Source organism: Megalops cyprinoides, chromosome 17, assembly GCF_013368585.1.
Source record: "Megalops cyprinoides isolate fMegCyp1 chromosome 17, fMegCyp1.pri, whole genome shotgun sequence".
In the NCBI taxonomy this organism is placed as follows: Eukaryota; Metazoa; Chordata; class Actinopteri; order Elopiformes; family Megalopidae; genus Megalops; species Megalops cyprinoides.
The window spans coordinates 12,441,906-12,578,884 of NC_050599.1; the positions used below are offsets into that span (position 1 = coordinate 12,441,906).

At 41.8% G+C, this 136,979-nt stretch overlaps 4 protein-coding genes across 5 annotated transcripts; 1 reads left to right on the forward strand and 3 right to left on the reverse strand.

The window, feature by feature from the left end:
- Window positions 1–9,766: 9,766 nt before the first annotated feature.
- foxo3b (forkhead box O3b) lies at window positions 9,767–55,569 on the reverse strand. The gene is made up of 3 exons (XM_036549218.1): window positions 53,957–55,569; window positions 12,846–14,322; window positions 9,767–10,804 (listed from the first exon to the last, which is right to left on the reverse strand). Exons 1-2 carry the CDS (start codon window positions 54,524–54,526, stop codon window positions 12,868–12,870), a joined length of 2,025 nt encoding a protein of 674 aa, XP_036405111.1. The 5' UTR covers window positions 54,527–55,569; the 3' UTR covers window positions 9,767–10,804; window positions 12,846–12,867.
- Window positions 55,570–62,982: 7,413 nt separating this feature from the next.
- On the reverse strand, window positions 62,983–91,801 carry afg1lb (AFG1 like ATPase b). The gene is made up of 13 exons (XM_036549721.1): window positions 91,690–91,801; window positions 90,761–91,059; window positions 86,812–86,863; window positions 85,826–85,927; window positions 84,803–84,933; window positions 81,217–81,316; window positions 78,636–78,694; window positions 69,746–69,828; window positions 68,124–68,194; window positions 67,667–67,767; window positions 64,863–65,003; window positions 64,345–64,458; window positions 62,983–63,362 (listed from the first exon to the last, which is right to left on the reverse strand). Exons 1-13 carry the CDS (start codon window positions 91,799–91,801, stop codon window positions 63,210–63,212), a joined length of 1,518 nt encoding a protein of 505 aa, XP_036405614.1. The 3' UTR covers window positions 62,983–63,209.
- A 709-nt stretch (window positions 91,802–92,510) lies between these two features.
- snx3 (sorting nexin 3) lies at window positions 92,511–109,148 on the forward strand. 2 transcript variants are annotated; one of them, XM_036549877.1, is made up of 4 exons: window positions 92,511–92,728; window positions 104,157–104,252; window positions 105,596–105,720; window positions 108,590–109,148. In XM_036549877.1, the coding sequence occupies exons 1-4, from the start codon at window positions 92,567–92,569 to the stop codon at window positions 108,693–108,695; spliced, it is 489 nt and encodes a 162-aa protein (XP_036405770.1). In that variant the 5' UTR covers window positions 92,511–92,566; the 3' UTR covers window positions 108,696–109,148. The 2 variants fall into 2 exon arrangements, with proteins under 2 accessions (XP_036405770.1, XP_036405771.1); XM_036549878.1 differs by having other exon boundaries at window positions 92,511–92,662.
- Window positions 109,149–111,183: 2,035 nt separating this feature from the next.
- Window positions 111,184–118,201, reverse strand: nr2e1 (nuclear receptor subfamily 2, group E, member 1). Its single transcript, XM_036550352.1, has 9 exons — window positions 118,172–118,201; window positions 114,688–114,833; window positions 114,154–114,241; window positions 113,600–113,835; window positions 113,019–113,165; window positions 112,601–112,697; window positions 112,215–112,364; window positions 111,779–111,884; window positions 111,184–111,509 (listed from the first exon to the last, which is right to left on the reverse strand). The coding sequence occupies exons 1-9, from the start codon at window positions 118,194–118,196 to the stop codon at window positions 111,347–111,349; spliced, it is 1,158 nt and encodes a 385-aa protein (XP_036406245.1). The 5' UTR covers window positions 118,197–118,201; the 3' UTR covers window positions 111,184–111,346.
- Window positions 118,202–136,979: the final 18,778 nt, after the last annotated feature.

A 136,979-nucleotide genomic window follows, 5' to 3' on the forward strand; every position in this document is an offset into this window, starting at 1 on the left:
TTTCCTCACAGCGATGACATCATAGCGCAGCTCCTGTACACAGAGAGATGGTATCGCTTACAGGCACCGCTCCTCAAGTCTGCAAGTGTCACGGATACTGGCGTGCAACGCTAATGGTTCATTTGTGTAAAGCAGTGATAAGCGTGACACCATCTGAGAAAGGCCAAGTTACAGTATGTACTGAATTAGAGAGACTGAAAAAAGTGGAGGAAAAAATGTAAACTAAAAATGCAAATCTATTAAACAGCCAATGCAGAAAGCATTTTTCCCAAAGAATGAGACAAATCAAACATTTCCTAATTCCATACTTGCAGTGTGCATAGAGGAATAAATGGCAACCTGAGATTATCCCTGATGTTAGGATTCCTTGAAAGTGTGTGTATCACATTTTTTGGGAAAAATTGACAGGGCGTCAGACTAGACTCCATTCTTACCTATGCTTGTTACAATACTGGAATAATATGGTTCTGCATAATTATTCATGATGATTTATTTGGGATTAATTTCATAACATACTCCTAAGAAATGAACACTATAGTGTTTAAAAAAAATGTCAATGTCATGGATCCGTGACATTGTGGCAGAATCATTACCCGAAATATACCACAACCTAAATAACTGAATCGGGGTAGAGGTCCATCCAGGCACCATTAACCTTTTAACGAACTAAGGCTGAATCTCTGGCGAGCTCCCTTGGGAGCTCTAAAATGCAACTTTCTCAGCTGACCTCTGGAGACCCCCAGCCTTCTGATACTCACACATTCCATCACCGGGCCCCGGGTCTGGCCGATAAACGCTTTCCAGATTGCGAAGCCTGAATGCTTCCTATATAGCGGAGGCACCGCCTGCCACGCACGGTTTCAGAAAGCAAAACAACACTTCGCATGCCACACAGACTTGTCTCAGCAGGCCTGTGGGGGGGGGGGGGGGGGACTGGACGGAACAGAACCTGTCGGGCCCACTGCGAAAACAACCCGCCAGGAACAAAAGGTAAAGGTTAATTGCACTTTGGTATGTCACACAATGTCCACTCGGTGCAATGTAGGTTAGATAAATACAATCATTATGGGTGACAGAGCTCCGTGTGCATTAGCACACTCAGGTTTCGGGCTCGTTTCCTTATACAGTATGCCTACCACACTGTGCACAGTTTGCCCTGCCCTTGATTGCACAGGCCGGGTTTAAGTTTCTCGGCAAAGAGAGGCAGCAAAGCCTAAACAATCGGCTTCTCAAAATGGCTACAGCCGTGCGCGCATTTGCCTAACCGGGTAAATAAATGGCACAGCCCTCTGGGGAGGGACTCTTGAGCAGGTTAGACGGTTAAATGTCAGAATCGAGCGCCGCGGAATAACACAGCCTCTGCATTTGTGAGCATCCACGTGTGCGGATGTGTGGTGGTGGGGATGGGGGGGGGGGGGGGGGAGCACAAGCACTGTATGTATCTGTGCAGAGACTGTGGTGCAGTCCAGTCAACTGACAACTCAATATGTGTCAGATTAGCTTATCTCCAGGGGCAGGAGGACGCAGGCAGGGTGGGAGGAGGGAGCTGGGGGAGTGACTGGGTCAGAGCGATGACACAGTAGGACGAGTGATTTTCTTTCTTTCTTTTGAAGGCCCACACAATTGTTCTCCATTTCCCCCCACCAACACACACACAGAGACAGGAGCCAGTGCGTAAAGATTGCATGACTGTTTGACACTTTTTTTTTTTTTTTAGATGTGTTTTCTGTTTTAGTGTGGCTGCGCTGGTGATACATTTCCACTCAGCCGAGGCTAAGCTGCACAGTGAAGTGAGAAAACGATGTATATGCATGTCTGGGCACACATGCGCGCACACGCACACGCACACGCACACGCACACGCACACGCATCAAATGTGATGTTCAGTGCCTGCTCATATGTTCAGTCCAAATGCCATACTTGAAGCTGCAGTGGAGAATTGCTTGTGTTATAACAAGGCCCATGACACTTAAAGAATATGAGCTCAGCGATATGGATGGAAGGTGAAAAGTGACATTCCTTCAATTTTTATGAAGTTTAACCTGGAGGACCACCAGGGGGATGGTTTCTTCCTTTATACACTACTTGTGTGTGTATATATATATATTTTTTTAAATGTATTTAGCTAATCTTTTTATTTGTGATGCTTTACATTTGATTTCCTGCTTATTTTACTGTGTGAAATGATTCTTAAGCACAATTCCTGATGTTCTCCAAACTGCCCACTGGGACAATAGAATTTTATTGATTGAATGAAAGGGAGAGAGGGGTGGAGGGAGAGAGTAGACGGAATACTAGTAATCCATAAAGTCTAATTCACAACCCATAAATGTTACCACTGCAGAGCTTACACACTCCTTCATGGAAATCTTAGATTACCCTACTGGCTCCAGTAAATGGACAATGTATATGCAGAATATGAATATATGAGAATAAATACAACACTAACCATTTGAACCTTGAAAAAAGTCTTTTTCCAGTGTCTTTTCCAACATTCTTTAAGCTGCTACCCGGTACATTTTTGTTTTGAATCAATGATGCTTTATTTGTAGACACCTTAGGAGAGAAGAAATTACTCTATTTTCAGGCAACTGTAGGTTTTTTAATGACTGTATAGAAATTGTTCCAGACCCTGTGGGTATACCAGCATAAACCTGACTCCACTGAAGCTGTTCTCATACATAGAGCTTGTTAACAAGCCCAATGTCAAAGGCAGAGGTAGCCTGGGTAGGGGACTCCATTCAAGGATTAATAAGGATTTTGTTATTGTGAATTACATACCGTAGTGTGGCCAAGTAGTCCATCTCTTTTACAAGCAGAGGTGAGCGTTGTCAGGTTATCAGCTAGATCAGTGAGGCGTGTGGGAGCTATACTGAGAAAGGCCTTCAGAGTTATCTGTAAAGAGTTTTTTTTTAAATGGATTATTCTCTTCACTGGCAACTGAAGAAGCTAGAGCCATAGTGAAATGGCTATTTAATGGCTATTTAAACACCCGCAGCAGAGAGCTAGATATATTGCAGCTGGGGATAAATGTTGAGTAACACGTAACTTAAAGCAATAGGGGAGGAAAATTGTGCGCATCTGCCATGCCAGATTGGTAGCTGGGTCACACTGGGATAGAGACCAACAATATCCTAGTAAATGGCCAGAGCCAATTTTGTGTTCTGGAGCAGTGATTCATTAGTAAGTATAAGGTCTTCATTAAAATTCTGTACTCCTCATATCAGGATTTGTCAATACATGCATATCATCATACATTTGTCAATAATATATTATGGACTGCCTGAGCAAATGGATGTGTTTTCGGAGTTTTGGAGAAGAACTGCAAGTCAATCTTTTAAAAAAAAAAAAAAAAAAAAAAAAAATTAAATAAATTTTAAAAAATCGGTTTTGTTCTTCGGCCTCGGAAAACATCTTGGAAAAAAGGTTAAAAAATCTGTGATATTTGTTTTTTTTTGTTTCTACATATTGGCAATTAACAATTTTAAAACAAGAATATTTTACAGTGACCCACTGACGAGTGTTGAGGTAGATTAAACTGCCAGGAGCTAGATATTGTGCTGAGGCAGTATATGAGCAAACTGGATGGAAGCTGAGTTTCACAGTAAAATGCACAGCTTATACAGCACAGACAACACTAAAATTGCACAAGTACTTTTAACCAAATTTAAAACCCAGTGTTCAGTTTTTGGTCATCATATTGCAGAAAAAAGACACAAACTTTAGAAAAGTTGCAGAGATGGGCAACAAGACTTCTGAGCCAACGATGACTTTAGAAGAGAGACTTCGGTCATGTTCACATATGTATGTTCGCTTCAAAGGGACCTTTGCTTGGTCTCTCGTCCTTGATGTGCCGTATGTGAACAGTAACTCCTTTTGCTTCAAAGAGGAAGTAGAGCAATTTGCTTTGATGCAAAAGATGCTGTACAATTTGATCGCAACCTCTGGCTGAGTACGCAAAGCCTGTGGGGCCCATATTCTCGTGATAACTACAGCAAGAACATGATCTCTGCATTTGTTCAGGTTCATGTTGGAAAAGAGGAAGGAATTACTTTGGTTCCGGTTCGCTTGATTGCTTTCCACTGCTGAGAACAATTAAATGCCTAAAAAAATCTACTTCAGCCTGTAGTCATTTATTGTAGTGATTGACTTTCTCCCCCACTCGCCTTCGGCTAGTGTTCTGTTTACTTTCTGGAATCTTCATGGAGGTTTTCTGCTTCACCATGACATTAGAACATGTGTCATGTACATTGAACTTCTCATGATCCCTGTTTAACACAAAGTGAAGTATAGGTACCACCTCTGCATTCAAAGGAAATGTCCAATGCTACCTCCAACTGTATGTGCACACACCCTTAATCTCTCAGTAAGAAGAGCCTTGGGAGGGATTTGACTGGGATATTTTAAATCTTAATTGGGATAAATGCTATGTACTGTGGAGATATTTGAAGGCACGCACTGTTAACAGAAATGGAGGGTATAGGTAGTGTGAAAAGTACTTTTAAATCATTCCTGCACTGACACTACATAGTACGCCTTTATACAGAGGGAGTTATTCATGCGAGGAATGACTTTACGGGACTTGTACCTGAGCCAGAGACCTTGGGATCCTATAAGACCAAACCTGACACAGTGATTGATTCACTCTAGATTATAGGTAAATGATGAGCCAAGAGACTCAACGACCCGTTCTTATCTTTATACTTTATGTTCTTGCGTCTTGTCTGAAATATAAATTCTTGCAGTGTCTGTTTATTTCTGAGAGGTTCATAAAAGCACAGCCAAGTCAGCATGAAGGAGGAAGATCAGGTAGGGTAGCTGGCCAAGTGGCAACGCACGCTCTGAAAAAGAGGTGGGTGAGTGCTTTAGAGTCCTGAAGCACGCCAGTACATCTGGCTCAGCAGTGCTATGAGGAAATGGAGAGGAACTAACGCTGCAATCGCAGTGTTCTTCAACCGTTGCACTCTGGAGATTTGCTCCCAGTGCTAGAGCAGAGGGCAGCCCGTTGCTGTGCCACGCTCATTTTATACTGCAGCAGCAGAGGGGACTGTACACTTGCTTTTAGGCTATAATATTTACTGTACCAAGTAACCATAAATTGTATTTGTCATTTTAAATAATAATGCCAAAGAAGAGAGCCAAAAAGCAACGGTAACATAAAAACAGAATGGCAAAAGTTCAAGTACCATGTAACAAAACAAATGTTGAAAATAACGGACGGATGTTTACAATTCAGTTGAAATTCCTATTCAGAATCCCATGAAAATGTGAGAGGATTTTTGTAACCCAAACGGATTTCAAAGCCAATGTAATGCAGTAAAAGGCAAGTAGTTACAAGTCCTACATTTTCTCTGCTAAACAAGTGAGAGCTGACAGTGGCTGTGAGCTGAAATAAAATAAGCATGACAGTTTTTTAATAGCTGATTGGAAAGTCAGCAAATCCTGAATAGCCCTGTACTGAACTGACTTGTGTGGTTTGAAAATTTAGCCAGGAAATTAATCAATAGCAATAAACTGGCTACTGATACCAACCTCTGGACCACAGATACGTTTGTGAGGTGACTCGTATTGCATTACGCAGACTCTCCTGGCACCATTTAGATTTCAGCTCTGGTCCCATTCTGTTAGTGGTCTCTGTGGTTAGACACAGCTGGAGGTCAGGGTCAGCCGTGTCAATTCTGTTCAGCATGCTAATGACCTCCAATCCTATCTGCATGAGCATGGGTTTATTGAACAGCAAACGGGACACTGAATTATAGATTTAAACTTCTTTCAATTCTGCATGTACATAGAGATTTTTAAGAGCAGTCTTATATAGTCTCAATTTTCTTTTGAGAAAGAAAAATGAAATGGCACAGTAATTAACATGGAAAACGGTGCCCTCCCAATCCTTAACTTCTGAAGTGGGTAAGACTGAAACTCTATGGTAATGGGTTTCAGGCAAACGCTTGCAACTCTACTGCACACACCTCTGTATATTGTACCCACTGTATAGAACATGAGGTGGAATTATTTAAGCATCTGTTTCAGTTACCTAACACACTTGACCTTTGCTTGGAGACTGTCTCTCCTCTGGTGAGCGCCGTGGTAGATGCCAGACGTGACTCAAAGTCCTCGGCATGCTGACAGCTTGGCCCTGCTGTCGCGCCAGATTGGAGGAAAAGTACCAGCCCACAGTGGTAATGCAGATTCTGTCTCTTCCCTGCAAGTCTTCATAACCAACCAAGCAGAGCTTCCAAATGCAGACTTACCAGCACACTGCACTATGGTCCAGAGGACCTTACAGGTCCCTCTCTGGCTATGACTAAGGGAACCATACCATTCTTAAGGGTTACTTAATCTCACTGCCTGTCCGACAGACCTGTCTTAACCTGATATGATGACAAAAGGCACTAATAGGAGATCCACTAGAGTAGTCACAGAACTCTGGCTGATCATCCTCTGTAACAGGATACATTTCAGCAGGGCTCACTTTTCATTCTCACTGGGACCAGGAAGGAGCAGGTATGAACTTTTGGGGAAACGGCAGGGATCCACAACATGGACACGGTAAAGCCGGCAACAGATACAGGAGTTTCAGAGTACTGCCAAAGTCATCCACCTTTTGTTGTTGTTGTTGTTGTTGTTGTTGTTGTTTAATGTCACAATTTCAACACGGCACGTATGCATCCAAGCCACACTCAACCCTTCAATTATGTGAGTTTCTGGCTCCAGCCTGCAGCGTCCTGGCCAGAATTAGAGAAGCCAACTGCAGACTAAGATGGTAACTTTCCAGACGAAGCCACATGGCCACAAAGTCATCCAAAGGTTAATGACCAAAATTCATTTTTAATATTTTTTTTTTTTTTTTAAAAAAAGCATAACCTATGCAGCGGAAAAAATCTGGACATAAAAAACATGTAAAAAAAAAAAGAACATGTTGACTGAGAGTGTCGAGCTTCACTCAGCTTTATTTACATGCGCACCATTTCTTATACAAACTAGATTACAATTCAAAATGGAATACACAGGAAAATACCCACTAACATCGAGTAGAGAAGCAAATACTACAGGAGATTGGGGTGGGTGTATAGGGTTTCAGAAAAAAAGGTCTATCGTCTATCCTTTATTAAGGTAGTAGCATGTTCTTGATTTCCAAGTGGGCGCATAACATGTGTCTTCATAAGGAAGGTAACACTGGGCAATGAATTTCAACCCTACATTTACAGTACCAAAAAAGTGCAACTGTTGAGCACCGGTTCAATGCGGAATTTAATTCAAGCATCCTGTTGAACATATTGTGTATTGCGTTGGTTTTAAATTTGCTGTGAGTGCAGTAAAAATGACTAAAGGGAAGGGGGGTGTATCAATCTAGCCCTTGACTGACAGAAATGAGGCCCTAAGGGAAGCTTTGGATAAACACCCTGGGAGAGTCCTGAGACAAAGTCCACATCACCTCCATAGCATAGGAACCAGCTTTAGAAATCCAGCAGCAACTGTACCAAAGCACACAGACACAAACATGCTCATACGCACAGAGTTAAGGTCTAACATTTCTGTATTCTGATGCCTCCAAGCCTGGCAAACATGACACCCACCTGGCCTCTCACACACCCACTGACACATGCACTCCCAGACACACACACACACACACCCATTTTAGTTTTGTGAGGACCTGACTATTTGCCAACCTGTTCTTGGGACTGGGCTCAATAGAGTTTGAGTGCTCTAGCATTTTCAAATTTCCCCCTACTGTTTTTTTTTTTTAGTTCCAAAAAAAGTTCTGAGGTCACTTTTTCTATGATTTGTGCTTGAATGAACTACAAGAGCTGCTCACCATTGAATCACTGGAATTCTCTACAAATTCAGACACAAAGGCTAAAGTGGCATTTATTTAGGTTTTTTTTTTTTTTTGTTTAAGATGTGCCCTGAAATTATGTTACATAAGTTTGAATGCAAACTACCATCGGCCTCCTCACAAACTGCAGCACAATGTTCTGTAGGAGCGTCATTTCAGTACACTTTTTGTGCTACCAAAAAAAGTGTTCTGTGGCTCTTTGCCTATTGAATGCACCCTTGTTGCATGTTTAACAGGCAAAGTGCCAAGTCTCCTAGTCTCTTAGTGGCTGGATTCGGGGGCGCTGTCCTAGGGGCATTGTATTTCATTCAAGGCTAGGGCAAATCTAATCACCTTCCCCCTCCTGCTTTGAGGCTGCCAGAAAACTTTCATTTGGGACAATAAATAAGAGCTTTTACTTTTCTCATCAGCATTAATTCAGCAAGTAATTTAATGAGACCTACAATCTCAGCACAACATTCCCCTTTATCCAGTTTTTCCTCCTGCTGTAAAAAGACGGATTTGGATATAATACTACCTTAATAAGTGATGCGGACAAAAACAAAAAACAAAAACGCATTGACCATTTAATGCCTTAAACTGTTTGATATGCTATTATTCTACTTGCACGTTTTCACAAAGAGAACATATTCAGTGAATGGCATTGTGAGAACAATGAGAGGCTGTACAGGAGAGAGGTGGAGAAGCTGGGGCTTGTATTTAAAACAGAGCAGGTGGTCAAGGTTAGAACAGTTTTCTATGGAAGATCTGACACACTTGGATGTGCTGCTCCAATGTTGCTGATTCAACGAGGGTGGGCAAGGGTGGACACTGTGTGTGTGAGTGTGTGCGTGCGCGTGTGTGTGCTCCACGGTTCTGATTGGTGCTGGTGTGGGAGTGCAGACAGAGTGGAGAGGGATCATGCTTTCAACTTCAGGTTGTACTGCCAGATGCAATTACCTATCAGCCATGCATAATCATCTGCCTCTGCTTCATGTTTAAATATAGTATGCATTACACTATCTTACAAAACAGGAAACCTCCACTATCTACCCCAGGGGGAAAAGGGAGACTGACTGAAACCGAAGCTGAAAACTGAAACTGAAGCTGAAGCTCGGACGTCAGAGCCGCTTTAGAAATCAAGTTCACTGTATTGTCATGGTATCGTTGGCAGCTGACGTTTGGCTAAACAGAATGTGCAGTCTATCAGCTTTCCCTGTTCCTGTTCTCCGCATTTCCACTTCACAGATATCACAAGATTAAGGGTATTACATGAATATATGTGGAAGGACAATGTATTGTAATGTTATATTTATATGTATGTGTACATATATATATTATATATATATATATATAAAATATAATATAATATAATGCTCACATACAATGTATCAGTTTTTATGTGTAAATACATGTATGCATATCTGCACTACATAGAAGTGTCCTAAAATTAATAACAAAAGTGGAACTAGTGAAACATGGAGTAACAAGCTTAGCACTTCCACACATGCCCAAGTTGTGAAAATGGACAAAGGAAGAATCCCACATCAAATCGCAGAACATATGAGCTGATTATGTTCTCTACTGCTAGACTTCCACCTTCAAATGCCGTATCATTTAAAGGGAGAAAAAAAGCCAAATTTTACGACCATGAAATGAAGTCCATCTCTGATGTTACCTTAGCTCTTCACACCCTGAGCGATGGTTCAATTGCATATATGAAAGTCCCTCATGTCCACCACCGGCAACAGAGTTAAACTCATTTCCCTGTTTTTTTGTGTGTGTGATTTTTGTTTGTTGTTTTTTTTTTTTTGGCTGCCAGCATCTCCTACATGTTCAAGTAATTTGGCAATATACAAGATAGCTTATCGTTTTTTTTTTTTTTCAATAGAACAGCTTCCAGGTGGCTACCCACCAGCAATGCTGTCATATATCTCATAACTATTTCTATTTTTTTTTTTTTTTTTTTTTTAATCATGACTACTTCTCTGTTAACTGGAAAACGCAAAGCCTGTGGGGACAGACTGAACACTGTTTATTTAGCACCCGTTATGGTGTAGAAATGTACACAATGCTAAAACATATTTTGGCTACATATACTGAACTCCCAATAAGCCCTGCAAAGAAGCTGTCCCCTTTCATACCACTTCATATTTACCACACAGAACCTTGAGTTTTTTTGTTTTACATTTACATACACAAACATTACAATCTCTCCTATAATCTTTAGCTTGGATTATGCATTATTTAGGGGATAATATGATGTAAATGGGGGTATTTGGGGGGTGGGGCTAAAAACAAAAATCAGACTAATAAAACAAACTAACAGTAAATTTAAGTGCACCATATTCCAAAATGAAGTTCTCTACTTCTTGATGGTTCTTGCTTCGAAACTGAGGTTTCCATTTGCCATTCCAGATTTGTTTCTTTCTCCATGTTCATTGAACCAATACTTAAAGAAATGGGGGCAGTAAAGCATTGGGGGGGAAAAAAACAGATTAAAATATGAAACAGTGATGACTAACAGAGACATTAAACATTAAAAGAATGGAGAAAAAGAGGAAGATATTCAAATGAAAACATCCCAGAAACCACTGTATTAGATAACACCACATCACTTTTTTCTTTTTTTTTTACAGAAACTACTGTACTGTAAAAGGCTACACAATACTCGCAAGTTCATTTTTTTTCTTCTTAAAAAAAAAAAAAAACTTTCCAATATCTATGCATGGTTTATTACAGGTTATTTTTGAAAACAAGATTGCATAATATTAAAATAAGTTCACTTAATTTCTTTTTTGTTTGTTTGTAGGGAACTTCATGAAAGCTGAAGCAAGCGTCTTCTTGAATTGGTGTCTGTCTGTTTTGTGGGAATGATGGTAGGACTTTTGGGAAGTTGTGTTCTGTAAACGGACTGTTGTCCACATATCGTGCTGACAGCTGGTTTGGCAAAGGATATTGAGGTGGGTCTTGCATCACAGTAAGAATCTGAAAGTGAGAAACAAGACAAAACAAATCAATTTGGGGGTCTTTTTCACTGTACTACCAGACCAGAGTAATGTCACACCATATAGACTGGAGACTGCTGACCACAGAGAGGTGTTTGTGTCCCTTCCTGATCAGGAGTTCCAGGTCACCATTTACAGAACTGGTGAAAGAACTTTAGGTCAAACAATACCGGCACATAAGTTACTAATGTTGGATATGGAGCATCCACCATCTTTGTTAACAGATACATTATCTTTCACAGAATATTAGGTGCTGATTGCCCCACATTGCTCAAACTGGCACAAGGAAGTATAATTACATGCAAGATTACACGTGGTCAGACCTGCCTGCATGCCCTTTTGAAGCACACTTCACACCTCCACCATGATGCTGTAACACAATCTGACAGATGCAGTATTCTCTTTTGGGCATATACTGCATCTGTGGTCTCTGTCCTGAATATGTGTAATACATTGGCATGGAATATGTGTAATACATTGGTATGGAAATTGGCAGAAAGATGACATGAGTAATGGTAATGACATGCAAATGACCATACGGCTGTGTTAACCCAGGGAACACTTAAGACCAGAGGTTACAAAGCGTCGGCTTGGATTTTTAAGAGTACACACACTAAAAGGCATAAATTAGCTAATAGAAAAAAGTGTGGCCATTTTCTGTCAGAACTAACATTAAAATCTATGCTATGTATCTGACATCAAATAACATCTGATACTATCCACTGTATATGTCTACTTAAACCCTTTGTCCATTCCTGTCAGAGGTGACACTGCTACACATTAGAACATCATCACTGTGAGAATGTTTATCCTTCAGCTTGTTGACCTTTGCCCCAGGAAGGACACATGTTTGTTTTGTGGGATGGACAGCCCCCAGCAGTTTTTAACTTTGGCCCGCTCATCTCTGTTACTGCCAGTCCTCCAACTGCCCACTGTTGGTGTGGGTGGTTGTTGTCAAAACTCCACCAAACTCCAAGGCCTATTTTTGCATTGGCATCAGGTCAAGTGAACAGAGCTTTTTTTTTTCTCAATCTCAATTTGAGAGCACTCAGTACAATGTAAATCTGCATGAACAACATCCTTCCATACCTTTAGTGAAATGACATTTGTTACATCAAGATGACCTGCATGTACATTACTGATATCACAGGAATATATAAGCTGACCATAGATTTTCTACCTGTAATGGATTTTACACAGTGCTAATGAGACTGAACTCTAGAGCCCACTTCTATCATACACATTCAGACAATCAGTTGATAGAGCTGTCCTTGCAGCGAGAAAATTGTTTTGTATTTGTGACTGACAATGTAGCTTTGTTCAGAACAATCTTTAAAATTTAAACTGTAGTTGTAAAAAAAAAAATCACAATTTTTTTCAGAAATGTCCTTGATTAGACACTGTTTAAGCTTAATGTTAAATCATTGCACTAAAGACAAGATGCCTTCTGTACAGCTCCTTGTTAAAGCTTTGACATCATCACACTGGCTTGTGGTGTGTGTGGTGAGTTCCAACAGCTGCATAGCCTGACGTGAGATACAGCCTCAAATAGTGGTCTGTGGGTGTGAAGTACACCTGTGAGGTCAACGCGTCTGGAGGCCCATATGGAAGGTAACCTTGCCAAAGGTGTGTCTTTGCTGTGGGCCAAATGGTATTCCCTATTTAACACTTATTTTTATGTGGCTCATTACTGTCAGTTTCTTTCCGTATGTGTGCATCCATTTGTTTTTCCAATGTTCCTTCTGACAAAGTGAACCACACTATAAAACATCACACCTTTCATTTGCCATAGGTTTAATCAATACTTGTAGTTAAAGTATCATAACTGTATCCTCTATGAGGTATACACTGTGCTAAAAAAGTGGAAAACCAACACTTCATGAGAGTCATGAAGCAGTCTTTGCTTGGCTTCAGGTAAAGGGTAATGTTCTGATCCTCTTTCCATGTGTTACATTTCTTGATGGTTTGCCCAGCCCTTGGGTTTTTGCACCTGAGAAAAAACTGGAAGGCTGTGAGCTCACCTGCTTTGCCCATTGGTGGTCCTCAGCCTGGGACCCAGCTCTGGGAGGTCTGTTTAGTGTTAGTGAAGCTCCCCACGTTGAGGTTGACCACATTCTGAGCTGAGATGAGGGAGTCAAAGTTGAAGTCCAAGCCATCGGCGTCCATCAGTTCATTGCGGATGATGGAGTCCATGTCGCACTCCAGGCTGCCGTTGAACATGTCCAGGTCCAGGTCGCTGGGGAACTTGTCCTGGCTCATGGGTGGGAGGCAAATTCCACTCCCGTTGAGGCTCGAGTACAAGGAAGTGTCAGAGGAGCCTACTTGCATAGCTGAGTTTCCGCCGGGAGACTGAAGCTGGTGCTTGACGGAGACCAGGTTGTTGGTCTCGTTGGCCAAGCCTAGGGCTCCATTGATGGAGGCGGAGAGGCCGGACCGGCCCCCTGTCAGCAGGGAGTTCTGGGACTGGGCCTGGTGGTGCAGCAGGCTGCCGTGGCTGACGGGGCTGCCCTGGTTGGACTGGGCGGCGGTGAACGACATCATGGGGTCGTTGCGCAGCATGAGGTTTCGTCGGGAGTTCTGGGAGGAGACGGAGGCGCTGGCCTGCGACATGAGTGGGTCGGACTGCGTCATCATGACGTCGCTGTGGCTGTGTGTCTCTGAGCTCAGCAGGTCCTGCAGGGTCTGGTTGCCGAAGTGGGAGATGCAGGAGAAGGTGGCCTGCTTGTTCTCCTGGATGGTCTGCATGGGCGACTGCCGCAGCCCCGTGAGCGACGGCGGGCCGAAGATGGAGTTGCTGTAGCTGCCGGAGGGGGAGCCCAGCCCGCCGCCCTTGGAGCCAAAGGTAAAGCTGGAGCTCCGCTGCATGATGCCGGCTCCGCCCGCACCGCCGCTGCTTCCCCCGCTCCCCGGGGATGCCTGCTGGGACGGGGTCAGGTTGATGTTGTCCAGGAGGTCGTCCATGAGGTTGTCGGAGAGCCCGTCGTTGAGGTTCATGGTGCCGGCCATGTCGGCCAGGCGGGGCAGCTCCGTGGGGCAGGGCTTGCTGCCCGAGGGGGACAGGCTGTTCGGGCTGGAGTAGAGCATAGGGGAGAGGGGCGACTCGTCGTCGGGCACCTCGTCCAGCTCCGGGTTGGCCAGGATGGGCGAGAGGCGGCCGCTGATGGTGCTGGCGTTGGAGTTAGTGCGCGAGCGGAAGTCCGTCCAGGCATCCAGCTCGTCGCTGCTGCGGGAGGTGGGGCTGCCGGGCCACTTGGAGAGGCCCGAGGGGCTTTCGGACCCGCCCTCCTGGGCGGCCTGCAGGGCGGCCTTCTTCTTGGCGGCCCGGCCCCGGCTCTTGGCGTACTTGTTGCTGTTGTCCATGGAGACAGCCCTCCGGCGGGGGGCCTTGCCGCCCTTCCCTCCCTCAGGGTTGATCATCCACCAGGAGCTCTTTCCCGTTCCCTCGTTCTGCACGCGGATGAAGCGGCTGTGGAGGGAGAGGTTGTGCCGGATGGAGTTCTGCAGAAGGACACAAAAGAAGAAAGAAAAAGGGGGCGTTACATCTTCCACCTCCTTCCACCCACAGAGACAACCAGGCGAGAATGCACTGGGGGCACGGAACCAAACCAGAGGCGTAACGCAATGCAGACTTGCAAATTCACATTTGTAACTGCAAACTTTTTTGGTTTTGTGACCCACTATTGGTCATTACCCCCCTACTTCTGAAATATGAAGTTTTCCTATTTTACCAGCTTCCTATTTTTATAAAGACTTTATGTCCTGTACAAAGTAACTAACTAACCAAAATGACCAGGCTTATGAGGCTTCAGCCTATAAGTGCACAGTTGGAATATGAATCCATCCATTAATGTATAATGTGTGACCATTTCTCTTGTGCAACCAAAACATTTAGCATGAACTCTGAAAACAACACATTTAGATAGGTGTAGCATTTTAAATCTTCTCGCATATTACTCTAGGAGACTTCAGACTGCTGTTGCAGCACAAGCACAAGAATGGAATGTACCGCTTGTACCACTTCTATTAAAGAGCAAACATTCCTTCAACAGATGAATTGAGTCTGGATTAGAAAAGGAAACGCAAAGTTGTTAAAAAAGAGTATTTATGAGCAGCGCGATGTAATCTGCGCACTAACATTTTGGCTGTAACACTCGAGGCCACTGGCAGAGGTTGTCAAGAGCACTTCCAAAGTCTGAATCAGAGAGAGCCGCGTGAAAGCTGAGTACAATTTTGTTGTTGTTGTTGAGGTAGTTCTTGGGAGTTGTTGAGGAAAAAAAGAAGGCCCCTAATTAAATTCTTTCCTTGTGAGGCTTCTGTAAATATATGCCTTTGGCAAAATAGCTGCAACAAGATACTGTACTTCATGTCCACTGAAATTTTGAAGGTTGGTTTATTTTTTACTGAAAAATCACCAGTTCCATTGTTTGTGGGCTACACTGGCACAGACACCCAGTCTAAATTTTTAGGAAAAAAAAGTTCACACATATCAGAGTTTACCAATAGATTTAATGTCTTTGTAACAAGAACAACAGCTAATCAGTTCTAAGTTACATTTATCAACATAGAGAGCTCTACTTCATAAATAGCTGGATTCACTCCATGACCCATCATTATTTCAGTTTTGATTTCTCTCACACACACTGGATTTTTTTTTTTTTTTTAAGTTGAACCAGCTATCTCCCATTGAACTGTTCTAAGATAACAGATTAAGTAAATAGGCACTTAGAGCTGAGACACCAGTTTCATATTTTTGGTTTCCATATGTAGTATAAATCAATCTCTCTGGTAAAATGAACACTGCACTTGAGAATTGAATAGAGCTTTCAATAATTCAGTTCTGCAGAATAAAGACTTGAAGAATCGCCCCTTATTTCTAACAACTATAGCTCTCCATCTCCACAGAAATGACGTTGTGCAAGTGGGTCCATCTGTCTACCAGAACTGTCATCTTCAGATGCCCCAGTTAACTACGTATTGGAATGGAGAGCAGCCTAGCAACTGATGCCATTTAGCTGGATGTGAAGTCACTCGCTTGTGGTCCATTTCGCTCCTACCACTCAGGGCAAGCGTTTAGAGTTGTCTCCCGTTACCTCGACTAATAAAAAAGGGAATCATTTGTTTCTGAGCACAGCTGCATTTTCTCTGATAATTTTATCATCCTCCGCTAGGCATGTAGGCTCGTTTCTGGTGGTTCCGCTGATTGCGGAGCTGTTCTTGACCTGAGCCGTGAGCTGCCCACGGCTTACCGCCCCAGCACAAACCGTGCCGCTCTCTGTACGTTCTGTACCCGGTGTGAGGGGCAGAGCTATGTGTGAACTTCATGTCTTTACAACATGTGGATTATGTCACATGCAACACCCGAACCTGAAACCTAATATTGGGCAGAATTCAATACCACTACAGGAGGAACATGTTACTGATAACTGTGTAAAAAAAAAAAAAAAAAAAAAAAAAAAAAAAACACAAAAGGACTGATCCCAGAACAGTCGCTCTCGTGTAGGTCTCATTTGTTTTGCCATATATACGTGAAGACTGAGGATGGAAGCTGGGCCATGATGTTGAATGGCTCATACTTTCATGTATGTTTATTTTGACTCCTGTGCAGGGAAGGAGGCTGAAATACAGGTATAACCCCTACCCTGGACCCCATTCCATCTCAGGCCCCTCACCCTGACCCATGCACACACCGTTGTCACACAGTGCCAGCCATAGTGGCAGATTTTTGTAGTTAGAGTAGACTGGTGTACAGAAGTGTATGATGGAAATATCTCCTATCTTAAGACTGTCTACTGATGAGAAATCACTGATGGTGTACATACAGCATGAAAACAGATTCAGCTTCAATTTCAGACAAGGAAACGGTGAACAAAGCTCATGACATACATACATACATGCATGCATGCACAAATTTGACCAATGCCACATTTGAAGATTTCGAAGTTGTTTATGATCCTGCACTTCTCTGCCTATCTCATTTTGGCGTTCTGATCAGTCATCACCTCATACTGCGTCATTTTCAAACAAGAGGAAACGACCTGAGAAACACGATACGGTTTCCGAAATAAGTCCAGGCAGAGGAACCTGTGCTGCCAGGCTGCTTGCTGTTAGCTCAGACGCACCCTTCGGAGACTCGGCAAATCCCGTGACCTTGAGTGCATGTGTATGTTATGAGCTATAATGAAGAGAGATGTCAAGGAAACCACTGTTTACATAAGCTTACATCTCACGGGGAATGACGTAAGGTATTTTATGGATGGTTCTGACAAACAGACCTTGAAAACACACTTAAGTGATCCCAGCTGCTGTTGCTTTTAAAAAGGAAAGAAATTCTAATACTAAAAGGACTCAATGGACAGGTGAGACCCATGTATTGCTAAATGTAACTCAGAACAGGGATGCCCACAGCTATGACATGCAATGATTGGGATTACGAAATTAAATGCTAAGAGAATCCCTATAATGATTGACTCATCGCTCATCACAATTTTCCTGTAGAGTGTGGTGTGTGTGCCTGCGCAAGTGATCTGTGTGCATGTGAAAAAGGTCCCAGCATGCATTGCGTGCGGAGCCTATTTACCGCACTTGCTTCTCTTGGGCTATTCCCAAGTCCATTAAGAAAAACAGCTCACTGAGCCAGGAGCTCTGATTCATAAACTCTCTTTTCTCTGTACTGCGGCCCAACCTCTGCAAGGTTTCCAACGTTTGCTTTTTTTTCTCCGGGATGACAAAATTGTTGTTATTCTCTGCCTGGCCTGTAGCTAACGTGTAACTGACAGATCCTTGAGCCTATTTGGTTCTTTTCTTTTTTTTTTTTTTGCTTTTTTTGCTTATTGCTCTCCACCTCGGCTGCGACAGACTCCAAACATGCTTCACCTCGCAAGCTCTCTGTCCATTAACGGAGACACCAGCTGCAAGGAGCTGAGCGGGAAGACAGAGCTCTTTTTGTCTGACAGCAACATGTGGTAACAATTTATCACTGTCAGCAGGGCTACTCGGAATCCACTGACTTTCTTTTGCTTTCCTTTTTTTTTTGTGGGGGGGTGGGGGTGGGGGGGGCTGTTGGTGTCAGGGCGGGGCAAGGGGGGGATTGAGTAACTGGAGGCCTTAGTCTTTGGCCTCTGAGTTTGGCAAGACAAGCAGCAGCTGCCTCTATCAGCCACCATCCTTGTCAGAAAAAAATATCTTTGGGCAGAAGGGCTCGGCTCTCCCTTTTCCAGAGCTGACACCTCCCACCTGGGCCCTGGACCAATCAAGGGAACAGACCTCCCCTATAATCTCCTGGGGATCTTCCCATTTAGAGGGACCCCAGGAAAAAAAAGGAAACTGCTCAATGCCAGCATGGGGTTTCAATTAACAACACCATTGGACTGTAGCAAGATGTGAAACTAGCGGTCCATTGAGAAAAGTTCACTTCAAATGTGAGGTTTTTTTTTTTTATATATACATCAGTGGATGACAGGCTGTGAATTCATGGTTGTTCATTTGGATCAATACTCAGCCATTTCATCAACATGTAGATTCACTCAGAGGTCAAGAGCTCTAGTATTTTCACTGACCCAGTTTAGTTTCACACTGATCAATGGCTATGAGAGGAGCCCTTGACCACAATGGGGAAAAAACCTCTCCTTAGAAAGGAGTTACTGTGGCTAGGAGTGCCCCTGCACCTCCTACCTTGACCTGCACACTGCCCTTTGTGTAACATCTGTGTAAACCAGCCTGATGCCGTGGGGGAATCCTCACACCACAGAGACCTGAAAGAGCCCCCTGGTTACGCAACTGTAAACACACAGAGCCCCTCTCACCCAGGGACAAGTGGCCCATGTGGAGGACGAGGAGACTGCTGACGGGATGCTCATTTTGCCGCTTCAGAGTCAAATGAATTCTGTTCCACCTTCAGGCAAGACTTTTCACATTACATGAACCAGAGAACTGGAGAGAGAAACCACCAGTCTAATTACTCATAGCAATAGGTTCACTGGCCAAGCAAAAAGATGAAAAGAAAAAGTTTGCAGCAACAAAAATTTAGGAAATACTTTTTTATTGCCTTTTTTTTGCAAAGAGCAGAGGGGAAATTTCATAGGGGATTCTCAACTGGTGTTTGACATGCTGCAGCAGACTCTAAACTCGGGTGGTCATGAAAAGCTGTTGGAATTGAGGTTTGTTGCATTCAAGACCAATGAGGTGTGACATCGCACCAACAGATAACGACCTTGGTTAAGTTAACCGCCCGACTTTCTGCGGGACTTTAAGAGACGTGCTGATGAGTGTCAGACCCGCAGCGTTACTTCACCAGCTGAAAAAATTGCCAGCCAGTCTTGATAGAACAAACAGCTGCACTCCCAGTTATCAGTGTTAGATAAGACCCGCCAGAGTGCCTGACTGTTAGACTGACTCACTGCAGCCTATTTCAGATGGAAAAATACAAGTCTCTCAGCAGGGCTGCCAACAGTCCTATGGGAAAAGACACCAGTGATACCTCAGCTTTGGTTGCTCTCAGGAAAACGCGCTTACTTACAACAGGGGCTCAGTGTTCTGCAAGTACTACAGACAAAGAGCAGTAGAAATAACATGGATGATCTCAGCACTTTGAGGCCCTCACACACAAATGCTCCGCTCAGTTTTACATCCACAGTACACCAAAGGCATTGCTGGACCGTCAAGGTATAGTTACTGTTTGCAAATTCTACATGCCTAGAACACGTCAACTGGAGACCCGGGAAGAGGGCTGATGACAAGAAACAGTTGTCAAGTTTTATCAGGCTGAGTTTTACAGTCCAAAAAAAGTTAATGTTTACCCCACAAAGCAGACGTTGGGTGAACGATTACCACAGACAGTATTAAAAAAAAAAAAAAAAATGCTGGACACAGTGCAGACGTGTATGCAGAGAGCGACACTGTCACCACGTTAGCTGGGGGGGTTTATAAATAAACCACGCAGAGGCAGTGATATGGCGGAGGAGAAGTTATTTTTACAATGACCCTACTCACTCGCCTCATTCCCAGCTGTTGTGAGTTTTGGAGTGCGCGAGAGAACATTCCATTCCCTGCAACCGAAAGTGCCTTTCCGGCCCTGCGCTCAGCGTCTCCGTGCCGTCCCCTGCGGGGCCGGAGCAGCCAATGGCCTTTCCCTTTCTCCAGGCCCGCGTCCCCTCAGCCACCACGTCCCACCGCAGGAACACGACTCTTGGCTGCCGCGTTCCAGCGTCACCAGTAGCCAATTGCTCACTGGAAGCCTCAATGCTATGCACGCACACACGCACGCACACGCACGCACCGAGCCAGGAGATGCTGACAGCTGCTGAGAGCAGGTCATTGCCATCTGAAAGGCCTCCTTGTTTACCCTAATGCTCCCAAACGAAGAATGAGCAAGAGCCATTATCCCATCCATCCCATTAAGACCAGAAGCCTTTCGTTCCCGCTGCAGAGGGCCTGCAATGTGGGTCAGAACGCCTTACGCTGGCTCACCTCATCTATTGGATTAGGCCGAATGTCTGGTGACACGCCGAGCGATGGGAAGAATCTGTTTAACGCTACACAACTCGGTAATGGGGTTTACCTCCGGCACTTTCACTGAACTTCAGAGGTGTGCCGCCGCCACTGAAGGTATTCGCGCAACATGTGACACGTTTCCATGTGCACGCTGCGCGCACCCCCCCCCCCAACCCCCTCCCCCCCCGGACGTGCAGCAGCCCATTCAAAAAGCTACGCGGCGTGACTTGAGACTGTGTGCGTTTCCCTCTCCGTGAACAGCACACAGAGTACAGGACATTCAAACCGTTTTATCACGGGACGCTGTACGGAACGTCCAAGCTCCGTGCGCAGCCAGTAAATACAGCTCCTGGAAAGAATCCCGTTCTTCCTCACAAGAGCAGTTGCATATTCCACAGATTCACATTCATTAAACAACATTTTAGTATTTCCAAAGGTTTAACTCTCTGTAGGCTTAAATGCTTAAAGGCTGGAAGCCACCCCCCCCAATGCTGGCCACCACTCATTTCTCACACAATGCTCATGTGGCTCAGGCCTGCATGTGCACACAGTCTCCTAAATCTCTGGGCAAACATTAATTAACAGGACTATGTGGCAGTGAGTTCTGTGGGATCCCAGGATCACCAGCTGGGCACATCCCGAATTATTCAGTCGTCGTTCTGCCGCTCTCATGTGCAATTTGTGTGTTGTGTGGATATGAATTTCTAGACATGAATTTTTCCTCTTATGTGTTCACCTTGTTAGGTTATTTGCGGGCTGAAAGGTGTGCTGAGGAAGAGCGTTCAGAAATGGCGGCATTCCCGCGCCGCGCAGCTCGCTCTACGCGCTGCCGAGTGTAACACAAAAGCAATGGCAGTGACCTACATTCCATCACATCAAATATTAATTTCACACTCAGGGGTGGATTTATCAAAACCTTCGCCCGTGGCTCGCGAGTGGCAGAGAGGGTTCCTCAATCGTCAGGGGGTTCGCTTCTCTGTTGCTCTGTGTCCTGGCTTTGTGCAGCGCTAATGGGCCCTGCTGACTCGGGCTGCAATTCGGCTGAAATCGTCGCCATCATTCACCTAACCTAACCTGACTTCAAGCAGATGCCTCCCCTGTCACTGTGTTTTTCCCCTAAACACGGAGAGCCAGTTTTTAAAATGTGGTCACCAGCGACTACAGAAAAGAGATGCACAAAAAAAGCTTTTATAAGATGTACAGTTCTAATTAAAGACAGAAGAAAGCCTCACCATTATTTACACTGTGCTGTATTCATGAAAAATAGAACAATTAGAAAAGCAGTCACTATAATGCACAATAAGCTTTCTCGTTATTATAAGAGGTAGATCCATGATTTTAAATATATTTACATAATTAAGGGCTTATATATTTTATCCTTGCACACAGCTGTTCAAGAAAGGAACAACTGTCAATTCTATCCAAGCTGGATAACCATAATTCAATATTTTCGGTAATTGTCAGAATTTGTTGCCGTACTGTCATTTGTGGGGAATAAAGGGACTAGATCTTTCTGAGGACACCTACAAGAACAGTAACAGAACAACAGAGCACAAAAACCCAATTTATAAAGGATCACAAAATGATGTCAAATCATTGTCAAAGAAACATGAGTGTGCCGTCAATCAGAGAAGGCTGCTCGCCTAGCCTGACAGAGTAGCTAAAGGCACATTCACTTTTATCCATTTTTTACACCAATGTACTTAAATAATGAAATAATACACACATTATTAATTGTAAATTTATGTTTAGAATAATATAAATATATTTATATCTCCTAATATAAATTAAAAAATCTATATTATTTGCCCTACTCTGCATTTGCCCCAAAGCCCTAAAATTTCAACTGTTTGACATACTAGAAGAACACACACGCACACACGCGCACACACACACACACACACACACACACACACACACACACACACACACACAAAACTTACACAAGGGTGCGTAAAGGACAGGCCTCTGAACAATGGATCTAAACCCGGACAGCACAATGGAGCCAGTGTCTGTAGTGCCCCGTGTAATGAGCTGGCGGGCACTTGGCAGATGTGGGCTGAGGAATCTTGTGTTGTGGCTGTGTCGTTTTTTGGGAGAAATGCGCGCTACGGTCCTGCTGCCATCCCCTCTGCAGTGTAACACTGCTCGAACCCGAGTGTGGGGAGAGCTGGAGACATTGCGCCAGGTCCTGAGGCTATGCATCTTGAGGTCAAACCGAGTTTAACCCAAGATAAAAGCTGTTCACAAATAAAAAGTAATAAACTTCCAAAAGAGCGCAGTGAGAGATGCCGACTCCTCCCAAAAGCAGCTGGAGGATTTGAAGTCAGAATTAATAAAGATTATTTATTTAGAAGAAGCACGAAGTCACTGATTGCTGACCAGGAGTTCACTGCTATTTGGACGTGCGCAGGAGTGCACATACAGTTACAATACATGCTGGCTGTCTGGACAACATCAGCTAATGGGGAAAAAAAACTGCAGGTGACACATAGCATTCCCCTGGTTAAGTAAATGTTTTTGTAGGTGTTATTTTTTAGATTGGATTAGTTCCACTCCATCGGCTAGTGTTGCGTGACTGCTTCAGAGGGACAACATAAGTGACATGGGCAGTTCAACCTCAGAGAAGTCAGAGAGTGGGCACTATGCCACAGTTCAAACAAGCAATGACAAGGCAAACAGATTCTCAGGTATGTGGAATGAGAATCGGTGACAAAAACACATGTAAGTACAACAGAGGGCTAAAATACAGGTGTATTTTACACTTTATAAAATGCACTAATAACTAATAACCAGCTCCAAAGTATGTATGGTTTCACAGAGAGAGAATTAAAAATACACTCTTGAAGTCACAGACCATACCTGCTCTTTTTGGCTCTAAAAATTAGAAATGTTTGGGGATATTCTCACTTTTGCCTAAAAAAAAAAAAGACTGGTAAAGGTACTAAATTACTCTATGGTTTTCACATTATTAATTGTCCACTAATCATTGGTTTTGATCTGACTTAAGAAGAGCCGGGATCCACCATTTCCTATAATTCCTTCTGCAGTACGGCCTCGTGTGTCAGTGTTCTGCTTCAACTGTGATTGATGGCAGCTTGAGATGCCACATCTGGTTTTGAAAACACAAGCCGATAATGCCAAGGTGAATAATACGGGCAGTGCTTTATGAATGAGAAGGTAGTGTTTTTATTACCCAAACCATGGGTGGTGTGTTTAGCCAAAGCAGAGGTTTACTGCCACTGTAAACGCCCGTTACCATGGGCCATGCATGTGTGTGTGCATGTTTGTGCCACATTTATGTATCAGTGTCGGTTCTCTGATCCACTTGGCCAACATCCCCCACCCTCCCCCCTCACTGCCCCCCTCTCCCGCCTCGGTCTGAATATTTACGACCAGTGGGCTGACATTTGTCCCTGGCCTTGTTCGTCACCCACACACCACCATGTGCATACCTACGGTCTGGGGACAAACAAATTGCTTCACCGAGCTGGAGACCCAGCCAATGAGGCACTAGTGTCCACAGCACAAGACAAAAGATGTATTCAGGACACAATGTCCTGGGTGGGCACTCCCAGAGAGTCGGAGAAACAGAGAGAGAAAAACAGGGGCAAAGAAAGGGGACCAGGCTGGGTGAAAAGATAAACAGATCTGTCTTTCCCAGGAAAACCACCAACTTTCTCAATGGCCTTCATTTCTACGCTACCTTAGAGAGCCTGCACAATGCATACATATGCACTGTGAGAAACAGACATGCCACCAGGATTTTTGTACTTTACAACACTGTGAAAGAGAACCTTCATGTTTCCCCCAAAATGGTCAGTTTGTTCAGCTATCACTTTGTTAAATGGAAAGCCAACAATGCTTAAACATTTTCAACCTTGTCAATAACTGAGCTCCTTTCACACCAGCTGCATCTGAACAGGTTAAATATTTAATTGTTAATCGGCTTTGCCTAATTGTGTGTGTGTTTGTGCGCGTGTGTGTTGGGGGGATGTTTAATTGAACAAAACCAGCCATTGGTTAACAAGTCTCACCTGCCTAATTGGGAGCATATTAAATAGAGGTGTGTGGCTGGAGGCTCACTTTTCAGCTGTGTACTCAGGCTGTGTCTTTTGTTTGTTGGATTTTAGAAATAATTGTTTTTGTGAGAAGTGTTGGCCAGCTTCTCCACATGCACATTCCAGATCATTTAGCGCTGATCATTTAGAACTTAAAACTTCAAAAAAATGATACGCTCTCCTGTTTTTCCAATATATCAGAAATGCTTTGAACAAAGGTTACAGAACCTTGGCCATCAGACTCTTGTAAAAGCTTTCAAACACATAATTAATATAATGTAGTAATTATCAATGATTATCCAGCATAAAAAAAAAAATCAAACAACTTTAGAACATCCCCACTGTCTCACCCCCACCTAAAAAAAGAACCTCCAAGTTAAAAGTGAAGGTTGCTTTGTTTTGAAAAGGCCCATTCCCTGACCTTCCTGATCGCTGCTGGAACATGAGAGGATTGCTCATTGTTATGTCATAAACCCTGATTTATTTGTGTCCTGGAGAAACACACTGGGGTGTCAGCAGAGGCTGGTCTCTTTAATCCATTGTTTCCACAACAGTCTCTCTTCACCCTCAGCCTGTTGGCAGGGGGAGCCTCCCTTGCAAAAAAAAAAAGGCAAGCATTCCCACAGCGTTGCTGCCACACTAGCAAACTTACAACTTTGCCACAGTCTCACAAAATTTGCTCCAAGAACGTTTTGTTCTGGCTGGGCAGCACGTCCACCCAGAGTAGCGCTGCCCGACGCCCCTGTGCAACTTCACAACTCACCTACATAGTGCACAATATCACCACGCTGACGCAATATCTCAAACAGAGATTACCCCTTACATAACAAACTTCTTTGATTTCTTTTTTGATGCATTTCCAAGTAAACTTACTTTGCAAGACCGGCATCTTCATGTAACATGGTAGTGGAAGAATCCCCCCCCCCCTCCTTGGAGAGCTGCAATCAATCATCCTGTCAAAAGCAGGAATTTGAGAGTGACCAACTGTATCTGGGTAAAGCCGCATATCTGCAGTACCCATGAGCACTTTCCCTGAAGGGGCCACAACGCAAAGACTACTCTCAGTACCTGCACTGATAAAACCAGCTTTAAGTTTGAAATGTACAGCAGTTTATCTTTCACAGTAACTTAACCAATTCTGGTCACGGCATCCCCTTCCCCCCCCCCCCAACTCCCGACTCCTGTGTTCGTTGAGAGAATCTGCATGGGACAGGTGTGTGCTCTCCTTTATGGGATGGGTAACCAGATTTAGACGTACAGCAAAGTTGCCATAGTTCTGCTTTTAATTTTTGGCTCTTGGACATACTGACGTACTCGCTGCAAACCTATACCCACATATATACATGGTCACTGGGAGTGCAGAAACTGTTACTGTTACTGTTAATACGATTCAAGAAGTAGCAATATGTGAAAACCCATAAATTGACAGTGCAGTAAAAAGGCAGCTGCCCTGGTTGAGTCTTGGTGGTAATCATTAGCTGGATCAGAAGAGGAGGAGAAACAAGATGTCTGAAGCAGGAGTACGTGACCTGCCCAACACCTGAACATCATCACCATCTGAACGCAAAGTACTCTCTCTCTGAACAAAGAACAAAGACAGTGTTTACGCAGGCCCTCTGAACACTACGTCCGTCTCCCCTCACAACGTGCTAGCACACACCCAAAATACAGTGTCGGACTATCAGCTGAACAACACAGTACAAATTTGTCCCGAACACTGTGTCTGCTTCTGCGTAGCCCCCTCACCCCCCAACACACACTTCCCTAGTCAAAACAACAGCTGAACGGACTGGACAAGTGATTATTGTAATCACCTAAATGCTGATTTCACAGAATTCTTACCCTAAGCTTGCTGATACAAGTGCTTTATCTTATTGTGTGAGTATGGAAATAGACCCACAATCTTGGCTGGGGAAAAAAAAATCCATCTGTTCCTTCATGGTTACAGCCTGACTTAACCCTCTTGATGTTCCTAAACACATGATCCTCACCAATCCAATGAATGTAACTGCTCTCTATGAGAAGCAGGAAGCACAGCCCCAGCAAGCTTAGACATTCATCAGGACTGCCTTACTCCCTGAGGGGAGGGGGGGGCAGTGCACTACTGTGTACAGCTCCAACATGGACAAATGTGTTAAGAACTGCTTCAGCAAGCAGCGTTGCGCAATTCAAAGGAGAAATATAGAGCTCTACAGTGTTTTGGCTACAGCTCCAGCCCCCCCAGTCTGCTGCTGTTTATTTACTGCGGGATGAACGCAGTCAAGCTCGTTGCCCAAATCGGACCGCGAGGCGCGGCTATGCTCCTAAGATTCCGCGAGGCGAATGTATTTTCCGGTAGGGTTACTAGTGAGGAGTTCAGAAAAGGGCAGCCGTCTCCAGACTACAGCTGAGAACTACCATGTGCAAATATGACAATCACGTTGTGCGGCTAGCTGTAAATTACCAAAACGGCATTTGAAACAGGCAGAAGACACGGAAGTCAAACGGGGTTTTCTCTCAGACAGTCAGGGCTGTGTAAAAAGAAGACTTTGGACTACTTTATTGTAATATGAATTTAGCCGCCCTGCCCCCTTGTCGCAGGAGGACGATGCATTGGACTGTGCGTTACAGCAAACTGCGGGTCCTGGTGAAGAATATACACGATGGCTGTTTGTACCGTTTCAGTCAGCGTTTACTTCCTTACATTCCTCTTAACCACAGCCAACATCTGGGATGGATTAGAAATGGGGCCCCTTCATTGAATATTTTTTTTTATTTATGACTTTAAAAATAAACTTCCAACAGAGTTCTTTAGTGTGGCAAACCTTATATGTTAATTCGGAACACAAAATTGTGGAAAAAGGGTACTCTGACAGTTAATTCTTAGGAAAGTATGGCTAAAAACTACATGTCTATATGCCACCATACACGCCTGGTGGTTAACATGCATGACTGAGCATTCCAAATGTGTCCTTTTAGCCTCAACCCCAACCTTCCTCTTCCAGCTGATGATGCAAACTGACCTTAATACTAGCCCTGTACTTCAGATTCATTTTTTTTTACATGTCTCTATTAACACTGCCACAACATGAAAAGAAGATGCATATACATTTTGAATAAATTCTGACTTCACTTCAACATGGCTTTTCCAGGTGTAACAAGAGAGGACACGATGAACAGTCATGAACCATCACCTAAAAAATTCTTCTCTTCTACAAAAAAAGGACAGTACCCAGAAAGCAGGGGTGTCTGGGAGCCTGTGTATATCCAGGTCAAAGGCATTCAAGCCACTACCCTCAGGAAGCAGAGCTGACCCCCCCTCCCCCCTCCACTACCACCACTAGCAGCTGTGCACACCTGGGGTGGATATCATAATGTAATCTTTTCTGACAACATAGCAAAACAGCTGTGTGTTCTTATTATTCTCGCTGGTCTTTTGGTGAGACGAGGAAGCGGGCGTCAGCACAAAGTGCTGGCTGTCGCACCGTATTTAAAACGAGTGCCTCTGCCCTCTGGTTAGAGCGCCCAAAGAGGAAACTCCTTGGGAAAAACTGCCAACGCAGCAAGCTTCTGCAAACTCACCTGACATTCATGCGACCCAAAATTAGGCACAGTGTCCTACCCAAACTCAAAGCCAGCGATTCTAAGAAGAGGGAAGATGACATGGAGGTTTCCACTCGTGAGTCATCTCAAACTTGTTCCCCAAGTCATTTCTTACAGTCTATGGTGCAACAGCAATGAACTTTGTGCCAAAAGACTGGAAAAAAAGACTTTGGCCACACTTTATAGGAGAATGCAATGGCCATGGTAACCATAACAGTTACTTTACATCCTTATCCAGGATAGAGAAGTCCTTACCCTAAATATTATGGTCATATTATCCATTTTTGTGAGTTTACTAATTCAGCTAAGGTTAAGTACCCCTGGCATAACAAAAACAACTTCTGTGACCCACCCATGATTTGGCTCTGAGGGAAAAGACAATCCATGCTCAGTCTTTCTTTGATGGTGGCAACAAAACAGGACTGCCATTTCTTATTAAGTGGACGTGACAGCATTCATGTGTGTGTTCGTCTGAGATACTCCTGAGGGGTACTACTGAATAGAAGTGTGAGGAAGGTAGAAATAAACTTTCAAGAAAACATACAAAAAGAAAAAAACACCTCTAACCTAAAATTGACCTAATATTGTAAATTTTATTTAGTGTTCCACCCCAGGTCAGCCTGAAACAAATGTTCATAAAGGGAATTTAAAAAAACCTAAAGAAATATAAATCCCTCCACATTCTGAGAAGAAGCTGTTGAAATGAATAGCTGCAATAACTCATTGAGGACTTCTTTTTTTTTTTCCAACCGACTCCTTTACTCAACAGCTGCCATGCAGAGAGGTGAGAACACACAGTACAGTTTCAGAAATTAAAAAAAAAAAAACACCCAGCCCAAAGAAAACAAAGAAGCAGCTATGCCGGAGAGAGGTTTAAGCGCTTAAAGGCTGCCCCGTACGCATCATGCCCTTGGCTGTGCAGGCGGACCGTCAGCTTTATTTGCTGTTCAGGAAGGACTCCTCTCCCCGAGCCAAGAGTTCCAGCAGAGTGGAGACGCGAGTTCCCCCCTCCCAGCCTGAATTTTGAACACACTGTACCCTGCCCTGTTATGAAGGCAGGGTGTGGCCCCGGCCATGCAGAGGTCAAACGGAGCCGCCAGGGAGCCGGAGGTGACAGGAGCTGTGGATCTTGGCCCGGGGCGCCGGTGTCTGCGTTACCCTTAAACCCCACCACAATTGTGAGTGGCGGTTCCAGGAAAGCTGCTGTCTGGAGCTCCCCGCGTCCCAAACAACAACACATCTCAACAGCAAACTGCAACACAAAAACCAATGCCTGTTTTTTACTTGCTGTGAGTGCACCAGCATCGAACAGCTAACATTACATTACATTACTGGCATTTTAGCAGATGCTCTTAACCCAAAAATGGGTAACATATAAAAAAAATTGTAACTCATGTAAGTTGCTCTGGTTAAGTACCTTGTCCAAGGGTACAGCAGCAGTTACCACTATGCTACACTGCTGCCCATAATGTTAACCACAGCAATCCTCTAACACCCTATTTGGGCAAAAGTAGCCTGTGCAGGTGCGCAGACAGAAAACCCCGCCAAACGCTGCCCTTCGTGCACACGGATGAGCAGGAGTCTGCTCTCACCATCAGCTATGTCTGCCGCGTCTCCGCCGTCTCGGACTCCGCTCTTCATTTTCAAGACACTTCCGTTTCATCTCTCTGGCGTGCCGAGACACTCCACAATCTCATCGCATTAGTTCCAAGCCAGTGCTTTACTCGGCCAGCCCCCGTTTCATCGCAAAACACCTACCGTGCCCGTCTGGCTGGGCAGCGCAGCAGGGGACTCCGCAGCCACTGACAAATGCAATATGACTGACGAAAGGCAAAAGCAACTTGCCTTTGAAGGAGGGTGTGGAGGAGGTTGGGGGGGGATTTGGGGGGTGGGGGGGTGGCGGGAGAAATATTTTTTTCAAATTCCACATACTGGCCTCTTAACTTGTTAACATGAAGATGCTTTATTAAATACTAAACCAAAAAAACCAAAATGGTCATGCCTGTACTCGCTTGACAACGTGGATCAACCCTTGTCGTCTGGATGGCTCCATCTTTGGAAAGCTGTTGTGGGGTTCTGGGATATGACCGAGGTGGCAGTGCACACTCGTCACCATCAAAGGGACTCGTTTTAGAAAGTTGCCATCAGACGGCTGTCACCGGCAGCCGTCTGCACATTTGCAGCCGTCCCTTTCCCTCTGGAAACGCAGTCATGTGATCCACGCTTTTTCCTCGCCGTCCTTTGTTCTGCTCAGTCTCCACCTCTGCCACAGTGAATTCAACCCACGTGTTTCGTAATGCCGCTAACATTAACATTATCACAGTGTCCACAGTGTACACTAAATATTGCCACCCTAATGGCTTTGCTTTACGCATTTCTGTTTATACAGTGGAATAAAAATCCTCCACTAAGACTGCTGAGCACAGCGCTTTGCATCTGGTCTGCTTCCATCCTGCTGCCCTACAGCGGTATCAGACTGTCCCACTGAACAAGGTTTTGGTTCTAAATTTAAACACGTGAGTTGGATGCCTTTTTCCCCCAGTATATAGATACACAATTGAGCCCATTTCAGTACACCACAGTTTGTGAAATGAATTGTGCACAATAGCACGGAAATGGTGAGTATTCTTTGGGCCCAGCCAACTGACAAAAGTTCCTGGCCTCTTTGAGATAACATATATTCTTATTTATATATTCTCCCTCATGTAAGGAGGGGAGATGGTCTCGGAAAGCCTATTTTTTACCGTCTTTATCAGGCAGACGTGCTCACCCAGATAAGAAAAAAAAAAAAAAACATTTCTCCTCTCAAAGGTGCATGGGTCTTTTTCTTCCCCCTGCCGTTTTGTATCATGGCATTCCTCTGCTTCCGTGACCTATTTTTCCACTGTTGTGAGAGGTCTGGAGGATTCCCCGGAGATACCCACAACCATTTACACATTTAAAGAGCCTGTCTGCAGCAAGCCTGCACTAATTCACAGAGCAGCAGGAGACCGCTGTAAACACTTGTGGAAAAGACCATCTCCCATTTTAAGACGAATGACTGATTTTGATCAGACTTCTTCCTTGACATACTTTTTCGTCACACAGACAGAAGAAACAAATGCCTCTTTATAAAGCAAATATGCTTTCATCTACATATGAAGTGGTCTGTATAGGTCTCAGCATTTATGTTAATACTGTCAGTGATGTCTGCTCAGATGTACAAAGGGGCAAAGGTTAACCTCATTTGAAAGCTACATTGCCAAACACCACATCCAAACATTGTCACGTTCAACATTTTGCTGTTGTAAGATACCTGGCTCTTTGGAATGTCGACCACATGCACTTAAACGGTAAATCTTAGTTCGAGTGCTTAATTTCGTGGCAATTCAGGCCAACAAGTAATTGCGGCATTGCAAAAATGTGTGTGATTTACGTGTATAGTCTGTATAGTCTCACTAATTATCTAAATATTCATCAAATACAACTATAAGAAAGATTTGCACACGTACACTTTTTCTCGTAACAATTTCTGATTTAGGCTACTTAAACCATATCTGGTTGATGTTTTGTGGTTATGGTTTACGGTAATGAATGTATGGATTATATATAAAAAAACAAATATTGTTTGGTACACAAGCCCATGTTCAAATATGTATCCAGGAATTTAAGGAAATGTCATTTCTCCATTCAGCGAAAATTATCTGCTTCTTTTGGCAGACATTTATAGACCTGCATCATTAATCAAACTGACAGCGTTCAAAAGAGCAGCAACTTACTTTGCACTCACGAACAATGAAAGGTGAGGATTCACACCTTGGCTTAACCTTCAGAATTCAAAGAAACCTGCAAGTTCAATGTGACACACCCAACAATACCACATTTAGAAGTAGCAGAGAGAAAAGACAACTCCCCTTGTTCTGTGTTCAGCCAGTCAAAAGAGTCACAGAGTCAGAAAATCAGATGGAAATACACTGGATTTGTGTGTGAGGGATCAATTTGAAATTTCTTTTAAGGGTTAATATTCCCCGCGGAGTGTTTAATCTGCAGACAACAACAATAACAACAAATGCTTCTTATTCTCACATGCGCTCAAACAAACGTTCGTAGAAAGGATTTCAGACTACGCCAGCTTCTATTTTAATATTTGCTTTCATTTTGATTGGCCTTTGAAATGTACCTTGAAAGCAGCTTGGGGCTTTACTAAAACCAAATGCCTTAAGACCATTAATCGCGTCCACATGACACCAGATAAGGTGACGTCTTTCCCGCACAAATGCTAAGTCAGCTTAATTCCACCTGCTTTCAGCACGGTGGGGACTACAGCCCCCAGAGAGAGGCTACTCTGATCAACCTGCAAGGAGGTTTAAGTCAAAACAATCCCAGATGGGCTGGTCATCGATACTGCAATCATGCTACTTCCTTAAGTGTTTTTTAATTAGTAGTAAGCAAATTTATTCATGTTCATTAATGCTATAAGCTGTTTAGGTGATGCTAATTAAACAAGCTACACTAATGTTGCTTTTGGAGATCACGTGTGCTTACGTACAATTATGTTTCAGGCTGAGGATCAGTCACAATGTTACTGGCTGTTCTGTGCCTTTATATTGTTGATCTTGTGGCTCCTGTGATATGCATTTAATGTATCTTCACATGAGGCAACAGAATGAATGAATGAATGGTGGACTGATGGATGAATGAATGGATGAATGAATAAATATACACTGTGGCAATAACACTTTAATAAACAGAAACAGAGGCTGGAACATTTGTTTTGGGGGGCAGAGTGGTGTTTCATTTGGCTCCTCTGGGCTGAAATTTAGCACTTCATATATTTTGAATCATGGTTATACATCTGTCATGAGCTAGGCTGCATTTCATTTAGGTACTCTCTGGCCAGCACACAGGGTATTGGGTCTCTCTGAGTCAAACTGTATGCTTCAAGTTCCCCCACGCATGCAGACTCCCCCGCTTGCTTAAAACCCTGCACCCTCAGTGTGAACAAATGGTGTCTGTGGAGGTGTTATCTTTCACATTCCTGAGGCCCACTGCGCCTCCATCAAATGCTAATCTCCACTTGTCACCGAGCTTTCAAAACGCATAGGCCAGTAATCACTCAAGTGGAAATGACTGGGGGAACAAACACATTTAAGCTCAACGGGAGTGCCGTCACGGAGGCTATCTGCTTACAAGTCCAAACCCACAGAACATTCAACGGATCCACCCTCTGGTGTCACCTTGATTATTAAGCGCATTCTCTCAAACTGTGTGGGCTACGTCATCACTCCGGGCTCGGACTGCCCGTGCCAATGCTGAGAACCAGGCAGTACCTGCTAGATTACAGCCGCTCTAAACATAGTGCTGACTAATCCATTCAGGACGTGCGGCCCGACACATTGCACAAGATCGTACCTTGGCAGCATCTCCAGCGGGGGAATCAATTAGGGCCATTGTGACTTCATTACATCACAGGTGGCAATCCAATCACAGCGGTCAAAGCATGGCAGAGTAGCAGAAACAAACAACAACAGCAGCAGCAGCAGCAGCAGCAGCAGCAGCCACAAAAAGACATCCAATTAAATTCAAGAGGGTTTCTGTCTGAATTGCCAAGCCCGCCCACCCGCCCCCCCACCACTCTTACACCCAGTACTGGGAATGTAAGATCCTGACTAAGAATGAGGCCTCTTAGGACAACGGCTCCATTCAAGTCTTGGGGACAAACATATAAAGTCTTCCCACCAGTGATCCCATTTGCCCCTATCATAAAGCCTGCGCTGGGGGGAAAAAAAAATTATATCTGGAGGCGAAAGCTGCATTAACCAGTGTATGGAGAAAAGCAGGGGGTCACCCCTGCATTAAGCTCTCGGTCAGACATTGTCCCTCTACTCTCATGCCATTTTGAAATGCACACTTAGCTTTGTGGCGCTCTGCTTTATTACACTGCTCCAAGGGAAGGGGCTGTCCGCACAAGGTAACAGGAGCCTCTATTGATTTCACAGATAGCTAACCCCCTCGCAGACATTTTTCATACGCAGCAATTTTAGTTATATTTCCGCTCTCTAATAATAGAGATGAATGGATGGCGGCCTGAAGCTACTACGTGACTTTCTCTCTCTGTCTCTCCCCAGTGCGTGGTTGTCACAATATGTTCGAGCCCATTTTAGGAAAAAAAGGCTCACAATAGCAGCGCTTACAGCTAATCTGCTAACTGGACTTACCTGGTCTGAATTACCCCTGTCCTATGAGGTCAGCTCAAGTGACCACTTCACCTCTGATTCTGCTCGAGTCAGTGGACTGGCGTGGTGACATCAGCTGGCTTCGAGTAACCTCTCGGCTCAAGCCAATTACCGGATTAATGGGCTTATTTTTGGGACACTACAGCGAGACTGTCTTGTGATATGGAAATAGCCTCAGCCAATGAAATGGCTTGCTGGTCAGATGAAAACCGGTCATAAATATAATGATACCTCTTACCACTTAAACTATGGATATGAGTATATTTGCTCATTCTTATGTACTGGCAGACATACAGAGGTACTGAGAATATACGGTTTACCTGTGAGTAGCTTCTCAAGTTTGTACGCTCATCACATTTTTGTCAGTGATCTAATTGTCTTTTTCCCCTCTCTTAAACAACTAAACTGTTAATAGATTAACATTCATTTAATACATTTGTCTGCATGCACTGTTGCAGACTCTCTCATGTCTCTTGCGTCGAGTTATAGCGACGGTGGACAGTGAGGGTCAATCAAAGAATTGCGAAACGTAGTCAATCAACTTATGTGTTGTATAGATGAAAGTTTGTAGTGAAGTACGCCTATTTCAGCAACCCGCCAATGGCAACTGGGCGACTAACCTCATTTATTTTATTCGCCAACATAGATTTTTACACGCATTTGACGAGTGGCGGGTGGTTAAATATTACTAAAAGAAACATACATTTACATTTGTTATACCTTAACTGTCATCAGTCTCTCTATGCATTTCCCACTTTGTAACCTTGTAATGCACCAGCATAGCCGCTTCACTGGTGTGACGAGAGCAAGGCAACTACACATGGTTCTTCTGTTTCCAACATGGCCCTAGTGCCCAAAGTCATTGTTACTAGCAGCTTAGCAGTGAACCAATGCAGCAAACAGTTGAAAATTAGAAAGTCCTACAACCTTCAACACCAGGAGCAAGCCTAGCCAGTCAGAAGAGTAAAATGAGAGGATGGAGGGAGGGCACAATGATCCATAATCTTTACGTTCAAGTCACATAACTCAGAAATCAGCCGCTACTGTGCTCTCAAACCCCCTCACCCCCTCCACCCACCTTTTGAAATGGTCTTTTCTCAGTAAGATCATGTAACAAAAGACTCGCAGTACATTGTGCAAGTGGTGCTGGAAGCAGGCCAGGGCCCTGTGCACAGTGGCTGCTGTGACTCCAACAATGTGTGGCCTATCCCGGCACACGGAGTTCATCCTCACTGCAGCCCGAGTGAGCGGCCAGGGGGCATGAACCCCCCTGCACACAATGAACCGAGAAAATCATTTGGAAATCGCCACGGACACCTGCACAACCCCCCCCCCCCACATACACACACATAAAAACGGCCACAGAGACGGGACCATTTGCCTTTCACTCCATCTGGCCCCTCCTTTTCTGTACTGTTACAGAGCCTACACACATACAAACACATGCATGCACTCATATGCACACAGAGACAGACAGTAACACACACATAGGCCTACATACATGCACAGAGACACCCTCTCACTCTCACACACCCTCTCTCTCTTTCTCTCTCACACACACACACACACACACACACACACACACACACACACACACACACAAATGCCAGATATTTTTTCATCAGAAAGCCCACTCCTATCTTGAGAGTATAGTGGCAGGGCCCTCTAGGTGCACTCTGTGCTTCACAACACAGGCAGCACAAGTCAATGCATAAAAAGCGAGCCCATTCTTTGCGGTGAATCCATTTGCCTCCTCCTGGCAAGCCTAAATCCCCCTCTCCTGTTACCGGTTGTATAAGAGCCATGACTATTCAAACTGGCAGAGGGCCCCCTCTCTCTCTGGAACACCGCACCTACTGCGGCTTTTAAAGGATGCTCTAGTGGGCAATTCAGACTGCACCATCTTTTACAGTCCAATGACCCCCCTCCACCCAAAAAACAGCACCCAGGCCCGGCCTGTTAACACACATGAATGCATGAGGGGAAAATGAGCATCTCTGACAGTGTGATTCAGATTCTGATGGAGGTAAAATGTCCCGATGTGTAAAGCTCACACAGAAGACCGAGGCCTGCGGAGGAGCCCCGGTCTGACAGATCTCGACTGTAACCTTCCACCAGGGCCTGGTTCAAAGAGAGGCCAGCTTTGCATTAATGCCAATTCATCTACTCAAATACTCCTCCCCTGCAGGTGAGGAAAACGGTGATTCTCTTGTGGTGCGCACGTGCTTGTGCGTTTGTGCAAAACATCTGCCAGTTAAAAATCCTCTGATGCGATAAACTGCTTTTCAGCAACCTGGGCGTTTCTGTGTTCGCAGGCAGTCTGAAACCGGCCAAACCAGTACTACTGCCTGCTTATTCTAGGAAGTTAACGTGCCTTTCAAAGCATTTCCAAGACTTAGGTTCTGACTTTGAATGCACTGAATTAATGCCCCAGCGCTGACCCCAATCCTCTCTGCAACATCTGGGACCTCCAGCTGGAAACTGGGTCATTTACCTCTATATCCCGATGTCAATGAGAACATTAGCCGGCTAGAGTAATTTAAATCAATTAATACGCAAAGCCTCTATCCCTTTTAATGACAAACCACACCAGAGAATATAGCCTTGTGGAGGGACTGAGAGAGCACGCTGACGTGGTCTCCTAAATCAACACCATTAATGCTGGTTTCTGTGAATCTGAGCCTAATGCATGTTCATTAAGACTGAGTTTTCACAGAATTTCAAAAGCCTCCAAACAGAAAATCCTGTGGTCTTTTAACCATATGCTGGTAAGCAAGTGCACGCACGCTGCACGAACTTGGCTCCTCTGGTGAAGCTCAAACTCAGTTTTCCTTTTATTTTCCCCTCCTTACAGACAGCTAACAGCCATTCACAGGATATGTACCACTGAAACGCAGTGTTGACACAGCCTCTGTGAATTCAAAGTCGTTTGTTTGTTCAGTAATCTGTATTCTTCTGTGTTCTGCACGGTTACAAAATGTCAGAATTCTTAAAGGAACAAGCGTTTCCCTAGTGGTAAGCTGGTCAACTCCTATCGGTGTGTGTCTTTGAAGGCACTAACAATGACCGTACAAGCAGTAACTACTTCTCAAAACACGAATACATTTTTTTAACCATATTTTAAAATGGTGCCCTTATGAATAATTCATAGGCAAGGTGAGCACAATAATACAAGATGATGTTGCTCTCAAAAATCATTCTTAGTCTCCCCGCACATGTCAATATAGGCATGAGGTAGGTGCGTTTCTAAAGAAGCTAATTGTCGGTTCTATGCTTATATTTTTATAACTGTCTTTCAGCTTAGTGCTCATTCACTGTGTCATGGGCAGCTCTTTGTCTCCTGTTGATCTTGCTTTTCCTGTAGTAAGCACTTCATGTGTGACTGCACAATGACTTTAGAAGTTGCTCTGACTTGGTGCACCTGATGGAAAATAATCAAATAATGTCAGTAGTACTGTGTCATGCGTACATTACGATAGTTCATCCTGCCTCATACTTTCACATTCATTTCGGGCATCTGTGTCAAGCACGCTGCATGCACTGCAGCGGTTAAAGACCTGGTCCTCGCAAACAGAGGTTTGTGGGTTCAGCTGTTAGGCTTAATGCTGACTGAGCATTTGCACCACTGCTTTAGTCCGAAATCCCCAACCATACAATGTGGGTCACAGAGAGGGGATGGTGCAAAGGCACTGCAAGTCCTCTGCAAAGCAGGTGAATAGTGGAATTGAACGCGAATGCAAAATTAATGCAAAATGTCTCGCTGCGCGGGGACAGTCGCGGCTGGATCGCGACGCCTTTCTGGGGCAGTGCAATGAAGCTTTAGGGCCCCTGTCTGCTTTACAGGGCTGGATGTCTGGCTGGTTGGAGGCTGTGGGGGAGGGCGGTTGGTTGCCTGGGTGGGTGGGGGCTGCTAGAATCTAAACTGTCTCTCTGCTTGCGGTGAGACGCGCAGAGCTGGGCCGCAGAGGAGTCAGGTGTTTGTGAATAATTTACTGAAGGCACTTACGGCACCAGCCGTGAACAAATCCTCTGTGCAGGCCAGTATTGAAGAAGAGACGTGTCGTGGAGAGGTGTGGAGGGAGCGCAGCGACATTATAGAAGCGCCGACTGTACTAAAAGATGCATTAGGACACTGGGCTCTGGAGACAATATGGTCACCCTGCCACCTTCTAATTTCTGCCCACTCCCCCAAGGAGGAAAAAAAATTAAACCATAGTAGGTGATCAAGAGGCAAAAACGATATACCTTTGAAAAACCTACACACAAGTTGCTACACAATATACTGCTTTTAGATCAAACAACACAGCTGAAATGCAGCACAGGAGGGAAAATCTGTTAGAAAAAGGGGGGAGGGGGGAGGGGGGAGTGACCAGAATGGACAGCCAATTGGGAGCTAGTGTCCACCCCACTACGTACAGTATAAACAAACCTCCAGAGTGGAAAAGGACCGAAGATGTCAACACAGTAAGACAGAATTTTGAACTGTGAGTTGCTATCTGTAATCTGTGAAGAAAGCACCCACCAGGGATCATAACTTAGAGTCAGACAGAGGAACTTTGCCCCCCCCCCCCCCCATCTCTTGCACTGTTCCTGCTGTGTAGAGCAGTTAACCAGGGCCTGGAACACTGCCAATTTACACAACGGCAGTTCACAGAGTAAGAGCTGCAAGCCGCTTTCACATTGCTACACACTGACCTACATACGCTTCCAGTCAGCTGATTGATTCTTCTGCTACAGTCGGCAGCAAATCAGGCGCAGGGGTGGAGTGCACAACAGCCAATGGCAGGAGCCACCACTGGACCGAGGCTCATAGTTTCCATACAGTTTTCAATAATCACTGGGCGCAGCGCAGTCAAATAAGTGCAAAAGCTCTGTAGCTTAGGCAGGGAGGGGAGTAATCTAAATAGATAGCTCCCTTCCTTCATATAACACAGCTGGAAAAAGGTTTGCTAAATACTGTTTGCATTCACAAGGATTAAATAGCTATTTCTGTTTCTGTCATTTCTCTGCCATTGCACTGACTACTCTTTCCAGTAAAAAGCCCACAAATTTCTGGCTTTCCTATGTTGGCATGGATCATGCAAACACTTGTAACTGCCTTGATTCATTTTCTTTTTATGAGTAGTTTAAAACACACATAAAATATACAACAGGAAAATTTACTTATATGAACATGAATTTATGTTTCTTCCCATAATGCAATGAAACGAAAATTAACAAAAAGATCTTTCTTTGCTCTGTTCTCCGTGATCCACCTCTGCCACATCTTGTACTGTATTAACAACTGAGCTGACAGAGACTGGTCCTGACCCCACGGTCTACCTGAAAGTCACAGAAAAGCTAGAAACTACTTTGATGTATACGTGACTTTAGTCTCGAGCAAACCTAGCTTTATGTATGGGAATCTTGAGCCAGTTAGGCGCGTGGTGACGTTTTACGAGGCCTTCAGTTTTCAATTTGATAGAGTCTCGCCTCTTCTGTGAAAAGCATTTCCAGTTCCAGACTGTTTAAGCCGAAGTCACAGCATGCAGTACATCACGTTCCATGTTGCGCCCTCGAGCAACTAAAGGTTCACTCAAGGAAGCAGCGGCTGTCTGGTTATCTTTCGCAGAATCAACAAAGCATCTGGGAAAGAGACAACGAGAAGTGCCACGAGAATATGGTCAAATCCAAGGCTCCAGTAATGACCTCAAAGAGTGAAAGCAGTACTATTGATTGTTATTATCCCCTGGGGGCAACAGGATTACTACTGTCACAAGAAACTGATCAAGTGCCCTCTCCCACAGCAGCCACTGAGCTTCCAGCCCCTTCCAGACAGACTCCCAAACGCCACCGAAACACCACACACTTGGCACCCCCAGGTTATGGAGAGGCGCTGCCATGTTCCCCGCCATTAAACCCAAACCCTTCCTGTCTGTGCATCTGTTTCTTTTCTGTTCTCTTTTTATTTTCACGGTTGCTTGCAACTGGTCAAATCCTGCACTGGTCAAATCCCCCCCCTTTTTGTGTTATCGACACTAGGCGGGCCAGCACACCCTCAAACTGCTGAATTATGCATGGCTCCATTTTGTAAATAAAATATTAACTGCCGTGTGATTAAATTGACTGATGGAGGTGTCATTACTTGTGGCGGTAACCAGAAGGGAATTGGGGAGAGACAAGTGGAGTGATTCCCCATGTTTATGGCTTTTCCGCACAAAAAGCACCCATCTAGTACCACTGATAGAGATAAAAAGCCTGAGCTTTCTCAACCCACCTACTACTTGATTACATCTGAAAACAATAACCCAAATGGAATTATTAACCGTGTTTTACGCCTTCCTGCGCGTTTCCAGGCTATTTACGCAAAGGTTACCTGTGGGTCACCTCGGTACAAACTGGTGGTCCATCAATGGTGCCGCTGACCCACCCAACCCTCTGTTCCTGCCAAGATTTAAAAAAAAAAAAAAAACGAACAAAGAGCCTCCTAATGGCGCTCCCTCCGTGCGGGAGATGTTGCCGCCTTCATTAACCTAAGGACGAGGGCAGTGAGGAAACAGACATTCAAGGAGCCCTTCATCTAAAGCCTTGCAAAGCTGCACAGGAAATAGGATTCCAGACGGGAACATTCAATTACTTGTGTTCTTAATTTCGGAAACAGGATAAAATGTGTCGTAAGGTAATACACCACCACACAGTTAAGGACACAGGTAGACGCGACAGCTAGTAATCTAACAATGTTTGTAGGCACTGCTTTTGTGAGGAACTAATGACATTATCTCACAACAACCTGATCTCTAAGATCCAGTCTCTCCACAATATCCTTTGTCTCCCTTTGCTAACTTACTCTAATGGCAGTGCACATCTGTGTCAAAACCAAGGACCTTACCTGAAAAAAACTATCAGCACTTAGACTGCCTAAGACAACACCCACTGTCAGACTGGAGTACCAGTGCTCACACTAGGGCTGTGATGAGTATTAATTTTAGATTAATCTATTAAATAAGAACATTGATTAGAATTGTACCATCTAATCCATTGAGGAAAATAAAAAAGGGAAGAACATGCTTCTCTCAAAAAGACTGACTATTCATCATCATGCAAAAATATGAAATCTGATTTGTATATGTATTTTATATATATACAAAGTCTATAAACTATACATATATTGTACATATGCCTAAGACAACTACCAGTATACTGGAACATGTCCAAAGAAAGCACTCCTGTATATTCATTGACTGAACACACCTCTGCATGGTCATATTGATCTGCATTGAAATGAAATTGCTATTCGTTTTTCAGCACTGCACAATGTAATTCAACTGACTATGCCTCCTCCTGGTCAGTACATATTTCCCCTCATTCACATCTCATCGAAACAGATCTCTGTGAGTAAGAATACCAACTTCACATGAGAATCTGACAACCGGGATCAGACCAGGCAAAAATGGGAATGGTTTGGAAGATTAGAAATCTATTGGAAAACTTCTGAAAAAAGAAAATGGATTTTTTTCCCCTGCACACATCACTCTACAAGATGTCAATTTTGTATGTATGTGTTCCTCTTTATAAATTTATAACTAGTAGTTTTCAACACAAATATTCTTAGTAAAATTACATATGCTACGATGATGAATGATTAATATAATGTTCTGTACAGTAGTGAGACTTTGAATGTATTGAATCCTGTAGACCTTGTGAACACCTACCCCTTCATATCCATCCCCCAGGTGTACAAAACCTTCTTCAATCATATCCTTCCGCTATATTCAGTATAGCTGTACAGCTGCCTTTTCTTGAGGAAATAATACAAATAATAAAGATAATACAGACAATCCCCAGTAGAAGCACAGGCATAGCTCTCATAAAGAGACTTGCACACAGCGTCTAAATCATTCTTGGCTCTAAGGCAGATACCTGTTCTCAGTCCCTAGACCCTACCATTACTCCGTGTGCTGTCTTACCCCTCAGCAAACTACAACAGCTCACTGGTGTAATGGTGAACAAAGCACTCACCACAACAGGGCTTTACTGGGTCTTGGGAGAGAAAACTGTGAGTTGTTCATACAAACAACACCATGCAGCCAGGAATGCTTGCCAGCTCTCAAATCAACGCTCCAAACCGCTGATTATTTTCAGTGCAGTGGCTGTAAAGAAAATCACCCCCAGATCCTCATCCATGTATGCTGACAATAAAAGAGGCACTTTTGCCTGGAAATGGTAACCTGCCCCCTAGCCACAAAATGATGTTCGCAGCCCGCCTTTGCCCTCTCAAGTCACTTCAGGGCTGATTATGTCGTTCATGTTTTAATAGAAACAGTATGCATTCATACCATTCTAATCATACGTAGCCGATCCATGCAAAAACAACAAATATGCTCTGTCATATCTTAACTAATGACTTGCTGCCAATAATAATAAGAAAAAAAAATTCAATGAAAGTACATACATTCAGACAATCCAGATGCAGTTCTAAATTGGAAACAGGTTCTGAATTCCCCATGCAAATGCTTTTAATCCAGCTGTAGTAAAAAAAAATATGGCAGCCTCGCTTCATTTAAGCAAGGCACACTAACCTATATTCATTTTTACGGGAGATGGGGTGATATACTCGGGGCGATACACAGTGAAGAGCAGCCGGCAGCAGACACAAAGGCCTCCACTGTGCCGGAGCCGAGCTGTGTTTATCTGCAGGGAGTGCAGCTCCCCACTGTAGATTAATCAGGCTAAAAGCCTCTCAGTGTTTCTGTGATGTCACCACAGTACAATAATCAACAACTCGGGCCCCACTGGGACCAATGCTGTGATGGTACTCTGCAAAGGCATATCAATAGACGACTAAAACCTTGGGGGGGGGGGTTGGGGGGTGTCATGAATTATGCATTGTTTTACTAAAAGTGCTTGTGTGAAAATAATTCCTGACCATTACTGACCTGCCTACTTCAGGATATCGCTTATGCTAAGTAGCTGCTTTGCAAAGACTAAAATCATTATATTATGATGAAAAAGGTTAAAGTATAAAGTATACTTTTCCTGTCAAAATCCATGATTAATACATCCTTAATGTAAGAGGCAGAGAGGGCATAAGATTAGCCTGTTTCAGTTGTTGCATAATATAGCAAACTATCATGAACTGATCATGAACCGTCTAATACCTGTTGATTAGAATCAGACATGCCCAGGCACTGAAAAGACTTTTATGAAGCAATAAATTCTGACAACTTAATAAACCTGAAACAGTGAATATTTCCCAGGTTGGTCAACCCCAGGGTTTTATGCTCAAGGACAACGAGGCCACACCCTGACCAAGTTCTGCTGACCACGGGCTTCATCTTCCTCTTGTGTTAATTACTTTGTCCCTGAAGAAAAAGGCCAGTGAAAAAAGCCTCCTCCTGAATCCCTCAACCCACCTCCAGCCCACCCCACCCCCATCCTTTCCCTTCCTGGCTCTCTCACTCGAATAGTTACAGAGGATTAAAAACCTATTTACCCAGTTTCAGGGTTTTTTTTTTTCCCTCCGTGCCTTGTCCTAAGCCCAAGGCTTTCATCATACATGCTTTTACGGTAGAGAATTGGTTTTCCAGACGGCCTGATGCATATATCCACAGGACACTCCCCAGCTCCACAGCATGAGCACACTGGGCTACTGGGCAGGGACTGACTCTGAGACCCAGACCCAGCAGAAGGGAGTCCAAATACACAAGGGCCTGCAGTACCACTCCTCAGACAGGACTTCTGCCCATACCGAGCTGGGATGCACACGACAACCAACGGCATCCCAACGTCAAAATAAACGCTTTAAAGTAACATGAGCAGCCAACCTGTGACACGAACATGGCTGCACAGAGCAAAAAAAAAAAGGAAAAACAAGATGTTCAAAAAGCTGTTTTTCCATTCAGCCTAAGGATGGAACTCCTTCTGCAACCCGAATACACATGCATTTACATTTACATAGTGCTTTGACACACAAAACGTGTCCTGAAAGCCGCCGTGGCTGGTTCACATGAACCTTTACTCTTTCTCCCCTCCCCACCCCACCCCCGCTGCCTTCGGAGTTATTTCCCCTCTCTCTGTACAAGAGGGGCCCCAGTACCGTGTCACCTCATGTCACTGGGAGCTACGCCTTCATACAAAAAAGAAAAAAAAGAGAAAAATAATAAAAGCGGAGGAAATCTCAGGAAGAAAACCGCGCCCGGCCCACACCGCTGGCTACCCACCCAGCTCCCACTCCACACTCGTGGGCCCCCTTTCTGTCTGGAAGAGTGTTTCTGCTCGGCGTCAGGAATGCCTGGCCTAAATGAAAGGCAGCTCCGCCATATGCGAGTCAGATGGATCCACACTCGTCACAAAAACAAAGCTGGGCCCCCGCCGGCAACACTGGAGCAAGCCGGGGAAGAAATATGTCAACTTTCCTGTGCCCTGCGCAAGCGTGAACACAACCATTTATTTCAAATGCAAACCATAGCAAAAGGCTACGCTTGGCACAGAGGTTTTGGGTTAGCATATGATGCCTCTAAAATGTGGTAGATTAGACTTAGTTTTTGAAACGAAGCCATATTAGTGGCATGAGTGCCACAACTGCAATAATGCAGTTGAAAAAATGTATCAGTTCAAAATTAGGGAGAAAACACAGGACTGGCAGGACTGAACAGACCCTCCAGTGCCTGGGCCATTTATAAATCTTATGAAGCTGTGATTCAATTTGAAACACCACTACACTAATGCTCTGCCATCAGGGCGGATTATCTTGCACATACTGGGGCACCTCTAATATTGAGGCAGGGTCACCTTACGCACCCGACTGAGAGCGTGAGAGGTTAACTTGACCTTCTGCGCCGTAGATGTCCTACGTGGCTGCAGCTCTGTCAAAACACATTTAGCGGGAATTAGTCCCAAGCAGACCGCTGACGGCCAAGAGGAGCCTTTTTAAAGGCACGAGTGGAAGACGATGTGCAGTCACGACTCCTCTGAGCATTGCATTACAAAACACACCTCTCAATTTCATCAGCTGAGCTTGCTGCTCATATCATATCAGTACCCCCTCCTCCCCCCCTGCAGAAAGGCTGGTGGTTTGACTGAATGTTTGCAGAGGGGGGAAAAAAAATGCTGCTCAACTACGGGAGTGGCCTGCCATTATGGGCTGCATCAATCGGGGGCCGCTCTGTCCAACCAGGGCCCCAAGGGATGCTGGGATTTGGCACAGAGGCCTCCTGGTGTTTACAGCAAACATCACCATAAAGGGGTTTCCAGAGGATCGCCTCTGAGGAGCTGATCTACCTTCCCAGCATGAAGCGGGAGTGGAATAAAGCCGCCTGTGCGGCTGCTAATTTCACTTTGACATTAACATGTTTAAGGGGCCGCTCTTGATCGCGTTGAACTAGTCACAGCATGAACGGACACTTCAGTCACTGCTGGCGCATGTGCTTTTAATTTGTTGTATTCTGTTGTAGCCTGTTTACAGGAAGCTGGCAGAGGTCAATGTGGACAGGATTCGCAGCGGACGTCTTTCAGGGGTTCTGCGGCCTTCCTGAAATCCATAATGGTACGGTTCCTGGGTCCATGGAAAACAGGAAAACCCCAAAGAGACAGAGCCGGGGGGGGGGGGGGGGGGGGTCACGCCCTTCTCACGGAGAAAGCGAGGGCAGGGAGAACTGCGCAAACAAACGGTGGGCGCGGGGAGGCTGCAGTCCCGTGAAAGAGGACGCCCCTGAGCCTTAGGGCCATTTCACGCTCTCATAAGCACTGAACTGCGCACGTGCGTCTGACGCGAAGGCGGCGCTCAGCTCCAGACACACACAGGACAGCAAACAGCCCGGCACGCAGGGCCGGAACACTGTGGCCAAACACGGCGTGATATTTCTCACGATGCTGTGTCAGTGTCACGTCGTCCCATGCCGTGGGGGTAACGCTACGGCTCTCGGGGAAAGGACAGCATCTAAAATGAAGCTGCCGTAGCTGTCCAGAGGCACTCCGGTTGTCAAAGTGAAAATGGCACAATAAATTCTCTTTTTACAGGTGCAGAGGATATCATGCAAGCAAGACCATTTCCAATATTTTTGTCCAATGTCTGTGACACTGAACTCTAACATTGGGAGTTGTTTATGTTCTCTCGTTCTTCTTTTTTAAAAAACAAAGCAAAACAAAACATTTGTTCTCTTAAAATACATTTTTGACCTACTTCATATGAAAACTGATTTAAAAAATCGGAATGCATTTCAAATAATTTCTCAAAAATGCGTGTAATGAATTCATTATATTAAAACCACACAAAATAAAAAACATGTTACTACTTAGCATTAAGGTCCCAAACACTGGGAAAACATACTTTTTATGAAATCTTGTCCCCGAGTCCACAGTGAGGGAAGAACACATTATCCTTATCAGCCTGTTTCTCTTTTGTTAAGCAAAGCGTAGCAGCACAAAGACCTACTTCAGTTTGCCAGAATTCTTGATGTCCTGGACAGATTTTTCGACTTCATGAAGAGAAAGGATTAGCAATGAAAGCCAAATCCATAGCTCTCTCTCTCTCCCTCTCTCCCGCCTTCTCTCTCACCCTCTTGCCCACCCCGTGACAATGACACTGACAGGACCTCTCCGTGATTCTCTGCCAGGTTCCTGCTCAAGGGAAAGTAGTCCGCACTAATCAAGCAGTTATTAGCTCAAGGAACACCGTGGTCCCAATTGGCTTTCCTAATCCCCAGGGCTGAAAGAGAACCAACAATCCCTCTCACTGTCTCATTCACAGGAGGCAAAAGGGGCATCTCCCTAATGACACCTTCACTTCACCCAACCCTGCCGGCAACTTTCCATAACCTACAGTAGTCCGTCAGACCTGTGAGGATCGGAAAACAAACAGACCCCCCCCCCCCCCCCCCCCCCCCTTTTGAAATGCAATCCGTGCCATGTCTACAGATCAACAATTCCTGCTGATCTTCTTCACTTTCACAACATCTGAACACCACCAATACAATACTTTGTACTGCAGAAGGCTGTGCTGAGATACCTTAGCATATCAAATGCTACCATGCTGTACCCTGTTAATTTCCTGGCAAGAATTTGTACACATAAAAAGCAACCAACCACAATCTATACACTGGTGTAATTAATGTAAACCAAAACAAATAAGATAATTGAAAAAAGAGAGAACTGAATAGCAAATAGCAATTATGTGTGCAGCAAAAATAATAGACACCTTTTCATAAAGGGTGCAATTTTTTCCTTTTGCTATACAGCCACAAAGCCTTGTCTTCTTTAATTATCGATTCATCCTGATCCACTTTTCTGACATAGAAAGTAAGCTTTATGGTAGTCAATTAAATTTTAATCAAGAACAATTTAGCTTCTCTCGCAAGAGAGCAGAACAAGGCAGAAAGGCGTAACTGGAAGAGACAGCCTTGGACAAAAACAAATTAAAGTTTAAAAACCCCAGGTCAAAGAGACAAGACACCTTCAAAAAACTTTCTGTGTGGAGAGGGAAGGCGAGGGGGGGTTCATGACCTGTGCTACAGAGCCCCAGTGTAAGCGCATCAATTAGCCCGGCTTTCATGGACGCAGAGACTTTCAGAGCTCCTTTAATTGACCGAACACGAAAATGTGGGCTTTGAGCATGATGAGGCGGAGGCGAAGTGAAGGCAAGCTCGTCTGCGAGGGAGAGAGCGTTTATCAGGGAGAGCCCGGTCCAGCCTCGTTATCTGAGCTCAGGGACTCCCCGACAGCAGGGGCACCAGTTCACCGGGTCAGCCTTTTATCAGACAGCTTCCACACGCCACTTGCCCTGACTGCTCATCAATTAAAAATCTCCCATGTCCACCAAACCCCCTCACCCCCCCCCCCCCATCAGCCACCCCTCCCTTACCCCAGCCATAGGAACAAGATGATCCAACTTGCCCCCCCCTCCTTGTGGAGGCAAGTACCAGGCAACAGGGAGTATGTCCTACCTCATCGTCGCGTGACACGCGCAGGGCACAGGGAATCATTCCATTACACAATGGGCAAATAAATGACACATTCAGCCCGTTGCCGTGGCGCCACAGACGTTGAGTCATGTGCCGACACAATGCGGGGACAAAAGTTCCAGCTGTGGCGCGGAGGGAAAAGATCACAACTGCAAGGCACGGGATTCTGAGCGCAAGAGGCTGGGAAAAGGTAGCAATTTCAGGGTAATTAGAGGAGTCTGGCCGATCTGGTGCCGCGGAGCGGCCGGTTTCCTGAACGCATGTAAACACACAAACTGCACCCTGTGCCCATGCGAGCGCATTTTCACAAGCCTCAGCAGGAAGAGCTGGTTTCAAAATGTGTACAGTATTTTGGAAAGGAAATTTAAACAGATACCAGCCCGCATTCCTCATGCCTCAACAACTTGGGACAACTGAATTCGTATGTCGCATTTCAAACTAAGGTTCAGCACTTGCAGTGAGTTTACTTTCAGGACGGGGTGTTGCACTGTCCGTTTAGGTAGTTTTTTTCTCTAACATACACAAATTTGCAGTGCTGGAGACACCAGCCTTTCCATTCACACTGGCCTGGTTACAGCAGGTGCAGTCTCTCTCTCTCTCTCTCTCTCTCTCTCTCTCTCTCTCTCTCTCTCTCTCTCTCTCTCTCTCTCTCTCTCTCTCTCTCTCTCTCTCTCTCACACTCAGACACTCACTCGCTCACTCACTCACTCACTCACTCACTCACTCACTCACTCACACACACACACACACACACACACACACACAGGTCTTGAAAACACTCCCTGTTCTCTGTCCATTCCCATGACTTCTCTGAAGAAAATCCACTGCGTGCGACTGTACATTTAAAGGAAAAAAATGGGTGGGGATTTGGATTAGGAGACTGGAGTCCCTTCAAGGGAAATCATAACTATTCCACACCTGCAAGTAGTTTTCCCTCCATGCCAATCAAATCTCTGCCCGCTTCTATTTGAGTGCTATTTAGAAACAAGAGCTATTTCGCTCATAAAACGATATCCATCTTTTGCCCGTGTGTATGCAGAAAGCAAAGGGGCCAGTCCACACAGAACATTAAAGCTCCCTGCTCGACTATTGGTTCATCAGATAGTGAGTGCTCACAGCTCCCACAAATGCTCAGCTCCTTTATTGATGTGGTAAAAGATTTTCAGTTGCAGATGATGGAACCCTGCCTAATGCCGGGTCTGAATTATGCAAGGTCTTCTCACATTCTGACATGCCTTCTAAGACATAGCGTTAGCACTTCCCTACAGACCAGGGGCCCTGTCTTCCTAGTCTCTTTTTTTTACTGTGTCGCTGGTACAATGCTACAAACAAATCTTTAGAATTTAACACAAAATGGCATGTTCAATTTTTTTCCTCAAAATGAAAATGTAGGCAATTAATGTCACAGGAGCAGAAAATAATACTGTTCTAGGAGGTAGAAACTGCTCCAGGCCATGACCTTGTTTTGGACATTTAGTATTTCATAGAGAGCTGAAGAATAGGAGAAGAAAATAAAAGAGACCTTCCATCGCACTCAAACACAGGCTTTTGCCACAAGCAGTCTCTTAAAAATGAATTGAAGCAGCTGAATTAATACTGAAGGCACTGAATAATTGAAAAGTTGGTGGAAAGCACACTGGTGCAGGAAAAAGATGTGACGGATGGATGGTAGATTGGTGGGCTGGAGAGACGGCTGCACGGCATGAAGAAAAATTCACCTTTACGCCATTCGACCCAGCTGCTTTTGAAAACGCAGCTGGCGTAGCTGAACACCCGCTGATTTTATACACACAAGGCCTCAACGGCTGCTGATGATCAATCTCAAAATTCCTCAATGAGACACAGTAAGTATTAGGCATTAGCATGGGTCTTGTGTCCCCCGTCACTGGTAAACTCCACATCTAGTGCCATACAGACAAAGCCACACAGTGGAAGGTCATCAAACACCTGAGTGCAGGCCGTGACATCACCTTTTGTCCCCTTCCACAACTGCCCTCTGTGCAGATAAAATAATCAGACTCATTAAACAAGAGAGAGCTCCAAAGTGACATTTTGATAAATTTCTTATGACCTTTCTCTGACGGTAGCCATCTATCTAGGATACTGTGGGATCCCCCTCCCCCACTCCTATTTTTCCATCTTTTTGCTCTTGTGGATGTTCTTGTGCAATATGACCATACTACGAGCTCTCTTACTCGTCTGGCTCTTACTGATCAGGATCTCTGTCCACTGTGTCTGTAAATGGGAGCTGAACTGAAATGTGAGAATATGAGAAGGTTCAAAGGTCATTATGAAGGCAGCAGAGAAAAGGAGAGGGGGTGGGTTCAGTATTTTCAAAGCAATGTGAACCATCACTGTAAAAGGGAGAACGTTCAAAGAAAGCAGTGAAAGGCCAGAAAGGGTTAAAGCTGTCATTTTCTTACACCATATCAATGTGCAACAACAATCTGCTTACACCTTGGCATATACATACCTCACAGATCAAGCTAAATACCGCTACTTTATTGGTTCAGGTGAATGGTAGTGTGAGCATGCTAAGGTTGTGATTTCTGCCTGTTCTACCAAAGTTTGAGTTTGATTTATGGCTGGTTGCACACTGAATGAATGGAAAAAATGTCACATAAATGCCTGTCTGAAATGACATTTAGCCAGACATTTACCTTGGAAGATTGGGATGAAAAATTCACTGGACTTCAAATTACGCATTGCGAGTTCTTTAAAACATGCAAAACCAGCACTGTGCTGACTGTACTGAAAACACCCTCTATATGCAAATGTGCATTTGCTCCTCTGACCCCCACAACAGCTGTCCAATGAAGAGAGCCGTTGGAGATTGTGTTAAAGATGAGAATCTTTAACAGTAGCTGATCTTTACCATAATGACATCAGTTGTCTCTGATCTGCCCTCGTGTCCTGTGATCTGGTCCCAAGTTTCCAGGACTGCAGCGTTTCAGGACACAAGAAGCCAATAAACTCACACTAGTCAGATAGGCCTAACAAGTCTTATCTTTGCTTTGAGGATTACAATATGAACAACTCCTTGATGCAAATCAATACCAAGGCCCCTAACCACCACACAATAATCTTCTGATGTGGCCCCCCAAGACTGAATACAACACTGCAAGCGCTTTCATTCACTACCCTGTTTTGCCTTCTGGCTGCTGACCAAGGTACATGGTGTATTTTTATCTATAGTATTCACAGTTATACAGAATAACCATTAAGCCATTGGTTTCCTTGGTTAAGTTATAGGATGCCAGTTCACAATCCAATCAAGTCTGATTTTAAAACAGGGAACTATATGATCAATAAAAATAGCCATAATGCAACTAAATGAATTATTTCCAAGGATTGATGTCTTCCCAGGGACCCAGGGCAGTTGTTTTAAAAGGCCAGTTGTTGCCTACACTATTCTGAATTCATTCAAGCAGTTTCTTCTATTCACAACAGGAGACTCCTAAGAGAGGGAGGTGTACTGTGCTCCTTTGTCACATAAAGGCTATGCTGCTGAATGCATTTATGATTTTGAAACACAGACTTTTAATCTTAAGACAGAAAACTTGTGTACTTAGATTCCACTGATTTGTTTCAAAAAGTCTCCAGAGTCTTTCGGGGGTTCTCTGCATTCTTTGAGATGTTCTTTGAGCTATTCTGAGACAATTCGCCTATTTTTTTTTTCTGGCCTTTAATGTTAAAATCAGATCAGAGTTTACAATGAGGCTACGTGACATGGTGCCATTACCCCATACACTCATTCAGGGAAATTTACATTTCCTACTTCACTCTACCCCCATTAGCACTGTTAGATTACAACTGAAACAATCAACATTAATGCCAAGCTGGAAAAAAATAATAAAACAATGTCTTCATATCATGCTGGTTTCTGGCATCTAAATGCCAATGAGCTTTATTCTGCTTCAACTAAACAACGCTACTTTAATGCAGAGTACACCCAGACCCCGCTCAATGTACAGACCATTCACTTGGCATACAAATTAAGACTCCATAAAATTGACCATTATTTCCTGATTTCCATTTTAATGGGGCTCAATTTGACTCCCAGAGACGCCTAAGGTTATAAATGTAAAGAGCCATTTTACCGACACAAATCAACCCAAACATCCAGTTGATCCAATCACTATATTACAATCAGCTGATCCAGGGCCAAACTAGTGATAAAAAGCACCCAAATGCCGCTTTCAATTTCAAAGGTGTACGTGAATCAGATGTACGGCAAAGCAGAGAGTATTAGATTCCTGAAAACATGGCTGAACTAGAGAGCATTCTCTGAATACTCTGCAGAGTAACCACAGATTGTCACACTCGCTGACATAACCTGCTACAGCATCCTGAACTTCACTGAGCTGGCTGGTGAGGGCTGGAATTTGGACGGCGTTGAGCGGGGTTAAGTAACAGGAGGTGCAAAGTTCACTGGAACAAGTCCAGGCAGGTTTTCAACACTGTAAATTACATTACAAGGAATGTTTACAGGAGCTATTTTAGTAAGAAGCCCCGGTCATTGCAATGATATTGCATTGGCCCTTTCAACTTTTTTACCAACAAGGTAGGATTTTACCAGGACAGTCTTGAATCATCTATAATAAAACCAGGAAATGTTTAAAAATAGTCCATCAAACGAGCTGGTGGACGTAGGAATTGATGGTAATCAACGCATTCAGATGAATTCGAATAGTCTCCATAATATCCCTGTGCAGTTTGTAACAGTGTGTTTCAAGGACACCCTATACACTCAATGGACAAATGACATTTAGAAAAGTGGTTCACAATCATTTCCCTTATACTAATGTGTGCGCAGCGCTCATGAGAGATAACTAGGTGCTGTCTGCCCCTACATGAAGTTAATGTACGGACTAATTAACAACAGTACAACTATTTTCACTCAGCTCCCTCCCATATAGACGCGAGAGTATTTTGGTCTGCATTCTAAAGCTGACGGCATTTAAATGAGAAAACACAAGCTCACATACAAAGGCTATATATAGAGAGAAACGGTAGTGCTATTTTGTCGCGTCCTGCTGAAGCTTAACCAGCACTGTAACCTAATCTTTCACATGTTGAGTTTCTCAGGCGTCAGAGCAGTGTAATACACACTGCGTAAATCAGGTCTCTAATGGGTACGTAGTTTGACTAGCCGTGAGACTGGACTACTCTCCTCTTTTCATCGCGTACTGTTGTTTCAAACCAACGCAATAATCCAGGGGATCACATGACGCAAGCTTCGATTCTTAACCTTTCTGTCTTCTAATAGGGCGCTTAAGTTCCATGCGTCTTCGCTCCGAGTAAGCAAGACGGCAACTTTAGCTTTAAACAGAATTTTTACCCCTGCATGTCCCAAAATTTACATGCACTCACGTCATTATGTAATCTCTATACCTGAATCAACACCACTACACCTACTCTCAGCAATGGCAATGAACCTTTACATAACAGTTGTCATGAGGCCAGGTTGTGTGGGGGGAGTAGTTGCACAGTCAGAGCTGCCGAAGTTCATAGAAAAAATAGTGTGTCATATTTACATTATAATACTCATATATATATTTTCATTGGTAAAAGGCGTCAATGTTATGACAAACATTTAATGTCATGATGTAAATGTCTGTGAAATGAGTGGAGAGCCACGTATCACCAGTTAGCTTATCTCACCAGCAAAAATGTCACGCATGCCTTAAAAAGTACAAAAAAAAAACGCCTTGCTTGCATTTTTGCAACAGCCTGAGCTTGAGCCACGCACACGATCAACACGGAAACGGCAGCGTGGGTGCCAGAACTAGCCGACCGCATGTGTTTCTTGTTATTGTTATGATGCGCGACGCAAGCTGCCGCTTACCTTCCATCCTGCCGAGCTGTTGCTGTCGCCTTTATCTTTGAAGTACGGTACACATCTGACCATCCAGTCATAGATTTGGGACAACGTCAGTCTTTTATCAGGCGTGCTCTCTATGGCTTTGGTTATAAGGTCTGCATACGAGAGGTTTCCCCAAGCGTTCCTGCGTGAGGAGGACTTCCTCGGCTGCTGGGACCCCAGGCCATTACTGCTCGCTCCGCTGCCAGTTGTGGCTGGGGACTGGGAAGAGAGCGGCGAACCAGCGTTCTCCTGGCCAGCTGAGATTGTGTTTATTCCTTCAGCTATACCGTTGGGGCTGTTCTGATCTTCCCCTGTGATGCTGGTGTTGCTCAGCGTACCGCTGGCATTAATGGCCATCGAACTGGCGGATTCCTCTTCATCATCTTCTTCCTCGGGGATGATGTCCGCGTCCGTGGACTCGGGTTTCCCTGCACTGGACTCGGGTCGTGGCAAAGGCCAGGTGCATGACCTCGGCCTTTTCTGGGGTTCAAACTCAGGATCTATTTCAACATCTAACGGAGACAGCGGGTCAAGGGGTGGTGCCTCTGCCATCGTTTCACTCGTTCTTCGTCCCCGCTACACACTAATCAGTCAACAAATGAGTAGGGAATACCTGTCAAAGTCGCATTCCATCAATGCGCCCCAATTTAAGTTGCTTTCCAGTCCAGCACTCCCAAAAGGAGACTTATCAACACAACTCAGTATTTGTTAGAAGTTATGTTATGCATGCGTGGTATTTTTTTTCTACAAAACCAAGCAAGCCAGCTGCAATAAAACGATTTCCAGTAGTTGCTTGTATTCCAGGATCATGCAGCTTCTCGTCAACACCATGCCCTCTCCAGATGCTCCCTAGTTTACTGCTTAGCTAACGTTACAGTTTGTAATCCCGATATGCATCACTTAGTATTTCTGGCTGATTATTTATCTCGGTTGTTATGCTGTAAATTAGTATCAGCAGGGAGTTTAGAGCCCAGTCACCTCTTCGATTCTTAATACAAAGACTTTGCCTTACAGTGTGTAGATTCAGTTCTGTGTATGGCAAGATCCAGCGGTGCAGTGATGCAATGCAAGTAGCCAGCTAGGAAGCTACAAATCTTGAGAACACCTCAGCTAGAAAAAAAAATATATGTGCAGTGACGTTGTAAATAATAAGAGAAAAATGTGTAGGTATAGCACCTCTCGTTCGTAATATTCCCCTGGAAAGCCGTGGAGCGATTCAATTTTAAAATTCGCTTCGAGAAGAAAAAAACAAAAGAAACTTTAGCTTGCTACCTACAAAACAAACGATTAATGTCCGCACATTCATATTCCTCTTGCCGCTGCCATCTTGACAATTTCCCTTTCACTCTTTAAGTCCTTTTAATGACTGGACAGGAGAGGGACACCAGCTTCCCTGTCAGCACTGCATGTAAAAACAGTATAAATAATAATCCACCTTCTCTTTTTCTTCTTTTTGTAGTAATCGCAAAACAAGCTGCAAAAATAAAACAAACAAACGCGACTTTACTCTGACAGTACCTTGCACCACCTAGCTAATACACTCAAATAACATTATCTGATCATTCCATTTCACATTCCGTCTCCTGTCAGTAAGCAGCAAGCACAAACTTATAGAGCACTGTATTTTGCGACTCACCCTAACCCCAGTTAGAAAAGACCTGCCCCCTGGATTCCTCAGACGGGATCGCCTTTTAAAGAGACAACGACCGAATATCATCTAGCCACTAGTGCAGGACATGTCGAGACACGTTGCGTTTGCAACAGCTCGTTGTGTAGAATCGTTTAGATTTAAATACATGCAATTAAGACAACACACTTCGAAAGCCAGGGTGTAAGATAGCTTCATTTTTGCCCTATACTTGTTTCAAGAGGTACACGTGTAAAATGAATGGTTTGACTCATGGTAACTTCACATATGCGGATCGTTTATTCTGAGTCATCCTCTAGTTTCTTCTTCTACTACTTTTTATCCCTCTTCAATTAATTACTTAAGCATAATGGAGCCGCTGAGTTTAAGTTCAAACCCCCTTTTAAACGTTTCCATTTATAAACAATACCTGGCTCCATACGTCCATACAATAATTTTCAGACTGGTATATTCTTTGGGTTTGCAGAATTCACAGTTGGAGGTCACGTCAAGCTATACCAGAATGGACTCAAACTACACTTGTTTTATCCAGTAAACTTAAAACTGTTACTATCACTTTGCATGTGCTGCTTTAAGACTTCCAGTATATTTTCCGTTTAGTTTCACTATGATCTGTCTGTCAAACTCGTCGGAACAGACAGGACACGCCCCCTTCAAGCTAGTTCGACTCCCTCAAACATATGACGTCATTTCATTTCTAATCAAGAGACGGGAGAAATCGACTCAGTGTGTTGCCTAGCTCCATCCTGTAAGTGATGCTCCTGTTCACCCAACCCCCACCTTATTACTGTACCAAAACAAGACTGCAGTGCCTTTGTTCCACAAGACAGAGATTCTTTAAGGGGTGCGCGATATATCCGATGAGATCCGATGCGTGTAATGGAATGCGTTTCATCATTTCTGCTGGTCAATGGCTACTTTTGTTCAGAATGATCATAACGATTTCAACAAATTTAACAGGGAAGCAGAACACATGTTTTTCCTTTAAAGGAGTCGCAGTATAGTTATATTTTCATTTAATGCATTTACACGGATGAGCACTCCGAACAGGCTACAGAATATTTGATTAGACTAAATGGACAGATACTGTATGGAATCCATCTCCATCCTTACCCTGCCAAATCATGACATCATTTGCACACGATTCCATTTGCTTTTCATTCTCCTTCACTGTTGAAAGGCAGATAGACTGTTAATGGTTGTTATTCCTTGTTACAGTAGGCTGTAAATACTAATATAAGGGAAATGATGTCCAGAACAGAGACCTTTAATACTGGAGTCTGGTATGCAATGCCACTGTTTTTATATATTTCATGTATTGTAACATTTTTCTTTGCCTCAGATCAAGGCATGTGTGGCCATGAAATATTTCTATATCAAGACAGTCTATAGCGGATACATTTTTGTTACAGATACTATGGTGTATTTACCAAAAAGCTGAACAAATTCTTCCTACAGTCAGAGACTAGACTTAGCTCACAGTAGTAGTTATTGTTCAGTGCTATGGCAATCGCTTATTTGGCTCCCTTTGTAGCAACTCGTCCTGAAACTGCTGCCACAGAGGTGTGAGAGGGCTATTTCTCGCTTTCGGTTTCGAGCCTGGCTCGTGCACTTTTAGTTCTGTTTGCCCCCCCAGCCTCCCTCTCCCTTCCTAAAGAGGAATGCTCACTTCAGCATTTTTGTGCTACCAGCATCTGCTGCAGATCAGACAAAGAAGAAACTGTAGCCATGCAACAATGACAGCCAGAGTGATTTACCTGGAAGCTAGCTGCAAGAAGTCCACTGAGTTGCAGATGTGGTCCCACCCCAACAGCTGCAACTGACTGGGCTGGGACCTCTCCACTGTGTTTCTTTACATATTTAAGTCTATGGTTGTGTTATAGGTATTGTTCTGCATAGATCTGATTCACTGCACCCTAAAACATACCTATGGGCATTTTAAACATAGCAATCAGGATGTTCAGCGGAGCGAAATGGTTAATTGTCTGGGTGCAGACGAGGTCCCTGAACATGCAGAGAGGGAGACTACAGCACCAGGGTGTTGGCACATCTGTTTCCCTTTCATTACTCTTTGGCATTAAAAGGGCTATATTTAGCCTGGTCTCATGACTTTGTTTCCGATGGCACATGATAAGACACTCGTTTCGACACCCATGCCGCCGTACCTGCAGGACAGCACGTCAGCAGCTGTCTCTCGGGCAACTGAAACATGGGTGCAGGTTCCATGAGCTACAGTGTAATTATGCTTTAAGAGAGTCTGTAATAGGTCCTGTACTATAGAGAAACGGCACTGTTTGATATGGATTAATAACAGCCTAAGAAAGGAGCTGCAATGAATCATGGTTAGGGTCTTTGAGAGGGAGTGGTGGTGTGTGTGTGTGTATATCGAGGGGGAGGCAGCGACAGTAAGAGGATGAGGAATGAGAGTGCAGAGGTCAGTACGAATTTGAAGACAGGTTCATGTAATGGATTATAATGGCAAAGTCTGCTGCTCTTGGCATGTACGATAGTGATCTGGATCTAATTGATTTAGTGTTACTTCTTTATTAAATTTCATCCCTCAAGAATCATCCCACACATCAGTTCCTATGACAGGTCAGTTAGTGGAAATGAAGAAATGGTAATAGTTGGTAAACAATGTAAGACAATGGCGAAGACAATGTTTCATGCAAACTACCTGGCATTTGAAACACAGTTGGAGCACAGAACAGTACCTCCTTTATAATACTGAAGTGAAGAACACTCGTGCATTTCTACGCCTATCTTTCTGCAAGACAGACATACTCAGGACCGAATATTAAATCTGAACAGTCCTGGTATGAACGCCCACTGCAGAATGCCTTTTAAGGAAGTGAGCCAGGAAATGCTGCTCTTGCCCTCACTGTCTGGACACATAATGACCTAACATGCTTATTAACCCTACCGTGTCCATCAGCGCTTCAGGTCTCCTGTGCAACCTTGAGATTTGAGACTTGGAGCTATTGCCCCGTCACAGTTTTTCCAAGAGGCAGAGGAGGAATGCCTAAGCAAGTGCTCTCCACAAGTGTGGCAGGAACCCCCCCACACCCCCCCAAGCCCCCGCCGCCCACCCCACCCTACTCTGATCTCTGTAATAACACCTGGGAATGCCCAGTGAAAACAGAAAGTGTAGCAGGTCAGCTCTGGGCGGGTCCGACCCGTCTGAAGTGGAAACAGAACCTTAGACAGTGCGCCCATTCATCCAGCCTGCATTGGACTGAGAGGGGGATGGCTTTGAGGCCGCTGGGATATGCCGGATCAGGACCGGCTGACACTGGCTAATACACAGTCTGGATGATTCTGAAATGAAAATAAATTTGAAACAGGATATTATCAAAGTCTGTGTATGTGTCAGAATGTGGATTGTTTTACAGTATAAAATGACATCTACTGTACCAAACTCTGAGGAGTTATATTTCTACAATAAAGAAACTGAATATTTAACAAAAGCTGAAAATTTTGTAATAAGTAGTTGAACCATAGTTTGAACATAATTTCATGGTTCAAACCCCAAGCATCTGTCATTGTGTTTCAATGAATTATGCTATATTCTTTACCTCCCTAATATATCCCTAAAGTGGGATGCATGGAAATTCCTCCAGTGAGGTTTCAAAAGATAAGAAAGGCTAGGTCATGTGTGTAATGTTGACAATACTGTATTAAAATGGGGTTTATCCATTTTTTTCTTTTCTTTTAGGACTTCAAATTAGCAATGAACACAGCAGGTTTCTTATATTTACACTTTCTGATCTCAAGCTAATCAATCCTTTTTATTCATTATTCGATGGGAAAAATACATTACATTACATGCATTTAGCAGATAAGCAGATCCAGAGAGACTTCCCTCACAAGAGAGCATAAATAGAGAACATAAATACCCCCCCCCCCCCCCCCCCCCCACAGCTCTCTTTAAGGAAAAACCCTTAGAACACACTGGTGAAGATATCACCAATGAAGCACAGCTTTCTCCCAAATGGGAGGTGCTCAAGGTGGTCTGATTCTCCAAGGATTATATACTGGAAAGTGACCTTCATGCTTGAATGAAGACAATCCGGCTGTAATGCAGCTGTGTGTGTATGCATAGATGTACATCTACCCTGCTATGGACACAGACACCCTGGGGGTTGTGGTCCAATTGTAACAGCCGAGAAAAGACTTTCAAAGGAAAGAACCTGATGATAACAAAAAAATCCTTCAATTCACAACACCGCCCCTGAAGTCTTTACGTTCATATCCTCACAATTTGCATTTAATGATTAATTTCCTTTGTCTGCTTTGCATTTACACTATCATCTGGGTTATTTAAAAAGATTTTGCATTAATCTTATATTATGGTAAGGTAAGGGGTTACACACTGCTTTTTTTTTTTTAACCATCTTGTGTCAGTTTTTTTTTAGCTTTGCATGCCGTTTACATAGGAGTGCTGATTGACGCCTGGCTCTTCCTCAGGCTAATGGGTCCTGGGTACACGCTGTCCCACTCAGGCTCCTTCGCACAATGGAAAAGCAGGCCAGCCCCAATGACCCCCACACAAAGGGAAGACAAGAAACATATTCAGACACAACAATAAGCGGGAGTGCAGTGTGTACGCAGAGGTAGTGACCTATTTGGGTAGTCAGTTGACTGTGACAGCAGTGGGACACAGGGGGCAGCCCTGCCGGTCTGACACAGGAGCCGTTCTGGCACCTTGGGCCGAGAGAGAGAGAGAGAGAGCAGGAGAGAGAACACAATATGCCATAATGTGTCGCCAGAGTACCCCATTCTTAAACAGACACCTTCCTGTAAGCCATAGGAAAGCTAGACACACAGCAATACAATGGGCTTCCACCAGGTGACTGTGTTATTTAGAACCTGTTAGGTGTTTTGTTTTGTTGCTCTCAACAATCCAGCTGAGGCAGATTTGCTGTTTCTTATTTTAAAGTGGCAACTAAGAGTAAAGAAGTTCATTTTTTTTAAAGGAGCGTGTCTCAGTTGAATTTGTCCCTCTATGTTGGAACATAAATGCTAGCAGTTCTACAGTTTCAAATGTAGTAATATACTTCCTTTGTAAAACTACACTACAGAGCAAGTCTCTTTTGCTGAATTTTGCACAAATTTCATCTCAGAAGGCCAAACCCCCCCTAATTCTGATGAAATTGTGTTTTAAATGTATTTAAATGTGTCTTTTTACAGGAAGCACAGAGGGCTTGTTATAACATGTAATAAATTAAGACAAATTAGTTCAGGACATATGAAGGGATCAGCAGCTGGGGACAGTGTTTTCTTCATTGTCATTTTAAAACCCTCAATGTGGACATAACCATGCACATGCATACTGAGCAAAACCACAACCCACCATTTTGTTCACTGCTGAATCATTCTTTTAATGATCAAAATCACAAGCCTTTGGGTACAAGAGTTCTTTCATGGAAAGAATGTAAATTATCCAATTAATGTATACAAAGAGGAAGCCAGCTTTACTGATTCCCTTGTGCTTTGTTTGGAATCGTTCTTTAATTGGATTAGAAAACAAAAATAGAGAGTGATTGATTTCCTTAATTGCAAAATACAGGAGCAGCCAAACCTTGTGTTGTCATGCATTTTTGTAACGTACAGTAACACTAGCCTCCGTGACAGAGCAATATTTGCCTTTGGGATAATTCAGGGGTTATGTTCAGGCGATATTGAAGATAAGACTGTCTGCCTGGGACAGAGGAGATGAGCCTAAGAGCCTCTCCCAGGACACAGTGTACTTCATAATCAGGAGGCTACAGAATTTCCCTCAGATCGATCTGATATGCTTGCGCTGACATCACTCTGTCCACTGCACACGGTGGACTGGCATTACCTCATCTTTTGGTACGCCACAACCACCCGGGCATGGGGCTTCGGACACTGCGTTCAGCGCTCCCTACTGCCATCTTGTGGCAGCCTTGAACAAGATACTACCACCATTCTGTTCTGACCTACTACAGCACATGGACTGAAAACGTTAATTGAGTACCCCCCCCCCATTCATCTGTGCCACTTCAACTTCAGTTTGTTACACTGTAGTCAATGTTAACATTCATTGCCAACGTTGTAATGGCTGTATAACTCAGTTTTTGCTACAAAGGTGTTGTGCAGGACTAGTCAAATTCAGTCCTGAAGTGCCACAGTCCAGCAGTATTTCTCTTTAAACCAACCAAACTCCCAAAAACCTAGGAGAGAAGCTGGATTTGTTCAATCAGGATATTTGTTAGTTACTTAGAGACGGCAGACACTCTGACTGCCAAAGGCCCGGGTTAAGTGGCTCTGTATGGTTATGTTATTTGGTAGGTAAAAAGGCATGAACTAAACCCAAGGAGTGGTAGGATGGAATCCACCTTATGGCTGTGTATGAACTCTGACACACAGTATACACAGGAAGTGATATATTATTTGTAACAGTTAATATGCAATCTATAACTAAAGTGCTTTGAGCTTTCACACTTTCAGCTGTCACACAGGGTCAAAACAATTATTTAGGCTTTTGTAATGTGAGTAAATATAACAAATGATAGTGAATTATTTTTCCACACATGAATTTATGAGAAGAATCATCTACTCCTGAGAGTTAATACAGACAAAGACAGTATTTTGTATGGATAGCTCTAGGATGACTGTAATGTAATGTAATGAATGTAATGTAATGACTGACCACATTGTGGAGTGACCACACTGTCTGTGTCATTTTTAAATGCAAGGGCATAATCCTATACGAGAGAAGTGGAGCTGCTTTCATTTGTTATGCCACCGGAATGGACACTTTATGACATCTACCACAAGGGGGAGCTAACTGTCTTCCAGTAAGGAGACTTGCACTGTGGTGTAGAGTGATGGGGTGCTCTATCAAACTCATCTACTCAGTGTTCTACAAATTGTACTGTCTAGGCACTTTATAAAAGGATCTCAGAGACAGACAACAATTTGTTCTATTTGGTCCAGCAGTGTAGCAATATGCAATGTGTACAGTTCTAAAATGCATTAAAAAGAGAGAGAAACACAAGACAGAAAATGAACACATTTTGCAGAAAAGACAGATGAAGTCTGTTGCAATTCACAATGCTATAGCAAGAGCTCTAGAAAATGAAGCTTTAGTTCATTTCAACTGCCAGCAGAGGGCAGCATAATATTGTCATGCTTCAACATTCTGTGGCCACGATTTGTTATGGTCTTGATTTTTTTTTCCCCCATCAAAATGAATCACAGCTGAAACAGATTTAAGTTGATATGAAAACCAATAAATACACTGAAAACGAGTGCTCTGTGATAAGTGTGTTATTTACTGAGCTCTGCAAATGTCTTTGCAAATGAGCGTAATACTGAGCACAAATATGAAATCTGTAGGGCACTTCTACATTTACCGGAATGCTGCCAAGCTGAATTTCTGTCAGTTTAAACCAATTAAATGCTTACAGTATTCCTGGAATATCTGCCATTTTGACCATTAGAACTACACCACAGATATGGCCAAGTACATGTTTTAATACAGGGAGGGCTGAAGATTAGAATGCAGGTGGATGGCTCTGATTCTGATGGTCTGCACTCCCACCACAGAGGGGATGTTTGTCAGGAGGGTGTGTGTCCCCCGCTGAGGTGGTTGCTCCGGTCTCCATCGGCCCAGTACTGCGCCGTCTGCATCTCCGTGAGCCGAGACACAGTCCTCTGGAAAGCGAAAATCTCCTCCTCGCCTGTGAAGATGGACAGCTTCTTCCGTGCATCCTGACAACAAACCCGACAAAGTCAATATTACCATAACGCAGTTAAATTATTAATCAGTTTTTTTTTTTTCAGACGGTCCTTTTATTTTTGGTCCCTTTGGTGACAGGTGAGCCACCGAAGATAATGACAATAGAATCAAACAGATGTTGGACTGATATGACCGGTTACTTTGTGTTGGGAGAAATGTTTTTAAAGAGCTAACAGCAGACATACAAACCACAAAAATATACAATGGACAAATGAAAAGGGTCCGTGAAAATGCAATACTCCAATAGAGCCACAGTGAGAGAGAAGTGACTTAGAGAGGATGGCAAATATGAAAGGTCAGGATGCATGCAAAATTAGACAACAGCACCTGTCGAGTGTTAGGATAAGAGCTAATTAAATTAAGGATAACATAACAGCATATTTCAACAGGAAAAAATAGCAACAACATTTCTATCTCACTCAAATGTAACTAAAGCTCTTAAATAGAACATTTTAAGATAATCCATTTGAAGAAATGCCAGGTTAAAAGTAAAGGCCATTCAGTTCAGCACATTTTAGTCCATAATTATTACATTAATTTCAGCAGTTATAGGATTCTTCAGCACTGTTTGATAGTGGATACATAAACATATTGCTCAAGTCACAGTGCTTCCTCTAAAGAAACATACTCACTGTGTCATATATTACATATTAACATATTATGCTGAAAAGGTGCCAGTATCCACTGTTACCACTGCCTGCTGTTGCTAGAATTTTAAGGAGAAACATTCAGGGATATATCCCCTCTGTTGTCAGAAACACACTGACATGCAGGGCCTTATTCCCTCCAGCGTACCTAAAACACTGACATTTAGAGTTACGCCCCTTTTGTTATTGAAAAGGTACTGAGTCATTCTCTCGGTTATGAAAGACCGTGACATTCAGGTTCCTATTGCGCTTGTTTTAGGAAGCCACGGACATCCGGAGTCGTGACGTTTTCAATGATGCGTCTCACCCTGGCCAGTCCCAGGTCGTCCATGAGCATCCTGCTGGCCTCGTCATCGCCGCTCTGCTGGTCAGGAACGAACATCCTATCCAGCGGGGTGTGTGCCAGAATCACCACGCGCACCTGGAGCAGGGGAGAACCACACCGGCCACCTCACACAGGACTCTGAACTGTCCCCTTAACCATGGAGTTGCACACAGGGGCGCACAGCTCCACTCCTGCAGGGCCACTGGGTATGCAGGCACTGAAGCACCTGCCTAACTAACCTTAACCATGACTGAAGCACTTACCTTCTTTCTATAGGTGAGCATAGTGTCACTAAAAGGAATGTAAAAAAAGGCTGGAAAACTTGCTGGAACGTAGCCCCTGTGGTGTGCCCCTTTCTGTCGATCATACACCCACCAAATTCGCTTTCTGTCAATCATACACCCACCAAGATTGCCAGGACAACGCTCAGGAGAAAATGGCTGCTAGATAAAATAAGAGCCAGTACTATTACCGGTTACTGCAGGCAGGCCAGGGCATACCTTGTGGTCGTAGAGGGTGTCGATGAGGGTGATGAGGCGTCTTGTCTGGTTCGTCTCCTTCAGAGTGAGCTGGGGAATGCCCCGGATGAAGATGGTGTCAAACTGTCTGCACAGCTCCAAGTAGTCGGCAGCGCCCAGTGGCTTTGCATGGCACAAAGCATTCATTTCATTATTTCTTCTCACCATTAGTTTGACTTTGCTTTGCTAATGATCATATACAGGGGGGACTTGGGTAACTTTTTTTGTACACTTTACCCATTCATATAGCAGGACATTTAGAGGCAATTCAGGGCAAGAACACTGCTCATTCGGCAGCAGCATGGCGGATCACTAGATGCAAACCTTCAACCAACTGCTTTGAAGGCCAGTCCTCAAAGCACTGTACCGTACCATCACCTTGTAGTGATGCTCACGCAATCCATGGACAGCCAAGACAAAACAAAGATCGCCTTTTGAAACCGACAAGTGCAGTTAGAGATGGGGGGGGGGGGCACGCACGGTGACAATACATACTTTGAGAATAATTAACGGGGCTCTTTAATTAATCTCGGTGCATCAGCCACCCTTTCAACTTCGGGAGAGAGGGATGTAAGATATCAAAGCGGTGGACTGAAAAACACAGTGGTACATGCTCCTCGTACTTCACTGCACCGCTACTTGCTGAAAGCCAGGCAGCAAGGAGAGAGGTGCATTAACGCACGCTGAGTGATGCTGATGCGGACTCTGGTCAACAACAGTAGTATAAAGCACATCTCCCCCCACTCCTGATGGCATTACGAAAAGGGCAGTGGAAACAGGCTAAGGGCTCTTCAGAAAAGGTTCAGTACCATCAGAGTGGAGTCTGCTGACTCTTCCATGGTTTCCCAGATCATTCACAACAGCTCCCTGTAAGCACATGCAGTGGGACACTAAGGTTCCCTGCATATTAGCAGCAGATAACTCCCCCCCCCCCCCCCCCCCATGCCTTTTTCATGTGTTTAAGTGCTGTCCATATCCAAAGGCTTGGATGACAAAAAAAGAGAGAGAGGGGGAAATGGAGAGAGAGAAATGTGGGAAGAGAGCCTAGGAGATCCTTATGCTACAGCTTGGCGAGGGGGCTGGGATCGAGTGAAAGATGACTTTCCCATAATGCATTTATGTGTAGCTGAAGAGACACTATGCTGTCTTGTGTTTCTTTTGTAGATCTGTGTCCTTCTAGTTTTAGCCAAAGTCCCTTCGATTCCAAAGACCAATCTGCATATGCCATCACTTGAGAATAAGCAGAACCAAGGCCCACTGCATTTTAGAGAGGCTGGGCTACTTGTACAAGCACTACATGTATATGGAAAAATGTCAATCACTGGATGTCTATCCATACATCTATATGTTTTGCAATTCTGGGACTTTACATGACTGTTGAAATGTTAGTATATCAGTTGTAAGAGGCATTCAATGTAATTTCTTCAGGGTTTTGTCCTTAGTTAGAGGTCGTACAGTTTGATAGTTGTACAATATTTTCATCAGTTTCACTGACTAATTTGTAATGATATAATATTTGCTAATATTTGTTACTTAGTTAAAGGACGAAATGAGGTTAAACTGAACCTCTCTTTGTCAGACCTTTTTAAACAAGACTTAATTAAGTATAATTGAGCAAGACCAATCTGAGTCAGCACCAGGATTATCTGTGCGAGTGACACATCAGATTCCACAGGCGTTTCATTTACGCAGGTACCAAGCTGTTTCACATTCCTTCCTTGTTTAAATAGTTTTCACAATGACATATTTGGACAGGGAGACTGACACTGTGGTTCTCGGTTATGATTAGAGTAATTAACATTTTAACCCTGCTGTGGGGCCAGACGGCCTTGCTCTCTTACACAAAAACACATTGTGGTTCCACTAATACTTCTGGTTTTAAATTTATGGGGTGGTCATGAGGATGCTGGTGCTTCATTCGTTTCTGTTCAATGCTGTTCATTCGTAGCATTTTCACAGAATTGTGCACAAAGATGGTTAGCAAAGATGCACCTTCCCAATTCTGGAAGAGCCGTTGGCCACAGGGTAATTTGTTGCTGTATCCAATGACAACCTCAAAAATTGGTTGGGAATCGGCAAAACTGTAGAGTGAAAATGTGAGTTTGGTTTGCAGTAACTTTGTGTGAAATGAAATGCACAGTTAAAAATACTGTAATGCAGTTTTTCGCATCTGTGGGAAAGTGTAGTAAAGCATACACTGGATAGGTGCAATACTGTTCAATTACCAGGGCTGTCCTGAGTTTGTATTTTTGTCCATGTATGTTGCTGTTTTGCAGACAGCCCCGGTTTAATTTCAAGTACTAGGCTGGAGATATAATTTCCAGGGGTGACAATTTAAATGGCACAGTTCAATCTTTTATGTGAGTGGCACAAATCATGATAATAACCACCACTTCAGCTATGTGTTCAATTTTCAATTGTGGCGTCCTATTCACCGCTGTGGCTTAGTATTATTAAATGTCAATTTATAGATAATCATTCTGCAGGGCTGGCAGGGGGATGAGCGGGGAGAGAGTTGGCGGGAATGGCAGAGGTCAGGGCTACATAAACTGTCTTATGACACAGCCAGAGACGGAGGGAGAGTTAATGCTATTAACGCTTTTTTTTTTTTTTTTAAACATCGTCGTTCATAGGGTCGCAAAATGCTTAAAGGCTATGCAGCTGCGTGCTGTTGCGGATCCTTGAGTGATGTCTCTCTTTCTGCAGCAACAATGGATAACCCAATGGAAATAAACAGAGAAAGGCTCATGCCGGTAAAGGATTGCAGCTTTGAATTTTCAACTCACTCTGTCACACAGCTCCTCAAAAGTACAGTCTGCTATGGTCCCACAGGCTTTGCTCAAGCTCAGCTTTCTGCCTTGCACTTTCAGAATCCTTGGTCGAGTAACTATGGGAACAGGAACAAAGCCTGTTTCTTGCCTGGGTAATTACAACAGTATAAAAAAAGGATGAGGAAAAGAAGAAAAAAAAATCTCCATCCCCTCTGAGCTAGGAAATGCATCGCCCGATGAATAATAGCAAATGATTCAACACAGAAATCAGACAAAATACTGATACAATGGCAGTCACTTGAGCAAGCAACCCCCCCTTCCACCCCCCCCCCACACACACACACACACACACACACCCACACCCCCCTTCCAACTCCAGGATCACCAATGGAACTTATTAATTGGTCAGCAGAGATTGGGGGGCATTGTGCTTCCAAATGTATTCTCTTTCAAGAGAAATTAACTTACGTACTATCGTTTTGTTTCTGCGCCAGCTCATCAAACAGCTTATCCATGTCTGCCTCCACATCAGCTTCACTTGTGCTACAGTGAAAAGAATAATAGAATATGAAATTAATAACACTTGAAGGCAACATCAAACAGCTGCCGGGGCCCGCTTAGCTTTTCGCCCGTCTCAAAAGAACAGGATGTTATACTCTAAATACAAACATTAGATTTCCAATGCACATTAAAGCAGGGAATATTAACTCTCAGGTAGATGATTCGGGGCTTATTTGCATACACTGAAAGACGCCTGCACTTGAAAGCTGAAGCCATTAATGAGCCAATAGAGGGAAAGCAAATCCATTAATGCTGTGGGTACACAATGGGAAGAAAGGCCACTGCTTTTCTCCTGCATGCCAAATAAGAGCCAACAGGCGGAACAGTCAAGCATCCGCAGTAGCCGGTGCATGAGTGTGTGCGTGTGCGCCATCCTGCTTCATCAAAGTAGTGGCGCAACCGGCCTCCTTTTTTCCAACTTAAAGTTGTTTGCCGGGGACTTGATATGAACCATGCCATGTGCGCGTACTGCCAGAGAGTGGTCACAAGCACTCAGTTAATTAACATACGAGGTAAAAAATGTCAGAATGCTTCCAGATGTACGCATACTGAAACAGAATTTTAGCTGGAAATACTTTCTTTTTTCTGTTCACTGATTGGACATTTGTTTGGATTTGCTGTATTCTGGGCAAGAAAATCTACCTGTTTATGTGTGTATATGTATATATAGACTGTAAATACAAACACACACATATAGAATATAGACAGATGAACAGATATGGACAGACAGACGTGCAGGATGTTTTTACATTTATTTTCTGAAGCCTTCCAAAAAACATTGTAAAATGGCAATAGTTCTCGGTGCATAGGCAGAGTCGGGCCGCCCGGCTCAGAGGAGCTCAACGGAGCGCGGGCGTGCAGAAGCGGGCAGGTTCCCGAGTGCACGCGGGCGGAGTGACGGGCAGGTTTCCCAGGGTGTATCCTGTGCTAGCGGCCGCCATGAGAACCTCTTGTGTTCAAAGTGAGGCCCCCCTCTCCTACTCCAGAGTGACCCCGCCAAGCAGCGGGGAGAGGGCAAATGACCCTCCCAAGAAGGTTTACATCTCTTGGCTTAACACAGCCAGGGAGCGGCTCAATGGCTTAAGAGAAGGCTATTGACAAGGGAGGCCTGCCGCCTTACCCCACACGGAGCTGTGTAAAAGATGGCCGGGGAACAAAAACAATAAAACGGGTGTTATCTTCTGAGGGCCACGGACTGGGACCCTTTCAGAGCAGGGATTCAGGCCAATCCATCGCGTCATTAAAACAGATGTAGAGAGAGAGGGACAAAGAAACCAACCCCCCCCCCCCCCCCCCTCAAAAAAAAAGTTAACATTGTGATAAGTTTTAATACTCTTTTTTTAAACAATCGAGCGTAACAAAGTCATCGCATATCTTACACGTATTTTCTAGGTCTTTAACTGTTCATAAAAATTATAATTTGGTCATTTTTTCCTGCTGATTTCATCAATTAATAGTGTCTTCAATGATGCATACAAATTCACATGCCTGTCCCTTCCCTTATTTGTCACACAGAAACAGATTTTTGCTTACAGGTAGTAAAGTTTTCCTGCAGCTGGCAGATCCCTTGTCCGGTAGTCTATCCCAGTGTCCAGGCAAACAGTTTGGCAGTATTCCTACACAGAGAAATGAGAGATGGAGAGAGCGTTGAACACTAACATTGATATTGAATAAACATGATATTAAATGATCACACAAGGACAAACAGCTGACTGTAAGAGGATCTACAATATGCTGATGATGAAAAGTTCTTTTTCTTAGTGACTGAGTAGCTAATACCCATTTATATACACCAGGACAGCAACACTCCCTCAGTGGAAAAAACTAGCATAAGTGTAGAAGTATTTGTACATAGGCCATAATTTCCCCAAATGGTGTCGCTGAATGTGGCCTCTGAGTGCATTCCCCCCACAAATGAAATGGTACTTGACTGTCATGGTTCCTAGCTCAACTTTGGACCATACCAGTGATGCCTGGGGGAAATTAGGACTCCCAATAGCTGATAACCACAAGGGACCTTTGATGGCTGTCCTTCATTGCTTGGGCCTCAACTGTCATAGCAGTTTCCTATACAGACTAATGAACTGGCAGGGATGGTCTATAATTCACACCACAAGACAGTGTCCTGCCTTTTCACTACAATACAATATCATAAATGTTTTTGATTTAGGTGAATATTATGCAGCCTTTCCCTCATAACTAGTTTGCCTTTCAATGTACACAAAAAATGAACACAGAATTTCTGCAAATGGCACAACTTTGTAAGTAGTAAACATCTTTGGGTTGATGGTTTTGAGGTTGAAGCATACTGTAATACATCAAGCTTTTTGAATGTTTCCTTTCCTGAGATGAGAAAGAAACTAAAGATCACTGCATTCAATCAATTTCGAAGCACTACAGCAAGGGGGCAAAACAATGGCCAAGGACATCCCAGACGTCCTCTTCTCTGTCCTCAAACCAGACTGCTGCCTGAAGAGCATTCAACAACAAGACTCTTCATCTTTAGCTGCTGCAAACAGTCGACAGTCACAAAATGTTTTTCTGTTCATTTCCGAGTAAAATATAGTGGATTGGTGAGCATTTACATTCGAAACCCGATCGCATTTAGTTGATTACAAGCTGGCCTGGAAATGAAGTCACAAGAAATCACTAGAAAAATTTGAACAAACAATCTCAAACAATCACACTCATACAATCGCACACATACATGAATAAACAACTTCTGACTTCTGAACAGAACTGAATTAAAGTTGCTTTACCTAGCTAAATACTACACCTAAATATTGTGAGAAATCATTTTTAAATATGGACATATAATATTTTGCACATCCTATTTTGACATGACAATAAACAGAATTATGAATGGAGCAATGGTACTTATTTGAGGGCCTCTGTTAACTTTGTATTCAAATTGTACTTAATTCATGTGTTTAACTTAGTAAACATGATTAAATTGAAAGTGTCTTGAAACATACTCTGGAGTGATTGCTTCTGATTGTGGCAGGTAAAGACTATTTGCCACTGAATTGTTATTAGCATTATTATAATTACCATTTGATTTAGCAGTGTTTCATAATGCGTTTTTACAGTGAGGAACTGACCTGATATGCATACATACATTAAACAGATGAGATGAGGGAAGAGGCCCTGTGTGTTCGTGAGTGCCACCTGTTAGGGGGAAAACTCTCACCTGGAGCCTCTCGAGAGGTGATCCACAATGTGAGGGGTGGACTTTTGTGGTCATGTGATTTTGAGGTCATGTAATTATGTTTCACATCAAGAGGTCATCACGTCGCACATTAATCCAGTTTGAATTCGCAGGCGAATGTTGACAGAATTGCAAACAGTGCTGCAAAATCAGTATCAGCGCATGTGAGCTGAGCTGAGAATGAAGTGTGTTCCTAAGTGACTTGGCTGTTGGAGCCACCATTCCTTGCAATGGGTCTTGTTTTTTCCACATCATAGGTTTAATATACGGGCACATCTGGCATGCTGAGCTTTTTAAAAAATGGTGCTCTCTCTGAGATGACACTGTAAAGCAGTTTGTTTCCCAAGTCATACCAGCCCATTTACTCTTGCATTCTTTTCCAACCTCACGTGATCCCCACGAAATTCAATCAAACAAATAGGATGGAAAAATCAAAAAGAAGTCCATCTTGATACAATGACACAATAATACAATTCATCTGCCAAATAATACATGTACTGCTGATTCGATCATTTTTGGCTACTGTTATAGCATTATAGCGTGCTAATAGGACACATGTCAAATTTCATTTAATCTATGTTCATTCTTCACTTCGGGAAGAAAAAGTATATAGCATGGGCAAACTAATGCATGTGAATCAGTATTCAGTGATGGCTCTGGCAAATTATGAAATCAGTGAATTTCTGCTATCATCCTCCTTGAACTGGGAATAATTAGCAATCACTACAAAGCTAGAGGACTGAAATATTCTATTCTTCCATGCTGTCAACTTTTATCTTGATCGGCGCTTAAATGAGCAGAGTTCTCTTTCTGAGGCAATTGGCTGAATCAGGCATAATAACAACCTGACATGTTCTCAATTGCAACACAAAGAGATATGTCATTTCATCAACCTTGGTGACCCAGCACCGCTCTGGGATGTAAATAGTCTCAACGCCCCGCTGCAGTATCAAATCATGTACATTCTCTTTTGTTTCACGTATAGCTTGACACCTAATGGGTTACTTCGTGGCCCACAGAGGGGGGAAAAAAAGGAAACACAATCAGCCATAATTCCATTGGATATTTATAATCAGATGGGCTCCTCTGAGGCTCCATGGATCATTACATGATTATATTCTTGATGGGTTCATTAAAACTTTGTACTCCTCACGGATTGCTCTCTTCACTCTCTCACATGACCTCCCTCAGCATTGGAGGCTGCTATCCCAGAATCCTTTGCCTTGTGTTAGATATATGTGACATTCGCTGCTGGCACTGAGACCGATGGGGGGGTTGGGGTTACCACTGTAAGTAAAGGTTTTCTTTTTTAAAAAACTATTTCAATTTATAGCAGAAATGTAATTGTAAGGAACAAAAAATACAAGTCAACATTAAAGTGGTGATATTACAAAAAAGAAAACACCACCAAATTAATACACATAAAGTGACAAAATAGCAAAATAGCAAAATGGATATACCTCTGATTAAACTGTAGACTAAATGGAGAACTCAATGTTGTGTGGTAATAGGGCACTGGTATAAAAATGTATTTTTTATTTGAATATTCACAGAACCTTTAAAATGACCCATTAAACCTTCCGTTTGCTTCAGAACATGTTGTCAGTAATGATGGTCCAAAAAAATCACTCTGCATCCTGGCCCACAAGAGGAATGCTTGGCAACAGCAGTTAAGCTATGGTGGCCCCTGGGCTTTGGATTCACTGGGATTGAGATTTGGGAGTTCTGCCAATGTCACAGGATTCTGCTGGCATGTGACCCTCTCCTTCAGTTAGTCAGACACTGCGTAGAATTGGCCGCAAACTAGCAGGTCACAACACCACCTGGGCAAATGTGTTCACCCAAAATAAACATGACCTGGACTATCTGACCACAGGGCACAGCTTTTCCCAGCAGCCACCAGGCAGCAGTCGGTGCCTTTCAGAGAGCAGAAAAAGTTGCACACTAAATCGTAGACAAAGCAACAAGACAAAACTCACCAAAATTTTTTGAGCTGTTATGGTTTTTTTTTTTTAATGAAAATAAAACCATTATTTCAGATGTTGTTGCTTAGATTGCCAGGTAAACTCTTAGCAGGATAAAACATTTACAAATCAGGCATCTAGGGGGACAAGTCCTAAAAAAGTCACTCTAACACATATTTCCCCAGCTTGCCATTCTGCCGATTGTCTGTGCTTTCTGAGCGACAATTTAGCATAAAAAATGAGTGGCTTTTTTTCCTCCTAAAAGTTGCTTTTGAGTTTTCAAAGAGAGGGTGCCATTGAGCTCCAACAAAAGCAAAAGATAGCTAACTCTCTGGCTCTGATGAGGTCTACTGCCTCATTACGGCCAGCAGAAAACATCTGATGCTTTTTTTGTGTGGGAGAGAATTGACCAGCCTCAAAGAACTAGGGGTGGGAAGCTGTAAAAGAGAAGGAGGAAGGAGGGGGAGAGGGGAGGTTGTCGTCCATTCACCGGTTTGTGTCCTACAGCCACTGTGGAGGGGAAAGAAAGGGAGGGAGGGGGGAAGAAAGCTTAAAACACTGCCTTTATGCTGCCAATCCTGGACGACTCTTCTTACATCAAAGTGTTTTCACTACCAGGGCTTTCTGTGCTAAATTTATTCAGACCAAGAACTGGGAGGTAACAATGTGCACACACTAATTATGCCTAATTATCTATTCCCTTTAAGTGTGACCAGCTTCGGCCAGGCCTGTTTGTTACATGGATTTCTCACAACCTCCCCCTGCCATGTCCAGTACTCTTAAAGAAACATCTTTTGAGAGCTCGCTCTGCCTTTCGTGACCAAACACCCCCCCCCACCCCACCCCCCAACCACCACCACCATCACCGCCCCACTCCCGTGCGCCCCGGACCCCCCACCCCTCCCCACTCCACACAGCCTCTCCTGGGATGGATGGGCTTCACCTGCGCTCAACCACTGGCTTCCCCATTATGTGCTGTGACAGAGACGCATATCAAATCGAAGGACTTCCTTGTTAATTTGGCGATTCCCCACAGCACCGCCAGCTCGGGGGGCTCTGAAAACAGCCTGTCCTGTGGGCCCTGTCCTCTTGCTTTCTTTTCATGATCTAAATGAGACGTTTATTGGATTAGGGTTCTTCTCGACAGAGCTCCATGGTGGCCTGGGACAAAAAGCTTCAAAACTAACTGCCTATACTAATTGTCTTGAGATTTGGAGGCAAAAAAAGGGAGAAAAAAAAAGGAAAAGGAAAATTTCACATTACCTCACGGTCATTCAGTTGGATAAGTAATCAAAGACAGGCTGTACTCCATTAAAGGAAAACAATAATTTGTGCAGAATCTGTTGCTATTTAGAGAAAAGTACAAATTTTAGACTTGAGGCTTGAATGTATGTAGTCAGGTAACCAAATGTGACCGTTAGAACAGCAGTTGTCCCACAATAGTCTCTTTTTAAGATGCTCTTTTAATTTCAGTCCCTTCAAAACCCCATTAAACTTACTGTCCTCCAAGGCATGGCCTTCGCAGAGACTTTTATTTCTACTTTTGGGAATGCATCTTTGTTGGGGCCTCATTTCCTTTATTTTTAAACCAAGCTGATCTGGAAATTAGTCTCAACAAAAGGAAAAGAAGAGCATGCAGAAGGGAGGGAAAAAAGCAGAGAGATCCTCAAGCTAAATTAAGGTTATCATATTACCAGCATAATTCTGTACACTACCGCCCATCAAAAGCAGGAAAGAAAAAAGTCACTTCTCCTCCTCAGATTTGACACACAAAACATGACCCTGAGCAGTCCACAGGAATAAACAGAGGTCTTCATAAAAGGGGTAAGTAGGGGGGAGAAATCTCAACAGGATTTAATAACATATTCCGGGGCTGAAAAGCCCTGCGGTGGAAGGCTTTGTTTACATCCTCTCGACCAATCCCTCCTGTGGCACAGGCAGTCCTCAGGTTGTCCCGTTAGTGCACACAAGGTACCCCGAAGCACAACACATGCCAGAATTAAATCCTCCACCGATGGCTTTTCCTAGAGATCCATTAGCAGATTAACTAACCCTCATGCTAATCTGTTTCCCACCCCGGTTTTTTTTTCCATTTGGATTTTTATACCGATTTGTTTTGTTGCTAATCTGCACCAGTGCTGCGTTAATGTTAAATCAAACTGTTAATCAGTGCAGTAATCATACTGTATGTTTGATCAAAAACAATGGCACATTTAATTGCCATCAGAGTGATTCGATTGTCTGTATTTTGGCAAAGGAACTACTGGAATAAAAGCGAACTATCTTAACCGGGTAAAGCAATGTGCCCTTCGAACATATTCTGCTTAATACTTAATGGGGTATTAAAGACAATGGTAATACTTGCAGAAAAAAACATCCAGTGATTTCACAACAATGAACCCTGCTCGAGCGGTCATGTGCCACACAAGTCTTCCAAGAAAAGCTGACATAGTGTCCAAACTAATGTGACCCACTAATTGATGATGAGCTCATAAGTCTTCTGTTGAATGGTCTGACGACCATCAGATTTTTTTGAACACACATCCACATCTGAAAATTAAAGTTTTTATTTTTTTTTTTAAACCTACGTTACATTTGCTTGACAGAAGCTCTCATCCAGAGTGGCTTAGTTGGCTGACAATTTTCACATGAAATCCATTTATGCAGCTGGATTTTTACTGAGGCAATTTGGGGTAAGTAAGGGGTAAGACCAAGGGTGTAACAGCAGTGGCACACCTGAGAACTGCACCTGTAATGTGTTTCCAACCAGTATGCCACATCACTTGGCCCACAGGAAACGCAAATGGATGTGTTCGAGAGCTCTCACCTCAAAGGGATCGTCGGTTTACGATTACAGAAGGGCAGCCAACTTGTACCTCTCGCTGTTTAAACGTATACTTCCCATGATGTCACAGCGAGAAGAAGCCAATGGCCGTGGCCTGTGACAGCAATCCAACACACAAGCCATTTATTCAAGCCTGATTTCCCATTAGCCTCTCTACTCATCCCGCTAACCGCTAATGACAGTGATTTAGCACGAGGCTCCCTCATTGTGCTCGGGATGACTCCAGGGGCCGGTGGGCCCTCCTTTTTTAGGGTCCCCCTTTTAGAGCCGGGCCCAGAGGCAGCGGCGGCATTGTGGGCCTGAGGACAGGGGACGGCGGGATCCGCGCTAATAAGAAGTCAATTGATAAGTTAAGACATCAGCGGGGGATTAACCCTGGCACTCCGGCTCAGGTGACAGCTGAGGAAAGGTCAGGCGGGGGGGACCTGGGACTGACCCCCCACCACCCCGTACCCCCCGGGGGCCTGGCCCACACCCATTCACGCCGCCCTCCCCAGGAGTCGCCGGGAGCACAGCCTGACAGCTTTAATTTCATCAATTAAAGTCTGACACCAGGAAAGAGGTTGAGCGCATCCACGCCCTGCGCAGGGCGCTGCTCCAGCAACCGTGTGTTACTAAAACAGATGGCATCACAATGGGGACATGGAAACACGAAAAGGGGGCTGCGTCGCAGAATGGAGCACAGGGGCTTCATTGTCCCAATCAGCGCGGATTAAAGGATGCTTCGGAAACATGACTGAGGGAAGTGGCTTTATTGAGGAAGTGCTCCCCGTATGCCGTTCAGCGAAGTAACACGTCATTTTATCACTAATGCCACCTCAGTTACAGCAGCTGTTAAGGCAAACCATGGTGCTCCCAACTCGAGATCACCTCCGACAAAGTTTAACTTTCCATCCAGCTCCATTTCTTCCAAAATATACTGTGATTGAGCCATTACAAAATGTCAGCAATGAAGTCTCTCTATAACATCTGTTGTAGTAGAGTGGTGTAAAGACAGATACTTATTACACGAGAGGCCTTCTGTCAGCTGTCCCACACCGTTTCAAAAAGTACATTCAAGCTCCTTCAAGAGCCAAGGGTAGAATAGATAGGAGACGGAGGAAAAGATAAAAAACCCTCATGCTGATGAAAGATATCAATAATGCCTCCTCCATTTGGCAACTATAAATTCTATAAATAGATACAATATGCTGCTAAAAATACTATTCATACACAGTCACTGCTGGATTAAGCTTCAAAACAAGTCTATAGGGCTGTGTTTCAATAATCTGTACTAAACTGAAACTTTTTTTATTCACTGAAACTCCAGTTATGATCTTCATACATTATCATTTCAAAATCACCTGATGAATCACAAAAAAGCAGATAACTACCAAGGTAATGTAACTTTAATAGTACAATATTTGCTGAGGTCTGCCTGCAGGAATCATGGCTAGCTTAGAACGTGGATATGGAAGGACAATGAGCCCAATACGTATGCCTTTTTTGCAATGTTTACAGAGTATTAGCATGACATAGCATGACAAGTGCATGACATAATATTTTTTTTATTAAGTCCACCCAAACAGCGTGCAGTTAAAAAGGCCTGCATTTAAAGTCAGTTGTTTTTCTGCAGTTTGGGTGAGAAAGGCAGAATGAAGCAGCAACATCTAGCCTTGCTATGGATACACACAGATGATAGGAAATATCTTCCAAGTGGCTGTTTGCCAAGCATGTGATTTTATTTTTTTTTAAAAATGGTGCTGTTATTCATAATATGTGACCACAGTTTCTGATTAAAAAATGATAAAAAATTACTGACACATGGTCAAATTGTTTGTGTTGCCCAAAATAACATTGTGTTGTGTTTGTGTTGTCCATGGATACCATTAACTGCAGAGTCTAATGCATTGCCCCGTCTCTGTCAGTTTAGTCTGATACTCTGCACCACACATAAATGTGATCCATTCTTTGAGTCTGGGTGCATGGTGTACCCACATTCACAAAAACCGCAGATTCAGATTTTGTGTATGAATTTAGCTGGGTACATAAATACCTATTAATTGTGGAAGAATGTCCACTCTTGCAAAATGCATGAAAATAATGCTCCATTTTATTATACACTAGAACGCCTTTGTAATTACAGAGGCAACAACCTGTATAATGCCAATACCTGCTTACAATAATGCAATTAAATTGCAAAGTAGTTTAGTGCATCAGTGGCTTCCATTCTCCCTCACTTTGAAATGCAAGCAGGCTGATAATTCCCCTGGCCTGGGCTGCTCATTATTCATAGTGTCCCATTGCTTTGTAACTATTTGCGGACCTGTCCCCTTTCGTATCCCAGGTATGATCAAAGATGTCGCTGTACGCCAGTGCTGCTGTCAGATGGAAAACGCATAAAAAAAAGCATGACTTTGTCTTTACCTTCAGCAGGACGATGAATGGCAGGAAGGTGGCCCTCTGTAGCCCATTTTTATACAGATCTGAAAGGGAAAATTGGTATTAGCTCTGCTGTTTAGCCTTAATAATGTCATTTTCCCTCCCTGATTGGCAAATAAAGCATCCATTGATGAGAGAAAGGCAGGACACAAAAGGGACGTGGAAGAAGAGGAATTGATTTCTCCACCGGCAGCACATGAAATTCATTACATTCTCGAACAATGACCGCGGGAGACAGGCTTGTTTTCTGAACAGACGATATCTGAGGCCTGCATGAAAAGAAATTTCAATTAGCTCTGTGGAACAAATGACATCTGAAGCAGCATAGACAGACACAAATCCATGGTCAAGCTGCCTGCAACTACTGAGGCAAAAAAAAAAACAACAACAGAAAAAGTGCTGGTTAGTGTGATGCTTGGTTTTAACCTTAGTGAGAAAGAGAGAGAGTTGAGAAGACTGTTTGTTTAATCATGGGTAAAGCTATTAGTAATTACAGCACTATGAACAGCACTGACAGATTTTCTAAACTGTAAAATAAATCAATGGTGGTTCACAGCGTAAAATCAAAATCTGTGGAGCAATTTGTTGATATAGATATAAATAACATTGATTTGTAAATAATTTGCCACCAATAATTTCTACCAATGAAGTGTTCCAACAGGAAACCTGTGCTCCACCAATACACCTGCATGGTTAACAACAGAGGCATGCTGTGTTTGGTGAGCACAGAATTGTGGGATATAGATGCCATATTATTTGCAGTACCCTACCCTGGACCTGCCATAGCAACAGTTTCGAACAGAGGAGAGCTAAGCACAACAGGTCAGAGAAAATTCTGTGTTCTCAGCTAAGACAGTCCTGATTATGTGAGTGCTGTACCTAAAACTAAGCACTTCTGCTGCACTTAATGAAGTCACATGAGCTTTGAGGAAAAAAAAAAAGTTACCCGATCCTCCAATTATGCACCGTTTTCAAACAACTAAAAAAAAACAACAACACTTCACAAATGAGGAGCGTCTTAAAAATTCTAGTTCAAACACATAGCCCACTTTCAGCTTCTGGTGATATCATCTTGAGAATAAGGGTTTGCATGGAATTTCTCTGCCTTTCATGTTACGTATGCGTTGAAGCAAAGCGATTGTGCATTTTTCCATTAGCTGTTTAATTAAAATTAAAAAGCTTATTATCACGAGATCCTGGTCCACCTCTTTTTTTTTCATTAAATGATGGATCAAAATCAGGGAGGCTAGTCTGTATAGCAGCGCTCATAACATCAATAGCAGGGCACTTGAAAAACAGGATATTAGCATTCTCGGAGAAGACATGGGAACGTCAATCTACCTCTCTCTTCTACATATGCATAACAGGATCACAACATGATATGTTAATGGACTGCATCCAGGTTTCCGGCTGCAACAGTTGGGGGTGGGTTTGTACAGGTCAATGAACATATGAACCACTGCTCCTGCCTAATGTTTAAATGCAGTATCTTGAGGTGTTTAATCAATGACACAAAAGAAGATTATGTAAAAAGGGAGAGTACAGTAAACAGCGGTTACATGACGCAGTGTCCCACTTTCAGGTTCTGAATGAGGAATTTCCAATTCCATTGCGCAACTCCCTATTAATTGGCACTAAATACCGAGAGCAACGGATCCATTTATCAGTCAGTGAATTAAAATTCCCCTCGAAATACATTCAATCCCTGACTGAGGGTCTGAGGTTTGGGAGTGATTAATGTGTTCAGGACCTACAGTGGTCGCAAGCCATTTACAGTCGCAATTAAATTATCGCATTTTTCTCTCCCCTGTATCATACCTACTCAGACTAAACAGTGGTGATTAAGAATAATGAAACTGCTTTTAAAAGCTAGGGTTGCGTTTTTTTTCCCCCTTGGTCCTTTATACAGCATCTTGAGAGTGTGCTGCAGATGAACGAGGGTGAGGTGTATGGTGTTCTAAAGAGCATTCAGGTTATCAAAGGACATCTCTCTGATAGAAAAGATCAAATCACCACTCTATATTAGCATAATGGTACTGTGATCTACAAACAACAAATCTGAATTAAGACCATAATAAAAAAATAACAGCAGTGTACAGGTACAAAATAAACCAACAAATTTGGTGTGGGGGGGGGGTGAACCTATGGAAAGTAATAATGGGATTTTGGGGACATCAAACGTGGTAGCGGTTATCGTTATGGGAAGGACATTAATCTGTTGTCGTTCCCCTTCAATAAAATCAGCATTCATCCCATTTTAAGTATACTTCTTGCAATCAGATTATTGGAAAGCCTGTGAGTTTGAAGGGTGCAGGGGAAGTTGTGTGCTCTACTAAGTGCAAGTGCAGCACTAACTAAATCTAATTAAACAGTTTTTTACATTCATTTTCTATTGCACAACATTCATGATAAATTTCATAGATTTTCAAGATTTCTGTTCTGTACAAGTGCTGAAGAAGTTACAGCACTGACCGACCACTGTAAGGAGGGCATACTGAGGAAGTGTATTTGGGCTACACTGGGTTTATGCATCAGGTTGTGCATGTCTGTTCCTTGCTGAACTCACCCTCAGGTGGCCTGTTGGAGGTGGCCACCACAACCACGCCGTTCAGAAATAAGTTTTCAAAGAGCCTTTTCAGAATCATGGCATCTGCGATGTCTGTGACCTGCGAGAAGAAGAGGACGTTAATCTCGTCTCCATTCAGCCTATTTACTGTGTCACGCCAAGAGGGGGAGAACCCCCTGCCCTCTAATTATCATTACCGCGAAACGACGGCGAACAATAATCAAGGAAAAACACTGTCTTTTTAAACTTCGCACTTGTTTCTCTTGTGGAAACCTGTTATTTCCTCGAATGGCTCAATCTTAACTTCCGCTACGGGGGTTACACGTGGGAGCTGAATGCTACGCACTCCACGGTTGCCTTGAGCTAATTAATGAGATCCACCATGAATACCAGGTGTTTTACATTTCTATTCCTCTTCCTAGCCAAGGCCTCCCTCTCTTCCCCGCATCTGACTGCAAATGGTCACGAAGCGGCTTTCTGTGGAAATGAGGACAAGTAGCCAACGTGCCGAGGCCGAGATAATCAAGCACGGCAGAAAAATGGACCGATATGAGGCAGGAACCGCATTACAATGGCAGACAAAACAGCTCAACAGATGGCCCGACACAAAAAATAAGCAGATTCATTGTGTTTTAAGAGCCTGGCGTTACTGTCCATGAATAATGGTAGGCAGAGCCATTTTTCTGTCCATTTTAATTTCACCTTTCCGTGAAAATGAAACATGCATTGAATCTGCCAATACAGGCAAACACCCTGAAAACAAAAGATCCACGTAGAACCATTTTATTTTGCAATTCCACTTTTTTTGAATGATGCTGCATGCAAGTGTGCTATGTAACAGCACAATTCTATCTGTTAGTGCAATGTTGGTGGTCTCATCAACAGGTAACCTTCATGGAGCAACCCATTCTTTCATTTTCATAAGTTTATTCTGGATAAAGATATTTTTGCAATTTGTAGATTGTTTTTTTCCTGGCTTGTTTGATGTAGACACTTAATGAAGCAATAAAGCCTTCAAAGCAAAAAAATGCTGTTTGTTCACAAGCTATCACTAAATTTACAAATAGACACCTCAGTCCTCCGCGGTGGCCTCTGCATTTGTTTGTGCCATTACTTATTAGACCAGTTCCAGTCATTGAAGAAGCCCTCTTCGCCATGAGATGAGACCATCACAAAAGCTCGGCACCAAGGCTTCAGAGTTCTCAAGATGAGAGGCATGTGGCATGAATAGAATCATATTCTCTCACAGTTTGAAAAGAGTAATTATGACCTTTTATTTAATCTGTATTTGTTTTGCATATACACACTGTATTGATTGCAATATTAGGAAAACCTTTTATGAGGATACATGGTACTTCTACAAAACAACATGCTAATATTCAAATGGGCATCCAATTACAACAGCAAGAGTCACTTTTGTTTGCTGCATACGGGTGCCAAATTAAGATCTTTTGATCTTACACCCTTACTTACAAAACTCTACAGATGAGTAATTTTACAGTCTGACTAAGGGCAAGACAATAGCTGAAGCGTTTTCTTCCCCTTAGTCCTTTCAATACCTTGCATTCATTACAGGCCAGGACAAAGGAGAAGGCTACAAATTACTGATAATGGTAGTGTGCTAATGAAGAGAATGGAGAAATTTCATTAGCATTTAAGAGAAAAGATTTTTATGACCTACAGTTGCTTTCCATTACGACTCACTTAAGAAAGAAAGGGGGACAAAAATCTACACTTCATTTACATGAGTGAGAGTCCAGGCCTGCTGATTGGTCTAGCTCCTCTCCTCATTACGCATCACAAACAGCGTGTGTTTTCACTAACTGCATTAAGAGCTGGGAACGACAACAACACAAAAAAAGTGTCCGCACATTTTAGACTTGCAAATTTTAAAAAGGCCAAAAAACAAGTGTTGATCACATATGGATTCATTGAACAATGCCTCAGAAATTCTCTTAGGGAAATCTTTTTTTTTTAAATAAACTGCGACTCAGACAAAAATCTTAGAATATTATTCATGATTTAGTAGTGATACCTGAAATATTGAATACATGCAGACATGTACAGTTTTCTACATATGCATACTATATGGTGATGGGACAATATATGAAATTAAATGAATATACTCCACGTCTATTAAAGGATAACTAAAGAGGTAATGAGTTCTGAGGCCTAATTCAAAAGCCCCATTTTCTCAGGATATGGCTTATAAGGACACCCAAGTGGTCCTAAAGTCAGCTAATGGGCACATATGAAGTACTGCACCTTGACAGAAAGCTTCAAATGTTGCTCTTGAAAAAGGAATTGAAAACCAAAAAAAACATCACAAGGAGGCCAGTGTATGAGGCGTACTTGTGCTAATCCTTCAAGAGATTTTTTTTTACAGTATTTGTTAAAATCATGCATTTTCTACTGCATTCACGTGTTTCCTTTTCATCACGGGGCAAGACTGCCTGATATGTTTCGGCTGCATAAAGAGAAGCCACTAGATGGCCCTAGACGGTTTACTGGGCCACCGGGACCCTCTGAGAGAAAAAGACACCAGGGCTGCACTGAATGTACTGGTTTATCAAAGCTCACAGACAATTAATGTGCAAATTAATCCAATCTAGCAAAGGACTGTGTTCATATACAGAGAAATGCCTTTAAAGTGCCTTTGAGCCATGATATTTGATTTTACAGTTGCTTGGGTGTCTGATTATGAGAGATCTGACCATGAAAACCAGGCCAAACAAGAAGCTGCTTTTCAAACCAGCCCTTTGATTTCTTGTTTAGCACTGCATTTTTTTTCTGTGTGCCCTTATTTTTTGTTTGTACTGATAAACAGAATGCATTTCAAGCTACTGATTCCGTGTGAAGATGCAATATTAACTATAGATATACCAACTATAGGAAAGATATACCATAATGTAATATTATCTGTCTCTTATGGTTGCTGTAATGTTGCGCCAAAGGTTACTCTTATGGTTCTTTTTAAGGCAGGCTCTATGCTACGAGATAAGGAAAGCTTTTTATGATACACACCATGCATATGCTGGTACCACACTGGTTGTAATACTGATCTTGGCATTGTCAATTACCTTTATGTTTTATAACAGCAGCTACCTGTTACTGTGTACCTAGTTCTGTTATGACATGCACTACACTTTATGTATCTTGTCATGATGACCTTGCACATTTTTCTGGACAAGAGTATCTGCCAAATAAAGAAAACTATAATATAATAAGCCATCTGTACTGCATCGCATTTGCCAATGAACTGAAGGACTCATTTGGAGAAAGACTAAACTTTCATCACAGAGTGGATGTTAAACAGTCAATTCAGAAGAGTTAATAAAGAGGGTCCTTTAATAAAATAATAAAGAAAATCCTTAAGCCAGAAGCACTACTAAATGAACTGTCTCTGTGTTTCTCTCTAGTCTGGGGACTGCAAAAGGTGCTCTTTCACAAATGCAAAGGTGACATTTAACTAGCTAACCATCAAAAAGTGACGTGACGTGTAGTTAAACCCTGTTGACAGATCTTAACGAGTCTTACGAGATGGAAGTCCTAGAGGTCCCCAGCCAATCGCCCCAAACAATTTTACCTGAAACTCATCAAAACATAAGAGGCAGGTCTCTTCGCTGATTTCCAGAGCAACAGGTGCAATGGGGTCATAGAACTTGTTCATGTTCCCTAAAGTCCTTCTGGGCTGGCTTTGTCTCTGGTGATGAATCCCTGTAACAGAAAAAGCTAATGACACACCAGACATCACTGTGTCAGTCTATCTCAAAAGACTTATCATAGGGTGGAAAATGATGAAAAAGGTATCCCCCACTATTTTCTGGTAAAAATGGTAATTGGTCACATATACAAAAGATTATCAATTTTGACTAAGACAGCCATCTTTGTTTATGATGCTTCTTGTAAAAATATGTTACTTAAAAAAGACTCAGATTTGCACTTGTCTTGATTCTGGTAATATTCTAATATTCGGGTAATGCGTATATCATCACAAACAAAGATGGCTGACTTGGACAAAATTAATTTACTTTTACCCATGCAACCATTAACCCCCCCCCCCCCCCCAGCAAAATCTGAGATGGTTGGTATTAAAAAAGTCTTCTTCTTAGATAATTTGACACAGAGTTTGTTACACTGTAGTAGTGTTACAAAAATAATACATGTGAAATACACATACATTTTGTCTAGCACATTATGTATAACTATTGAAAAACTGACAGTATGTATCCACATACATACATAAGCAACAACAAATCATTTTATTCATTTTCAAAATATGCCATAAGTGTGCACTATAATCATCTACATACACATAATGCATTTAAAGAACACATAGGCTCTAACTGTAATTAACATCTTGCAGTGATTCTGTGTATGTGGCAAAGTGTGCAAATACATTCGTGGACTGTTCCTCTAAAATTTCTGCTTTTTTTCATGACTACCTGTGTGATTAATAGCAAGTACATCATTGAACATAAATAGCTGGCAAAACTGAAGTAAACTGGATTTTGAAACCAGAGGCATTAATGTTCTCTTTACTCTCATTGCCAAACACAGCTAATACTACTAATACAATCAGGTCAGGAACAAGAGGAGAGAAACTTACGTTTATGTATGTCCAACATAAATCCATTAAAATGGACCCTTGTCTTCCTTGAGATTTCTACATGTGAATAGAACATGTCCATTATCATTGTTTTCCCTGTGCCTATACGCAAAATGTGAAAAACAAAAATGGTTATGTTTATTAACAATGCATTAATCATAGCATCAATGAACACACTAATAACTGTTATCAAAACAGAAAGTCTGATCACATGAATAATTGTATAATAATTAATTAATCTGGAGATGAATAACACCACCAAACCTTTTATTGAAACAAATGTGTTGTACAAAATTAGTTGGCACCACATCATGATAAAGACTGTAATTCAGAGTAAGCAATATATTTCATGTTAAAATGAAAGGATGATCTCCACTATATGCAGGACTGTAGAACAGTTATTTAATTGTAAAAACAGCAAATTGTCAGTTGTAAATGATCATATTTTTTAAAACTGACTGGTGATCACACTGTAAAAGTGACAGTAAAGCTTCACTGATCAGCTTTTCTCCACGACTTGGGCGATAACCCCTTACTGGTACCTGATGCATTGTACCTGATGAAATTGGCATGGCTGCTAGTCTAATATAGCTCCCTTTTCATCATTTTCTATTTGCATCCCACATGTTTTCCTCCTCTCCAACTGTACATCTTACAACTTCAAGCGTCTCATTAACCTTGATTCACTGCCTGTTTCACTCTTTTGAGGTATATTGTCCTGAAGGTTCACCCTGAAACAGCAAGCTCTATCACAATTAAAGCAATTTTATCTAAATAGCCTCTTCTCTCCTCTAGTAAACAGCAATTTAGAAAAAGGAAGAAAAGTAAATGGATTCCACTGAGAAAATGAGTAGGTGAGTCGTTTTTAACAAAACAAGACGACCAAATTGTTCTTGCTAAATCAGTAAATAGGTAATCCCTGGGAGGTAAAATTCAAAAATTATGTGGCATAATTTGAAATATGATGATTACTGAGAATAACTTACCGACTTTGCCATGAATATAAAAGCCTTTTGGGAACTGAGCTTTTGTCAAAACCTGAGAAATAAGAAAAAAAAGACCAAATAAAAAGTGAGTCTCTCCACCATGTTTTCCTTTTTCCTTCACAACTAAATTTCCTTTCTCGAGGATGTCATTAGAATAAACAGTGAATCTCCCTTACAATGTGTCTGAAATCAGAGTGCGGAATTTTTGCAATCCTTGTGTTCTTGGTAAAAGGTGGTAATAAGCAAAATTTATCTTAAGATACACAAAAAAAAAATGGTCACAACTGCAATTAACTCAACTTACCAATGGATCCTTCCATGCAAAATGGCCTGTATGGGGTTGGTGGTCCTGTCTGTGTTGTATTCTACCAATAAATAAATAAATATCCCCCCCAGGATGTTTGGAATTGCTGGGAGCAAAAATCATTGTCATTCATTTTTAACCCCTGGGAGAAATACATTTTCCTACTTACCATTGTTGGTCTTCAACTATAAGTTACAAGTGTTTATTTTTTTCAACTGTTATACAACATTGGCATTATTATCATTAACTACAGTATTTACCAAACTTGTACGTTTTGAGAATATGTCATCCTTCCTGAAATTATAATTAAGGGACACTGCACGCTGGCTTTTATTGAATTTGGGCCCAGCACTGTACCCATATTTCCTCTGAGTTAATTCATGCACCTCATGTACATTCCTGAGCCAGCGAGGTAGCGCCAGACTTATTACAACCTAAGTCTTATGACTCTATACTCTTTTCCTTGCCAATGATAAGGTTATTAAGATTTATTTAGAAGCAGCATGCAGTAAAACAGGCATTTGGGAGCATAGGGAGCTAATATATGTGAACAGACACTTCAGAGGTAAAAACCAGCACCACCCAGAGAAATGCTGGAAGTGCAACAAGCTGAACAAGCTGGCATGACATTGTGTGACTTTCAGTGACTTCACAAGCTCTCTGTAGCTCATAATTGTCCCTGATGGCAGCCAGCCGGTCATGCTAGAGTGGAAAAATACAAGCCCAAACTCATTAGGGCCCATCTGCGGAAAGACCTGGAGAATGGAGTTATTTTCACCAGTTTAAGCAATGGCTTTGGGGAGGAGGCATATAACACGACCTGAGAAAATGAGGAGAAACTAACAATAATAATAATAACATTAACAACAACAGCAGTAACTGCATTATCCTCATTGTATCCTCACTTGAGAACAGAACCAAAACATTATTTTAATTTTTTAAACTGTATAGTAATGCAAGACACTCTATTTGACCGGCTTGGGTCAAATTTAAGAATGTAATCAGCAAAATTCTCAAAAACATTTTTCCAAGTAATAAGCAAATTCCTAAAAGGCAGAAAACCACAAAAAGAACCCAATTTAAAGACGACTGAGCAAAATGCGCTACCTAAAGCAGAATTGTAATAGTGCAACTACTTTACTATTAAAGAGTATTACTCTACTCCACTGCATTTGGTAGTAATAAAGTCTAATTAGGGGTAAACACAAATATTGTATGTCCTTGTGATACAAAACAACAATCGGGTCAATATTTGAACAAGTGCTACTCTCCAGAAACTTCTATAATCAAAGGACAAAGGCAAGGCTACTGTAATAGTGGGCACATTGAAATTACAACAGCATGACCCAATTCAGACCAGTGTAATTGCTGAGGAACTGCAGTTGGGAGCATAGTTCCAAAGTATCGTCCAGAATTAAAAGCAATGTCCAGACAATAGAGACCCCCTCATTACTGCTGAAAGAGAGCAGAGGCCAAGAAACCCCAGCGGGTGGCCATCCTAAAATCCAAACGCCCCTTGCCTTGTGTCTGCACCGGGCCCCGACGACAACAGCTCTCCAACAATACCATACTGACATAAATACCTGTTTCAAGAACAATTCAGGGCTTACAAATAATAAATTTTATCCCCACAATTATTCAGAAGACACACAAAGACATTATTCAGAGATTATGAGTGTTCCTACATCTACGTGTCAAAAGTATAAGATGCTGGATTTAAATTTATTCCTCACTTTTAAAGCACTTAAATTGAAGTCTTAACCAATACTACTGATTTATAAAATATTAAATAATAACATATTTATTTTAATTCAGATGAAAATATAAGCCTAGGCCGTTACTTTTATATTTGATTGGCCAAAAATGTAACATGGGACAGGGAGATTAATCAATGCACCTGCTTTTCAGTGTCTTTGTCTCAGGCAAAGTCTCACAACATATTAATTTTTTGTAAATACTACTACAATGTGTAGTATACAACACAAGTTAACAACCCAACCTGACCTTAAAATGGTTTCATGTATGAAAATGGACAATTGTATTCACAAAATTGCAGAATCCATTGTTTCTGTGATGTCATCATCCAAGGAATACATCAATGAAGTGTTGTCTGCTGTGTTATTTTGTTCTTAGCATTTAGGTAAAACACAGTGACTTACAGAATTAATAACCTTGATGAAATATTACAAATGTTCTCCAAAAAATGTACTTTCATGTGAGATGTGTTGTTTCCTCATGCAGATCACAAAGAATCTCTGGGCAGACAGGATCCATTGTGGCCCAGAGACTATTAAGGCCACACACCTTTTCCATTTAGGTGTTTCTGAAATTAACTCTTAACTCTTAACTGCTGTATTTCAAGTGAAATAATTGCTTATATGAATGATAAACTCGTTATGAACTCCTGAAGCTGCTTAATAACAAACTGATCATTTAAATCAGTTGTGTTGGAGCAGGGAGAGATCTAAAACATGCAGGACAAGGGGTCCTCCAGGAGAGGTTTGGGAAACGCTGCTTTATGACATAGCCTTACAGAGTGGATGGAGGAGTGTTTCATTTATTGCCTTCCCCTAACCATTTGTTTAAGAAGGTTCAACAACCAACTGTTTATGAATCAAATACAAATAGAAATGTACATTTACAGAACATCTTTTATCAATTTATAACAGTATATTTCTTTAATGAAGAAATATTTCTTTACATGAAAAACTACAATGCAGTGTGATTAGTTGCTTGATTTTCTTTCACATTTGAGCTTCTGTAATGGCATTGAATTGGAATGAATATGTGTGATGTGGACACCAATGTTTTACAAGTGGTATGGTATCTGATTTCTCTTGTTTAAAGTGTTTCATTTACATACATTTTACATTTACATTTAGGTCATTTGGCAGACGCTTTTATCCAAAGCGACTTACAGGTGAGGAACAGCAAGCAAGCTACAGTAGTGTAGGAGACCTTGGAGTAAGCTTTAAGTGCAACCTAAACAACTAAACTCAGCTAAATAAGTCAAGGAAAGTAGAAAACGGAGGTAAACAAGGTGAAAACACAAGGATAGACAGGCAGAGGAGACAAACAAGTAGTGACAGGAGAAATAAGTGCAAGGCAGAAAGCGCGCAGAGATGGATAAGTTTCAACTTATGTACTTTGTATACAGAGATGTAACATATTGTCACTCCAGATCCTGGCACAGGGATGTACTTTGTAGAAGAATAAAAATAAAAAGAAATAGAAGAGGCTTCCCAACAGTGGATCCTGCAAATCTTTATTAAATAACAGTGAGCCTTCATTGCACAGACCTTTGCCAAAGCATGCGCTGAAGGCTGAATGTAACAGAAAGCATGGCTCCTGGGAATTTCACAGTCTGCTCTGTTAATTGTACTTACACCCTTCAACCCCATGGAAGCCCCTCCGTTTAATTTAGCCCACTCTGGCCTATGGTCTCTGTCCCCATCTCTCCGTACCTCTTTTATTGTTGAGAAAGACTACCACAAAAATAAAAATGGAAACAGTTTATAGATAGTGTGAAGAAACAGACGTGTTCTGAGATTGTTCTTTTGTCATTTCTAAGACAAGTGCCAATCTCACTCAAAACAAAGTGTGGTCAAACATTCAAATAATGACAGTGACAACCTCTTTACAAACCTCTTTCTCTCTGTCGATTGGCTCCTGTTCTGTGGTGATTGACACGGGGTCCTGTGTGTTATGATCAGTCCTCACCTTTGACTGGAAGGCCACGTGCCTAATGCAGTATTCCCTCATTACTATTTGCAGCTGATCTAATTGCTTAACCACATCTCTTTGCTGGTTGTCCTCTCGTAGTGTTCCTGCCGCAAGCAGGCTGTGATAGTGTTCAAGGAGTCCCCTTTCACGCCAGGCGATCGAAACATTCTGGTTTCCGATGGTTGTGGAGTTTGCTCTGTTTTCTGCATTTGATGTGCACCCTGGCAAGACAACACAGGAAAATCCACAATACACTTAGCTGTGAGAACAACAATAATGCAATGAACAGGATGTAAGTGATATGCAATTACGCCAATATTTCCCGATTGTGTCTTCAGCTAACTGAAGGAATTTTGAGCTTGATTGTCTTGACACTGCTGTAGATTTAGTCAGCAGACGTTACTTGCTCACAAAATAAGATGAAATAATAATGAATAAAATCAATGACCTAATACAGCAGCAATGTTGGTTAGCTGGCTCGTTTGTTGACTAGCTTCGTGTTAAATTCGCAGCTAGAACAGACGCTGTACGGATTTACTGCTCCGATTACTACACTACCTAGTATGGGTTGTTTAAAGACACAGGTCATAACATTGACACATTCCTAACATATATGATTAATGGATTTGCCCAGCGTCTGCTCCGAACAAATGTTCTCGATTAAAGATACTAGCTTTAGAAACATAACTCTAACACAACTCTAATTTTATGTTGCTGTTATGCAAACTGTCCGATCTGACTAGCTACCAGCAGTAGAAAGTGCACTTGCCAGTTGCTATTTTTTCAACACAATCGCCTCATTTTCCTGCATAATAGAGTTGCAATGCAGCTAGGGAGACGACAGTTCTCACCTCTTGAGACGCTCTTCTTTCTACACCACTGTTTATTTTCCGGTAAAACAGTCTTTTTAATAAATAGACGAATTAAATGTCTTGCCGGTAAAAGTGACACGCAAGCGGCCATTTTGTTTCAAACTGCCGAAACTTTATCAAATAACAAGTCTTTCGAAGATGCGTTTTCAAAGACGTCTGAAATACGATCAGTTGTTTCATCTGAGTTTTTAATTTAGCCTTGATTTTGACTCGATCCTCCTAAATTAATTAGGTACCACGAAGTTTTTCTTACCAATGTCCACATATCCAGATATGAAAATTATAAATGTATTTGTATATGTAAATTTGAAATTCATGTGAAATTCAATACAATACAATGTATTATTATTATCACTATCATTATTAGGAGTAGTGTATTATTATTGTTGTTGTTATTGTTATTATAACCTTGTGCTGTGGTCGTCTGAATATAATACGATTTTCAGCTGTCATTGCAATAACAATGCGATGAAACGGTATAATATCAGACAAAACCCAGTATGATTTTGTAAATCTTAAAATTAGGAATACGTGTGTTACATTTTAAATGATCGTGAAATATTAAATGTATAAATAAACAAACAAACAACTAGAGCGACCTATCGGACCGAATACGTAGCCTTTTCTGAACTACGTTTCCCATAAACTCCCGAAAGGAAAGCTGGTAGTGTTTTTTTTTTTCAGCGCATTCGACTCTGATTGGTTAATGTGATCCGTTTCTTCAGATTTAAGCCAATAGAAATGTAATCGCTGACTTTTGGTTGAGAAGAAACTACGCCCGTTACAAGTTTCAGCTGCCCCTCAGCTGATCGGAAGTGGAGACTGTCCACGGGAGCTTTTGAGAGGGAGAATAGACATGGCAGAGGCCATAGCCGATACAAGGAGGTTGTACACCAGGCCACAGACCTTAAATGATGCATATGGACCCCCAAGTAATTTTTTAGAGATTGACGTGAGTAATCCAGAGACAGTCGGCGTTGGCAGGGGCAGATTCACTACCTATGAAATTAGGTTGAAGGTGAGCAAGATTCTAACAGGACTGGGGCAATGAACCCGGCCTTCACTCTGTTGATGGGGTGGGTGGGGTGTGTGTATGTACAGCAACACAAAAGTAATCATGATAGCTACCTGTCTAACAGTCTTTCTTGACAAATTAGCCGAGCACAGTCCAGCTGCGACAGCTGTGCCGAAATTGCAGCAGTTAAGTTGTTGGTTAGCTAGCTTGAGGTAGCAGTAAGAGTAACTGGCTATCAAGCTAGCTAGCCACTCTGTCATTCACTTTGGCTCAAATAGGAGCACTCAGTACTACTAACCAGATAACTAACTTTACCTGACAATATGATGACCTTGTCGCAGGTTACATTTCGGGAAACGTTGTACAGCCAGCCCGCTGTTGTCACATAATTTATAAGACATTGTAATGTAGATAGACAGCTTGCGAACAAAAGTTGACAAAATAGCCAACTGATGGAGTTGCAACAAAATATATCATATCTGTCTAAATATCTATCATATTTAAGACGTTTCTTCTCTAGTTGGTATGTTGGGACGATAGCTGTCATACGCCAAGTTTCCGGTTGATGGGCCATACTCCAAACCCGTACAGTCCCTACAGCTAGGCTAACTGAAGTTATCTCGGTAACCGTGAAATTTAACTCCTTACAACTACGCTTGTACTGTCTAACCGGTTTTGAACACACGATATGCAGATACAGATTTATACGGGCACATAATAAACGGCCAGACTTGGACTGTTTTATCCTGTGTTTTTGCTCCTTTAATTTTCTGCTCCTTGTTATATCCTAACAAATACAAACTAAATACTCCTTATACCTCACCTTTAACCTGCTCTGTCTGGTTATCTTATCATATATAGCAGGTAATAGGTGTATTAGGTACATATGTTTTTTGTTGCCTATTGCAAGCATTCTGCGTAATATCAATTGCATTTTGAATGTGATAAACCGCAATATCGTAACTTCTATTGCATAGGTGTAAGATATGCTGCGTTGAACTGTAACTTAGCATATGGCATACATGCAAATATATTTAGTCTGCCAGAAATTACCTTGCATTTTCCACCTGATCAGAGAAGTTAATAATTAATAATAATAATAATAATTAATAATAATAATAATAGGAATTGTAACAGTATGTTCTATGGGGCCAGATGTTTTTATGGCTTCAGTGTTTGTTAATAATCACTCTTTGGCAGGTGTGTACAATGTCCTAATAGTATCAGCTGAAATCTGCACTATAGAAATCACCCATATGTCTGCATATTGGTGTCATCAACATCTAGAAATGTAGTTCAACAAGTCAACTCCATTCTAAGGCAGGAACATTCTCTTGAGGCACACTTGTTAGTAAGTAAGCATGTTACTTGTTGTCATCTTGTTTATGTCATTAGTTTGAATGGCAGTGCAAATACGATATGAGGACAATATGAATCGTACCTTTGTGTACACACACACACACACACACGCACTCTCTCTCTCTCTCTCTCTCTCTCTCTCTCGTCAGCTCATTTCCATCCGGCTTGACAGAAAATCCCCCATGCTGTCTTTGTTTTCGAGGTGAATTTTAAATATTAAGGATTTGCATCAGGCCGTCCCTGTTGCTTATTAGCGCAGCATGCACGACCGGTGGCCAAAGGTCCATATTTTGCAGTTCATGCATGAACTGGTAGCCTTCAGTAACAAATTGGCCCCCACACTGATTATGAAAAAAAAAAAACCATGTATTCTTTACAGGATAGCAGGTGCTTGGGCTTCTCACGCCAACTTGACCATAGTTCCTGCCACAGCGAGGGCAGCAGTTGGGGAGAAGCCTGTCCTTCAGTGGCACCCTACCTAGTTCCCCACATGTGGTATGATAAGCTGACTCCTGATAATTTGCAGATGTTATGTCTGTGATATGCACTAAATCTGCATATTCTATGACTGGACTTATTTAGTCTAATTGGACTAATTATGTAATTTGAATTAATTGAATTAAACTGATGCAACACTTTGATAAAAATGCTGTCATATCTGGCTTCTGCACATAGCTTTTTTGCAGCTATTTTAGTCTGAAATGTAGAGAACATGCATAGGAGCTGAAGATGCTGTTGTATAACATGGAGTATTATAGTGCTAGTAGTAGTTGTAGTGCTAGCATGTCTAAGGTGCTAAAATCAGTAACATGTGGCTATGTTCTGGTGAAATGTGTGCAGTCTCTCACCCACAACCTACTCTAGATGGAGTTCCTCTCTTCTCTCTTCTGTGAAGGCTTTTCACAGCTACCGGTAGATAGTGCAACATCCTCATTGCTATTGATGCTGGCATCCATGGTTGAATGAGGCACTACATGTCAACCGGACTAAACTGCGCTCAGCCATGCAGAAATGGCAAAAATCAAGCTGCAGCACGTGGTCACAGATGTCAGTGTCTTCTACCATCTCTCTTCTGCTGTCTCATCTGCTATAGTTTCCTATTTTCAAACAAAAATTCAAGCAGCTTCCAGTAATCCTCCTCCCTACTCAGTTCTCCCACCATCCTCTACCTCCTTCTGTCCTCACTGATAATAAATTTAGATCTTATTTTGAGAGAAAAGGAACAGATATCTGCAACTCCCTCCAACACCTGACACATGCCCCCAGTGACAGAGCTACTGAATCCAAAACCAGTTTACTTCCTTTCTCAGCATTCTTGGCTATATCCAGTTTTTACCTCCTGCAACTCTTAATGGCTAATATGCTACCAGCCTCTTCTTTAACACAGGCCTTGGCATCAGCTCTCCTTTCATTTGTCTCCTCCTTGGTAATTTCCTCCTTGTCCTGCATTCTCACAGCCTTCGGCATAAGTCAAACCACGTAGTCCAAAATGACAATCCTGTCTTTCTTCTCTCTTTTCTTTCTGTCACAGACAATATAACATTGACACTGAGTTGAAAATTTCTGCTCTAACACATTTGGAAAAAATCCACTTCTTTCTTACTACCAATTCAGCACAAATCTTGGTTGAAGCCATAGAGCTCTCTGTCCTAGTCTAGTGCAATTCATCTGTGCCTGGCCCCCCAGCAAGTGCCCTGAGACCTTTCCAGATGCTTCAGAATGCAGTTGCTAGCCTGACCCACAGCCGACCGAAATGCTATTTTGTCACCCTTCTCCTTATCTCTCTATGCTGACTACCTGTTATGGCTCAGATAAAATTCAAAGCTCAAGTCCTACCCTATTGAGCAGGAATGAAAACTGCACCCTTCAAATTATCATTGCTCCCCACATCCGTCATGCTCTGCTACCTCTGGTCAACTACAGTCCCTTTCTGGAAGGTTCACTCACCTCATTCACTTCGCTCTTCTACCCTTGCCACCAAGTGGTGGCATGGACTCCTCACAACTGTCAAGACAGCGGGATAATTTCATTTTCTGGTGCAGACTTAAACATTTATCCTGCACCTTGGCTCTCCAAAAACCTCCCCTCTGAACAGAGTTTTAAAAGCTAATAATAATATAATAATACCGGGGCGCGGTATGGCCGCTGACCCAGTGCTGACCCAGTGGTGGTTTGTTCGTTTTAACTTTGTCGAGAACGTATGTACTAACCTTCTAACGATAACTGAACAAGCGGTTTTTAAAAAAGCTAGTAGTTACAAAACAGATTGCAGTTTAAATATAGAATATAACAGACTGATGACACTTCTGTCTTTTGTAGCAACATTAACTCAGTGGTAAACACATGATAGTGCAAACTTGTGCTGATACAAACCTGGTGGCTGTAAATTGTTGGAGGTAGTTTAAGGTTGTGTTCCCTATGACTATTTAATTCCGTTGTGGCAATGTTTGTCACAATGGCACCATATTTCAAGGATGCCACTAATGATTCAGTGTCTGTGTGGCTAATTGCCTAACCCCATTGAATACACTTTTTTGTTAGTCACTCTGGATAAGAGAGATTGGCAAATGAATACATGTAAATGTGTAATTCATATACTGTACAGGGTAGCATTCTTATGTCCACTTTGAAACGTGCTTTATCATTTAATTCTAAGAAGTCATTTTCTTTACAAAAGTATCCTTTTGAATTCCTAGCAGCATGCAGCACTTCTTCATAATTAATTTACAAAGTATGTGGTTGTTGGCTGTTACTTTGCATTACATTTTTACATTTTCACTTTTGTCTGTATTGATCAAATAGTTTTTAAACAGGATATTTCACATTTAATTTCACATTTGATGAATGAAAGGGACATGTCTGTGAGGGGTAACAAACATGAACAGAAACTCAGTTAGATGAGGGATAGCTAATGGTTTAGTACCATAAATCAGTAGAAATACATCCATATATTTTACCCAATCAATATTCGCCTTAGTTTTGTTCTTTCTCTAGTTGTACTTCAATACACATCTCTTAAGCTAAACAAAAAGCATTTCTGTACGCTTTACAGAAGGCTACAACTGACACGATTTTCAAGTGCAAGTTCATAATAACAGGATAAAAAAGGAAATGGCGTAAACATGGAGGCAGACCTAAACGGAAAGCACACTCTGCCTCCACTGGCCAGGGATGATATAAAATAGCAAATTTAAAGTGCAAATTCTCTGCATATGTCGTTTTAAACATGAACATAGGCCGTTATTATTAGATACTTGTTTTTGTCATTGGATCCATCACGAATCGTGCCCACTTTCAGTGCAGTGAACACAGTTGTGCATGGATTATTGAGATGGATGACCTCATTAGGCATATTTAAGGTCAAACTTACCACTGTTTGGAAAGCAGCTATCAAGTCTGGTGTCATTTACTTTAATATAAATGAAGTCTGAATCCCCTAATGGTGTGAATTACCTCTGAAGTAACCCTCGTAGCTTTTACTGTAAAATCTATTACTTTCTGTCCTGAAGTACCCGGCGGAAAAGCATGGCTGGTGAACATAAAGCTACTGTACTGATTTGCGTGCAATAATTAGCATATGCGTGTAATCAGCATTATTGTGCGGAAAGAAGCCCAGGGTGACCCTGCTTTGCATATGACTACAGAAGAAGGAGCATCTCTCGAAGCACCCCCCACCACCGCCGCCCCGTCTTTAGGTGTCTTAAATGTAGAGTCAACTAGAGAGCATCTTTTTTCCACACAAATCTGAAGTAGACTCATGGCAATGAAGTGAGGGAGAGACAGAGAGACCTGTGTTTGTTTATTTGCAGATACTGCTGGTAACAGAATTGTGTGGCGTGAAAAGTTAGTAATCTCCCACCCCCACCCCCCTGACTCCACACACAGCCATTGCTGCTAGGCTAGAGGAGCTACTTTAATCCTCTCATTGAGAGCAGAGAGGAGTGAACAAGAGGGGGGGTGGGTGGGTGTCCCTTCAGTTTTCCATGAGGGCACAAAGGATACCTCCTTACGTCTGGCTCAGCTGTGTACAGTAGAGGTGCACAGAGCACCCCTCAGTAGCACTGTAGATGCCTCATAAACCACAGATGGGGAGAGGGAGAGGGGTAAATATCGCTACCTTGTGATCTTGACCTGCGCAGAGTCCTGTCACAAGGCCCTGAGTGTGTGTGTGGCCCTTTCTGCGCCCTCAGTCCTGCTATGCGCAGATATTCCAATGTGCTGCATCAGTGTTAATTTCGTACACATCTTATGCAGCGTGCTCTTTACAATATCCAAGCCAACACATTTATATTCATAATTATTTATTTGCCAGACATTTGGCAGAAATTTAAAGTCAAGTAGTATTGTGCTGTCGAGCATGACTGTAACATAGGGAATTACTGCCAAAGGGGTATATACAATACAAAAATAAATATGTATACCGGTACATTGTACAGAATTCCATATTTGGGTACAGAATACCCATGTGTACCTGCATTTTCTTTCAAATTATGTTTTGTATATATAATTTTGTTTAATGAAACTGGATTAATTTCTTCTGTCAGTGCAAATGTATTGCTTATTTCCCTCCTTCCAGATGAAGCAATTTAATACTTTCAAGTTATTTGGCCCGGCATGGAAAATCTAGCATTTCTGTAATCATTTTCACGTGCAGGATTTTGGTTTAAGTCATTCCATCATAAAGGAAAATAAATGGAAATGTTTCAAAGCTCTGTAGTGGGTTTGGCACGATCAACAATGAATGAGTTTATTGCCTTTTCAGTAATGCAAGTTTTTTTTTTTTTTTTTAATTGTGCAAAAACATACCAGTGTTACACCTTTCGCTGTAGGCTTAATCCACCTAACATCAACAAAACGGCATGAATGGAAGCAAACTTTAGGATCTTACTTTGTTTATGGACAGAAACATAAAACCCTCTCTTACGGCCTTTTTTTTCTTTTTTTTTGAAACCTTTGGTCATTAATAAAAATAGACAGCCTGTCAGCCACAGTCAAGTGTAATCCAAACTATACAGCATCCTTTCAGGCAACTATTTTAATGGAAATGCGGAGCATATTGTATCAAGGCTACCATATCCTACTTGAAATGACAGTATCAAAAGTAGAAGTTGATACTATGGTAACAAAGCAGCTTTCTGCCAGCAAATCGAACAGTGTTGGGCCGGGGAGAGTGCGCTGAGAGGCATAGCCTTTTCTCATTGTTCTGTTCTTTGGAATATGATGCGATGAGATGGCATTGTGCTGCACCTGGATTCCATTTTTTAATACTTTTTTTATTTAGAAGGGACTCTTTAACTTGACTTGATCCATCCTGCTAAAAGCTAATGCATAGCTGGCCTTGAACCGCTCACAGATGAGTGCTGCGACCTCTCTGTTTTTTAATGAGTGACACCATTGTCTCTGCACATGCATGCATTTCGAATAGGGGCTTGAAGCCCCCGTGTAAACCGCATGGAAGCTTTTAACAGATCAGTCGGTGCTAGATGTTGAAGAAGCCCACTAAGTAGATCTTTGGACAATGGCTGTTTTTATCCCGTATCTGTAACTGGTCCGGCCTCTCTCAACTACCTCTGTCTTTATTAAATGTCATTGTCTGGTCTTGGACTCCCCTCTCATTACACATGATCATATAATGCAAAGGGTTATTGTGTATCTGTGCGTTTGGGGTGTGGTGGGCAGGGTTTGATGATATCATTTAGATTTTTTTTTTCCACGACTGAATTGCTTGCTTTAAGAGTTAAATCACAATCCACGTTCAGCAAATTGCTCAGATTATTTGATACTTCAAGGCATTCGGAATTTTTTATATTCTGTTTTATTGTCACTGTAGTTGGTAGCTAGGCTGTTGGTGCTACAGGTTCATTGAGTGGAAGATGTGAGTTCTTGTAGGTTTTCAGCTGTTTGAATCATAGCAATGCAATGTCACTTCCATTCTGAGGATAACTCATTAAGTCTCATTAGTTTTTCATCAGGCATTTTTCATTAGAGAAGGACAAGGATATGACAACCAAAAAAATCCATTCTTTTCCAATGTTTATGCTACATTCTTGATCTAGAATTAAGGTACTCATATATAGTGTGCAACAGCTAAAGATTTTGTCTATGTGTAATGAATATACAATTCAGCATAAATAACTTTTACTAACTCACTGTTTTCCCACTTTTGTTGAAACCTCCAGCATTGCTGGAATTATAAAAAAATGCAAAACTCTACGCCTGAATGGAGGTGGTGCTGCGTGTGAGCAGCAGTAGCATCCAGCCTGTCATAGGTTCCTGTTCGTCTCCCTGGTGGAGCCATTAAACGCAGGCGGCAAACTGTGCCTCAGTGGCCGCATTCTGTTACGTGTTGTAAAGAGCGGGAAACGGACCTGATTTGCCTGACATTGACTGCAAGGAGGATGTAAATGGTAGCAAAGCACCAGCGTCTTCTCACTCAGTCAGTATACTGAAGCCAAACCGTTCCTTTGTAGTGTAGCTAATTTACGTCCTTTCAGGCACAAAAACTGAAAATGCTGTGTCATAAACCCCTAATTTAAATACGTCGTGAAATAAATTTTTTGGTGGTGAAATCTGTTTTTGTGTCATTACATTTGTAGGCCAGACGTAGGAATGCCTTAAAATTGTTTTTAATAATTAATTTCTAAGAAAGGTATTTTAAACAATATTCATTGTTGTTTTTGCTCATTGAAATAAGCTACTTAGCAAGTACATATATTTAAATTCACAAAATGATTTTTTAAACAGGTTATGAGAATCACTCTTAAGCTTTCTATACAAGTGATGCTTTGCATTGAAACGGATGTGGGCTACATGTACAACATTGCATAGTATAACTTAGTAGTACATACTTTGAGGAATATAAATAAAACTAAGGAATATAAATTGGAGTTACCCTTTATTGGGGTGTAACATTTAGGCAAAATGTATCATGTTTTTTCAGGTGAACTTGAAAGAGAAATGAAACTGGCTTCCTGTGTTACTTCTGGCGTGAACACAATAAGTGAATGAGGAAGTTGTGTTGATTTAGATTAAAATATACTTGAGACTTTTACTCTTTGTTTTAGCATGAAAAACATGGTTATAAAAATGTTCTCTTCTTTCAGTTTTTTTATATGTATTGCTGCAGCCTCTTAATCTGTCATTGAAAAATACCTGAATGAGCTGAAAGAAGTGAAGATTGTACCAGTTCACGTCTTTATTTTTTAATTTGCTCTAAAAGATGAGTGTCTCGTTGGTTTGAGGGGCGGGAGGCCAAAGACGCATTTCATTTTGTGCATGGCTGAGCATACGGAGCCTCAGATGATGTACCTTTTGTTTGCCGCTGTGGCCGGAATGTTCCGCTGATTTGTAACCTCTCTTGGAGAGGTGCTTGTCGGTGCTGAGATGGCCAGCCTTGTGTGGAGCTTCGGCGCGTCCGCTTGTCAGCAGGGACCGCGGTGCGCTGCAGCAGTGACAGCCCAAAGAGGCAGAGTGTGTGCGAGAATGGCTGGCCCTCACAATAGCCCCTGCGCGCCCCTTTGTTGGGCACTGGGCTGACCTTGTCCAGATGAAGTTCCCCTCCCCTGTACTGCTGTCAACACCCTTTAATCAGGGCTTTCACTCACCCCTACCCCCCACCCCTCCTTAAATGACTGTTTCATTTGATGAGGCAGGGCTAACTCTTATGCTCTCTTTTTCTCTCTCTCTCTCTCTCTCTCTCTTTCTGTCTGTCTGTCTCTCTCTCTCTCTCTCTTTCTGTCTCTCTGTATCTCACTCCCCTCTCTCTCTCTGTCTCTCCCTTTCTCGGTCTTTCTGTCCCTCTCTCTCTCTTTAGTGTCACTGGTCTAATGCAAATTGTGTAGAATTAGAGGTCCACAGGAGAAAGGGCAAACTGTGGGGGGAATGGTTAATTGAGAGTTGCCCAAGCACACCACATTTAATTATCCCCTCCTATTTCTTTGCAAGCTTTTTTTTTTAAATCCATATTAGTAATGATAATTATGTTGTTGAAAACAGAATGCTACAGTGTCTTCTCCAACGCCAGAGGAGAGGCAGCAACAAATAGAACAGAAATTTGAGTGGTCCTTGGCTTTTTCTGGGTGGGTGGAGGCAAGGTCGTTATTTAAGATTAGACATGAATTACATTCATCTTGTTAGCATGTTCTTATAACTGACCCCAGTTTTTATTAAGTCATTAGGTGTATCATCATAGACTTGAAATTACTGATTAGAAGGGGGTGAGTATTTTTGATGAGGTTGGGTGAGATAAAGCACATATCCTCAGACTCATGGTTTCCCTTAGCATGTTCTGGTGGAAGTGGGCTTGTGTGGGAGGGTACTGAAGGCACCCTTGGCAAGGTCAGCCATACCGCGCTGTCTGACCTGCTTCTCAGAAGGCTTTTTGCAGTCCTCTCGTGAACGAGTTATGCCCACGCGCGGAGTGAAGTTCACCGAGTTGCCCTGCGGTTTCGCCAAGTGATGTCACAGGTTCAGAATCTTCAAGGTGTAGTAACCCGAGATCCTCAGGTGTCGGAGAGCGTCAATCCAGTCTTTGCTGAGGCGTGAGCCAAGCAGCTTTGAAATGTGACTGAAATGTGATATTTGACTTGCGGATTCTGAGCAGTTCACTACTTCTGGCTGGGTTTCCTTATAACCTTGCTGTGTGATTTGGAAGTTTGTACTTTTTTGGGGGGCTCCTCCCCTCCCCTCTGTGCCTGCTGATGGCCTGCATGATCTCTGTGTTAAACCCCCCCCCCCCCCCCCCCCGCACTGGGAGCGGGGGTTGACAGCGGTGTGAGCCGCAGCGACGGGACTCAGAGAGGTGGGATTAACGCCTCCTCAGCGGCCTATTACCTGTAACCACGATCTGTTGTTGCAGGGATTAACTTCTCAGACTTCCGTGCTGAGAGGTAACAGAACTCGGAAGGAAGGCCATTCACAGACCTGATCTCAACATGGCCAGCAAAGCGGCCGACTCTAATCCGCTTCTCCTGTAACCAGAGAGGAAGGGGGGGGGGGAGAAACCAAACAGAGAGCCTCACCTGAAGGGAGGCGAACAATAAAAGATCAGTACAGTACATGTTTATTAGGAGGCACAAAGGTGCGAGAGTATTGAAAACTGCAGAGGGCAAGCTCAGGTAAAAAGCTAATGAGTGAAATAAAGCGGTAATCCAAGGCTGAAATCTATTATTTCAGTGAGGGGAGGGTGTGTGGACACGCTGTTCCAACCCCCCCGCCCCCGACCCCACCACCACCCCACCACCACCACCACCACCACCACCACAATCCCGTCAGAACACTGCTCTGTGGTTAGAAAGAGACTGAAGCAAGTTTTCTTTTTTTTTTCTTCTTTATTTTATTTTGTGTACACGACTGACTTTAACAAGACTATTTCAATTACGGATCCCAGCCAAGAAAATTCTGCGCTTGTTCTCATGAAATCCATTTTAAATTGGGTTTTTGGGAGAGAGTAGCGCACTGTGTTTTTCAGAGTGAAAAGAAATGAGGCTCTGCTAAAGGAACGGCATCTCAAGGGCATCGCTCTGACTTATTATATTAGAGAGAGGTATGAATCCCTCAGGCCACTTGTGGAGACACTTCAATTAGTCATATAGAGGACTTTCCCCATGCCAGGCAGTCTTCACATTCATTTTATTTACGGCCTTTATTCCATTATATATTTTCAGTTTGTATACTTGCGCGTCTGTTGATTGATTTGATTCTGAAGAACATGCTGCTCAGTGCATCTATGGACTTAATAGTTGTGTCGTTGTACACTCTGTGAATTCTGACCTCCGCTGCCTCAGTTCTGCCTCCCGGAGCTAGTCCGCATTTGCCGAAGGGATGTGGCCACCTGACTGTAACAGTTACACTTTCCCTGTCCTTATTTTGCACAATGCTGCAAGTTACCAAGCTGGGCACGGGAGGTCAGATTCCCAGAATGCATCGTTGCAGCAATGTTACATCTGACCCCAGCCGGGAGCTGGTATGTAAAAAAATATTTACCACTGTGTGGTTTGAGGGCTCCTCAGTCCCTCCAACCCTCCAATGCTGCGAGTATTTTTAAAGTTTTTTTTTTTTTTAAACTCCCCAGACCAACCTCCCCATTTTCAAGCTGAAGGAGTCACGTGTGAGAAGAAGATACAGCGACTTTGAGTGGCTCCGGAGCGAGCTTGAAAGGGAAAGCAAGGTGAGTGAGAGGAGGGGGACATCTGGCTTGCAGGTAGGGCTCAGCACTGACCACATTTCCAAATGCAGAAAGTGCTGTAGAGCCCTTCTGACAGTCAAAACCAAGAAACCCGTATATGTGTTACTCGATCGACTGCAAGAGAATTGTACTGAATGAAAAATAAATAACTTTCTTTGCAGATTTATATAGGAGGGTGTGCTGATGTTTTGGTTCTGTCCTAGCCTTTGATGTTTTTGGACATCTTCAAAGACTGTCTTAACAGTGTGTCTGGAGATCTATTATGTCCTCTATATAAAATTGGCTCATATAGACCTGAGACCAACTGAGTTAACTAAAACAATACATGACCTGTCGCTAAAATCTTTTGTGTGTGAACCTAGCTGTGCATACACATTTGTGTCTGGTCTCAGTTCCAGAACTGAGTGTCTGCATAAACCACCCCTGCTTCAAAGGAGGAACAGTGGCCAGTTAATGGGAGAGACAAACTGAAAGATGCTTCTTTTCTGTGGAATTGAACACAAGCCAGGCTCCCTGCATGACATATCTCATACTGTCTCGTCACCATCCTCGTGCTTTTGTTTGTTGACTAACGTTTTCCCGGAAACTCAGTGGTTAATAGAGTGAAGCGGAATGTGAACCGCACTGTGCACAATGGTGTTTAATTACCTATTGTTACTGAGCGTTCCGGATTGACTCCACCACTCAGAGATGACATGAAAAATGTAAGGATGGAGATCTGGCTGGTAGTTATGTACAGGAATTCTCTTGCTTAAATGTGTGGATTGCACAGCCAGTGTCTGGTTTTGCATGTGATTTCTGCCTCTCTTGGGAGATCAGTACAACGTTTTGATGTGGTTAATGTGCACTTATTGTTTGCACATGTAGCACAATATAATCGATTCAAGAGCAGTGGCTTTTCAGCTATAATGGTTCAGATTCATGTGTGCATTTTTTTCTATAGGCTGTTTTGTTGCAGTTTTGCTTTGTATAATGAGGTGCTCTTGTAATTACAAACGGCAAGCAAAGTGTAGCTATCAGGGTAGCATGTGGCTAGAGCACTGGTGTAATCCCCATGAGAAAGGTGCATTACCTTAATTGTGCCAGTAATAAATGTCAATTACTTGTATTAATCCATTGTTTGTTGTACATGAGGTAAATATAAAAACATTGCAAGTTGTTCTGAACTAATTAATCTAATAAAACTGCAAATAATGTGTTGTAAGTGTCCTGATTGTAAACTCCATTCATTATGCTTGACTAAAATATTTTTATGAAGTACACAAAATGTGTGAGTGCGTGTGTGCGTATGTGTACCTCACTTTGCTGTCTCCACTCCACATTAGGTTGTGGTTCCACCCCTGCCTGGAAAAGCTTTTTTCCGCCAGCTTCCGTTCCGAGGGGATGACGGCATATTTGATGATTCCTTCATCGAAGAGCGAAGGCAAGGGCTGGAGCAGTTTCTGAACAAGTAAGTTGTTCCCCTACACAGAAGTGTTCCCAACAGTGTGTGCGGTGCCGGGCAGGTTCACTCACATAAGCAGCCCTCTGCAGCATGGACACAGGCCTGATATTACAGCATTACAGCACATCTAAGTCAACTGAAGCATAACATGCAAAGACCGTGCAGAGAACAAATAGCCGGCAGCGATGGTGCTTTAGTCTGAATGTGATAAATCATAGCTCTGCATATCTTGCCGATATGCCTGTGTTTGCATGCATAACACTGCTTATTTGCACATTGTTTTATCAATACTGTTTTATTGGTAGGAGGCATCAAAACATGTTATGGTACAATTTCAATTTTATCAGCGTATATGCAAAAAGTGTATTCAGATCTGCTTTTGATGATTTATTTCTCTTTGTTTTTGTGAAGAACTGCTGCCATGAATGTCAGCTGTTACCTTGGCCTAGGTGTTGCAAAGGAAGTTAATGATTCAGATGTCTTTCTTCATGTTTATAAGGACAAACAGAATGTTTCAGAGGCCCATTGATGATGGCTTTCTGAATTTAGCCCAGCGTTAGTAGTAGTTTAGAGTCTTTGCTGAGCATTAGATCATTTGCTGTGAGTGGGAGTGGGGGGGTCTGTTCATATACATCATTCCACTTACTGTGTTTGTGTCTGTGCCTGAATAACGGTTTTAATGTATTAATTTCAGATCCTAAGCCAACCCTCATGACAAAAAGCAGGGACTGTTGTGGTGGTTTTGAAACTCAGCTGAATCTGATTCCATAAGTGGATATTTCTGCTCAGTTAGATAACAAACAAATGCATATAGCATTCCTGTCATGTAGAATCTTTTTTCTTATAATTGCCTTGAGAATGATTAAAATTGATGAAAGGGCACAAGTGCACTCTACCTGAGTTGTACATTTGTTTTATTTTAGATATGTAATTTATGCTAATTACAACTCAAATTACAGTACACATTTCTTTGAAGAATGTTGTGTGCACCCCTGCTTATTTTTGATCCAAGGTGGCATTCCTCTCCTGCACGAACAATAAAAGTTATAGTGTAATTGTAATTATTTGCTGTGATTGCAGACATTGCTATTATCTTTGTTTCATGTGCAAATGTGGCAAAGCTACCCATTTGAATTTTAATACACAAAACTTGATAAATTGGCTGAAAGAACGGGAGATATGTCAGCAATTAAGATTTAAATTTCAGAATTAAATAGTACTGTTGATCATGTAATTGTTCAGACTTAATAGCAGGTAAGTCTACAACAGTCTGTTCTCATTTGGTGTTTCTAAAGGTGTGATTAAATATTTTGCAAAGGTATACCTGTACATTGTCTCGTCATCTCTGGCCAGTTGTTATATTCTCACAACTATTGAAGGCTTGTTTTGAATAATGGTATAAGTTTGTGTGTTGTTATGTTTCTGAGAGAGAGCAAAATTCTGAGATTTTCAAGTAAAAGCATTCTTTGATGGCATTATGCCCTATGTAGAATATGGAGAATTTCATTTGTTTGAAGACATGGTGACATCCAGAGATTGTTGGCCACTAATTTGAGGAAGCATATATGAGTGGTGTCAGGTAGAAAATTGCTGACCACCCGAAAACTTCCTGACAAAGCCATAGAGGTCATAACAGGAGCACCCAAACTTTGGCCTGTGGCACTTTACCCCTGAAGGGAAAACACACCTTAACATTCAGATCATTATATATGACAAAATTTTCAGTCTAAAAGTCATCCATAATGCTAGATGTGATAATGCAGACTCAAAAAACAGTACCTAAAAATATATATTTTGCACCAAGCTGAGCAATATTGCTAACTGTCACTGTCCTTTGCTTTTATTTTAAATCAGCCCCTCTCTCAACACTTTGGTTACTGCAGGCTCTGAACATTTAGTGTGTTCACTCAGTGTAATTCATTTCACAGCATAATTCATTTCCTGTCTTTTTTTAAATGGGCTTACACCCTTATTCAGAGTGAGTTACCAAGCATTTGGAAGCTACCATGCTGAGAACAGTAGCAAATGCCTAAGGACAATATAACCCATATCAAACAGTACAGCTACCCAAAGGGCACCGCACAGCCATCTTAGCCACCATGTGTAGGATATTCATTCACAGTGGGGGTAATTAGATTGACTGCTGCCTCAGGTGCAGTGCATTCCCTATCTCTGGGATCCCCCTTGTCCTGAATAGTGATATAGCTTCTGTCCCTGCTGCCAACCCATTAGCTAGATAGATAGAGTACTTTATTTATCCCCAAAGGGAAATTTCAGAAATTTCATTCAGTTAATCTGTACTTGAAAATGGTGTTCAGGACAGAGCATAGGGGTGTTTTTTTTATGGAAGTAAACCATTTTGTAGGTTGCCTCAGTATTGCTGGAAGATCCCATTGATGCATTTCAGCATAAACCTGCAGGTCAAGAGTTTTGACATCATGTGTTGAACTTCTCAGAAATGATTATGTAAATGCTGCTGTCTGGGTCAGTCTACTTTGCCCTTCTTTAGTACACAGATTATGTGCTGTAAAATGCTATGGAGGTGACAAATCTTTACCATTACCGTAGCTCCATTTTTGCTTGGTTCTGCCCTGAAATGTTTTGAAAGCTAAAAAAAAATGTTTTCTGAATATCATTTTTTGAGTTCAGTCAAGGTTGAGTTAACGCACTCAAGAAAATACACGATTAGACAGTAATTTAATGAAAATGATGCATTTAAAGGTTTTTAAAATTCTAGTTTTACTTTCAGGAACTTGTGTTGCTGTCTTATTGTCTCCTTGTTTCTGCTCATACTGTGGTGTACATCAGAGCCAGACCTTTGCTGCATGTTGTGCCACTCTTACGACTAATTTTGTGCAACTTGTTTACCTTTCAGAGTGGCAGGACACCCCCTGGCCCAAAACGAACGCTGTCTCCACATGTTTTTACAGGACGAGACCGTAGACAAAAGTTACACACCCTCCAAAATCCGACAAGCCTAAATTCGACAATGGCCACAAGGTTCGGGAAGGTGTGCGCGACCCCCAGGGAAATCTGTGTGACCCAAAGTTCAGGGTGAATCATTTTTAAGCTTCAGATGCTGTATTAATCAACATACTTTTTTAAACCACATTTCTCATTTTTAGTATTTTGTGGTGCCTCTGATTCAGCTCTTAATTGAAAACAAATCTCAAACAATTATGCATTTATTGTTAACAGTAAATAATATCTTCCTCTTGAAACAGCACTAACTCAGCTCTTTGAAAATGACATTTATTAGTGAGTTATATCTGACATCAAATATGCATCAAATCCTCAAGATATTCATTTGACAGGACACTTCTTGATGTTAAGACCTTTGTACATGATCCCTTCCATGAAATGGAGCATGTGTGTTCCTTTAATACCTGTAAATGATTTTTCTAATGGTGAAACAGTGAGGGAATGACAGCATTTATATTGTGTACATTTGAAATGTGTATATGCTAATTAGCTATACCATGTTGTTTGCTTTGAAATTTTTCAATAAAACGGGTAAAACACACTTCTATGCATGGCAGAATTCAATATTGCGATAACCTGTTCGGTCTTTCAAGGACTATTTCAGATCGCATTGATGAGTATAGTCTATTGTTGAAACACAAGTGATGTACAAAGAGCTTATGAAGAACAAATACCATGCAGTGGTTCACTTTGAATGTGCATTTCTTGTCAGTAAGGTTATATGGTGACTAAGTGTGCGATAAGATGTCAGTAATACCAGAGCAGGAAGGTCAAAGTAACATGCCAAGAGTCCAGTGGTCATTTTTACAAAAGTGGAGTACACCTTTTGGGCAAGGTTGAATCTTGCCCTGTACATGTTATTTGCCAGAATGTTAAGCAAATATATTGCAGGGACCATATTACTAAAGCAGAACTCTGTTGTTCTTGGACTAATTCACTTTTTGAGCAAGTTTTTTTGGATCATCTTTGTTTGTGTCTGTTTTTCTCTTGTGTGCACATTGTGGCTGCTTTGAAACCTAACCATTTTTGTTTACATTGCTACATTCTTTTCTTTTCCATTTTTTCCCCAATCATTGTTTGGTTACTGTAAAAGCCCTTACTACATAAGTCAGGCTTTTTTGTTTTTATTGAAGAATTACTTCAACATATTACCTCATTACTTTACTTTACCACAATGGAATATTTAAGCATATGAACCCGGCCTTCTGACCCTGCCCTGTGTCTTGGTTTTTAATTGGTATTCTAGTTGAAGAAAGAGAAAATATATGGTTGAAGCTTGCTTACCTTGGATTAAAATGCTGTGCATTTGAACCTTAAGCTTTACAAATGTTTTTAAAATAATTCAATTGAAGGACATAATTCACTTTAATTGATGTTTTCTACTGTGTTATTCCCATCTGAAATGGAGGTAAAAAATGCAATTTGGGCTAAATCCTTGATTTATCAAAGCATACTTGAAACCCCTGGGGAAAAGTGTTGTCCTCTAAGTTTCCACAAGGACTCTGGGATCAGTGTTTACTGTTCTCTCCCTATTAACCTTCTGAGTATGTGGCCATTCATTTTCCAGATTTGTGATACTTGGGATCCCAAAAATATAATTCGAAGGGATAATTGCCCTCGCAAACAATACAAATGTCAGCAGTTGGTAAATGCATCAGTTCCCTATTTAAGCCCCTTGACATCGACACAAAAGCCAGTCCAAAACATAATTCAATAGTATTTATTCTAATAATATATATCAGTACAACTTTCACAAAATTAAAACCACTCTTTACAACAATAAAAATATTTACATTCTAAAAAAAAACAAGTGCTGAACGTTTTCCAGTGTTAGTGTCTACTTCTGAGAGTAATCATTTAACGCTTCCTCACACACACAAAAAATACGTAATAGGCTACTTGTTTATCTTTTAAATTCAGTCAATGTTTTGCCCAAAGCAGCCTGAAAGGCCGAGTTTATAACTTTTTTTCATGTGAAAAGAAATCAAAAGCTCTAAAATCATGCCAGCCAAGCCCTCTCGCCACACTAAATATCACGTGGAAACGGAACCGTGTTCCTCTGTCGGTCATGTCTAACGCGTGTTATGTGTCGTCATACCATGGCCTTTGGTTTCAGCACTGTGTCAGGGACAGCGACCAGTTCCCTCGTCCGTTACTTCATGTATTTTTCTTTTGTCTTTTATTCTTCTTTTTTTGGTTTCCTCTGCTTTCATTGGTCTTTGAGACACTTAGAAAACTTTGTCATCATTAAAGAGCTAACCAAATATACACAACCTCTTACAGTAAGCATTCTATGTCAAATTCTTTAAATCCAAATATATTATATTACCTGTCTACAAATCGTAACAGGGTAGCTTTAATCGCATGTTTCATTGTCTTTAAATCCACTAAAGGTAATTCCATTACGAAAATGCATTTTAACACTTAACAGAGAGGGTTTTTTCCAGGTTCGTAGTCCGATCAGTCCTCTCCCAAATTTCCCTGCCATTCGTCAAAAATCTTTTTTCCCGGGTAGAGATGTTTTTCAAGTTCAACACGAGTACTAAGATTGGAATTCTTTGGGCTGCTCGACTCTTTCTAATGCTTGTGTGTCATGCGTGAGCCACTTGTGGGAGCTTTGTCACCGGCTCGCCTCTACAAAAGCAGACATTCATATATCACTGGACTTGTACATATCGGACAGCAGCCTTGTGATAGGGACATTCCCAATGGTCTTCTTGAAAAACACTTCCTCGATGGTTGATGGGCTCACCGATCGCAGAGCAGGCAAAAGAAGCAGTAGCTTCCCGAAGCGGCAGGGCTGAGTAGGATACCTTAAGATGAAAAACCCAAATTAAACTTGAGTACTCCATGCCGTCAAGCACAAGTAATTACCAGATCACTGGGCAGATTTGATCAATGTGACCACTGTTCTCTTGCACTTTATCGGCGAAATAAATAAAGGAAATTTTAAAAATGGATCTGGGTAAATCGTTTCTGCGTAGCCTATTAAAAAGTGACACACCAAGAGTGCCTCCATTGCTCAATGAGATGCACTGTAGGCTATCATCTCTCAGTCAACGACAAACACTTAGTACCTCACCTCGTATGTATGTAACTGTTAAGAGTGAGTTGTGCTTCATCCTGTAGGGCTGCAATCGCAGTAGCGTTACGAAAATTTCTTAGCTCGGACCCGCTGTGGGTGGGGACTGCAAAAAGATTGCACAGAGATTTTGCCTTCATGTTACATTATCACGAAAATAGACAAAAAAGTTAAGTACTCTGCGTCAGTCATGCGTCCTTTTTTATTGTATATCGCAAGTTGCATTATAATAGATGGTAATGTTATAATAGAACTAAATAATGCAATAATAATGTATTGGGCCTACTTCGCAAAAACACTGATATTACATGTTTCTTTTGTTGCTTTTCCGAGTGTATTACAATAGTTTAATGCTGCATCTGAACGTAAGATTGCCGAAATTAATTGCTCATTGCGGCTGAGCTGTTCTAGAGAAAAACTGTTTTCAGGTACTTACCGGCTTTGAATGTCACGATGCACTTCAAACAGGCAAATTCTGTCGCATCAAGGCGCAGCTGCCTGAACCTGGTAACTACTTCCTGAAGAGCTTGTATTTCTGAAATTATTTTATTCAACCGCTGTGACTCTGTGTTCTCTGTGTTCATGCCTTTAAAAAACACAAGACAAACGCCTCAGTTAAAACGAACACGGTCTGTTCGCTAATGTTGATTTAATTGGTGTTATTTCTAGTTGTCCTTACATACTTGTAACACACTAACAGGTTCGTTTTATACTGTCTGCTTCATTTTCTCACTTTCTTTTCAGGAATTTGTCATCAGATTAGTGTTATGATCACTTGTAACAGTGCATCTCAAGTTTTTTTTTCCATCTGAGAGAACGTACCTGAAACGGCAAGCAGGGTGTTAGAATCCACAGGAATAGCCCACTGCGCAATGCCCAGAACAAACAGTTCTCTCCAGGCATCTTCTAATAGGATTAACTGTAATACAGATTATAAATCTCAGTAATGAGGAAGATTACTACATACATCGAAATCGGGCTTTAAATTTTAGCGAGTGAGAAATAATGGTTATGACTGGTAACAGAACAGAAAAACATAAATGTCAGTTCTTGCTAGACATGGAAACTGAGTTCTTTGTGTCAGGAGGAAACCAGAAAAATCTATTGCACGTGAAGTCAGCTAAGATTAAACGATAAGGATTGGAATAATAACTGTCACTCTCGTGGTGGGGGGTTGGGGTGGGGGTTGCCTTGTGGTACTGACACCTGTGACCTCATGTTCCCACTTTTTTGCACTCACCTGGTCAGGTAAGGGGAGCGTAGAGAAGGCTGGCACACTTTTGGCCCATTTAATGCTCATGAACAGAAGCCGAGCCGCTGATTCGCACACTGACTCTGTTGCCACCTCATACAGGTACATCGGTGTTCCGCTGACTTCGTGTGGATACTGCAATGGAAGAGGAGAAATTACACTACCTGCAGGTGTTCACATTTTTCTCTTTGTGTTTGTGAGACACTTGGGCTAGTCCGTTCATGCACTTTGTGTCCCTCGAAAATGAGTAATTTGAGGCAAGTTGTGACAAAACAATACGATGTACAATTTGGCCCTCCGCCGCGAAATTTGCCATGTCAATTGAATTGTGCAATGGCTCAACCACACTTCACGAACATACATCAAAATAATAGACGTCCACTGTTTATTCGTTATTTATTCGCATTAAGGACTCATTTTAAACCGCGAAGCAAGGTAGACAAAATATGATCCGGCATTTTAAAGGAGTGCCGTGGGTTGAACCCGTGCGTGCTGCGCTCACCGGTTTACGGTTATTCAGTTTACAGGAATTCTGAACACCCCAAAGCTATGCACTCCAGAGCGCGTACCTTCGGCGTGGGCTGCGCCAGCCCTACGATCGCCTGGCGCTCCGGTGTGCTGGACACCGTGCTTAGCTCCAGGTTGTGAGGTTCCAGCTGAGTGACGGCGGTGAAGAACGGGGGACCCGGGATGGACGAAGTTGGAAAGTGGGTCGAGGACCCGTTCACCTCCTTATGCCCTCTGAAATACAGAGCAACTTGTTTCCGTATGGTGGACGTCCTTGGCCCTCTTTCGTGCTGCACAGCTGTCGAGATAGATGGACAGCCCTATTAATACGTTAATGTTGACACAATTTAATGAAATTGTCTTCGTAAGATTTAATTATCTAAAAACAGAACAAAAAGAAAATATGTAATTCTTTTGTGTCAATAGGTAATGGTGGTGTAAACATTTAATTTCTAACCGACAAATAAGAAGTTGTTCCCAAAGTTCCCACATTCCCAGTTTTATAAGCATATTTACAAAATGTGGGCATTAGTGTTATAAATACTACTTGTTTTGCGTTGATTTTAAACTAAAAATACAGTGCCGTGCAGCATGCCGTTTAATTAAACTAGTTTACCGTCTTTATTCATGTTGACTTCCAAACACTTCTTCAGTCGACACGCGCGGCATTGATTTCTGTGCGTTTTGTCCACAGGGCAGCCCCCCTGCGAAGGTGGAAACACATGTCATCTGAAGTGCAGATAACAACGAAAGTTTTCAATATAGATGGAAAGACAATCCACAGGAGCAGTGGGTGAAAACCAGTATCGCTGCTTCACGTTCCCATGACGTGCGTGGACTGAACCCCACTGAGTTTGCGAAACTTTCATCTCGATACGTTACTATACAGTAATATGCATGCAGCACACCATTACATTACAGAACAATGTAGAGACGTTGTGTCGCCATCTTTGGGAATGATTCAATCAAACCAATCAAAGTTTTTTAAGGACAAAGAACAGGATTTTTTGGTTATTATAATCCATTTCCGTTGTAGAAAATGTACCATTATTTCATTATTGAAAGTTAGAAAGTCCAATATCCAATCAGAAATATATATATATATATTTATATATATAGAAAAATGCGTGTTTTGGGGGCTGGGGGGTACCTGGTTTCCAGACTTGCAGACATATGTTCTGTTTCTGCGAATACTTCTCTTGAAAAATCCTGAACACCCATCACAGGCATAGACGCCATAATGTTTTCCAGAACTTCTATCTCCACATACTTTGCATGGAATATCCAAAATTCGACCTGACAAAAAAAAAAAATAAAAAAGACAAACGTACTATGAACGATGTGAACACAATGAAACACAATGAGGGTCATTGGCAATACGCTGAAAGACAAAGGACGTTTGATATACTACTAAAGCGACCGATACACCGGCAATGATATGCCGCGTGCTTTTATCATTCGATTTTCTTTAGAAAATACTGAAGCCCCCAATTGAGTCGCTAGATATCCGTAAGGCCCACGTAAATCAAAGTAAATCCACTTCCAATGTTCTGTGAACACGGTTTTGAAGAACGATAGTCCAAAGACCCTCACCCCTCCCTTCGCCTAAAATCTCAAAAAAAAAAAAAAAAATCGTAACAAAGAATACTGTTCCGCATTTTAATGCGCCGTCCATGGGAATGTGTAGATTTGAGGCTTGTTTGGTGGGAAGCGTCACATTGAAGGCCCCTAAGACAATGTTTGAGGGTAGACAATGGAGACATTAGAGAAAGTGTTAACTTAATGATTTTCCCATTGAAACTCGTCTGACTGCCTCGATCTCGACAAGCTGCCATTCCCTTTATAATGAAACACGACAGCTGCTTTATACAACAGGTCTATAGGCTTGAGGATTAGAGAGTGACATAGCAATGGGAATAATACAAACGATCTCGTTTCACAAACTGAAATGAAGTGTATGTAGATTATCCAGAAGGTAAATGGAATGGCTCTGCTTAGTTTTTATTTAAATGTATATATAGAAGTATATTTCATGTATATTAGGGGCTTAAAACGTCTATGTAATTACAATGACATATTGCCACCTGCCCATTGATTCACCAGTGACCCGTCAAAAAGGGAAGCATGGGAATTCGGATATGGCCTGATAACCACAGGGAAACGCAATCGACTTGAGAGGTGGAATAATTCAGCAGTTAATTTTGAAGATTGTGGGCATTGTTATTTGGTATTTAGATGAGATGTTCTGTAAGAATTTTGCTCTCTTCAGATTTGTGTTCAATCATTCACTCCTGATGTGCATAATCCCAGTATTATACATTTTTTCTTGTCTGTATTTTTTTTTCAAGAAATGGCAACAGTGGCAAAGTGGCAAACTCATTTATGTATCGGTTGTGTAACAAATATATTAAATGGAAAATGTTATTTAAACTATTATTTTGCAACACCGCATTTTGTGAACTGCATTTCTTAAATACATGAAGACTGGGTCTTAAAACTCTTTCTTCAAAATGAATCTTTGAAAAGATTTATTCAAATCGATTTAAGGAAATAATCAGTCGATTCGTAATGCTCACGTATTTACAATACATAGTTTTATAGACTGAGTAATTATTTGATAATCGCTAGTGCTGTCACCATTATTCAAGTTAATGTCTGTTCACATTCTAAGGGTGAGTAATTTCTTATTAAGATATCCGAGCAAAAGTATTATTTTATATTTATGTAACTATTTCTATAACATATTTCTGTTTCTATAACTTCTTTCGTCTTGAGAAAGATTAAGTAAATGAAGCGCCATTTTATCGAGCGAGTGAAAGCGTCTTTAACTTTTCTCAACAGGGGTTCCCTTCGGTCTCACTGTGTGTCATAATTGCTTAAAGATATATGGCATATTCTATTACTGTAATTACCATCAACCCAAAAAAACTGCTGAAAGAAGTTAGCCTTAGTTTTATTGACTCGCCGAAAGGTTTTTCTTACCACCCAGAAAGTAGGCCTATAATGTATGTGTTACTGTATGCTTCAAGTCGGATGTCCAATGCATTACTAAATTAATAATTAATAATTATGAAAAATAATTTGTTGTATTAATGTACATCTATGAGTTAATAAACCTATCCAACAACAGGTCTTTGTAAATAACTCAAGAAAAGTTATAAAAAAATTGCGTGTATGGTTCTTGATATATTTGCGCCAACATTATTCCAAGACATTTTGTGTAAGCAGTATACTTATAAGTTATCAGCATACTTTTATACTTTCTGCACGGGGGGAAGACACAAAACATGATTATGACATATGGACAATTCGGTGACGTGAATGCTGAATGGTTTTAAATGTAAATCATAAATACTATCCTCTGACATTTTGGCTTATTTTGGCTTATTTATTTAGAACCACGTGTGCGAAAAATAATAATGGTAGAAAAATCGAGAACATTGTTTTCTAACATATTTTGCGGATATACTTTCATATATCATAATTTTCTTTAATATATAGGGTACACAACTTTACATATCGATGTTGATATAAATGTTGCAAACTTGAGCATAGGAAAATATCTTTGTATTTTTCAGTGACCATTTTCCATGGAGAGCGAAACCATGAAATTAATATATAATACACTTACTTTGAAATTCACAACTACAGTACATATTAAATGAAATGCTGTTAATTCACCTAAAGCTGGATAAATATGCTCTAAATATAATTCGCTCACTAAACGCAAAAATGCTTTTACCTTAGAAAACAAAAATACTAGTCCGATATGTAACAAATAGCTCGCATTAATACAATCTGTAGCTAATACTATACCGCAGGGTGCAGATGAAACAAAATAAACAACAAATAATTGTTTACATGCATAGCTGATTGCTATTATTGGGTCAAAATCTTTAAATGGCAGTGACTCAATCTAACTCTCAAGACCACATGGATAATACCTGGCCATAACTTTTGTTCAACGTTTTCCTCAAAATTCTACCCGATCGGTAAATATCAGATGGGAATGCGGATATTTTTTTCTTTCACAATTAGACACATTTTTAGCATGAAACCTTTCTCTGACACCTGTTAAGTAGAGAAAAATTAAGCAGGGGAAAGAAATCCTGTATAACGCAGCCGGTTCTTCAGCATCAGTTCCCTATATTGCTTGTTGACACATGGATACAGCTTTTTGACGTTAACAACTTTGCAACTGTCAATTAACACCCGGTTATCAGACACAAGTCTTACAGACTCCATGGATTTACAGAATTCAGCCGAGCTTTTCCTGTGTATAGTACTCCTCTGCACATGGCAAACCACTAATTACATTACATTTAATTTTCAAAGTTATCAGCAAATACTTAAATTACACAGCGGTCCAATCTACAGAACGACATAAACACATCGACGGTAAAATTCACTTTCTATCATGTAAATACAAAATTGATACTGAAATTCCGCTGTGCGTATTATGAAGAAGGACATGCAAACACATACATTTATCATCTTACTCAAATGGCCGCTTGTTCCATTGCCTTTCAGGCAACAAGTTTACAACTAGCCAACCAATCTTAACTTTAACATTTTCAAAGGACGGCGTAACTGTCACTTACTGGATTTGACATTTAAAATATCTAAACACCCACTTGTTGATCCAGCTGGTTTGCTCATCCTGGGCGATCTTGTTCGTGTTTATATATAGCCTATATAATAAATCCCGCTGTCTCGGTGGAGTCAGTTAAAGTCAGTTTCTTAAGAGCCAAATTTTAACAAGTAACGAAAAGAAATCCCGATTGGTCGTAATAGTCACGAGTTTCAGCAATGCCCAGCTTCTTCCTCTTCTGTTGGCCAGGATAGCAAATTTCCAGGGTTTACGGAATATCGAAGTATTAGTATGTCTTCAAGTTGTTCTCGATGACTGCTCAGTCCTGGTTTACGCACACTGTGATTGTCGAGGTGTTGATGCCCTGGACGCAACACAGAAGCTGAAAGTTGGGGAAAACTATCGAAGCTGCGCAGCGAATCAGACTGCCCGACGAGTCCTGAGTAAACGCAGAAATTCTAACAAATTGATATAATAACAGCTGCGAGGAATTCGCAGCCCTGTAGCCGTGGTGACTTTCTGCTGTAAGATTCCCGATTAAAGTAATATTTATGAGAAGTATTCAGAAGGCAGAGGGAGGAGAACTGAACTTCCTTGCCCACTTAGCTTTTCCCTGCTTTCTCCCCTAACTCCAGTTTGAACATGACGTCACTAATCTTCGGGGGTGTAGATGCTCTTGATATTTCCGAGGCTCCTAGACACTACAACAGTAAACACAGAAAACCGTTCTGGGTGGATTGATGCCATAGGAATAGAGGGGCTTTTTTTTTTTTTTTTTTTTTTTTTAAATCTACCTAATCAGGCCTATTCTTACAAATACATGCTGTGTTTCAGATAATCTAAGCAGGAATATTTTATTCGTTGCCCTCTTCTTGAACTTTTGAGTACCATGGAACGATCAAGACGTGTTTTTAAGTAACGTATCTAAAAACTCTCACTCAAGCGTGGCTCAAATCGAACAGGATTCATTCCACGGTGTGTTCTGACTGTAATGATAGATTAGTAAAGAAAGATAGGACCAGTAGGTTTCCCTTCCGTTCTGATGATGGCAGCAACCCGTAATAATTCCGCATCCACCTGTTGAGCAAATGTCTGCTCGGCGGTTCAGAGTGTGTTTGATTTTAGTCCCATTACTCATCTTTATTATTATACACGAGAGGTCAATGTTTTTAGGCTCGTGGTACTTTGCCTGTTCGCCGTGTTTTAGACGGGACGCATATCACAATGAGCATGCGTTTAATTAGCTACGTGCGCTACATTTCCCAAAGACACAGCGAGCGGAATCCGAATCGCCAACCCGCTGAAATCAATCTGCCATAGAAGTTTTATTCTACCGGGACTGTGGACTAATCCCTCCCTTCGAGTCGAGTCGTATAGTTTGTAATTAACTAGTAGGTGATCCGTGTTATCTGCCCCCAATTCAGTAACTGCGTTTGTCGCCTTTGCATCATACACTTTCGCAGAAGACCTATGTTTAATACGCTGCAAAACCGCATTACACCCCGTTAGATACATTTTCGGATGGAACCGGAATCTTCATTTCAAATATCCGTGTACATGCTTTGCAATGCATTTACCGTTCTATGAACTTCCAGGCAGTCTCCTTCCTTCTATGGAGGGCCTTTCAAAAAGCCTTTTACGAATATTTAACATATCTTTGAACCTTCAACGGTGAACATAAAAAGAGTCCAATGCATTTATGTAAATTAAATTGGGATGTTATTGACACTTTCATACGCAACCGCTTGGATAGACTTCACAAGCCAAGAATATTAGTATGACAGTAATTTTCTGCCCTTTTTGTTAGGAGGTTCAGACCCAGACAATAATTTGGATCAGTGCGCTAAACTTCTCTCCGCTTCCATTTGCTCACTGGTGTGGAAAGTAGTCGTCCGAGGACCGCACCCGAAGCCTGCTCACTGACATTTTGACCTTGACAGCTTGCTTTATTTTCACTGGTAACACCAGAAATCCATATTTTGTTTTTAATTATGTGCATTCCCACGGAATCGGGGGCCATATGGGTGTTCAAATTCTTATTTTTAACCGCGTGGAAAGTGAATGTGTGCGTAATTAACAGCAACGATTCACTGTCTTGTCCTATTCCTATTCCTATTAGCCTATGCGTTTTTCCCTGATTTTTTTCATTGGTGTGTATGTGTGTGTGTGTGTGTGCGTGTGTATGCATGTGTCGTTACACTATATATATATATATATATATATAAACATGACGAAAAAGAATTGTAATACCAGTATTAACTAATACTAATTAAATTGATTTCCACGACGTTGGCGACTCATCACCTGTCGTATGCATTAACAATTAACTTGCGTAAATAACTCAAAGCATGGTAGTTACAAATGATGCAAAAGAGTCATTTTCTGTGTGCAGCACGGTTTGTGCACAAGGCGTCGTAACGGATCTGTATTGTACAACGTTTTCAGTACACAGTCCAATACGCATTGTTGTCAGCACTGTTTATGGGACTTTGGGTGAATCGAGTCTTAAGATTCCTTAACAAAGGATTCATTATCAGTTCTCATTAGAAAGGGTTCAGTACCGTGGACAGCTCTTAACATGAAATGTAAAAAAAAAAAAGTTTTTAAAGTGCGTTAATTGTGTCATATTAGAACCTGTGGCACCTAACTCTGGTAATATACCCCCCACTTGGATCTGTTTATAACAGTTCATTGCTGTCCAGTGTGTGTGCTAGTGAGTGAGTCCGAACTCATGACTGATGATGATGACATAACGGATGAACTCATATTCCACAAAATATGTAAGCCAGGGACAGAGATCAAAACAAGATACAGTCCGAGGGCTGACAGAATACACCCAGATAATATCCAGGTAAATCCCAGGGTCTTTCCCAAAGGTAGTTCCCCCTCCTAATTGGAGAGAGAAGACAAGGCAGCTGCCAGCAGCATCCTGTGCAGTTACCAGAAGCCTGCCCATGTGGTAGCCCCTCAGGTGGTGGTACAGAAGATCATTAACATAACCACAAATTTTCATCACACACGGGTCATATGCGTGAAACTGGATTAACGTATGCTACTGGCTGGTGGATTGGATGGAATTCTGGGAGACTCTACAACAAAGGAAGGAGTTCCCACCTTCCCAGTGAAAATCCAAACATGTTACATAGACCAGATTTCACGGATGAGATCCACCTTTGTTTGTGTTGAAAAGCATCTTTACTGTTTGCAATATCAGACGTTAGCATCTATGTTTTCAAACATTGTTGAAGACTATGGATCTTGGTGAGGCTAGGGAACTGTTATGGGATAGCTCTGTGCGTTGGTAGTTAAGGTATTGTATTTTGCAGCCCCATGCTCCTGGCTCATTGCTTTCCTGGACATTGCTTTCATACCACCAAGACAGGGATTTAACACTTATGAATTGTTATCATCTAGATGTACCACTGGTATGTGCATGCACGCACGCGCGCGCGCACACACACACACACACACATATAATATGCGCTTGTGTGAGTTTCAGTATGGCAGTTTAATGTTAGCCTACCTCTTTTGAGATATTATCACATGTTTTGAGGTGTATCCTGAGATGTTATACATTGAATAGCATGAGAGATACCAGAATGAGAGCTGTCGCTGGCTGCTCCCTGTCCAACAATTCAATAATGATTACTAACAGCAGGTAGGCATATCCAGGGGTGGGTCTACAGCATGACTGAAACAAGTGAAGCATTGCAATGCCACCAGCAGAAGGTATGTCCAGCATTTGCTGATGCGTGTTGAAAAGATGTCCAGCCGAGTGTGAATGCAGAGTGTCATGTCATATGTTTATATTCAAAATGTACCACACTTGTTAAAATATGATGTTATTATTATCACTGTCATGTCAAACTTCAAACTCACATATATTGTAAAATATATTGTACAATAAATGCACATAATGAAGTGACAATAGTTTATGTATTTTTCAAATGATATTGTATTTTGATATATACATATATATATATATATCCAAAGTAGATTACACTTTTGATTTCACATTTTGCCGTGGATCACCACATGTTCCTGTTTCAAAAAAAGGTGAACATCTGCGATCTTAAATATAGGTCTGCAGGGAGTAATTTAAGCACAACAGGAATTATGGAAGCATTTGAGCCCTGGCATCATGACATCCATGTCAGGATTGCTGAAAGTGGTTCTAGGTATTCTAAAAGGGGAGCAAGGTCCAGAAATTGAACGAGCTCAACTGTCAAGGGACGGAGCTCCTCCAAGACACATCAGGCTGAAACTATTGAGATTCAGTAACAAGCAGAGACTTTTGGCACCACTAAGCAGAAAAGGAGAACTCAAGCACAATGGAGGGTTCTACCCCATATACCACAGCTTCTTGCCAAAGATACAGTGCAAACAAGCTGTGTACAGCGATCGAGTTCACACTCAAAGGAAATCCATAATATACTGAGTGCTCTATTAAATAAAGAAGCTGCTGTTTGGGTTTGCAGTGAACTGGAATCACTAGCTAATGGTAGAGCTGTACACAATGATGACTAATGATAAACATCATATTCATTGCAGGCTAAGTAGTTAGAAGTCAGAGAGAAATCGATTTTTCATCTTATATATAAAATAAATAAAAATAGGAAAAAATTTCCTCTGTCATATATGCCATGCCAATTATATATTCCTTGTTTGTCATTCCATCTCTGATTTTTCTGGAAAGCACTCCTTTCTCAAAGTATCCTGGAAATGTGGTCTGAGGGTGCAGGGCAGCATGGTTCTTTTAAGCTGTATCTGTTCTTCTGTCTGTCATCCAATGGTGTCTACTTGATTTTACTAAATAATAACACAGATGGTTTTTTTGATATTGGCATCTATAGATTTGTATTTCTTTGCATCTCCACTAAACATTTCTTTTGAACAAATTCCTGATAACCTTACCTAAGATGCTTTTCTAAAGGCTCTTTGTCTTAAATCAGCAAGTTTGGATGATGTTTCACATTCAGTTCAACATTCTGGGTCTTCTGCATAAGATCTGGCCTGAGCTATTCCAACATACCATGTGCAGTTCACCTGATGTTCTGTGCAGATTCTCTGCCACTGGTACTTTATTCCCCTGCTGGAAGTGGTTTCCTTACTTCCTGTGCATGCCCATAATACTTCCAGTGATGCTTACTACCCGTCTGTTAGATCTTATTTTCCATTTTTGAATCACAGCAGTGTTCTCACTTTCTGTGTATCATTTCTTTGCAAGTATTCCTTGATTTATGTTTTTTTTTTTGGTGTAATTTTAACAACATACTCATTTGATGATGCTCTCCACAGTATGGCTAGTCTCAAAATGGATTCAAAATAAAGAATCTGATTTATAAGAAATAGGAGAGTAACCAATCATATAAGAAAGTTGATGCACAGCTTTCATTGTGTGAATAGCTTCCCCCTGAATGTAGAGAGTTCGTGAACAGTGAAAATGTATTTTTCTCGATTGAAAGCACACACCCTTGTGGAACCAAAAAATTTAAACAAGGACGCAGTGTCATCAGTTTCATATCACTTGTTGGGAAATCCCCAAGAATTGACACATCTGCGCAAAAGATTTTGGCACTACCCCCATTTCTTTCTGTAATATACTTTGTAAGTCATTTTGGACAAGAGTGTCTGCTAAATGACAATAATGTAATGTAATATAAATGTCTCAAGAATCATTGGCAACCCTCCCAACAGCTGGTTTAGATAAGGACATTGGGGTACCCAGATCCACAATCAGGATTAACACATATGCAGATTACATATTAGCAGTTCAGGAACCCTTAAAATATACTCTTGAATTAAAATGGATTTTGGCAGCCTAGCAGGCAGTCGCTGAATATACTCAATATGTCGCTGTGGTCGCCAGCAGAGATGAAGTACCTTTGAGTGGTCTTGAAAACTCAAATTAAGGAAATTACCCCTATAATGTCTGCCATGTTTAAAAAAAAATATATCAGAAAACATGGAACGATGGAAAAGACGTGCTTCACTTGGTGTTGGGGTAAAATGGACACTATTAAGATGATCATTTTCCCACAAAGAACTCACCTACAGTAATTAGTGCCGTTCCACTTCCTTTTAAAAAGCACTGGTTTACAAAGACACTATTATTACTCAGCATATTTCTCTGGTGGGGGAAGTCTCACACAAATACCTGGTTAAACTTCCATTGAATAAAGACGGGCATTGGGCTGCCTGATATTGCATTACATTCAGTGTCTGTTCTCCTTTAGCTCTCTTTTGAATGGTGAGGCTATTGAGGAGGATGACCATTGAGCTGGCAGTGGGAACCTCCCCTCTTTACTTACAGATAGCTGTGCTCAAAAAAACTATTTTTTTTAACATACCTTTAAGAAAGGTACATGGCCTTACAATTATAGTCTTGATCACACAGGACAGGGGTAGAATATTCTATATAATAAATGTTTGTACTGTCTGTGAGATTACAAAATAACTAAAAGTACCTAAAATCCATAAGGTTTTTTGTCTCATGTATTGGGGAATCTATGGGAAATCTATTTTAAAATTCTCATGTCAAGCTGTCCCCCCTTCTCCAACGAGATACAAACTATTAAGGAATGTAAAGACATTTTAAACTAGGGCTATCGCTACAAAGCATAGAACCTTTTTAAGACTATAAGGACTGTAAGATACAATATTTGTGCTACCTGGATATGGAATGGGAAATCCCTCAAAAGAAATGATTTGCAATTGCCTGCAAGAATGCAAATCATGTACCAAATGGCCTTGGTTTTACCTGGATGGAAAATAAACAGAAACAATGTAAAGGATTACTCTCCACCTCAGGACCTATAGTTCAGATGCCAGGCTAGGCTAAAAGGGTTGTTTATCTTCTGAATTCAGCATTAAGGAACATAACCTGTGAGTTTGGACAGACCATGAGCTCAGAGTAATGAGGTGTGGACACAATGTACAGTCAGAGCTGAACAGGATATTGAGAGGTTTAACTGGTGTGTTTCATCTGCAGTTTGAAAAAATCCATTCAAGAAATTTTGCTGTAGAACTAGACCTGTGGGAATTTACACAAGCACCTCTGTGTACTGTTTACTCTGCTACCTGCAGTAAGGGCTTCTGTGTGTTGTCCGCTGGCTGCCAAACTGGTTATGCCAGTATTTGTTTTCATGTTACTCATACTAGGTGTGCTATATCCTGAAACACAGATCATGGTCTAATTTCAGTCACTGCTAAATAATGCGAACAACATCAATGACGCTAATAACCAATAATGATAATGACAATGACGGTAATCATCATCATCATCCAAACATGTTTGAATGGGAGAATGGGAGAACCCATGCTTATTAAAAATCCAAGAGCTATTGGGACGCTTCTCTGTCCACTGTAAGGATGAGATTATGGCTCTCCTTTCCTGATGCCTGAGTTTGTCACTTTGTCTCATTTTAGCAGGAAGTGACTGTTGCTGTTAGTAGTAAGTGCAGCCCGGGTGACTGGTGGGAGGCTTTTCTTCCTGAGGCCTTTCCCTCATGTTGTACAGCGTTTCCTTTTATTGTGACTGCGTTTTCATGCCCCACTTTTGCCTCATCATTTAATAAACACTCCACTCTGCTCTCTGTGCACCTGTTGTACATGTCTACGGGGCTGAGGAACAGAAGTGTGGAAGTATTCATCTATACTGCCCACTGTGGAGGAGCCCCACTCTGCTGACTGATTATTCACCAGCACCCTCCCCTGGGTTTAATACTTTCAGACATTAAAGATAAATATACAATTAGTCATCCCTCGGCAAGTCGCCGTTACACCATCCACAGTCACCTATACCCCAGGGCAGTACCTGCGAACATGTCCTCGAAAGCTTAAAACCACAGGTTGACGCTGACAAATCTATTTGGGGCAAATTGTCAGTGAGAAACTTCCGCTCGAACTATTTTGGACAAAACTGGCTGTTGGATAGAGTAAATCCCGTTGCATGAAGGTCTGAACAATGGCCAAATGTGTTGATGTGCTGCTGGTGGGTTTGGACTGACAAAGAGCGGATTAATTGGTGCCTTGGCTGACTGATTTGAGATGGCTCCACTCAGCCAGCTCGGTGGGGAGTCCTATTGTGCGGTCCCTGATTCCCACTTTTCACAAACTCCAAACAAAAGTCAATTTCTTTTTTAAGGGGAAAAATATCGACCCATGTTTTAGCTCTGGAAAGTGACTCAAACTTTAAGCACGACTAACTCTCTCCTTTAGGTTTTTGTCCTTAATGGGTGTTAGTGATTTTTTTTTTTAAAAAAAGATGCCTTTCAAGGACAGGCTGAAGCCATAGCACCTGTTGAAAGCTGAGGCCAGCTTTATTGATGCGCCCATTAATATTAAAATATACAGGAATGCCATCATCCAGTACTCTGAAATCGGTCTGATGTAGCCACTGGTTCCCTTGGGACACACCACTGCTTTCAGTCACTTGTGAAGAGGGTTTCTTGAAAAGACTCGTTAACAAATTATGACAGCTGATAAGAAGAGCTTACCCATTCACGCTAAGACGGCAAACAATTTAAGGCTAAGGGTGGATTTTAATTTTGCAGTGTTCAGCGTGTACTTGATATACTTGCTTGACTTAAATTTGTGCAGCTTCGCAGCTACATACAAAAAAGAAAAAAGCTTACTGGGATGGTTTATATGAAATTATGACAGTAAAACTTGTTTTCCATGTTTTAAACATATTCTTTTAAAATGTCCGATGGTGTGAAATATATACAATTTATTTTTTTACTATAGTATTTTACTTGTACTTTTTGCTGGATTTATGAAGCAGAAATTGGGCAGTGTTTTAGTTCCCATCTAGCATTATTGAGTCATTGGAAGCCTCTCATTGACAAATTTTAGCAAATCAAGTAAAAATAACAGAAAATTATGATTAAATAAATATCAACAGCATAGTAGCTGATTCGGCTCTTTGGATGTCAAATAAATACATTTGTCATCATTTTCTCCAACAAAAGCAGCTTTTGATATGTTTATGCTTGATTGTTGCAGATGTGCAAATGGCAGCAAAACATAATGCTAAATCTTTTCAATCTACAGGAAAACTTCAACGTACAGCAATATCAAAAATAACAACACTATAGTACACTTAGAGCAGTATGGTATTACTTACTCAGCATTTTCCTTTTTTGTCCATTATGGAGACTAATTTTTTTGTGTAAAGAAAGAAAAAATAATCTTGCATTCGAATTTAATTCAATTCAGTTCCATCAATTCAAGAAATATATTCAAATTCAATTCATGAATTAAAATTGCTCTTCATTTTCAGTGAAAATTTTTCAATTCATGAATTGAATTTCAGTTCATTCCTTGAGCCGACTGAACTGATATGGGACTGACCCCAGCTCTGGTTGCATTCAATTAGTCACTAATTATAATTTTGATAAAGCATTTTAATGCGATTTCTGACAGTTTAGAATGAACCACACCCCACACTCCCCAAATCCATAAACTGAAAAGACTGGCAAACTATGCATAACAACACATAATAATGTATTATATAAAAAAAATGCACTTTCAGCTTAGCAGTGAGCATTACTCATCCAGTACTGCTCATAAACATTCATTTCCCAGTGTTCATACGTCTTCACTTCTTCACCTCCCTTGTCAATCAAACATGTGACCAACTTCCCTGCGGATCATCACAGAAGCAGACAATGATGGCTGGTCTGGTGTGGCAGGGCCAGCTCAGACATCCCCTCCTGTGGACACTGCTGTTATGGTGGCCTTGGGTTCAGGACAGGTCAGTGTGGCCTCCAGTAGCTTGGCCACACCAGGGCAGCCACTCATTGATCTGGGACATCCACAGTTTGGAGTCACAGTCTTCTCTGTCATTAACCCTTTTTCAACCATGGGAAACAGCTGTCAGCAAGGCCTCAGCATCACTCGGCAGACCTTGTTGTTAAAATCTGTTAACTTTGCTCGCCAGTTCTGTTTGACACTAACCTCCAAGGTTTTCCCTTCTCGTTATTTCTCTCTTCTTCTGAAATTTGATGGATGCAACCCTATTGAGAAGTATAATCAAAAGAGTATAGGAGACATGACAAAAACGCCTGTTTAGCAATTAAACACAGCTAACAAGTTTCCATTTATTTGTAGAGCCTTTTCTGTTACATTGCGCTAGTCTGCAGAGAGACTGATCATGTACATATTGCTAGCTGTAATCTTTGCTCTTCCCAGCACAGCCTTAGACTTTTAGCAGTTGCGTGAGACAAAGAACTATGCAAATCCATTCAAGATGTGAATAACATTTGTGTAATAACAAGTCACAAACACATTGTTCTGTTGGTAGACTGAAGGAATGTGATTACTGCTACTGCATGTAACACAGAACAGGTGCCACAGTAATAGTCACTGGCGCTAATGACCATGGTGAGCATGGTTCTCCTGTTGTAGGATTTAATAGAAAATAAGACTGGAATTTAACATGTCTGTCTTAAACCTATATTTTATTAACCTCCCCGCAACAATAGCCAGTTTTTTATTTTTTCAATTTTCATTCTCTGCTGTTTCATCTTTATTAAAAGTTATATAACTATAAAAAAAATTACACGTTTATATACTTTGATATTCTGTTTGTATGTTTACAGTGTAAATATACAATACAATATTATTCAATTGAATTATCCTTTCCCCATTTCATCTGTGCACAATTGTGGTGGTCAAACAATAGTGACTCTTCTTTCAAGGTCCATTTAGTCTCCCTTGAAGTATAGCATAGCATCAACAGCACTAACAGGAAAAAAAAACAGTAAATGTATAGCAATACATAATATGAAGCACAAAATATGAAATGTAAACAAATTGTTTATTACAGTCTGGTGACCGCTCTCAGTCTCTTTGGTGGGAAGATCTGACCCAGTCATTATGCAAGAAAGCTTAATTTTCAGCTGTGGGAGTCTGCTATTGTTTCTAAAACAATTCCTGTTGTGTTGGGGTCCTCTCTTTGAGTAGCATGTCATTATGCTCAAAGTTGTTGATTAATTTTATTTATGCATCACTTCTTTCTGTTCAGTCTTTTTAGTCTCACCAGGATTGTAATATTTTTGAAACTTAAAATAATTGCGTGACCCAAGCACCTGGCACACACTAGTTGTACTCTTTTTTAAACAAAACAACCTTAGACCAAAGACTAATGCATCCTCTTTTTTATACAATAATGTTGAGAATTTTAAATATGAATGATATAGCCTGGCTATTTCTTATTCTTTATCTTTCAATACCTCTATTCATAACCATTCTATGTTGCTGCCAGAAAAGGGACATAAATGCTTATTTATAAGAATTCCTTTATTGGAACATGTGCAGGCAGTTCAACCACAAAAGCCTTAAATAGGATATTTTCTGTTCCTATAGTTGCTTTCCCTTTTAAGTACCGAGGCAAAAAAGTAAGTTTACAACTCCTAGCACAATGGCCCTCTTCACTTTAAGGTTGCGGAGACCTGGGTGACCTACGAAAGTTAATTAGGAGGTTAACAAAGAACAAGTTGGAGCAAAATACCTCGCCTCTCCTCCAGCCAAAGATGTCATCCATTAATTAGGAAAATCTTTAAGGTGGCCTTATTGAATTTACAGAAAGCCTGTGGTTGGCGGGCGACAGTTTTGATCAAGCCCTCCCGACAATGCCCTCGCTAAGAGGAGGGGATTGGTGGAAACGTATGGGTTTCAGCTCCGTACAGTTTAATGGAGTCGCCGCCAATTGTGACAGCTCAGATTCTCAGGGTATAGGGCATACTTTCCGCATGATGTCATGCAAAGGCAACCTGGGAAGGGGAGAGGCACACCGGGCTAAAGCTACAGGAGCCATTCAAAGTTAACATCACTCCATCTGGGCCAAATCCTCCCCGCTCCTTTCTTCTGGAAAGCCTTTCCAACAGCCCCGTTTACAAATCAGCCCTCCTTCAAAACTGTAACTTTGCCTTTGTGCACCCTCGGCCCTCAGAAATTGCCTCTGCAAAAAAAAAAAAAAGTATTGGTGGAAAAACATTGTTTTTTTTCCTCCCCCTCTCTTTTATTAAAATGTGGATTTAGAGATTTAACATCAACAACAATAACAAAAAAAAAATGTTAGAAATGTTGACAGCCTTTACAGAGTGCTCTGCGAAATGCATTGACTGATGAGAAAGTTCAGTTAGCCACCATGAAGACAGAATTGAATTTAATCAAAGAGAGGGAGGTGGGAGGTGGGGGTCTGTGGGGTAAAACCAGTGTGCTATTATTCACTCGTACAAATGAGGGGTCTTGTGTACTGAAAGCTAATCACTTTGAAGACGGCACGTACACTTTTTTTGCGGCATGATTTCGATTTTTTTTTCCTTTCCCTCTCTGCACGTTGGGTTAAATATAACTGATTAATTATTTATGGTATGAAACAATCAAAAGGCAACAGTGCAATTGATGGAATGCAATCATTAATTGAGAGTTTTGATGTTCTTTTCATTCAGTGTATCAGTTCCTCAGTAACAATTATGATCACATGTTCAGACATCTAAGCAGCAGCCAACCTTACACAGAATACAGTTTCAATTATATAATACCTAATTGTGGCATTTATGAGCTACTTGAACCCTGTGGCTGCTGTTCATCTATAGCAGTTAGCTTGTTTCAGGACCTGTAATACAGGAGGAACATCTTTCTGGACCCAAAGCCTCACAGGTCTAATTCAACCATCCCAGTGTGGGATGTTCCTGTCTGAATTATATTTTTGCTCACTCTTATAAATAATTACATGTAACCAACTGTTGCTTTCCTGTCACATCTACAAAATCTCTCATTGCTCTCAGTGACCCCCCCAGACTCATAATAATAAGTAAGTCAAGAAAAAAAGAAAGACTTACTTAAGTACAGACTGCAGTGATGAATTGAATCAGTCATATACTGCGATATAACACATAATACATGACTAAATCTATAATTATGACTAATAACAGTTTTCACCATTAAGTTAACAACCTTCTATGTTATGCCCTTAAATCAAGACCATTAGTTCCCACTAATCGGAGTATATGTCCTAATTTTCCTCCCGCTTAGAATGAATGTATTCTGCGTTAGCAGTAGAAATATCGCTATTAGAAATATTGCTATTAGAAATATTGCTATTAGACAGCAATGTTGGTGTTTTTTTGTCTCCAAAGTGTTGTTTAAAATTATTTTTTTCCTGGCTGTTTGTTTGTTTCACATATCTTACAGTGATTTGACATTGCCGGGGAGGGACTAATGGCAATTAGGAGTTCATTTTTCCAGTAATTCGAATGACTGCAAGCACACAGAATATCTGCCCATAAATTTAAGAGTGAGTGTCTATGTGAGCTTTTACATTGCTTTATTTCCTGCAAAGGAAGTATTACTTTCATATATCATGAGTATAGCAAAACAAAATACCCTTGCTGATACATATATTAATGGAAATCATTTTAATGCATGACAATGTGCCCCAAATGGATTGATTTACATGAAATGAAAACCTACATACTGAAACTTCAGACACTTTTATCACAGAAAAAAGGTCAAAAGCATCTAAAACACTTTGTGATTATGTTGTACACGTTGCTGGCAGTTAATGTTGTTGTTGTTGTTTTATCACACAGGACTGTGTGAATTTGAAATTTCTGAAAATTACTGGGTACACTTAAATCACATGTCAAAACATAAGCAAAAGAAATTTTTTCATTTTGTTTTATTTTTTTTTTCTTGAGAGCGTACATGTTTATCATCTTGTCGGGTGGTGGCCTATATCTATTTTTTCACCCTGACACAGAGCGTCTACCCTCGCCTAGCGGCCTGTTAGAAGCTGCTCGTCCCCCCTTTCTGTCCGAGACCTTCCTTTCACACACTCCCTGCATTACAGTTCATGAACCATTCAGGCAACTGACCGTTCTGAACCCCCCTTCAGCAGCCTAATCTGAGGGGTGGATCTATGTGTTTTGTTGCTTGTCAAAAACAATCACTCCCTGGGCCATTACATTTACAGCACGTCCTCCTTTAATTGGTGTAACACACTGAGAAATGAAAGGAGGAACGTCCCACAAAGGGGGCCGAGTGAATGAGCCCTGACTCACACAAAACTGCTCTTCAAAAAGTTCAGAGCTGGCCACTAACAAGGAGGTATGGAGGTCTTTTAAAAGGGACACCACGTTAAAGGCAGTCCCAGTAAGGCCAACAAAGCTAAAACTCTGTGTTTGGGCTTAAGTGTTGTATCAAGGTATCGGCCCTTCACAAACAAACTCAGAAACAACTGGCATGAGAGAGCGAATCCGCAAAACTCCTGAATTTACGATGGCAAATACCTGTGCATTAATTTAACTTTAATTTGCCCTTTCACAATAGAGAGGAGCAGCTTTCATAATCTGAAGTAGCCCCTTTTGAGGGCGTGCATGAATAGTTTAGTTAGAATGCTGTGCTTCTGACCGGATAGCACTGAGATGCACCTCAGTTTTTTTTTCCCCTGACTGTCTCAAATATTTATATTTGCCTGGGCTAAAGGAGGACTCTTTAGTGTAGGACTTTGTGTCACAATATTGCAGGGAATAACAACTTTATTCCCCAGTGCGACACCCACATGGCCGCACACACTCACCCCTGTTCTCTTTGGGCAGTGGAGGTTGTCAGTGAGGGTTTATTTTCAGTTCAGTAGAGCTGAAAGAAGTCAGCTTCGTGTCTTGTTATGAAACAAGACGTCTCTGGCGCTTATTTGAGGAGCAATGAGGAGAGATCATGGCAAGCTGGGCCTGCGGTATCTGCACTATGCCATCTCTGGAGGCAACCAGCAGTGAGGAAGTCAAAGCCTCCTTTGTGTTGCTTCTGCTGGCTGCGTGTTTGTTAATTATCCTGTCTGTGTTCGTAGACTCGGCTCCTAAGGGCCAGCCAGTTTATGGAACGCACAACATACTATCAACAAAGATTAACTTCCTAAGGGGCACTGAAATGTCTAAATGTGCTCTACACTGTAATCACAACTTGTTTGTTATCATTATTTTTTTTTTTAAAACAGGCAGGTTGGCATAGTTGCCTTTGAATCTGTCAAGGATTTGTGTGCGTGTACACTGGTGGGAGAGCAAGTATCATTCAATGGTTGACATCCATAAATCATTAATGACATGATTAGTTATTATATATGAGTTATTGATGAAAACCCTTTTCAATGAAAACCCACATATTTATTGTAAGATACTTCACTAATTATGAGCAATCATTATTTATGTATTTTACAAATTTGTTTAAATAATACTTTTTTTTATTTTGTGTATACACAAAATAATACATATTTTGTGTATACACATATAAAAAAAACTACAAAAACAAAATAAAAATATACGGTGAACAAAACACACATAATCAGATGAAAGCTAACCATTAATTTGTAGGCAGTTATTTCCTTGGTTAAAGGGAAAAAGTATGCTGGACCATCCACTTTAAGTGAATGTGCGTTTCTTCTCTCAAATGCCTTTATTATCCCCCAGCTTGATGAGTTTCTCTTGCACAAATCAGTTCTTAGACATAGAATAGCCGTCCCTTGATCCTCATCAATTGTCATCGGGAGTTTGGGCCACTTTGACCGCCAGTAGTGGGGAAGTCAGAGCTAATCCCCAGAAGGAATCACGGGTAAAGAAAAGCAACAATAACCAAGTCAAGCGTAAAAAATGAAAGCGAAATCTCTATTATCACTCACTACATTTCCCAGCTATGTACTGAAAATCAGCTAGTTTGTCATTCGAGTCAGACACCCGGAGAAGAATATGGGGTCGCGGTGGGTTGGTAGACTCACACGACGTAGAGAGCAATATTTCAGTGAAAAGGCCTCGCATTTGCAAAATCCCTCTCACATCCCGACATAACCATTAAATACAGACTGACTTTATTTTGTATAGAAAGCAAAAAACAAGAAAAGAGGCACAGTTCTCGTATAAAAGAATGAGGTTTTGGGGGATTAGGGCTGGCCCGAGGGATGAAGAATAACTTTTGCATAACTTTACAGCTATTTTTCTCTCCTCGCCTGTATGAGCCAAGTCTACACTATGCTAAACCAGACAGGTTTTAAGTTAACCCCTTAAGGAACGTCCTGCAAAGGCGGTGCTTTTATTCGTGTTGAATACAACATTAACGGCAACTGCGCTCAGATCTATTAGGACTTTGTACACACAAAGGGCTAGAATATAATTAAGATGAATAATTTTTATGATAGATGTAAGGAAAATCTGAGGACACTTTATTTATTTATTTATTTATTTATTTATTTGATCGTCTGTTTCCGTCCCATAGAAGAGCTCAGCTTTCAAATCTATTGTTTTCATGAAATAAACGTTACCAAAAGGGAACGCATTCGTTCCTTTAACTTTATTGAATGCACTACATGGTTATAAATACAAAATACTTAATTACAGAGCAGCATTTTTAAGATGAATGAGAACTTCCATTCAGATTGATTTCAAAACTCACAGATATTGCTTCTGAAAGCTATGGAGAGATCAGTGATATTCGTCCACATATAATAAGAATGGGCTGGAAAATGTTATGCATTCATTCGTTCTGCAGCGAAGTAGCCTACATAATTTAACCACAGTGATAAATCCATGGTTACAGGATAGTAAAATAAACTGTAGAGCATTTAAGCCCATTTCTGCTGTTTGACATAATGAAATAGCATTTTCCGTATTTTTAAAACATTGAACATGAATAGATACATTTTAAACAAGAATTAAATATATAGTAGCGGAAATATTTTGCCTTTTTCAATCCAGTACAGAACTGCTGTTCACAATCCTCCTCCTTTAGATCACCTAAGTTAATCAATTTGAAAATCAATGTCTGTCTTTAAGAGAATTAGGTAAGCGTGTTTCCTGGTTGTCATTTTATTAATATAATCACTCCTTTCGAACATTTCTGAATTATTATGCCCGGCCGGAATTCATATTATAGTGGAGTCTTAGCTTCATCGCCTTGCTAAAGGGTACTTGAAGCGATGGAGACACTCTGCTGTCCTAATTAGTGATTTTTGTCCTCTTGTTACTGGGCCCAGCATCTCATGCAAATGAACTCTTCACTGCTTCCACCATTACCATTGCCGCGAAATTAAATGACAGTTATCTTTAATGATATGCTGATCTTCTCTTAACCTAGCCATATTCCGTCTTGATTACACCAATCAATAAAACGATGTAGCTACATTCATCCCGGAACATTCGTTCTGGCTTTTAGGACCAGAAGTTTTCTCCAGCTGATTATTTTATCAGATCGATCCTCAGACAAAAGTGAGGGAGGCTATTTCATTCACAGGAACTGTAAGATTAAACTATTATCACTATGATGATGATTATTATTATTTATTTCATTTTATATTAACGGTATCAGTAGTATTAGAAAATCATTAATCCATTTTCCAGTATTAATGAAGGCTGGGTGAATTGTGCATGTACAGTCCACATACAGAGCGGTCTTTGGTGTTACATCGAAATGTATATTCATCGTTGAATTTATTTTAAAACACTACCCCAGTTTCGTTTACATATTTTAAAATTACGATCATATAGCCTAAGTCTACAAGGGGTTTATGAAATGTTAACTACTGGGTTTTGCAGAAGGGGAATCTCAAAAACAAACTTTATGTGCACGTTGTGGTTAAATGATGGTGGAAGCGAGGAGGCCAGATTCCAGAATATCCAAGGTAGCTTACTTGTACACATGCTATTGAGCATGCATCAGAATAGCCCTAATGTAATGCATTTGTGTCCCTTTCGTTTTCATTAGGCTTGATGACTACGGAATTGCTGCGGACTGTAAGTTATCAAGAGCCACTAATTTCACATTAAAGACCATTGACTGCAATGGGTTGATTCAAGGGTTTTTGACAATTAGCACAATCAGAATTTGAGCCCAGATCATTTACCTTGACTCTGTAATTATTTTACTCACACACACATTTGAAAATTGCATGGTGTCAACTAGCAGTAAATATGAGAGGCAAATGACATAGAATAGTCCAGATAACTCCATCTCCCGCACTTAAGAACTCATTCTTCGCGATTTCAGCGCAATAATTATTGAGTGCTTTATATAGAGCGCAGAGCCTGACCATATGCTGTAATTTCTTCTCTTCAGATGTTTTCAACCAGAACAGAAAATGTCACAAGTCATATCTTGAGAAATAACACTGCGTCAAACCATAAAAAATGTAACAACGCTTGTTGCCAGTGGGCTGTTAACTTCACCATCAGCTGCAGACTCCTCTCTGCCAGTTTAACTTTAGTAATATTAACTTGCCACTTGTCAAAGACTTGTGAATGTCTGCCTGTATCTATTTTTCTCTTACGGCTTTTGAAAAGGTCCTTTTGCTGTCTACAAAATATTGTTGGCAAATTAGTAACTTCAGTTAAAAATACCAATTTTGCTTAGAGGACTCACATGGGATTTAAACGTTGAAGCAGCGACATGTTTTATTACAATGTTTGATTTAATAGAGGTTGCTGAAAATGTAAATCATGCTCAGTTAACGTTGCTACAGGATACAATATAAACCGAATTGCTTTTCCCAAACACGTTAGACCATGAATAATTATATTAACTGTACTTTTATATAAATTAATGTAAAACACTTACCTTTGCTCTTAATATATTTTTTGCATACATTAAACACAGCACACACAAGCCTTCTCAACATCTCCAGTAAGATTAAATGTGTGCTTATTTTGCGAAAGGATTCTGAACTTGCAGGTCTTTCGCGTATAGTATTTTCCACAGAGTCGGTTAATAACTACTGAGCACTAAATTATGGGCGCGTGCATTTGGGAGTTTCTTGTAAGTCTTGAAGGTTACTGCAGGTGGGCAAGGATGTACAAGTTGTG

Coding starts and splice junctions, on each gene's coding strand:
- foxo3b (XM_036549218.1), bottom strand. CDS start 54,526: ATGGCAGAGGCACCACCCCTTGACCCGCTGTCTCCGTTAGATGTTGAA. Junction 14,323..53,956: donor ACAGCTCGGCAGGATGGAAG/GTAAGCGGCAGC, acceptor GTCCTTCTGCAG/AACTCCATCCGGCACAACCT.
- afg1lb (XM_036549721.1), bottom strand. CDS start 91,801: ATGGCCGCTTGCGTGTCACTTTTACCGGCAAGACATTTAATTCGTCTA. Junction 81,317..84,802: donor TATGTTTTGATGAGTTTCAG/GTAAAATTGTTT, acceptor TTCTTCTCGCAG/GTCACAGACATCGCAGATGC. Junction 78,695..81,216: donor CTCCAACAGGCCACCTGAGG/GTGAGTTCAGCA, acceptor TTTCCCTTTCAG/ATCTGTATAAAAATGGGCTA.
- snx3 (XM_036549877.1), top strand. CDS start 92,567: ATGGCAGAGGCCATAGCCGATACAAGGAGGTTGTACACCAGGCCACAG. Junction 92,729..104,156: donor CCTATGAAATTAGGTTGAAG/GTGAGCAAGATT, acceptor TAAACTCCCCAG/ACCAACCTCCCCATTTTCAA. Junction 104,253..105,595: donor AGCTTGAAAGGGAAAGCAAG/GTGAGTGAGAGG, acceptor ACTCCACATTAG/GTTGTGGTTCCACCCCTGCC.
- nr2e1 (XM_036550352.1), bottom strand. CDS start 118,196: ATGAGCAAACCAGCTGGATCAACAA. Junction 113,836..114,153: donor AGTCAACATGAATAAAGACG/GTAAACTAGTTT, acceptor CTATCTCGACAG/CTGTGCAGCACGAAAGAGGG. Junction 113,166..113,599: donor TGGCGCAGCCCACGCCGAAG/GTACGCGCTCTG, acceptor CTTCCATTGCAG/TATCCACACGAAGTCAGCGG.